The sequence below is a fragment of the Cupressus sempervirens genome, chromosome 6, assembly GCF_028749045.1.
Source record: "Cupressus sempervirens isolate cs-2001-9-10 chromosome 6, ASM2874904v1, whole genome shotgun sequence".
Taxonomy (NCBI): domain Eukaryota; kingdom Viridiplantae; phylum Streptophyta; class Pinopsida; order Cupressales; family Cupressaceae; genus Cupressus; species Cupressus sempervirens.
The window spans coordinates 403,542,508-403,686,686 of record NC_143123.1 but is presented as its reverse complement, the minus strand read 5'-3'; the positions used below and the strand labels follow the sequence as shown (position 1 = coordinate 403,686,686).

At 34.9% G+C, this 144,179-nt stretch overlaps 2 protein-coding genes across 4 annotated transcripts; both read left to right on the top strand.

Annotated features, from left to right (window-relative positions):
* The first annotated feature begins 45,571 nt into the window (after positions 1 to 45,571).
* On the top strand, positions 45,572 to 108,476 carry LOC149552768 (uncharacterized). Of its 3 annotated transcripts, none has more exons than XM_089788313.1 (5): positions 45,572 to 45,937; positions 52,574 to 52,653; positions 99,454 to 99,582; positions 107,649 to 107,734; positions 107,824 to 108,476. In XM_089788313.1, the coding sequence occupies exons 3-5, from the start codon at positions 99,520 to 99,522 to the stop codon at positions 108,131 to 108,133; spliced, it is 459 nt and encodes a 152-aa protein (XP_089644439.1). In that variant the 5' UTR covers positions 45,572 to 45,937; positions 52,574 to 52,653; positions 99,454 to 99,519; the 3' UTR covers positions 108,134 to 108,476. The 3 variants fall into 3 exon arrangements, with proteins under 3 accessions (XP_089644439.1, XP_089644438.1, XP_089644440.1); XM_089788314.1 differs by lacking the exon at positions 45,572 to 45,937 and adding an exon at positions 52,298 to 52,376; XM_089788312.1 differs by lacking the exon at positions 52,574 to 52,653 and having other exon boundaries at positions 45,575 to 45,937.
* A 30,861-nt stretch (positions 108,477 to 139,337) lies between these two features.
* On the top strand, positions 139,338 to 143,005 carry LOC149552767 (Pentatricopeptide repeat (PPR) superfamily protein). The gene has a single exon (XM_089788311.1). The coding sequence runs from the start codon at positions 139,446 to 139,448 to the stop codon at positions 142,509 to 142,511; it is 3,066 nt and encodes a 1,021-aa protein (XP_089644437.1). The 5' UTR covers positions 139,338 to 139,445; the 3' UTR covers positions 142,512 to 143,005.
* The last annotated feature ends 1,174 nt before the right edge of the window (positions 143,006 to 144,179 follow it).

Here is a 144,179-nt window from a genome sequence, read left to right as displayed (position 1 = left end):
TATATATTCATGACTTTGACAAACATTTTCATAATCTATACACATAAGCTTCAGAGGTAAAGATTTCATTTTTACCCCATGAATAACTAATTTATATGTAGAATATACTTTATTTGACTCAAATACAATAATAAATACATAATTTGTAAAATAATTATTTTTTCGATGCTATTTTAGGTGTATCTATGATATTAGTGGGAGAATTTGGGTCAGCTACCTTCTATCAATGATAGAGAAGCATATGAAAATAATAGACGTGCAAAGTTGCTAAGGGAAGAATTCAAGACTATTGTCATGTTAGATAATATATTCAAACAAGATGGGAAAAATCTTGAGCAATAAATATTATGACAATTTGTGACAAATTTAAGAGATGCAAACACACTAATTGATGATTGAAGGTTTTTGATGTCAATGAAACCTATCAACATAGATGTTGCAACAAATTTTGAATTTGATAATGTTGTTCATTTATTCTCAACAAATAAAAAATGTCATTCTCATAATAAAAAAATGTTACATTCATTGAAACATCATGTTGCACATAGTGATGCATCAAAAGAAGGTAGCACCAATAGAGAAGAAGATTGTTCAAATGACAAGCCTGATCTAGAGTTGCTAATATGTAAGGATTCAAGGGTCATGCTAACTTCAAATCTATGAATATAGACAAATCTTGTAAATGGAGCTCTTGGATACATTCAAATGATTATCTACAAGCAAGGCAGTGCTCCACTTAAGCCTCCAACATATGTAGTTGTTGAGTTTGCTAATTATTGTAGACTACCATTTGAAGATCATTGTGCAAAAACATTTCCAATAACACCAATACAAAAAGGTAGAACATTTAGATTTCCATTGAGACTGACATGGGCATTGACTATTCACAAATCTTAGGGATTGAATCTTCCAAAAGCAACAATTGATATAGGATAAAGAGAAAGAACAAGATTGACATTTGTGGTAGTTTCACATGTAAAACCTCTCCAGTGTTTGAGAATAATGCCTCCTTTATACATATGATCATTATGAGAAAATGAAAAGGGGTAGACAAATTTCTAGGCATAAGGATAAAAAAAAATAGACTTAGGTGCCTTGAAGATAATTGATATAATATGTTATTTTAAAATTTTTTTGTCCACTTCTTTTACTAAAAGTATTTTTAGACACATTTTACAATATTCCATGCTTTAACAATGTCTATATTGGACAATGATAAGTGATTTAAAAAAAACTTGCATAGTTTTAATTTATTTTATTTTAAGAAACCCATTCTTGCTTTTTATGATATTTTATTTTTATATCTTCATGTCAAATATGATCTAAAAATAAATATTTGATATTATTGTTCAATCACTTCAACATTTATCAAATTTTGTGTCAAGATATCAAGTTAATAATATATAAATTATGTTTCTCTATTAACATGATTTTTTCTAATCGTTTTTATGCAGTATTTTAATTAGTTTCATAAATTTTATTTCTTAAACTATTTCATGATGAGCTAAAATCTTCTAACAAATTTTATGTAGCTTAGCAAGATGTCAGATAAATTACATTTAGTATGGGTTTCCAGTTGGTTGCATGATTTTAGCTCGCGTCTTCCATGCAATATCAAACTTCATATAAAGAAATTGAGTGTTTGTTATTCACTGAGATATAGGATGCTAAATTGAATTAAACATAATGAGTTTAGCAATAGTCAAATGATATTTTATAACTATGCTAAATATTTCAACTATCATTATGGAATGAGGGTTCAAATGAACCTACACGTGAAGCTTCACCACTTATAAATTGAGATTGTATATTTATGTGGATCGTCAAATAACTTGTACCACAAGATTTGTGATATTTATCTTGTAGGATGCATTTGGAAAATCACAATATAGCCAATGAAAAAAATCAATTGCCCACTCTCTCTAACAAACTTAGTCTAAAGTTTAATAAATTTCTCAAAGGACAATATTGAATTAGCTATCACAAGGGCCCACTTGAGGAATGTTTTCTTTCTACTCTTCTTAAGTTTCATTATACTGTCACATTCATAATCCACCAAGTCATTCCATCTTTCAAATTATTGCACGCATAGTATGGGGTACCTATATTATTCACCACGAAGTCTAATTTGTCAATTAGAGTTTAAAAAATTGATCTTGAAAATATAGAGTTATTACCAATATATCTATGGTTAAAAAATGAAAGTCTACTATACATTATTTGACAATATCTTTGCAATTTTTAAAGAATTGTATTTTTAACTATATTCAATTTTGGAATAACTTTTAAGTGATATATTGAGTATTACTTATTATGATGCATAATGTTTTTAATTAACTACAATGATGCATTAAGTAATAATTGTAGCAATTCATAGTAAGGAAGAAAAAATGGCAAACTTAAGCAGAAATGCAAAAAAAGCAGGCCAATTGTGTGGTAACAAAAAGTATTCAAAAAACCCTTACTCACAATTTTGGAAGATCAACAACCCCAAGTTGAATTCAAAGCCCCAGATCAGAACACAGTATCTCCCAAACCAAAAAGACATGGTGAGGACGGATTTTGTGATCAAAACTGCAAATAAATTATCTAGTCTAGAGAAATTGGAGGATAAGGAATTCCAAGGACAACATCATAGTGTTCACAAATCCATCATTTCGCAACAAGAGGATAGAGGAAGGCAGGTGGAAAACCATCTCAGTATAGCCATTCCAAGCCCAAATCTCCTTGCAATTCTTCAAGTTCACTAGGGTTACAAAGATCATAGCCAATTATTTTTTCTGTTGCTAGTCTAGACAAATAGATTAAGGTTTTTAATCTCACTAAGTATGCCCATTAAAACATCAATGAATCAATTCATAATCAAATAGGGTTTTATGTGAATGTGTTTGTAGATCAGCTCCATTTTCCTCTGAAATGTCCCAATAGGCTAGGGTTTCCTTATCCTCCTTCTTTAGGAGCCTCCCCTAGATCATATATTTTCCCACATCGAAGATCCACATATGCAAATTACATTGTTTCAATGAAGCCCAGTAGACCTTTTGTTATCTCAGATCCTCTTTTTCCTGAAGAAAATATCAATATCATCGACAACCAGGAAAGTGAAGAAAGATGGCATGAATGAAAAAAGGTCAGAGTATTTGCCTTTTGGAATGGTCCTAAGGGAGAATTGCTCAATCTCAGTAACTAGTTACAGGAAAATTATGAGGAACAGTTAAGTATTTCTCACTTTTCAGACAGAATATTGTATTTGCATTGTAAGGATGAAGATGTTAAAGAAGACTTTATTTTTGTTTTTGAATGTTTTTTCAAAGGATACACTATTAAATTTGTAGAATGGGTCATAAATTGTAGGGAAGAAATGTTAGATTTCATGTTACCAACATGGTTTATTATACAATCTCTACCCCCGGAGCTGCTTCAAATAGAGATACTTAGAAAATTAGGATCTTCTATGGGAGATCTAATAGGTATAGACTCCTCTGTTTAGTGTTCTAACAATGTGAAAATGCTCATCAAAAGGAAGATTAACCAATCAGTTTTTATGCAAAGGAAAGTAATTACAAATAGAGCAACATATAATCTAAATTTGCATTACTTTGACAGTAAAATATCAAAAATAATAAGATTACATGATGATAGGAAGATCTTATTCAAGACACTGCCATTTACTTCAGATTTCAATAGCAAATTTCAGATGTTGAGAATCAAGAAAAATAGAATTCGTCAAATGATCTTTGATAATAAGAAGCCTACAAATTCTTTTCAGAAGATGGAGATTCACTTAGATCCTACATGCACAGAAAGGGAAAATAATAAAAGGAAGATGGAATTGATCTTAGCAAAAAGATTGAATCTTAGCTCAGGTATAGAGGTTAATCATAAGAAAAATCCAGGGTCTAAAAAAGTAGACAAGTTAATAGGAAAGCAAAGGTCCTCTAGAAAGAAATAGAATGAATCAAATAATAGGGAATGATAGAGTAAGATTGTAGAAGAGGATAAGGACATGGAGATCAATGGGGGCACAAAACTACAACACTATGATGGTCACCTGAAATCCAAAGATATGGGAAAGGGAAAGTCTAGCATCATTAATTCACAGTACTAGGGATTAAATACAAACTATGGCAAAGACACTATGGCTAAAAATCTAAGCCTAACATGCGAAGAAGACAAAGATAAAGATATTTCAACAAGACAACAAATAGAGGCATTAATTAGTTTTGGAAAGGGCAGTTTAGAGAATGTGGATAACTCACTTTTATTTGAATTGAATATAGGAGGTGAAGGGGAACCAAAACCCTAGTTGAGGTTATTAAATCTGATCAACTTCACTCACATGCTATTAAGGATAGAACAGTAACACCCATCAAAGAGGACTCCAATAGGTTAGTCAAATTTTGGCAGAATCCATCAGCCTTAATCAGCTCTCCATTTACCCCAGTCAACAACCAAAAGGATAAGGATAATGAATTGAATAAAGCAGGAAAATCTCTTTCTAAAGAACTTCATGATTTCTTAAATAGGGATACTATATGTGAAAGTGAAATGGAGAACTTGAGTATATCAAAGATTCAAAAAGACAACCTTGATCTATTAATTGAAGAATTAATCCAAGTGTTTAGTTTCGAGAATATTGAAAAAGTACAAAAACTTAGAGAGATGATTTAATTCAGAAATTACTCAAATTAGGAGGAGACAATTATACATGTGAAGATTTGAAAAGAGATTTGATGAACATTGAGAATGAGGATAAAGATAAGAGTCAATCTCCGATAAGCAAAAATATAACACATATAGAGCAAAGGTTATGGGAAAGGACAACATAAAGTGTACAGATTCAAAAATGAATAATCAACCAAGCCTAATAAATCAAATTTTAAAAGGATTGGAATTTGAGAAGACAGAAGAAAAAGATAGCATCAAGTTGACTGCTGCTCAAAATGTGCAAAAGAATATGGATCAGCTTGGGATCCAGATGAATCAAGAAGGCTTAAGCTCACCCAAGTTTGGAAAATTGAAAAATAAAAGAGGAAGGAAATCTTTGAAAGAACTTAGGGAAGCAGATGGCTAGAATAGAGAACAACAAAAGATAGATCAGATATTTAACAATAGGAAGGGGAAGTGCCTTTTGAAGGATTCATGAAGATTACAACATGGAATGCTAGGGGTTTAAACACCCCTGGCAAGAAAAGAATTCAAAAAGAAAACCTAAAATTATTTTATTACAAAAAACAAAATTAAATAATCTAAAAGGAATTAAATTAGGCAATAAGTTAGGCATCTGGAGTATCACTCTCCAAGAACCTTTAGGTGCATCGGGGAATTTAGGATTCATTTGGAATCCTAGGAAAGTAACATTAGATATTTTAAACATAAATAATAAAAGGATTAGTGGTATAGTCCAGAGTCTGAAATCTAATCTCAAGTTTATTGTAGTTAATATCTATGGTCCAATAAGTAATTTAGAGAAAAAATTAGTTTGGGAAGAAATAAGTTTATTTATAAATGAATATAAGAATAGTCTAATCTTACTAGGTGGAGATTTTAATACTATCCTAAACTTAGATGAAAAAATAGGTGGTGTTCAACATATTACGCAATCATCTAAACAATTTAAAATATGGTGTGACTCTCACAACTTGATTGATATTCCACTCATTAATGGGAATTTTACATGGAATAACAGATGGAAGGCTTTTGCTTATATTGCTGAGAAATTAGATAGGTTCTTCATTAAAGGAGATTTGGATGTAAATAATTTGAACATCCAATCTTCCATTTTGTCAATTACTGGGTCAAACCATTTCCTAGTTAGAATTGAATTCTCCGAGCCACACAAACCTGCAAGGAACCTGTTTAAATGCAAAAAAATGTGGTTTTTAGATCCTAACTTTTTAGGAAATATTAAAGAATGGTGATCGCAAGGTAATTTTGAAGGATCTAAGGTGTTTATTTTTGTCTCCAAAATGAAGATGCTTACGAAGAATATTCTCAAATGGAATAAAGAACACTTTAATAGCATTTTTTAAGAAAGAATTGATATTGAAGAAAGATTAAAGGAATTAAATTCAGAAGTAATTAAGAATGGTATAAATAATGGTAGCTACTTATTGGAAAAAGAATTACTCACTAAATAAGAGGATATCTTATCCAAAGAAGAAATTTTCTAGAGACAAAAATTGCGGGAGAGATGGTTAGATGAGGGGGATCGAAACAATTTTTTGTTCCACAACTCTACCCTCTATAACAGAGCTAAGAGTAAAATATCTAGCATTAAAAACCATACGGGTATCTCAACTAAAGATCTAAACGAAATTGTGGAAACTTTTGTGGATCATTTCCATAAAACATTAAACAATTTTGAGGGGTCAAATAGAGAACCTCAATCTAATATGCTCAATGTTATCCCCAAAATTGTCACAGCTGAAGATAATAAAGTTTTAAATAAACCTATCACATTGGAAGAAGTTAGATTGGTGGTATTCCATATGAATTTGGAGAAATCTCCAGGTCTAGATGGTTTTCAGGCCTTCTTTTTCTAGAAATGTTGGGATATCATTGGTCTAGATCTCTGGAAAGCCATTGAAGCATCAAGGAATGGTGGATCTCTATTATCAGAAATCAACTATTCCTTTCTCACTCTGATCCCTAAAAAGGCGGAGCTTGAGAGTCCAGGAGATTTCAGACTGATCACGCTATGTAATACTATTCACAATTTTTTTTTCCAAGATATTAGCAAATAGATTAAGGAGTATCCTTCCAAAAATTATATATGACGAACAAACAAGCTTTGTTTTGGGTAGATCCATTCTTGATGGCATCCTCACCATCCAAGAAACTATTCATTCTACTTCCAAGAATAAAGAGGCATGCATGTTCATGAAACTTGACATTCAAAAAGCCTATGATAAGGTTGATCGGCTATTTCTTTGTAAGAACATAAAAGCTTTTGATTTTTTTAATCAATGGATCGACCTTATTTTTAAATGCATATCATCTACTAAAATTTCAGTGCTTATTAATGGGACACCTGAAGGTTTTTTGAAACTTCGAGAGGTATTAGACAAGGAGACCCTTTATCTCCTTCCCTCTATATAATTATGGTTGAATTTTTTGGGAGAGCACTCACCGAGGCTTACAATAATCAAAAGATTAGAGGCATTACTATCACTAGGAATATTCCTAATATTACTCATCAACAATATGTAGATGATATGATACTTACTGGCAATAGTTTAGTAAAAGAGGTTCTTGCATTAAAATCCATCATAGAGCTATACATGAAAGCTTCCAGATAGAAAGTTAATGAGTTGAAATCTGAGAAATATTTTTTGAATATGGATCCAAAGATAGAAAATCAGATTTTCCACATCATGGGATACAAAAAAGGTTTGTTCCCATGCAAGTACCTGGGCACTGAGTTAGAGAAAGGTGTGAAATCCAGTAAGGTATGGGATAGTACTTTGGAAAAATTGGATGTTAGGATTGGTAGTTGGAAAGACAAATGGCTCTCAAAAGCTGGTAAGAGCATTAAGATAAGCTTTGTTTTGTCAGCCATCTTGACTTACCCTATTTCATGTCTACCTTTATCCTCACATCTTCTTCATAAATTTGAGGCAAAACTCATAAATTTTGCTTTGGAATGATTGCAAGGAACACAAAAAAATGGCTCTTATAAAATGGGAAAATATATGCAAACCTAAGGATTTGGGAGGGTTAGGGATTAAGAATTTGCAATGGCAAAATGAAGCATTTGGGGCTAAATTAATTTGGCTCCTCTATGAGGAAAGAGAACGTAAGTGGGAAAAGATTATGTATAATAAGTATCTTAATGCAGATGATCCTTTATCAATTTTTAGAATAAAGACCCTTCCTAAGGGGTCAAAAAGTTGGAACTTTATAATTAAGTGTCATCATCTCATCAGAAAATATCCAACTTGGGATGTCGGTAAGAGCAATGATACCCTATTCTAGGAGGACTCTTGGGATGGGCATCCTTCGATAGACAAGAGTCTCATCCCCATAGATCTCAAAGAAAAATTAACCAATCTTTGTGGTAGTAAAGTCAGTAATTACAAGACTGAGATCACATTGGAAGGAACTTCTAGGTGGATATAGAAACCTCTAAAGGGCATAGAGTTGGACCCAACTATAGTAAAGACATACAAAGAAATAATGCAAGTTAGGAATGTTAAGCAGATTGAAAGAAATGACAAGCTCATTTGGGTGGCATCGAATGATGGCAAATATAGTGTGAAAAATGGATATAAAGCACTAATACACTCACAAAGATGGGATGAAGTGGAAATTCCACTTAATCTTTACTGGGACCTCACCTGTTTGTCAAAGGCAGGATTTTTCTTATGGCTGGCATTTCAAAATAGGATTGTATCTACAGATAGATTTTGTAAATTAGGCTTTGAAGGCCCTTAGAGGTGTATTTTATGTAAGCAAAGTAGCGAGGACTTTGACCATCTATTATATAGTTGTTCATATTCCCAAGCATGTTGGGAATGGCTTAGATATATGTTAGACTGGTCTTCTCCATTGCCTAAATCATTTAGTGATCTCCTCAAAGGTTGGCCCGTCAACTTGTGTAAAGGCATTTATAGTAAACTCTGGAACATTTGTCCTTCTATTATGGTGTGGGAAGTTTGGAAAGAAAGGAATAGAAGAATTTTTTGTGATTCAAAGTTAAAGCTAAAAGAATTAATATTAAAAATAGAAGCCAGTATAGTTGAAACAACTAACTCCCATCTCAGGAATTCTAGAAAAGAAGAGGGCTCCTTTTCTATCTGGGATGGTCATATGAAAGAGAAATGGCTAAATCTGATTAATCCTCCACTTGTCTATTTTAAGAAAAGTAAGGAGGCCAGGGAAATGTGTAAATGGTCTCCCCCTCCAAAGGGATGGGTAAAACTTAATTTTGATGGGGCAGCTAGAAGCAACCCAGGAACAATAGGTATTGGTTGTATCATTAATGATGATACAGGTAAATGGATTTCTAAAAAAACCATGTCTATTAATCCTACTTCCAACAACTTGGCAAAACTCGAAGCATTAGAAAAAGGGCTACAACTTTGTCAAAAGTTATGATAACAAATATCCTTATTGAAGGTGACTCACAAATTGTCTTAAATGTGATAAGGAAACAAGCAACCCCCAACTGAATTCTTAATTCTAAATTAGATGAAGTTCTTGGGCTCCTAGATCGGTTCGCAGAAATCTGAATATGTCACATATATAGAGAAGGTAATCAGAAGGTGGATTATCTTGCAAATGAGGAAGTTGATGGTGTTAACTCTTTGGTTATCAAAGATAGGTTATAAATTTTCAATTATAGTTTTTATTTTAATCTTATTCTTTTTATAAGGAGTGGTCCTTTTAAAATAATGAAGCTGTCATAAAGGATAGTAAGTGGTAAAGCCTCTATCCAAGAACAAATGTAGCGAGTAACATAGCATAATGAGTATATTAAGTCACCATCGATGGTAATTTATTAAGGCTAGTGGGTTTATCTTTTGGTTACTTGATCCTTGTTATTTCATTTTAACATATATTAAGGGATCTGTTAATCCGATCCTGACTTTGTAATGCATGTTTTGCTTTTTTCAGCCCGGTTAGTCATCATTAATAGTCTTAGTGTGGTCCCTTTAATCACTCTTGTTGCTATGGTTCCTTTTGAAGGGTGGTCTGTAGTATGATTATATTTAAGTGATGTCAAGCTACTAAGATATTGGAGGAAGAATTGAGGTGATTCTAGAGTCTTCGATGAGTTTTTTTTTTGTTCCTTTTGTTTAGGTCTTGCCAGGTTTTTGTCATTGTATGTAGTCTGTGTAAGATGGATACTTTATATGTATTTTCCATACCTCAGAGGTTTGCACCATGGCCTTCCAAGGAAATATTAAAACAGAACGATGGAATAGGGTACTAAGGCCGGTTGGCAGAATGACGCGTATTGCAGTTAGCAGGGCAATGGGAGAGGCTTTCTTCAAATATGACTTCACCTAGAGGATGAATAGCAACATTATAGGGACCTTCATTGGGTGTATGGAAAAAGCCAAGATAAGCAAATGGGACATAGTGAGACTGTGTTTGAATATCTTTGATCCCATTTTGTGTCATGGCTTGATAGAAGCGATTATGAGCTTGGATGAGATATTAAGAGTGCCCTTGCTCGAAATGTACATGAACCATCGACTAGGGAATTGTGTCATGACAAACATTTGGAGGCGGCCTACACTAGTAGTAAGGGATCTGGTAACCTTTAATGAGGTATGGCCAAAAATGGAATCTTGTTATCATTTCCTTCTTAGATGGAGAAAAATTAGGATGGATAATGGCATTGACTAGCTTAGCAATTACCTTGGTTTTTTTAATGCGTACATCCATCTGGGGGTCAAATTTGGTAACTGGGAGGCATTGGACTTTTGTATACCCAATATCGAGAAGTCTAGCAAGGAGAAGTTCACCTTTGAATTCCTCCTCATTTCAAGTTGAAAAAACCTAATCATATTGCAGAAGTCATTATGGTGTTTTGGAAGAAATGAGGAGCGCCTGGTTTCTAGTATGACAACTCTATTTTTGTTGGGTGCATTTGCCTGCTCCTTACTATTTTGCCTGTCAAATTTTGGTCTAACGATGTCTCTCTGACATGGAATTTTGATGTTATTTTGTTATAACCTTGGTCTTATAGCTTTTAGTATCAGAAGGTCTATAGCCTATAGTTTCTTTCAATTATCTTTCTGCCCTGTAGGGATTTTGTTTCAATAGTATGGCTCTATAGTACATTCTTCAATTGGTAAAAAGAGGAGGGGTGGAGTAGTGACCTTATGGTACATAGTAGGCTTTGAATATATGTACATAACTCTATTCATAATATATAAGTGGATATTATTAACGGATAAGGCACTCTCGAGTTAAATGGTTGGTAGCAGGTTTTCACAATTTTATAGCTAATTTAATTATTTTTATGTGGCTTGTTCCTTTATGAATATAGTAAGAGTAGATGCTTAGATTTGAATGATTGGATTGTAATGAATTTAAGAGTATCACTCGATATTATAGTAGAATAGTTAAATTAATTGATTCAAGTTTCTTATCAATCATGGTCGGTTTCAATAAAGAACTTAGTTTTCAAGTGGTCTGCCATGGGGTAGTCTTCGTTATGTTTTTGCAGTATGTTAGATCTCCATGAATATATATATTATCAAGTCTAATAATTCTTTGAGCTTGAGTGGGTAATTCTCTATCTATGCTTGTTTTTATAATTTCTCACAAATTATCTATTCAAGTTTTTCTTTGTTTTCTAGTTACTAATCTTGTTTTCAGCATGCTTTGTCTGGCCTTTAGGAATTCTTGTATGTTGTTTTTGTCTTTATCTATGAAAGATGTAATCAGCTTATGGGTTTCTCTAAGAGTACAACTGGGTGTTTAATTTTGTCTTTGAATGACAATAGAGCGTTATGTACTAAGAGGAAATGAGGATCATCTCAGTTTTTTATGGAAGGTTTTAGCTAGTTTTAATGTAATAATAGTTTAATGTACTGATTTAGTCATACAATGAATTTTTCTCATATTGATCAATATTGATTTATATTGACAATATGCTCTATTAAATTATTAAGTAGGATAAGGCAAAGCTTGTATCATTGAATGAGAAGGATGGTTTTGAGTATTTTTGGTTGGATAAAGTAGTTTTGATCTTTTCCCCCCAGGTTATCTGATTGTTTCTAATCAGGAAGCTAATGAATATATTACTACTAACCATTCTGATGATCATGTTAGTAAGATTTTAGTGTTTTCACTCCTAGCGATGGATGGAGCATTTAGTACCAGTTGGTATGGTCGGAGACTATAGGTTTTCATATGGTATAACAGACAATAGATCAAGTGATTTTATGGATTAAATCCATAATATTGTAACAATAATAGATGTGTAATGATTTTACTGGGGTATGCCCCTTTCATGATGTAATAATAAAGGACTACGGTCTGAGGCAAGACTGGAGGTTTTCTTCTTTGTTCTTTCTTACCAATGCCCGTTTGAACAAAGTTATTCTATTGTACGTTATGATCTTAATTAATATAATCAAGGCTTCAATTGTTTATTGATAAAATAATAATAATTGTAGAAATTCATTACATGTTAAATTATTAGATGATGTTTACAAACTATATTTACTTTTATTTCAGTGTGTACTAATTGTTTGACAATATTATGCAACAATATTTCTTTAATTACTATTAAATGAAATGATTCACTATATAATTTCAAATTTTTCTTTAATGAATATAATTTATTTATTCTAATTATCCGCCAATTTTAATTTGATTTTATTTCATAATTTTAAAAATGTTGAACTTAAATTTTGTTGACCTTATTACAATTAAAGTAATATAACATGATACAATTAAACAATATTTTAATTAAAAATAAAAAATTATTTCAATTGACTTTATTTGGCCTATATTTAAGTACTAAATTTATTTTTGTGTTGTATATATAAGTATATCCTATAGTTTATTTTTTATGTTTATATTGATGTTTATTTAAAAAATTGTAGCATACCATTTGAGCAATGAATTCCTCTGTTGTAGAGACAAATAACATTGTTACGAGTCCTGTTGCTTCAGTGACCTCAAATAATTTGTTTGAGACTGATTTAGATAAATGTGCATGAATAGTTTTAGAGTCATGCTCAAATATAACCAAATCTTCGGAGAACATAGCATTATCAATGATACTATCGATGAACTAGAAATAATGCAAATGACAGATGTTGCCAAAGTTGTGCCTAACACACCTGCAAAAGCAAATGCATTTATAAAAATGATGAAAGAAGTCTACCATGATCATTTCTAAAATAAAGGTTGCAAAACCATCTTGATCATTGAGGAATATGTGATGTACTTACACCATTATGGAGAATTGTTTTGTTCATAGTTTTTTTCTCATCTTTCCATTCACACTTATGACTTTATCAAAATACTTCTACTTGGACTTATATTTACTATTTCATCCATGTGAGTTTTATGAACAACAACATAAATAAGTTATTTTCACTATTCAAGTAATGAACTTATATTTTCTATTTCATCTATGTAAATTTTATGAACAACAAAATAAATAAATGAAATTTAACTCTTCAACTGATGTTTACAACTATACTTATGATGTTTTGCAAAATATTTTATCCAACTTTGTTTTTCTTATATTAATGACTTTCAAAATTGTGTGTCACAATTCCTATTTCATCTATGTAAGTTTTATGAATGAACAAGAAAATAATTCTCAAGATTTAGCTACAAAGGACATCTCATTGATATGTTAGATGCTACATTTTCTATAAAATTCATCTAACATTTGTACGTATAATCATCAAAACTAATACTAATAAGTATAAAATTGATGCTAACTCTAAAATGTTTTATAATTTCTATTAAGTCGTGCAAAATTGATTATTGTGATGCATCATGCCAAATTTTATTCCATTAATTATTAATTCTAACAATGAATTAAAATCAAAACCTAACCATAATCCTTATTCTAATTCCTAACTGCAAATATTGAACCCTAAAACTGATCTTAAATTATCAACCTAATTATAAACTTTAAACTTAATAACTCTAACCATAAAAAAAACATGCCCCTTATCATATCTATCCTAAACACTAGAGCACAATCCTAAATCAAATCCCAATCTTAATTAGAACCCCATCTCTAACCATGATCTAAAATCTAAGGTCCTAACCATAAAGCTAATAGTAACCCTAACCCTAATAGTAAGCCCCAACCCTAATCATAACTCTATCCATTACCCTTACCACTAATGTTAGTTATATATATCTTGTTTGAAACCCGATCCTAAGCATAACCATACCAAAGACTCCTAATCTTATACCCTAACCATAATCCCAACTTTAACCTGAATATGAACTCTAACCTTAAACCTTGACCCTAATAAAAATCCAAACCCTTCTATAATACTAATCATGGTTTAAACCCTAAAGCTAACCATCACATCAACCATAACTTAAACATTAAACTATAACAATAATCCTAGTAGAAAACCTTAAGTTCCAATCCTAAGCAAATTCATAACTATAATTGTTCTCCTAAATGTCAAACCCTCAATCATAATCTATATCCTAAATCCTTATCATAACATTAATCCTAATTATAATTGTAACCCTAATAAAAACCCTTATCATTACTCTAATACTAATTGTAAGTCTACTTCTTTGTCAAAACGCTAACACTTATCCTAATACTAACCATAATGTAAACCTTACCTCTAATCATAATTGTTACCCTAAACCATATGACACTAATTATAATATTTAACTTTAATCTTAAATAGTAACACAAACATTTAACCCTAATTCAAAACAAGACCATAACTCAAATCTAATCCTAACCATGATATAAACCTAAATCTTTATCCTAGCACTAGTGATAATTATAATCCTAACCATTATCATAATACTAAACCATAAACCCTCATTCTAAACCCACACCATAACTTTAATGATAATGCCTTTCTTCAATGAATATGATTTACTTAATGTAATTATCCCCCTATTTTAATTTGATTTTGTTTCAAATATTTAAAAATATGAAATATAATTCTTTCTTACCTTATTATCATTAAAATAATTTAATTAAACAATTACTTTATTAATTATGTGTGGCGAGTGCTACTAGCTTATGTCCTTTTTGAAATGCCAATTTTCATAATCTCACTTAGTGCAATAAGAATCTTAGAAATATATATATATATATATATATATATATATATATATATATATATACATATATAAACTAGTTATAAATTCCAACATAGAATAACTTTTCAAACAATTTTGATGCAAAATAGAGTGTAAACGCTCCAATATTTTTTTAACAAACTTTAAAATCTTAGCTAATATGAAAGCCTAACAACCTAAATAGAAACTGGAGGCATCCTAGGGAGGAATGTTTATTCTCCAATATAACGAAAGGATATTTATTGTAGTAGGGTTTACCAGTGGTCTCATGCTCGTGAAAACAAAATTCCTCGACTTGGAAATAAAATTTAATTTGCAACCAATATTTTTGTGAAGGTGCTACAAAATTCGGTCTCGAGCTAGCTTCAAAAACTCAACATTTTTAGTCGATAGGTTTTACTTGCGAGGTTTCTTGCATACGACTTGCTCAAATACATGTCTTACGCTAAAAATTGCCATTTCGATGGTTTTGGTTTTGTTTTAGTTGTTTTGGTTTTGAATTAACCATATCTGGTGTGACTCAATTGCCATCAACTCCATTTCTATTCTTGATGCAGGGAGCTCCCCTTAATACCATAAACTCATAATAGAAACATAGAAACAAAAGAAATTGCGAAAAATATGGACTTCTTATTTGCACCACAAATGTGGAATTACAAAATTCATAAGTACAATATGATAACCCACATGGGCAATGTTAGTACAATAATTTGCAAGACAAGCTGCTAACTATCACCCAAAGCTGTTTTAGACAATGTTCGAGCCCTTATTAAATAGGCATTTTTATGATGCTCAGGAAGGTTCTAGATGCTCAAACTTAATACCTAGGGCCGATAGACCCTAACAATACACATAGAGTCAGCCAAATAAATCTTTGTAAAATTATTTTAGAAATTTCGGTAGCCTGATTTCTGAAGGCCATAACTCACGGACCTTTTCTCCAATTGGCTATTATAACCACTTTTTGGAAATGCCAGCTCCTGATCTACAACCTCGTAATGATGCTAGCACCCTTCTATCAAGTTTTCAGACCTCATCTGAGCACTCTAATACCTCCAACGGTGAGCCTGAAGATTTTTCTACAAATTTTTCCACCAAAAATCCACAATAACTTCTCTGATACTAATGCTTGAGCAAGGATATTTTTATGGTAGGCTTACAACTCTAAAATGAACCTTCCTGTAGAAAATGGGAACATTCTAAGCTCGTATGACAAACTTAATAAAAATAGTAAGTTCCCATAAATAGTAACCGCCCTATCTACTAGTCCTTATTAAAATATAAAAGATTGGAAATAAAATATTTTTGGGTGATGCAAGATTGCCCTTGCACCCAAGATGCTCATGCATCAATTCTCTTAACGGTTCTGTAAACTGATAATCATAACAATCATCTCAACACACAGTTTCTTTGTCACTTTACTAAGTTTCTATTTTATGGTGCACACTAGAGTCTGGTTACTATCATTATTTGCTATTAAATTTTGCTCCATCTCTTCTGTCAATTCTATTGGGCATTATTCCTACTGAACCTATTGCTTGTTTCCCGTGCTGGCCGGTACTATGGACGCCCAAACTCCATCCACTCTTGTCACTTTTCAATGTCTGATTAATCGTATGGCCAAGTTTGAAATCGAGAATATGTGTCTTCATGAAACTATCCTCACTCTTTCTACAACACTAATTGATTTGAAACAACAACCATCAAATTGCATAAAAATGAGTTAATGGGTATCATTCCCCCGGAGTTTGGAAAACCTTCTAAATTGAAAGAGTTGTGTTTGTATCTAAAGAATTTGGCTAGAAACATTCCAAAAATTCTATCCCATTGTAAATCTTTGGTACCAAATGCAAATGCCACTGATTTTGTTTGACACCAAATTGATCCAGTTCAAATTTAACCTTCTTTTTCTTTTTTGTTATTTTTTTTAAAACTTTGTAGTGGATAGTATTATGGTAGATATCTTAATGGAATTACTATTTAGAATAATTGTTTACACTCACATCTTATTATGATTATCGTCTAATTTGCCCATGTACTTAAGCATATCTTTCATCATTTGTTTAGGAATATACATTTTTATAGTTGCATAATGTACTTCATTATTTTTATTACTATTGAAATTTTAAATGGTTCATTACATTTCATTTAGGAAATGTTAGCCCATATTTTTAATCTATACTTAAGGTTTAATATTTTTATAAAATTATTTGTTATATATTTTAAATTTGATTTATTAAATATTAAATATTTTTATATTATATTAAGTATGTGTGCTATTAGGAAAGAGCCTACAACACAACAATAAATTGGGAGCCTCATATTTGTGAGGTCTTGGGTTCTACCCTACTCGAGTTTAATAAATAATGATTAATCTTGACTTTGGCCTCTTACCAATAAAATTAAAGGTATGTGTATTGTTATTTTAATTTATACAAATATCATATTATATAAAAAAATAATATTAAAAAATATCTCAACAATTAGTTTTAACATTATTCATAAGAATGTATAAGTTTTATTAATGAAAATATCTCCTATTTATTAATTATTCTCAAAATCTATATTGTAACATAAAATATTTTGATTTACATATCTCATAATAAATAGAAAATTAAAGGTTTGAATATGTTTTTGATTAAGAAAAGCAGCAAGAAGGTGCTGGCCTATGGTACAAACAACTCACACTAGATATTGCTAAACAAAATTAGCAGCACCTAATGCCAAATCTAGGATCACCAAGGATCTACAATATAGACTTACCTCTATCAAAGTCAAAGGTCTAAGAATGAAACACCTTGGGACAAGCCCCCATACAAGCTATGAAACATAACAAAAAATAAGAACCAAGGACTTGGATGAGCCCTTTAAAACTTCCAGCCTACATCTAATCACAAGAAGACAAGAACGAGGAAGAATGAGATCCTTTCATCACCATAAAAATTGAACAACTAAACAAGGTAGCAACCTACCTATCCTTTCTTCTCTGTTAGAACCAGAGATCCATAACCATCTTGGCCCCATTCTCAGGCCAGCACTTTCAAAGATCTTCCACCACACAACAATCTCCTTTCCCACCTCAATAGTGAAAGGGTCCCCCGCAATAGAAACAGGGGGAGAGAAGATCAAAACATCGAGGTTAGGAAGGTGGAACCACCAACCCCCCAACCTATCACAAGAAACAGGCTTGAAAATGTCCCCCTCCATAGGAGTCTCCAACAACTCACACCATATCTCCACCTCAGTAGGAGATAGCTTCACCTCCATAGAAGCCAGGCAAGAAGGAGCGGCGACAAAAATCCAAGTCCACCACCTCTATAACAACATTTTACTCATAATGAGAGGACAAATGAGAGCCCTCCCAACAAGGAACCAAACATCAAGGTTAGAAAGATGGAATCACCAACCCCCCAACCTATCAAAAGCAACAGCCTTGAGAATGACCCTCTCAATAGGAGTCTCCTCCACAACTAGAAACTCACACCATATCTCCACCTCAATAGGAGATAGCTTCACCTCCATAGAAGCTATGCGAGAAGGAGTGGAGACAAACATCCAAGCCCACCAGCTCTATAACAACATTTTACTCATAATGAGAAGACAAAGAAGAGCCTTCCCAACAAAGAACCAACCACCCACTAGTGGGGGAACCCAAGCTTGATCAACCAGCAAAAGGCACAAGAACCTAATGCTTGAAACTAGTAGTGCCCAAGAGAGACAAGCCACATGACCCTTCACAACCCAAGATTGCCCCAAAGGTAGCAACCCATCATACCATCCAACATAAGGAGGGGGTGAGGAATCATCCCAACCCAATCTTTACCAGCATAAAAGCGAAGAGTACCATGCAGATAGCTAAACTCCCCATCAGAGCTTGGGAAGACATAGGATCCAAAAGACTTGATCCAAAAAATGTCATTCCAAGGTAAGATGAACTAGGGAGAATGAGAGCCTTGGACCAAGCTTTGAAATCCAATACCCTCACCCTTGTCCATGTTACCATCACAACCAACTACGAATTTGGGGGAAAACCTCTCTCCCCATAGCCGTAGAAGGGCAGAACCAACCTTCACAAAAATCAGACAACAACCCTCAAAAGAAAGCTGCCCCCAACCAAGAGCGACACCTTGGAGGAACCGTCAACACTGTCACCAGCAGGAATGGTACTAAAGACCAGACCCCATTCTTTGCACATCCTTCTCAAACAATGAAGGCCACAACCAACATGAGTTCCAATCCAATGGAAAAAACTCCCAGGTGAACTGCACCCCACAAGATCAAGAAGATGTGTCTAAAAAATCCTTGCCTTCAGACCAAAAAACAAAGAGCACTGGGACAACATGAAAGCCAGATCCAATAGGGAAAAGTCCACCCAAAGCTCGCAAAAAAAAACTCCCTCACCGCCAAGTGCATCATCATCCTCATTATCACTGTTATCTTCCCCCTCACCAAACTCAGACAACCCTGCAACACTCCCGCATCTACAGGAAACCCTCAGTTTGAAATCTCCAAACCTACTCCCTTTCTCGCTCATAATAAGACTAAGGTTTGAATATTTTAAATAGAATTACACTATAAATTTAGAAATAGATACTAAATCTTTGTGAAAGAGAATTTCTATTCTTTTTGTACTTTGTTAATCTATGTTATTTTCATAGTCTATTTGTGTTCTTTTGATTTAGTAGTTATTTATAATTTTCATCATTCTTTCTCCTTTTTACTAATTTTTTATTAAGATATGTCAATATTTCATCTTGTAGTTGTTTATATTATATCTCTTTTATTATTTATTTTCTCCCATTGTATCTTAATATCTATTTATATTCATAGATTGTCTAATGATATCTTAGTTGGATGGTTTTAATATCTTTTAAGTAGTGTTCTTATATTGTTCATAATTATTAAAAGAGCTACAAAGTAAAACATGTGATGACAACAAGCATAATGACAAGTGTACTATAAACGAAATAAAAATAATAATATGATGTAAAGTTAATAATTATAATATACCCTATAAAAAAAATTCTTACTTTATTTTTAAAAATATTTCTCCTTTACAAAATTGACTTTACCCTATATATGAGTCTCTTCTTTTTAGAAATAATATTAACTATATTAATCTTTTAACTTACTTTTCTACAACATTCTTAGATTTTCATCTCACCTTATACTTTGACGTAAAATATTTTACCAATCTATGTCTTTTTTTTTTAATGGAGGTCATCCACAAACAAGTTTTAGGTACCTGATATAGGCCCACGCGTGCCTGAAACCTCTTCAGCTAAGAGCCAAGGACTAAAGAGCAACCACGCTGCCAAATTTGCTTGGGACACAATCTCGACCTCATCCCTTATGATGTCTTTGGGCCTTGCAATCAGCAAGACTTGATCCGTGGTGGGCTCTTTGTGAGCCATTCAACTTCACCAATAGACCAAGGGCTCGTTGACCTTTTTCTTTTGGTTTGCACATTATTTTTAAAAAATAGTAAAACAATAAAAAAATGTCTTGTGCTATTATTTTGTTGTACATTTTATATTTAAATTTGAATTTATATAGAATAAATGATTTCAATCAATTAAATTTAGTCATTAAAATTTATAATGTTTTAAATATTTTCTTGTTGCTATATGACCAATTTGAAGCTCCATAATTTCAACACTAATTAAATGATTATGATATTAATATTCATTGTCAAATGATCCTCAATATTAACATACATTTTGTCATATGCTCTTTTTCAATGCAAATAATATTTAATATTTAACTATTTAGCCCATAGGCTATTTGTAGGAATTTTGTTCCTGGAAATTGAATTTTTGACAAAAAAGTTGTCGGTTTAGCCAAAAAATTGTAAATCCTTACCGTTAATTATTTACTAGGTAATCTCTCACTCCTCGTTAACTCTTGTTTTAATATTTATTAGTTGTTATCTTCACTTTTAACTATTGTTTTTCTTTTTCTATTTATTTAAAATAATAATAATTTGTGATCTCCACATTAGCTAATGTCGTGTTATCTATTTATTTAACTTTTGATTTTTAAAATTGATTTAGATTTTAGTTTTTAAATTAGTTTAGTTTTTTTTTAAATATTATCTTTTAGTTTCTATAATTTATTTAGTCAATAGAATATTTGTTAGAAACATCGTTATTTTTTCGTATTATTCTTTTGATTTCTCTTATTATTTTTCATAATAGATTTTTTGATGTGATTTTTTTAAAATATTTTTTTTTCATATTTGATAAATTGAATTTAAATAAATAATATTTATTAATCTATGTAAAAGATTTTAGTAAATATTATGTTATTTAAAATGAAAATTATTAATAATTTGATTTGTTCACATAAGATTATATTTTAAATCTCACTTTTAACTTTATTTATTTATTTATTGATCAATAAACAACCAAAGCCTTTGTACTATATTAGATACTTTAAAAAGAGTTTCAATGTTCTCCACTCAGGCATTGGCAGAAAAGAACGGAGTAAGAAAACCTCCAATCTTGCTTGGGACCAAGGTCCTATATTATGTCAATTTCAAATTGGTTTTAACAATTGAGTGTTAACAAACTTAAGAAACTTTCTAAGTTGATACCAAGTATAATATAGATGCTGAGTTACAATATGTGTCGAGCCAGAAATTCAATATGTGCTGAGTCATTCAGATGTCGGGTAGATAGGCAGTGTCGAGAAAGTTTAAACTACAAAGTGACTAATAGATGCCGAGCCAGTATATGTGCTGAGAAAACTATAGGTGTCGTGCAAGAAAAAATTTCTATATGTGTCGAGCATTAGTAATCAACAAGTGCCAAGTGACACAATATTGACATATGAGTTTGTGCCTTCACAAACTCAGATGCAAATCATGTTCCATGATAGCTAATATACAGATTTCAAATCTTAAAGATAAGATCGAATCTATTAGATTTCTTATGTACTTTGCATGAAACCAATCAAATAATTGTAATGCTAAAGAGGCAAAACAAATGAATCTCAGCTGTAGATTCATACCTAACCCTAAGTCATGAAAACCTTTTAAGAGGGACAAAGCTCCATAATTCAAGAATTGAGAAGGAGAGGAATGATAGTGTGAAAGAGAGCGAAGAATAGAAAGGTGAAGAGTACATTCAAGGTGACTTAGTAAGATAAGGGAATTGTCAAAACATTTAACAACATAACAAAGTATCAACACTTCATACATAATCATATCAGATCAAAGAGGATCAAATTAGAATGGACTAAAAATCGATTTGAAATTATCAATTGAAGATTGTAAGTTATTAGGTCAACACATTCTATTATACTTTCTAGCAATTGTATTAGGAGAATGAAAATCCTATGAAGATAGGTTGGTTTAACAACCATTTTGTAATTCCTTTAACAGGGTGACATTCCAAGTGAATGTTTTGTAAATTCTTTTGAAAGGTACACTTTTAACAAGGTGTTGGAGCCTTTAACAGGGCAGGCCTCTCACAGGGTAGACCATTACTGATGATCAAATTTTGTAACCTTGACAAGTTACATATTGCTGTAGTGATAAGTTGTGGGTGTCATCCCCACCCGGGTTTTACCTTCTCATTTTGGAGGGTTTTTGGGCGATCAAATATTGTGTTATCTATTTGCATGCATGCCTTTACTTTCATGTTAATTAGAAATGTTACATGCATGTAATGATTTCAATTAAAAGTTTTATAGTTTAAAGTTTAATACTTCTGATTCACCCCTCCCCCCTATCAAAAGTATTTTTCCCAATTGTAAATTCCAATAATTGGTATTAGAGCCAAGTTCTTACAAGGAAAAGCCTTACAACTTGAAGAAAAGATCTAGAAATGGAAGTCTACAAGCTTGGGAAGATTATAGAGAATCAAGAGATTGAAATACATCTTATTCTACATTCTTTGGAAGAAGCTAGGGAAGAATTGAGGAAATCCCTAAAGAGAAGAAAAGACATTGTCATGGTTGAGAATGATACATAGTACAAGGAGATTGATACCACTAAAGTGTTTGCCAATGGAGATTCTAAGGAGTATGATGCAAGAATTGCAGACCTAATGGAAAAGAACAGAGCTCAAGTAGAAGAGAATAGAACTCTCAAGATTGAACAAGAATCACAAGCCATGATGCTTTGTGAAGTAACTAAGCAGAAGAAGAGAGCCATTAAAGATAAAGCTATGGTAGAAGATGACAAGAGAAACCTTGCCAACATACTACAAGAAAAGTCAAGTGAGCTTGCAAGAGTTTCCAACATGTAGCTAGACACCCTAAGCCAAATGATGAATGCTCATCATGAGCTGAATATCAAAGACATTAAGATATCCACACTGAAGATGCAAAATTAACAACTGCAAAATGACTTGAGAAGAGAAAAAAAAATTGTAGAAAGCTTCAACAAATCAAATGAAGCCATCAAGTACTTTGAACAGCTACTAAAATCACCAAGATCTAGTAATGACACTTCAGGACTAAGATACACCAACATTGAAGAAGGAGATTCATCTAAGACTGTAGAAGAAAGAAGTGACAAAGGTAAGAACACAAAACCCACTTGTCATTTTGTGGTAAAAAGGGACATACCTCTAATGTGTGCAGGAGCAAGAATACCAATTGACATGACAAACCTAAAAACATGGGTCACTGTCACAAGTGCAACAAGCAAGGTCATCAGGGACATGACTATAGGACTAGAACCATAAAGACACCAAGATTTTAAGGTCATTACTACAATTGCAAGAAGTATGGACATAGAGCCTTTGAATGTAGATCCAAGTCTATGCGGACACCAAACCAACCAAAATAGACAAATAGTTATGGACATCACTATAATTGGGACTACAACACTAGGCATAGCTATCACTATTGTCAAGAATATGGACACATTCCTGAGAACTGCACAAGAATACACTTTAGTGGCAACTACACTAGGTGGTTGAGTCAAACCACTTGTTTCAGTTGCCTAAAGACAAGACACATCAGCAAGTATTGCCCAACTAGGTCAAAGGCACCCAACTTTGAGTTCAAGAAAGGAAAAGGAAAAGTTGATGTGAACACATCAGAGGAGAGATGAATGGGACATGGAAAAGAAGAGATGGAAGCAACACATCCAATGGAGGGATCACTTTACCTAAAAGGTTAAGTGGTCACACTTCATCCAACTAAGCAAAAGAAGGTATGTGGGACTGATATTTAAATGCTTTATCATACATCAGTTCCAAGATAAGTCAGTACTGCAAAGGATATGAATAGCATGAATAAAGATGCAAGTTTATCCTCAAAAGCTTTCATATTGTTGCCAAGTATGAAAAGTTACCTTCAGTTTCCAAGTGAAATCATAGTATGTGCTGAATTATTGGACAAAACTAGTGGAAGTTGAGTGATTAGTTACTGCCGAGTAAAACTGTGCTAGTTGATGTTGAGTAAGGGAAAATCCTTCAACTGTCGAGTAAAAGGAAAATTGCATTGATGCCAAGTAACACAAGAAAATGTGTACAAGCCAAGTTAACAGTTGTACGAGCACTAAGCATCTAATGCTAGGTATTAAAGGGTATTTGTTTGGATTTTTGTCATTCAAATGTAGAGCAAAGAATGAGCAGAGTGAAGAAGCGATTTCAAGTGAAGGCGAAACATTCAAGCAAATTTGAGTAGAGATTCAGAGCAATTTCATCGATCTAAAGGTATTTATTCAAGTGCTGAGCTACACAGTGTTTGAATTTGTTAAACCCTAGTTTGTGAAAATGGCATCTAGCTCTAGAAACCCCAAGGATAAGGAGTTGTTTGAAGTTCAACTACTTAGTAGGGAGGTAAAACAATCAGAATTCAAACCAATCCATGAGGTAGCCTATGAGAACGATCCAATCAGTGCCCTATCCATCATTCCCCCTAAAGTATTCAAGGTCATCAGACACATGACTATAGGACTAGAAACATCAGGACACCAAGATTTGAAGGTCACTGCTACAATTGCAAGAAGTATGGACATAGAGCCTTTGAATGCAAATCCAAGCCTATGTGGACACCAAACCAACTAGAATAAACAAATAGTCATGGACATCACTACAATTAGGACTACAACACTAGGCACAGCTGTCACTACTGTCAAGAATATGGACACATTCCTAAGAACTGCATAAGAACACACTTTAGTGGCAACTACAATAGGTGGTTGAGTCAAACCACTTGTTTCAACTGCCTAAAGATAGGACACATCAGGAAGTATTTCCCAACTAGGTCAAAGGCACCCAACTTTGAGTTCAACAAAGGAAAAGGAAAATTTGATGTTGAACACATCAGAGGAGAGATGAATAGGACATGGAAAAGAAGAGATGGAAGCAACACATCCAGTGGAGGGATCACTTCACCTAAAAGGTCAAGTGCTCACACTTCATCCAACTAAGAAAAAGAAGGTATTTGGGATTGATATTTAAATGCTTTATCATACATCAGTTCCAAGACAAGTCAGTACTGCAAAGGATATAAATAGCATGAATAAAGATGCAAGTTTATCCTCAAAAGCTTTCATATTGTTATTGAGTATGAAAAGTTACCTTCAGTTGCCAAGTGAAATCATAGTATGTGCCGAGTTATTGGACAAAACTAGTGGAAGCCAAGTGATTAGTTGTTGTCGAGTTAAACTATGCTAGTTGATGTCGAGTAAGGGTAAATCCTTTAGCTACCAAGTAAAAGGAAAATTGCATTGATGCCAAGTAATGCATATAAGCCAAGTTAATAGTTGTATGAGCACTAAGCATTTAATGCTAGGTATTGAAGGGTATTTGTTTGATTTTTTGACCATTTTCGTCATTCGAACGCAGAGAATAGAACGAGCAGAGCGAAGAAGTGATTTCAAGAAAAGGCAAAACATTCAAACAAATTTGAGCAGAGATTCATAGCAATTTCATTGACCTAAAGGTATTTATTTGCGTGTCGAGCTAGACAATGTTTGAATTCATTAAACCCTAGTTTGTGAAAATGGCATCTAGCTCTAGAAACCCCAAGGATAAGGAGTTGTTTGAAGTTCAACTGGTTAGTAGGGAGGTAAAACAACTAGAATTCAAACCAATCCTTGAGGTAGCCTACATAAACGATCTAGCCGATGCCCTATCCATCATTCCCCCTAAAGTAGTCATGGTTCAAGACATTCGAAAATACTATAATTGCAAAGTAGGTGGGATAGGAGACATGGAGATTAGGGAAACATATAATCAACTATGTGACAATAGAGTGTTGAAGAAAGAATACAACATAGTTGAGAAGAAGGGACTTACATATGCCCTAGACTTCCCTACAGTCTTTAAAATGGAATGGATCAGACTTGTTCTAAGTAGAGTTCATGAAGGTTGCTTATGGTTAGAAGGAGGACCAGTAAAGATAACCAAGAGAATCATTCACTAATTCATAGGGTATCCAACCCTAGATTTGCCTAAAACCTTAAGAAGTGACTCAAAGGAGGCCATTGGAAAGAACACTAGTGCTCAATGGAATAAGAGGGGTATGAAAATTGAAACAATTAAGGACCCTCTCATAGAATTTTTTGTTAGAGTTATCTCTCACAAATTCTATCAATCAAGTAGATTGAACAGTGTGCCCTGTATTGCAGTTGATGTAGGATATAAGATTGTGAAGAAGGATCATACATATGACCTAGCTGAGCTGCAACTGCAACAAATCATGGAGAACTTGGGAGCCATAAGAAGGTCCAAGAGTGCCCAATGAAAATTTGGATCAATTTTGATATGCATATTCTTTTATGTTCATAATGAATTTCCTTCCTTTGACAAGATAGGTTGGAAAATAAATAGATCAGTTGTTGTACAGATAAATGAATACATAGAGTAGATGGGAGCGAATTTTTAAACAATTTTGACAAGCTATTTTGAAGACTTTAAGAATTCTATGAAACAAAGGTTTAGGATACTTGTTTCTTTAGTTGAGCAACACATCAATGACATTTGTTTTCTAGTTGACATTGATTATACATATATTCAAGCTGCAGTGCTAAGAGTTAGATGGCTAAGGCCACTTGGCTATGAAATCAATATTGATGAAGCTTCAATGGTAATAATAGCTTTACTTGCAGAGGAAGTAGATAAAAGTGCTAAACCCTTTGGCACTTATGATGTTGTTAGATCCAAGGTGGAGATGGAACTGAAAACAACATCAGTTTTGAAAAAGAAAGACAGATTAGTGAAGAAGATAAAGGCCAAATTTGGTGAAGGAATAGCAGAAGGTGAAGAAGATGATGAAGAAGAAGATGAGGAAGAAGGAGAGTAGGATCAAGGGCCACTTGCCTTGAAGCAAGGCATGGGAGAAGACATAGAAGAAGGTTATGAGGAAGAGAAAGCCCAGGAAGCACCTACTAAACCTTAGCCAAAGAAAAGAAAAGCTACCACCAAACCAGCTGCAAAGCCCAAGAAAGTTGCCAAGCCAAGCCCTGCCAAGCCCACAACAAGAGCAAGCACTAGGGAAACCACTCAGCAAGTCAAAGAATAGGCCAAGGAGAAGAAGACGACAATAGAGCAACAAGGGCCAACAAAGAAAAAGTTGAGAAGAAAATATGTTGCTCAACCTGACTCTGATGAAGAGAAGACCGAGTCAGAGGACATAAGCCAATTTAGAGTGGTAAGTCATGCATCTAAATTTGATTAAGAGAAAATTTGTGATAATATTAAGGATAATGCTGACTTGATTGGCTTGGAAAGTGTTGATTTTGGTAAGCTGAGTAGAGAAGAGCAAAACACGATGGAAGAATTTGTCTAGACCATGATGTCCAAGTTCAAGACAACTCCACTTGAACTTGAAAAATCAATACCAAAAGATTTGTATTCAATTATTGAAAATAAATGGCATTATTGCCTGAACATGGAAAAGGAAATAAAAGAATCTACCTTAGCCAGGGTAATGCCTGAGCTAATGAAAGGTCAGATCACTAAAGCAAGCAAAAAGCATGGGAGAAAATTCTCTCCCAAGTATAGAGCCTTCAACATTCTTCAAAATAACATTGAAGATGTTGGAAATAAGTCAACAAAGATATGGAAGTTGATATATGGATTGACAATAGTGAAACTAGGAGAAGAGGATCCCCTTGAAGATAAAGACAATGAAGAGGAAGAAGAAGAGAATGACAAGGAGGAGGAAGCAGAGAAAGAGTCAAGGGAAAACACAGTGGAGGAGACACAACAAAGGATAGATAAAGTGCCAACTACTAAGGAGTAGCAACAAGAACAGAGTGTGCAAGACACACAACTACCACCCTTGAGCCCTCCACATGATACCACCACACTTGCAAATATAATAACTGTAAAGGATGTCCCTGACAACTCTGGTCAGAACATCAATCCATTGACTGCAAAGGATCTCAAAAAGATTCTTTACCAAACTATATTGCAAGCACAATTGTGTACAAATCCAGTTTTGGTCAGTGTGGAAGAATTGCAAAAGGCTGTAGCGAAAATAACAAGGGATAAGGTGAATCCACAAGAACCACCTTCTCACATCCCTATAGCCACAAGTGGACAACCAACAGTGCAAATAGCAGTAGACACATATGCATATGTTGACTCCATAGTTCAAGTCTTGATGATTGAACATAGGACATAGAGTACAGAGGAGAAAGAGCCTACAAGGAAGCAAACATGATAGATAGATTCATCTATCTCTACAACACAAGTACAAGGTGCAACCCCGCAGATCACAACAATTGATAAGGAAAGATCTGAAGAGGAGGGGAAAGTCCTAAGGAGAAGGAGCAAGAGGCAATACACACAATGGTAAATTTGCCTACAACATGGACTCCAACAATGCTTTAGAAGCCGAGCACTGATGCCATGCCACTGCAAATATCTGCACCAGGCTTGAGCTCAACAAGAGTAGCAAGGGTACTTCACTATAGAGACCTTGCATTAGATGAGGACATAGTCATACCCAAGTATGACTATGATAATATTACTCATAAGCAGATCAATCTAATGCAAGACGCATTAGAGAGAAAAAAAGAAGTGGGAAATACTCAAAAATGAGTACAAGCAAATGCAATCTTTACATGAAATCAAGGACATCTTTCTAGATGCCTTCAGCCTATAAACACCTGATGAAACAAGGAAAATTATGGAACAACTTTCAAATATAGTGGACCAAGTGCAAAATGAAGATCTTGATACAAATGCCAAACTACTAGAATGGTTAGAAAGGAAATTTCAAGTGAAGGTAAATGAGAAAATCTCTACTAAAATTGCACTTTCACAAGTTGAACTGGCTAAGAAAATTGAAAAAGTGAAGGAAGTACTTGAGAACATTTTCTCATTGTACACAAAGCTATGTGATCCTTCCATCTTCACATAGAAAACTAGCCAAAGGATTATGAGTTTGGAAAGAGACTTGAAGTTATTTGCTATGCAACTACCAAGAGATCCATCTCAGAGTGAAAAGCATTTTCACACTATGCTTCACACTCAGAAGGAACTAGCCATGTTAACAACAGATGAGGCAAATACAAAGGCCAAACTAATCCAGATACAATTTACCATAACCCCACACATGGAAATTTTGCAAAAAGAACTAGCCTATGCTAAAAATGTATTAAAGAAAGACCCCAATCTTTCTACATTAGAAGGCCTAGTTCACCTTGCAACAGAGTTAGCCATCCAGATAAAATCACTGGAAATTGCACTACAGAACTGGGATGTTGCTCTAAGGATAGTAATGGAGGTGAACAAATCCTTTTTGGAAAAATATTCAGTTAATATATAGACTCCTTTGACATAAGTGTCAAAAAGGGGGAGATAAATTTTAAAGGGGAGATATAGAAAAGGCAAAAAGAAATTATAACTGCAAGGGAAGATATGTGAAAGGGGGAGTTACAAATTTTGAAGAGTTAGAACATAGTAGATAGAGAAAGAATGATAAGGCAAGGCATAGATAAAGAGTATAAGAATCAACATGAGACAAATCTAGCATGAGAAGTTTTGCATACAGAAAAGGCACATCAACTCAGGGGGAGTTACAAATTTTGAGGTATAAAGTCTTTTACAAAATTTTGAACAATTTTGAAGTTTTGTATATATGCCGAACAAAATGTATATTATACTCGAAGAAATTAGATTCATCATGTATAGTTAAGTGTTTTTGACACTCATGTCAAAGGGGGATAGGTTTTGACAATTGAGTGTCAACACACTTGAGAAACTTTCTAAGTTGATGTCGAGTTACAATATGTGCCGAACCAAAAATTCAATATGTGCTGAGTCATTCAGATGTTGAGCAAATAGACAGTGCTGAGCAAGTTTCAACTTTCGAGTGACTAATATATGCCGAGCTAGTATATGTGCTGAGTAAACTATAGGTGTCGAGCAAGACATAATTTCTCTATGTGTCGAGCATCAATAATCAACAAGTGCCAAGTGACACAATATTGACATATGAGTTTGTGCCTTCACAAACTCAAATGCAAATCATGTTCCATGACAACTAATATACAGATTTCAAATCTTAAAGATAAGATCAAATCTATTAGATTTCCTATGTACTCTGCATGCAACCAATCAAATAATTGTAATGCTAAAGAGGCAAAATGGATGAATCTCAGCCGTAGATTCATACCTAACCCTAAGTCACGTAAACCTTTTAAGAGGGACAAAGCTCCATAATTTGAGAATTGAGAAGGAGAGGAATGATAGAGCAAAGAACAGAAGGGTGAAGAGTACATTCAAGGTGACTTAGTAAAATAGGGGAATTGTTAGATCAGTTAACAACAAAATAGAGTATCAACACTTCATACAAAATCATATCAGATCAGATTAGAATGGACTGAACATCAATCTAAAATCAACAATTGAAGATTGTAAGTGATCGGGTCAACACATTCTACTATACTTTCTAGTAATTGTATTAGGAGAATGAAAATCCTATGAAGATAGGTTGGTTTAATAGCCATTTTGTAAATCCTTTAACACGGTGACATTCCAAGTGAACGTTTTGTACATATTTTAGAAAGGTACACTTTTGACAAGGTGTTGGAGCCTTTAACAGGGCAAGCCTCTCACAGGGCAGACCATTACTGATGGTCAAACTTTGTAACCTTGACAAGTTACATATTGCTGCAGTGATAAGTTGTGGGTGTCATCCCCAACCTAGTTTTACCTTCTCATTTTGGAGGGTTTCTGGGTGATCAAATATTGTGTTATCTATTTTCATGCATGTCTTTACTTTCATGTTAATTAGAAATGTTACATGCATGTAATGATTTCAGTTAAGAGTTTTATAGTTTAAAGTTTAATACTTTTGATTCACCTGCCCACCCCCTCTCCCCTTCTCGAAAGTATTCTTCCCAATTGTAAATTCCAACATATTATACACTTTTAAAAGGTCCATTCCCCAATATTTTACTATATAATGATATCTTAGATTTTCCAATAATTACATCAAATATTACTAGAAATAATCTCCTTGCAAAATTTTGTTTGTCTTCTACACTTAGACTTAAGATGTTATTCGCAACTTCTTATACCTTTAGTTATTTTCCTTTTACTTGCCTGCAAATCAAAGAAACCTTTCTTTCCACAAATATTAGTAATATTAGACCAACCAAAGTATATGAAATAATTAACACAATTTGAAGTGACCATTTTTAAAACATATTTATCATTTCCCTTTCCTTATCTATGTGCATAAGGTTTTGATTTATCAATTCTTTAATACTCTAGTCCTTTACTCTTTATACATGCTTATGATATTCAAATTTGTAAGATATATTTATCTAGACATATAAACCTGTCCTTTATTGAGATGGATTAGAGGTGTTATACCTTAGCCTTAAATTTTTTTTGCCTTTTCCTTTGCTTACTATAATTGTTAGATTTGTTTCTGCCAAATTTTATGTTTTGAAAAGACCTTTTGACTTTATCTCCCACTTCACCTTTGGCTACTAAGAGGATTCAATGCTCTATTTATTCATGGTGGTATACATGAATATCTATATTTTAAGTATTTATATGCTCATATATGAATATATGCATCTATATTTACTAGTTACATTACTATATTATTTTATCTAATACGAATTATAGTTATATTATCCAGTTTTGTTTCAAACTACTAATTATTTCCAATTAGATTGCTTACAATTAAATATTAAAAAAATTTCCCCATCAGCTCCTTTATTTGCTAATTGATCTGCTTCGTTATTTTCTTCTTAGAAAATATGCATAATTTGAGTCTCTTCAAGATGGTCCAAGAGATTTAGCACTTCTTCCAATTTGGAATTTAGTACCCAATTAGGTGTCTCCCTTTTTCTGCTAGCATTTAGAACAATATGCAAATCTCCTTTGATAATAAGTTTTGATATACTTAGATCTAGGCAAATTTTGATACCTTCTTGAAGGGCTTCTAGTTCTGCAAGGTTGTTAGTGGTTGCTTCTATCGCTTTAGCCCTTTTAGCTATCCATGTGCCAGAGTCATTTTTAATGATGCATCCTATCCTGGCTATACCAGGATTGCCTCTCGATGCTCCATCAAAATTTAATTTGATCCATCATAACGGGGGTGGAATCCACCTACATTTTCTCCTTGCCTCTTTGTTTGTTTGATTATATATAAGTGGAGGATTAATTAGCTTTTTCCAACTTTTTTTCATAAGACCGTCCCATTCTAAAAATGCTCCTTCCTTTTTTTAAGATTTTTCTGAGGTGAGAGTTTAATGTTTTAGCTATACATGCTTCGATTTTGTTAGTAATCTCACCAGTCGTTACCTCTTGATCATGAAATATTCTTATATTTCTTTCTTTTCATACTTCCCAAACAAAGATAGATGGACAAATATTCCAAATATTACCATAGATACAACCTACTATTGGTGGGCCAACCCTTCAGTAGATTGGTCAGAGTTTCAAGCAATGGTGCAATCCAACCCAACATTTGTCGAAGCCATTCCCAACATTTTTGTGTATATGAACACTTATATAATAGATGATCAGTATCTTTATTGTCATTCTTACATAGCGCACATCTTGAAGGTCCCTCAATGCCTAATTTTCTTAGTCTGTCAGCAATTAGAATCCTGTCCTGAAAGGCGGTCCACAAAAAGAAACTTGCCTTTGATAGATAGGAAGAATTCCAACATAATTTAAGGGGAGTATACACTTCTTCCCATCTTTGAGACTGAATAATTGCTTTATATCTATTTTTCAAATTATACCTTCCATCTTTTGATGTTACCCATATGAGTTTATCATTCCTCCCTAATTGTTTTAATTTCCTCTGATTAATGATGTTTTCATAAACCTTTTTAACTATTGGTTCTAAGTCAATTTTATCTAAATTTTCCCATTCCCAACTTATACTTCCATTCATATCTTTTTTGATTTTACAATTTCTGATTTTACATCCCCATACTTTAACTAATTGTTCTTTAAGACTAGTTGGAATATTCATTTTGTCTATCGGGGGATGCCCATCCCAAGAGTCCTCCTAGAAGAAAGCTTCCTCCCCATTACATCCCATGTGAGATATTTACTAATCAGAGATCTAATTTTAACTATAAAATTTGAACTCTTGGATCCTTTAGGAAGCCTCCTCATTCTAAACAAGGAATAAGGATCAGCTGCATTTAGGTATTTATTATAGAATTTTTTTGCCCATTTTTGGTTTCTTTCTGTGAATAAGCTCCATGTCAATTTGGCCCGCAATGCTTCATTTTGCCAGCTTAAATTTTTGAGACCAATAACTCCTAGTTCCTTTGGTTTACATAATTTCTCCCATTTTATGAGCGTTAATTTTTTATGCTCTTCATTGTCATTCCAGAAGAAGTTTCTCAATTTTGCCTCAATCTTCTTATTCAGATTTTTAGACAAAGGTAAGCAAGAAAGAGGGTAGGTTGGAAGGGCTGCTAAAACTGCTTTGATCTTTATAATTTTACCCATTTTTGTGAGTCATTTAGCTTTCCACCCTCTTATCTTCTTATCCATTCTATCCAGTATATTGTACCATCCTTATTTGTTTTGTTACATTTTTCTAATTCTATTCCCAAGTATTTGCATGGGAAAGTTCCTTTTTTATACCCCAAAATATTACAAATCTGGGTTTCTCTTTCAGGATTAGTATTTATGAAATTTTTTTCTAATTTTTTTGTGTTCACTTTTTGCCTAGACACTTCCATATATTGTTGAATAATAAATTTGAAGTTTTTGGCCTCTTTTATTGTACTTTCTCTTGGTAGAATAGTATCATCTGCATATTGTTGATGGGTTATATTAGGTTTATTCTTAGTTACTAAAATACCACTAATTTTACCATCTGATTGGGCTTTGGTAATTGTTCTACCAAAAGTTTCCACCATAATGATGTAGAGGAATGGGGATAGAGGATCTCCTTGTCTAAGACCTCTAGAAGTATCAAAGAAGCCTTCAGGAGTTCCATCAATAAGCACTAAAATTTTACTTGTTGAAATGCATTGGTATATAAGATTAATCCACTAGTTGGAGAATCCAAAGGCTTCTAGTGTTTTGCATGGAAATCTCCAATCAACCATGTTGTATGCTTTCTAAATATCCAATTTCATGAACATGCTTTCCATTTTATTCTTATTGGCTTTGTGTAGTGTTTCTTGAATAATGAGTATCCCATCTAAAATTGATCCTCCTAGTACAAAACCTATTTGTTCTTCTAATATTATCTTATGTAGTATTGGTTTCATTCGATTGCTAGAATTTTGGATATGATTTTGTACGTGGTATTGCAAAGGGCTATAGGTTTGAAATCCCCTAGAGTTTTAGGGTAATCTTTTTTGAGTATTAAGGTGAGAAAGGTGTTATTAATTTCTAATAGTAACGAACCCTCATTTCTCGATGCTTCAATAGTTTTCCATAGATCAATACCAGTAATATCCCAACATTTTTGGTAGAAGAAAGCCTGAAATTTGCCTAGTCTTGGAGAACTGTCAAGATTCATATTGAACAACACAACTCTGACTTCTTCCAATGATATGGGTGCATTTAATGTTTTATTATCTTCTTGAGAGACCACTTTTGCTATGTTTTCAAGTATTTTTGTTCGAGCTAACCTGTTTGGACTATCAAAATTATTTAGTAGCTTATATAAATGTTCTACAAATGTCTTAGCTATATTTTTTGGATTTCCAATAATGGAGCTTGACTCTTCTTTAATTTTAATAATTTTGCTTTTAGCTCTGTTGTACAAAGTACTGTTAGGGAAATATTTAGTATTACAATCCCCTTCTTCTAGCTATCTTTCCCTAGATTTTTGCCTCCAGAATACTTCTTTCTTTTCAAGAATGTTTTCCTGCTTTGTTAGTAGTTCTTTTTCTAAGACAAATATCTCATTATTCATACCTTTTTTAATTACTTCTATGTTTAATTGTTTTATTCTTTCTTCTATGTCTGTTTTTTCTTTAAATATATTGTTAAATTGTTCTTTATTCCACTTACATATATTTTCTTTCATCATTTTCATTTTAGATACAAATTTATACATTTTGGAGCCTTTAAAATTGCCTTGATTCCACCATTTTCTTATGAGATCCGTAATTTTTTTAAATCTAGAAACCACATTTTTTCACATTTAAAAGGATTTTTGATAGGTTTAGTGGGTTCATTAAATTTGATTCTAACAGGAAAGCGGTCAGATCCTGCTATAGGAAGTATTGATGCTTGTAATTCTAAATCTAATTCACTTAATTCGCCTTTAAAAAATAATTATCCAATTTCTCAGCTATAAATGCAAAGTCTTTCCTTCTATTATTCCATATTAATTTATCATTGTTAATCGAAATATCAATAAGTTTATTACTATCTATCCATTTTTTAAATTCTAGTGATGCTTGAGAGCTATACTGAATGCCTCCAAATTTTTCATCTAGATTTATGATAGTATTAAAATCTCTTCCAATGAGAATACATTCATTACTATGGTTTTTTATAAATCCACTCATTTCTTCCCATAATAATTTTTTATCTATGTTTTGTATCAGACCATATATGTTTATTAATATTATTTGTAGGTTAGTCTTAATGCTTTTAATTCGGCTACTCATCTAAGAGTTATTAAATTGAATTAAATTTAGACTTACTTTCCTGGGGTTCCAAATCATTCCTAATCCCCCTGAAGCTCCTCTTGATTGGTGGAAGTCAATGTTCCAATTACCTAGTTTTTTTTCTAATTTAATTCCGTCTTCCTTTTTCAATTTTGTTTCTTATATCATTATAATTTCAGAATCAAATTGTTTTAAGTTATGTTTTAGTAATTGTTTCTTGCTAGGTGCATTTAAGCCCCCAACATTCTAGGTAGTGATCTTCATACTGCCTTGGGAAGGATCTTCCCCTTCCCTATGTTAAGTAACTATTTTAATTTTTTGCTATTCTTTTGCCTGCCCATCTGCTTCTCTGAGTTATTTAAGTGACTTCCTTCCTCTTTTTTCTTTAACTTTACCATAATTAGGGGAATTTATCCCTTCTTGATTCATCCAAATACCCAGTTGCTCTATATTCTATTCTGCATTTAAAGCACTTTCATATTGCTTGCTCTCTTTCTCACATTTTTCTTCATTTTCTGATTTTTTCATTATTAATTCTGCAAATTTTATTTGATTATATGTGTGTATATTATTTGCTATAGCTATATTGTCCCATGTACTATCTAATTCCATATCATCTCCTTGATCTATTATTGTTTCGATTTCAGTTTTTTGTGAATCTTTATGACTCTTATCTTCATCTTCAATGAGTAACATATCTCTTCTCAAATCTTCAAATGTGTAATTATCTCTGCTTATTTTTAATACTTGTTGTAATAAATCCTCTTTTTGTGATTCAAAATTGTTATCAATATTGTCAAAATTAAAAACTTGTATCAATTCATCAATTAATCGTTCCAACTTCTCTTTCTCCACCTCATCTAAAAATATCATTTCCATCTCTTCATTTTTGACCGCATCCTTATTCAGGAAGTCTTGTAAATCTTGTATTATAGTACCTTTTGTCTTACTTTCATCCTTTTCCTCTATATAGTGTTCACTCATCTTATAGGACAGTGATTTCTGAGTTGTGCTTAGTGTCTGCCAAAATTTGGTACATAGTTTTATTGTCTCTTTTTTATTGTTTGTGTTCTCTTTGACTTGCTTTACCCCTTTTTGCTGAGGAGTTTCCACTATTTCTTTTGGCCACTTTGCATTTTTTTCTTTTCTTTTTGGAAACTTTCCAGAGAAAAGAAGTTTGTTTTTTGTTTCTTCAAGAATCTTCTTATTATTTTCCATGCTCTTTTCTTCCTTGAACCTTGATTCCTTTCTGTGTATTTTCCTTTTCCAGCTTGTATGCCTAATTATCTTCATTTTTTGAGTTTTCCTCTTTTCCTTGCTTAATTTCTTACTACTGATGGTTGTCCTTATTTTTTTTTATTCTAGATATGTTATCTTTTGTTATTTCTACTTTATTTCTGTTTATTTCTTTATGATTTTGATCTTCATATAGAGTATCAACATTCATTTGCGGATTAGTACCTTTACACTCTTCCATGTCTATCAATTGAATGCTTTCTTTATTTTTTTCTAGAGTTACAACCTTTTCCTTTTCAAAGCTTTGAGCATCTTCTCCTTTTGTCTCTTGTGGTATTTCCAATTCTTTCTTCTAATCTTCCTTGTGACTTGGTATGCATCTATTTTCTTTCCCTGTCATTACAGATGTAGTTATTGTATTTTTCTGATCTGATTTCACCATCTTCTATTTTTGTATCTCCTTTCCTTGTTATAATCCTACTAGAATTCAAACATGAAACCTCATTTGTGATCTTTCCCCATTTTTCCTTTTTATTTCCAATGTTTATCATAGGGAAGATATATGTAAGATCCGACGTGGGCTATAAAGTTTTATATGAAATCTTTCTCTCATTATTTTTGATATTTTACCTTTAAATCTACAATATTTCAATTTATATATAGAGTTATTTGAGATTAACTTAATTGTATTGTGTTCCAGATTTTTATTCTTATCATTAACCAAAAATTTAACTGAATTACAATATTTGTAGGATGCTTCTATTTCTACCAAATTACCAATTGATTGTCCTATTTTCCTAAGAATCTCTAAATGCATTAGTTCAGGAGGTAGTGATTGAATGGACATTCAGGTTGGAATGGAGAAGTTTAACTAATCTTCCTTACAATCTGGCATCCATTCAATGAATTTAACACCATAACCTTTATAATAGTAATCAGAGACAAAGAGAAAATCTTTTTTCACATCTTCATTACTACAATGTGTATATATATATATATCAATCTATTTGAATGGTGAGAGATACTTACCTGATTTTTGCAAAATTCCTTTAACCAGCTAATGAGATTAGTTATTTCTTGTTTTGGCTCATTCCAGTACGCAAATACACCAACATTCTGACATTCCTGCCATCGTTCTTCGCTGACCTGATTGCTAATAATTAGGATCAGTTCTTCAAATTTAACATTATGTCTTTGCGAATTTGTGAGGGATTGACCGGGGTAATGACAAGGAGATTTGGGGGATCCATTCCTGCAATGTGGTGGGATATAAGTAAGATTGGGATATGGTTTGGGTTTAGAATGATCTATCTCTTGAAGATTGGCGCCATGGATCCTAACATTAGGTTCATAAAGAAATCCTTTCTGCTATGAATATAGAGACAAACTATTGTGTGCTGCATATTTGGTATGACTAGAAAAGAAAGTCTGTTTGTCTAAGCTAGTAGTGGAAAAATGACATTAGGGCACCAACTTTTCGAAGTCACTTCAACGCTTGATTTGGAGATATCTCCTATACTTGTTTGTGGGGGTGCCTATGTTTGATTTGCCTTATAATGCTCTAGTGATTGGGTTGTAAAGACCAGGTTCTTTTCCATTTTGGTACCATCTCTGTAGTTTTTGTTGACTTTCGCCACTGGTCAAAACCCTAATTTATCCAAAGATTTTACTATCAACTTTTGAGTGGACGCGTCTACATTTTGATTATTGATATGATGTTTGTGCTTTGCCTGATGTTTAGTATTCTTCTTGACAGCATCATACCCAACCTCAAACGAATTTGATGTTTTACTCGAAAACTGAATATTTACTAATGAAGAAGCACTGAAATGCAAAGGTTCAATGTTCTAGATCCCAATTTTTTCTACTTCTTTGCTAATTCTTTGTATTGATGTTCTTGGCTGCTACCCGGGTTGGTGGTTAACTGCCTGATGACTCTGTATAGGTCTAGACATCATCATCATTGATGGCTACAAGTTTTTGCTACTTTGATTATATTTATTCGCACATTTCACATATTTTGTTGATCTCTCCCTGTCTGTTAAAAGGCCAAAAGAATGCCGATTCAATGCGAGTTTAGTGAAAGAGTTACAACACTGGTGATGTGGAGGGCATGTTGAGATCCGACATCTCTGAATCACCATTTTTTCCTCTTCCAAACACACACTCTACCTTTTCAAGCCTCATTTTGAATTTAGATTCATCATTGACAGTGCCTTTGATGTAGTGCAGGGTTTGACATCCCGCCGCTGCAAAAATCTTCGATGAGCTTCAAGAAGGTTAATAAGATTCTGATTGGTAGGCTAGACACAAATTCCTGGAGGAGGGTCACTGTGGAGGAATTTAATTTCTCTTTTCATGCGAGTAGAGAGCCGATACGATCAAGTAGATTGTAACTGCGAACTGTCTTCCTTCATCTTCTCCTCTCTTCGTTTCACAACTAAATCCCACTTTTAACTATTATTTTTCTTTTCCTATTTATTTAAAAAAAAATACTTGTGATCTCCATGTATTTAACTTTTGATTTTTTTAAATTGATTTAGGTTTTAGTTTTATTTTTTCTAATTTTTTGAATTTTTTTCCTCTAAATATTATTTTTTAGTTTCTATAATTTATTTAGTCAATAGAATATTTGTTAGAATGTTAATTTTTTCATATTATTTTTTATATTTTTCTTATTAATTTTTTATAATAGTTTTTTTGATGAGAATTTTTTAAATGATTTTTTTTCATATTTGATAAAATGTAAAAAAAATTAATTAATTAATTTAAAATATTTTAGTAAATATTATGTTATTTAAATTTAAAAATTATTTATAATCTATTTTTTTTCCAATATTTTAAAAATTAATTTTATTATCGATAGCTTATCACAAAAGTGTGCAACTAGTAGTTTAAACTCTAATGTCAATTAAAAAATTATTTAGTAGATTACATGTCTAATTCTTGAAAACTCAATGTTAGATTATGTATATTTAAATAGGCAAATTGAAGATATCCTTTAGTTATAAAAAACAAACTTAAAAAATAATAGAAAAATAATTTAATATTTATTTTACTCAATTTTTAAATAAAACACATTTTATGAAATGAAAATAATAGAAAAATAATTTAATATTTATTTTACTTAATTTTTAAATAAAACACATTTTATGAAATGAAGGGAATTTGTTTTTATCTAGTATTTATTTAGTTGATAGACTATTTGTGGGAACTTTGTTCTCGAAAATTAAATTTTTGACGAAAAATTTGCAAGTTGCCTGGGAAAGTTGTCAGTTTGCCCGAAAAATTGAAAATACTTCCTGTTAATTATTTACCAGTAGTTTTTATCTCTCTCCACTTCTAACTCTTGTTTATATATTTATTACTTGTTATCTTCACTTTTAATTATTGTTTTTCTTTTTCTATTTATTAGTTGTGATCTCCATATTAGCTCATGTTGTGATCTATTCATTTAACTTTTGATTTTTTAAATTGATTTAGATTTTAGTTTTTAAATTATTATTATTATTATTTATATTAGTTTCTATAATTTATTTAGTCAATAGATTATTTGTTAGACATTTTTTTGTTTTGTTTTTCATAATAAATTTTTTGATAGATTTTTTTAAATGACTATTTGTTTCATATTTGATAAATGTAATTTAAATAAATAATATTTATTAATCTATTTAAAAGATTTTAGTAAATATTATGTTATTTAAATTAAAAATTATTAATAATCTAATTTGTTTACATAAGATTATATTTTAAATATCTACTTTTAACTATTTTTTTTCTTTTCTTATTTATTTAAAAACCAATTAGTTGTGATCTCCACATTAGATTATGTTGTGATCTCTATTCATTAAACTTTTGATTTTTTAAATTGATTTAGGTTTTAGTTTAAATTTTTTTTTTTATATTAGGTTGGTTTTTTCTTTAAATATTATTTTTTCAATTTTTATAATTTATTTAGTCAATAGAATATTTGTTAGAGATGTATTATTATTATTTTATTTTTTTGTATTTCTCTTATTAATTTTTAGTAATAAAATTTTTGATGGTTTTTTTTTAAATGATTTTTTTTTTTTTTTTTTCATATTTGATAAATTGAATTTAATTGTATAATCTTGAAATTATTGAACATGTTTCTTAAGCAATATTCAAATTTCTTAAATATTGTAAATTTTATATCGATGTTTTAATCTTCAACTTTCTTATTTTTGTATTTTTATTTAAAAAAAATAATATTTACATTATTTAATATTCATTCTACATTTTTCCTCTTAAATCTCATCTCCTATCGGCACATTCATTGCATGTACAAAAGCATGCGATTGTTAGTTTTACTAACTTTCACATAAAACACATTTTATGAAATGAAGGGAATTTGTTTTTATCTAATTACAAATAGTCATCAATATTTTTCCATGTACAAAATATAGAGTCAATCTTTAGATATTTCAAGAATTTAGTCATTTTATATAGACATATTGAAGTATAAAATTTAAAAAAAAAAAAAAAAATGTTTTTATTTATTATTGACTTAATTAAAATTACAATTCATAATTTGTGCCACTTATACTTTTAAGTTCTAATTAGAAAATTACTAAAGTTAAGTTTAATATTGAAAAAAATAAATTTTAACATAGTTTGATTAGTTTGAATCATAATTTCTAAATTTTTTCCTTTAAATAATGTCATTATATACACAATGGATTGAATAAATAATTTTTTTTATAACATATTTAATTAATAATTATCCACATTGCATTACAAACAAGAGCTCTTTGAGAGTGGAGTCCCTGCCTCTAGGGAAACAAATTGGACGTAATATTTAAAATTATGATTTTGAAAAGAGAAGTTATAAATTTTAGCAAATTTAATTTAGATTTTTAATTAATATTTTAAATTTTAGTTTTATAGAATAATGTGGCAACTAGCCATTGTCTAAAAATATACAACTTAATGTAATGCATTGTAAAATCACGAGATTTGAATTAACAAATATTTAAACAAGAAATTTTTTTATTTAGAATTTTATTACATAAGTTAAATTTAGAAATTAATTACTTTTAATTTTTTAAATTATTATATACTAAAGTCTATATATATAAAGCAATACAACTCTTAATAGCAATAATATATTTTAATAAAAAAATAAATTTAATAATTATTGATTTATATAAAACTAATTTTTAAAATAATTTAAAATATATTAACATTTTTAAAAACTATTTTGAAAAGTAAAAATTGTGATATTAATATTGATAAGACATTATTTTTGTTGTGGAAGATAAAAACATGATTTTAGAAATCTAATGAACTTGTGACAAATATGCAAAAGATAAAGTTGTAATTATTTTATAAATCTAATGAACTCGTGACCAATATGTAAAAGATAAAGTTGTAATTAATAATGAACTTGTCACAAATATGGAAAAGATAGAGTTGTAATTAATGAATTCATTAATGCATGATAGAAAATATTGTATTTTTTGAAGTGAGAAAATAAAATAAACCCCACAAAAAATGTAACGAACCAATTAGAAAAAGATAATAAATTAATATAAATTAATTTAAAAATATAAAGTTTGTTGAACTTTAGAATTTAGTAATTTTTTTTGGGTTGCGCAAATTAGCTGCGAGGGGAAACAAAAAAATTAGTACGCGGGACTAATAATTAAAATATTTCAAAATTGATAGTATATATATTATTAGTGTTATTCATTAATAAATAAATGATAGTAATAATTAATTTTAAAACTTGTATAATTAGCCGATAGGCTATTTACTACGAGATCCTTGATCGAGAAATGTTCCGTTCAAGTCGTTGAAAATATGTAGTGCCAGGAAATAATCAGAAAAGGATTTTGAAGTGTTTCCATGATGTCCACCCTGCCAACCCTAGGCACAGAGGATTGATATGATATGATATGATAGATTTTAATGACGTCCACGAGACTAAAGTAGTCTATGGGACCCATGCGATCACCGTCCCGAGTCAGGAGCGGAACTAGTCAGTTGTAAAGTTTTGGATAACTTGTCTCTCCTTCTCTGAAGTTTGGTAATCAAATCCACTGCTCTCTTCACTTGATCTTCCTCGAATAAATAGTTGAAGTCCTTGTTCTGCAATATTTTTGTATAACCAGATCTGATGTCATTGTAAGCCAGGCAATCCTTGACAAAGTGCTGCTCTGTCTCAACTATTCCCATATTACAAAATAAACATGTTCTGTCTGCCCACTCTTCCTTTGGAACTTGCCACCGACCAGTTTCACATCGCAGTTGATGTGAACTAGTTCTAAGTTGTGCCATCAACATTTTTGCTTTCTAGTTAATAGGTGCTCGTATATAGGCCTTTTCATCATGACTATAAGTGGTATTAAATTCTTTAATGTAATAGGATTTTTTCCGCCCTATGCGTCTTGTCCACAGAATATTGTGAAATTTTTCATTGACAAACTTTTTTATTTCTGTAATGTTATCCGGGCAAGTTTGGATTTTGATATCCCATTTTCGCATCCATTTGTCATTTTGCTTCATCCATGTGCTTTTCTGCCTCACAAGTTTTTCCTCTATGATCAACTTGGGCCAACAATGTGTTTCCAGACCTTGAGTTTTCTTTAAGTAGCTTATCATTTGGACCAAAGCAACGACTTCTAATGGATAGGAACTCACCTCCGCCAAAAGGATCTCATACGGAACTATGGTCTTGACTTTAAGATTGCATGTGATGAAGTGTTTTTGAATTCTTTCTACTTGCTGCCATTTCTGTTCGGATATACTACCTCCCCACATTTCACATCCGTATAAAATAACCAGAGTGACCAGCAAACCAAAAAGAGTTTTCATGGTCGTCCAATCCCATAATTCTACGTTCCTGCACTTGTTTTGTAAAGAGTATAACGCCTTCCAGCCCCCTTGGATCCTTTTTGATCTGCAAGTATCCCAGTTGAGTTTGTTATGAAAATCGATGCCCAAGTATTTGTACTCTTCCACAATCTCAAGTGGGCTATTTTCTAATAGAAACTCGTCTTGTATGCCCCTATTCTTCTTCATCGAGAAGATCATAATTTTGGTTTTACTAGTGTTAACTTGCATTCCTATTTCATGACAAAAATTTTATAGTGCTGTCAAGTGCTCTTTCAAACCTTTAGCTGTTTTAGCAAGAATTATGAGATCATCTGCATATAAGAGCAATCTTATCACAAAGTGGGCTAGCTGCACCCCCTCACCATTGGTCTTGTTTATCTACTCTTTTAACTTGTCAATATAGAGCCTGAATAATGTTGGAGATAGCGGACACCCTTGCTTAACCCCGATGTTGCTGTCAAAATTTTCTGATAGCCCTTCTGTCGTTCTGATTTTAGCTTTGACCCGCTCATATAATCTCTAAACTGTTGACCTAAGTTCTTTAGGAACTTCCAACTCTTTCATTCTATCCCATAATTTATTACGTGGCACTGTGTCGAATGCTTTTTTAAAGTCCACGAAACAACAAAAAGCCTCGTTCCCCGGAGTGTCCCAAACTTTCTCAATCAAGTATCTAAGAGTGATGCCATGATCTATAGTAGAGTGCTTCGATTTAAAGCTTGCTTGCCCTATTGCACGTTTGCCTTCTGTTTCAGCCCAGTTGCTGATTTTTTGTTCTACCGAGCTGCCAAATAACTTGCCAAAAAGTGGATTGATCATGATGGTTCGGTAATTAGAAAGATTATTTATATCTCCACTTTTGTGGAGTGGGATCACCACACTTGTTGTCCATTTTACAGAGAAACCTTCTCTATTGACACTGTTGAAAATTTTAGTGATGTGTGGTGTGAGGGTTTCAATACCCCATTTTAAGTATTCAGCTTGAAGCCCATCTATATCTTGCGCTTTACCGGCAGCTAACCTCCTTATGCCTTGGATAATATCTTTTTCGTTGAATAACTCCCCTGTAGTCTCTGTTTCCATGGTTCTACGATCTCCTAGATCACACCCGTAGAGAGTCTTGGCATATTCCAACCATTTGGTTCCTATTATGTTGTTCTCTATCTGAGTTTTTCTCCGCTGAAGTTCTTTCCAAAACTTTTTGGGGTTGTTTTTACCAAGATTAATCAACTCGATTCTTCTCTTATTTACATAATCTCCTTTCTTCTTTTTAATCAGCTGATCATACTCCTTTCTACTTTCTTTATTTATGTTCTTTTTCCAATTTCTTTTTGCTGTTTTGCATTCTTCATCAAACCACAGATTAGCCGGAAAAGTGTTCTTGGCTTCTCTTGTGGCCCTAGATCTTTTACACTCCTTCAGTGCTTTAATGATAGTAAGAACAAGATTATCCTTGTCCATGAAATGTTGTTTATCAGACTCAGGATGGTTTCTCGGAACTCTAGACAGCCGCAAAAGAGAGTTTTGGAAAGTAACATGATTTTCTTGTGTCATTAAAACTTTGCCGATCGGAATCCTCTTCCTCTTTTGTAAAAGTTTTGAAACAACATGTTGATCTTTAAAGTGAGTGGCCACCTTTATCAAAATGGAGTTATGATCAGATTTTAGCTCCATGGGGCAGTCCTCTATCTCAAAGTTACTTATCTTTGCGACATATTCTTGCGAGCATATTACATAGTCAACAACACTTTGTTCATTGTATCTTTTGAGGCAACAAAGCTGCTTGACAACACCTTACTATTTATGTGGTGTGTTGTCATCTCCTGCGAATGACAGCTGGACAAGGAGATAAACATTGGGGCCGCTTGAAGCTTTAGCATCACCAATAGTAATGGAAAAATTACTGTCAAGAGAAACTATATATATGGTATACGCAGCTTCAGCTGAGAATGCTGCAAGATTCAGCTGCCATCTTTCAGCTGTAAAAACGTGAGCACTCACTGTAGTTGATTTTGGGCGGTGGCTTCTTAACAGGTATGTACTGTACGCTAAGGGTTTATTCACACACATTTTATAATGTAATCATTGGTATTATAGAAATTCAATAGTCGATTTGGTGCTTTTAATTTTTAATGTTTAACTGAACTTCTCATCTGAAGCAACAAGAGTTTGGGGTTTAGTTGCTATGTGCTGCTTGTGTAGATTTAGTTCTAGCTAATTATGAGATTTTCCAGCAGAGTTGAGGATAGGTACTCAATCTTAAAGTAAGAAGAAAATTCTGTGGGCTCCTCCTTTGCCTTAAGGAAATGGCCCATGCAAAGTCAGGCATGTGCATTTATGTAAACAGTGCTCTTTCGATCTCCATGAATATATCAAAAAAAGTAAAACCGGTATTTGAAGAGTAGAAAAGCTATAAAAGAGATATTGCAGCCCCTCTTGGTCCAACGCCAGAGTCTATATGGTATACTCCACTTCCATATCTTTTAGGAGGATTCAGATCCATGGCCATTTTTCTCACCATTGCCTTGATAATTTTAGCAAATTCCTTTTGGAAGAATCCAACTACTTCCCAAGACAAAGATTATAGAATAATTAATTGAAGACTGGATGAGAAGAATGAGACGATGATGAATGTTTTGTATTGTTCGAAGAGTGAAAATGGTAGAAAGTTATTGTGATCATGGCTGGTGAAGGTATTCCAACCTTCATTGCTAAGCCCGCATCCATACCAAAGTTGCTGCAATAAAAAAATGATGAGCAAAGTTAGAGAATTAATGCCGCAACTTCTCAGGATGTCTTTTTCTTGGGTAGGATTGCCTTGTAGTATTAAAACAAGTTTCTAAAATAATGTAACACAAATTTTGAGGATAGGAACTACCTATTAGATTAAATTCTCCAACTCTATCTTATCGGAATGAGTGATATGGATCACAAGTTGTGACCCTTGTACTGCTTATTTTTTCCAACCACCAGTTTTTTACAGTATATATATTTGTGTACTACCAACATTTTTATTGACCTAACCTTGGTTGCGGGGCAATTGGAAAATGTCCTTTTAAAGGATTATCTGTCTTTGAATAACTATCCCATCCGAGCATCCTAAAATAATAAGCATTTATGAATTCCATTCATACCAATATAGTGATCTATATGCGTACAATTAAGAAAATCAGATTGGATCACAAGACAATAACAAATCAGTACATACATACTTTATCTAAGAAAATTTTGACCAAGAAGCAAATACCACATAACATAGTCCTTAATGGAAAAACTTGTATGTGTACTGAGCTATAACAAGAATTTGGGCCTTTACAATGGTGTAAATTTCATTCCTACCCACACAATGAATGCCCTTGAATCATTTGATATGTCATTGAACAATGATTTCTTGTAACGTTCATTATATTCTGCTTTCAAGAGTACTATTAAATTCTTCTTTTCAATATCACATTAATTTATGTTGGACTGGGCACAAAGGCTACAAATAGCTTTGGGTTCTGCCAGTGGGTTGAACTATCTGCACGAACTTGCTAATCCACTCACTATCCACATAAATGTAAAGTCCACTAACATATTGCTGGATGAGAATTTGAATGCCAAAGTTGCAGATTTTAGGCTTTCCCTATACTCTCTTATGAGGAATGTCATTCAGATACGTTCAAATACAATATTTCTTCTATTATATTCAAATACTTTTGTAAACATTCACAAATGACCAAAAGGATTATTCAGCCATTGATGTATTGTGAATTCTGATGACTGGATGATACACTGACGTTTTGACATCTCACCATAGTTACACCACCCTGGGGGACGGGGGGACGGCGAACCGGGGGGACAAGTTTCCGGGACGAGGGGACAGAGGGGCCTTAATTTGGGGACGGCGGGGGGACGGTGGGGGGACGGCGGCAGGGGACAAGAGGGGTGTATATATCTATGCATATGGTATTTAAAAATGTTAGTTATGAAAATATGTATTGCAATATAGGATGTAAAGATGTAAAAGAGTGAATACTTGAAACATTGCATTGAATTGGAACATCGAACATTAAACATAAATAGTTGAATTTGCAAATAGTGAATAGTAGGATGTCCCCCATCCTCGGTGGAGGTGGTGGAATCTAGTGGCACAGCTGGGGACGGGGAGACGGAGTCCCCAAGTCTCCGGTGCGTTGAAGTCTCCGAGACGTTGGGCAAAAAGGGGGGGGACGCGTCCCCGTGTTACTATGCATCTCACCAATGAAGACCATTTATAGTCTAGTCATGATATCACCACTTTAAATAAATTTAACAATAGTCCTCATGGATGAGTACTCAAAATTTATGTTTAATGTAGTACCCAAACATTGATTTCATGGTGCATAATGATTGGGGCATCATGATTGATAGATAGCCTCAATTGGTGAGGAAATAACTATTCTTGATAAGAAGTCAAAACTTCAATTATGTAGCATCCAACAATCGAAGTGACGATGCATCCTAATGGAAAGACTGCTAAATTTGGTGAATGGAACTATACAAGTATTAATTTATAATTTTATAACTCTATATTAAATAGGACAGGGTCTCAACTTTGTCTCCTAGCGGCTATAGAATGAGAAAGGAACAAATCTACCCAGTACAACTCACAGTTGAATCTTGTTCAGCCTTGAGTAGCATCAGAAGCATTGGTCACACTACCAATTTGAAGACTACCACTAACATATGGAGTTAAATCTCGTGCGGGGTTACTTGGATCTAGAGTAGCATGACCCAAAAACTCAGTGAGAAAAGAGATGTGTACCATTTTGATATTGTTTTGTTGGAGTTGATAATGACACATCTCTCTATAGGAGGACAGAAATACATAGTTAGACTGGTGAGCAATGCCTTGGAAACTAAGGGTGTAGAATACTTACAAGAGGATTTAATCGATCCTGTGTTAAGACTAGACAATCTGAAAGTATTTGACGAGTTCTTAATTTTGGCCTTGAGATGTGCTGAGGAATTGACAGCTAAAAGACCCACCATCAGAGAAGTGTTGAAGGAATCCGAATCCATTTTAGATGTGGAAGGCTCTTTTCAATCCACTAAAATCTGTCCACAAATTGGTAATTATTTTGATTCCAAAGGAATTGTCAAGATTTACAGTGAAGAAGAAGGTATCAATTCGAGTGTTCTTCTTGGCCAAGTAGATGTGGTTCATAAATATACGTTTGACTATAGCAGGGCTTATCTGGTGATCAGTACTGTAGATCCCAACTAGCTTGTAGTTGTGAGAGCCTATGTTACCAAAAATGAAAAATGAGAAATCAGACAGCAAGGCCACTTGACGAGAAACCTAATGCACAGGCTTTTTAAAAAATAGAGTGGATGCCGCTGAGACTTTTTAGGAATATTTAAAAAGGAAAGTGGTCCTATGAATATGAATCGTCTTTAAAAAAATAATCTGAGGAAGCTGGTTGTCTCATGAATTTTAAAAATAAAAAATATATTTTTTCATAAATTTGTTTGGTAAGATTATTCAATTTTGTTGGGAAAATGAAGTGTAGGTAGTTGAGAAATGGCAAAATTTTTACCTAGGTGGTACTAAATCCAGCCCCACCCAATTTTCACCCACTCAAATTGAGGGGGCTTACAATTTGGGGCTCCTATTTTGTAGGAAAAGATTCCAATTAAGCCTTTAGCCTGCCCCGCCTACCCCTTCCCCCTAAAAAATTATCATGGAGCCACCTGCTCCACAAAAATAGAGCCCAAGCCCCTCCAATGAGACGCCTAACTATATTTAGTTTTAAATATGAAATACAAAATTAAATATTTTTTCATCTTCCAAATAGATTATATTCAAATTACATTGCAGTGGTAAAATTAAATGAATTCCTCCATAAAACAATTTTTTTCTTTAATTACTACAATTGGGAGTTCGCCATAAAACAAAAAGTTCCGTTAATTAAGAGAATTTCTAAACTTTAGTGGAACAGTTTAGAATTCATAATGAAACAAAGTGTTTTATTAATTAATAAAATCCCTAAAAGTTAGATATTAGCCAAAGAAAAAAGAATAAGTTTAAAATATAATTTAATTTTTGAACTTTAATTTTTGGCATTCAAAAATGCGTGTTTCTTGCATTGAAATATGTTGCTGTCGTCAAAATGTGAAACAACAACAAATGTCACGTTTTTGGCAACTATGGTCAGAGCTATTATAGAGTATGATTTATTTTATTATAGATGGTTGAAAGTTTGTATTGTTTTCTCATCCTCTAAAGCCGCAGAATTCTTAGAGGGATGTTGAAGTTTTAAATCAAGAATGCACTTTGTGATCTTTCCTCGGGATGTTGAAGACCTTTTGTGAATACTTAGAAATTTGTGAGCTTAGGGAATGGGTGGGAGTATTTAGTTCATCTTCAATTGGAATTTATTTTTCAGGTTTTGGGATATTTTACTTTCAATAAAGTCTTCACTTAAATCAATTCCTCACTTAAATAAAATGTTTACTTACTAATGTGTAAAGTATAAAATAATGAGCTAATTGGAAATGTGATTCAAGTGGCTCATAAAGATGAACCCATTGTCATTGATAGTCATCCGCTCTCCACTTACTATTATGTAAAGTATAAAACAATGAGCTAATTGGAAATTTGGGTCAAGAAGCTCATAAAGATGAATCCATTGTCACTGATAGTCAGCCGCTCCATCCTTGACTTCAAATAGACTGAGAATCTTTGCAAGAAATCTTTTAATATACATAGAAATATGAATAGATATATCTTATTTGAAATATTTATTTTTTATACTGCAAGAACGTTTATGCAGTCCATTTGGTTTCATTGTACTCATGATTTATAAGATTATACAGTATTGGGTAGATAATAGAGTATTGAGTTGCTTAGTGAAGATGGAGGCACATACATCTGAGTCATAGAATCCTATGTTAAACTTAACAACTTGAGGCTAAAAACTATTTTTCAAGGAACCATTTTTTTTTCAATCCCTCATAGGCACTCACAAAAATTGGGACCTTAACATGCATTTCTAGAAATTGTCACCCAACATCTAGCATTGTGTAGAGGTTTTATTTTTGTGGCATAATCTTTGTGTATTGTCATATTCCTTAGGCCTTCCATTCTTTCTACTGTCATTGTATCATGCACTAAAGTAAATGTGTCTGCGCAACTTTTATATTACAGTTCTGAAAAACTCCTATATCTTTAAGTTGCAAATGCACTCAAAGGTATTAAGAATCTTGGTTTCAGCTCAATCGAGCTTAACTTCCTTCATCAACTCTATGAATAATAACACTCTATTTCAATTCAACCAAGCTTAACTTCCATCAATAAATTGAAAGGCCAAATTAGTTGCAATGACAATTGGATAAGGAAAATTCAAACCTTCATCTGTCCTCTAACTAAGTTATTTACTAAACACATCTCACAAGGTACAGACTCCTCCAATAACAGCCTAGGTCTAGACTCCTCCAATAACAATTTGGTTGAAGGACTGACACAAAGGATGAAAAGTTTAATCGGGTTTTACAAAGTTGTATATTAAAAATAAATAAAAAATGATTTTCAAAATCAAGATTGCAATATTAGACATCGGCGTGACTCTTGAACCTTTGGGGTACAAGTGCTAGTTTATTTATATTGCATATACAACATTTCCTATAATTTAAATTTTAAAATTTTACACATGCTACCTGTATCAGTGTACAACTGCTAGTTATATCTCTTTTTCCCAATTACGCCGACTCTTTCTCAACAAATTTTCCCATTGACGGCTGTGGATCCGTCCATTCCCTCCTAGCTCCTTGCCTTCCTGCTGTGTTGCAAAAGAGCTCTGTGGCAGGCTTTCTGAGTAATTTCCCCGCCACTGAGTTGCTCGCTGGCAACAAAGGAGTTTATGAGATTGGGATGAGAAGAAGGTTTTACGGTGTTCATGCCACATAAGCAGCTGCTTGCTGGGCCACTGAGGTTTTTATCCCTGGACCATTTTCACATATTTATTTAGGGCCTTCTTTTTTATTTGGAATGTGCTCCCTTTTCCAGCCGCATATAAGGCTTTGAATTTGAAGTTTGCTTGATTTCCATGTGTTTTGCCTTGCTCTCTCCAGCCTAGATGAATCGGTGTGGAGGAATTTTGAATTGCTTTGACCAGAATGTCCAAATTTCCCAGCCGTTGACGGAAAACTGGTGTGTTCTGTTGCTGATTTTTAATTTTAGTTGTTATTTAGGTGCATGGCTGTAGAAATATGGTTTGGGTCATAATCAGAGTCGTGTTCGCTTTATAGTTGCATCTCAGTCAATTTTTTTAAGAGGGAATGGAAACTAGAATATGTTTTTTACGAAACTATTCTCCCAGACTTCTGAGAACCTCAAATCCCAAACTGCAGGTTGTAGCACATACCTCATCTTGAGCAGCTCTCAATCTCAAGATCTAAAACATGTATGAAATTGGTTCTAGAAGTATTGGTTTATACGTGTATCACGCAGGTGATTTCATTGAGTAGCAGATTTCCTCATAGGTTGATTATTTTTTTTATGGATTCGAAATCTATTTTGTTCTTCATATTGTGTTGGTCAGTCTGGTGCTTTGAATAATTTTCTTTTTTCCTTTTTTCCATGTCTAAAATTCAATTTTGAGTGGTTGTTCATTACTTCTCAGTCTAATGTTGTAGATACCATCACAGGTTTCCTTAAATGCTCTCAAGCTTGGAAAGATTTGAAAAACTTGTGTAGACAATGTAGGCTTCAATTCCTTTTAATTAAGGTATGAGCCTCTATTTATTAAGAACTTCTCTGTTTAAAAATGTCATCATTCTTGCACTTACACTTTGTAGACATCATGCTCTACCTTATTGAAGTCAGCTCTGTGATTTTATATGTCGTGAACTTTTACCTCTTGTTGGGCGCAATTCATTCCAGACAACTGCTGTCATTTCTCTCATATTATGAATGTATTCTTCGTTTAATGAATATCTTCGGTTCTATATCTGAGTTTCTACGAAGGCTTCCATTTGTTGCTTAGGTAAGAGTAAACAGATTCAGCCATTTTTGAGTTTAGAGTCTTCAAATTTATTCATCCTTTAGGAATGTTCACTGCGATTCCACAAGACATGGCTCTCTTTATATGCTGGTCTTGTTTTGAACTTGTTATTTCTCATTATCTACAAACTTGATGCCTTCAGAGTTTTGTTTAGTTAGATATGAGGTCTGTGCTATTTAAATGAATCAAGGGCATTCCTTTCTTTGCCAAGTGTTAATAATGATACATCCTTTGTTTATTTAAAAAATGTTGACTTGCTCTTATATTTAAAAGTAAAACAGTCCGCAGTAGTCTGCTAAAATCTTCTTGACCTTTTGTTTCATTCTAAAAAAAACATGTCTACACTTGTTATCTCAATTGCACTGGACTTTATGTCTTGTAGCTTCTGTTTTTTTGTTTGTTAAAATTACACAACTCCATTGTAATTGCTTTGGTTCCATGCTCTGCTCAGCATAGATTCACCTCTTTAATTATTGTGGGCTTTCTATGACTTCTGTTCATTGCAAATGTTGCTTCTATATTATGAAGATCTTCCTAGAAAATGATAATCTTTGCTCTATTTCATTTGATGGCTGTAATGTTTTGCACATGATTGTAGGTTTGTTTTTTTGCCGTGTTATTTGTTGTTGAATGCTTACATACCTGTATTGTTATCATGCAATCACTCCTTAATCAGTAGAAACCATCACCTTTGCTTTTCTTACTTGATAGTAACCCCTTAAAATCCTTTTCTTTTACTCCTCTAAGAGATCTCTATTTTCTGTTCATAAGACTGATATGACCATTCACTCTGAAAAAGTGCTTTTTGCACATATCAATAATAGTCCCCCTTTTATTGCGCATCCAAACTTTGTTAGATAAAACATGAAACTCTGCTGCTTTTATCAGTCTCCTGATGATTCTGTGTGTGATAATGTAATGATCATTAGTATAGAAAAGCAGAAAATGTATCATGGTTGCTTGGTGGCATACATGTCACTTGTATCTACTTCCATTTGCTTAAGGTGGTGCAATGTCCTGTAATTGTATGTGTTTTGGCAGTTCCAATTTACAGTATTTCAGTCACATCATGTATGAATACATTAATATATTCTATCTACTTGAACAAGGCCTCTGAATTGGCTTCAATTCAATCTTGTCATGTTTCACCTTCTACGCCTCAAAATTGTCTTTGAAGCTTGTGCTGGATATGCCGGTCACTTTCAATGGGATAATATATAAGTTGCTGCATAGAACTACATGTGTAGTAAGTACATAAAGACTCCATAGTCAAGAAATGAAAAAGAAACTCTACCTTCATTTCGAATCCCCATTCTATGAATTTTTGTATTGAACATAACTGGGCTAGCCTTCAGAACTACGTGTATAGAACATAAATACACCATGCTTCAAGAAATGAGGAAGAAACTCTACTTTCATTTCAAAGCCTTGTTTTGAAAACTGTTGTATTGTATGTAATAGAGAAAAAGAAAGCATCAAAGTTCAGACCTTTATATCATCAACTGGCTGCACTTCCTTAGACATAGAATATGGATGAATCAAGGTCTGCAAATACCTGTAAACTATCATTCCCTTACATTGAATTAGTTGACAGTAAATTCAACTAATGTATCACAAGATGATCAATTGTAATTTTGATAGAACTCAAATAAAACCAATGCCCTTTTGGCGAAGGGTATCAAACACAATTCTTTTTGGATTATAGAGCAATCCTTCTTATGAACAACTGCTTAAGTTTTTGGTAATGTACTACAATTATGTTCCTATTTGAGACTCTTCGGCATACCCCATTGCACCCTAAAGTGCGATTGCTAGTTATAGAAAAGATTGAAGCAGTGGCTTTAGGGAGAATGGTTTCGGTTCATTTCCTTTCGAAAATGTTCTGCTAAAATATAGTTTCCTGATATTTTCCCTGTGCACACTGCCCATTATTTCTCATCGGCATCGTTGATAGCACATCACAATGTGTGCAGAATCTTGAGGTACCTCACTTGCCATGGTTTTGCTAAGTTTTTCTTTTTAGAGGAATCTGCACACATCTAGATCAGTTTCTTGTGTTTTAACAAATTCTAGGATATTTATGTTATTATTTGTTAAGATATTGGTTGTATGGTGATATCTATGGTTGTTTTCATATGTGATAATGTTGTAATATTTAGTATTAGATTCCTTTTTTGAATTTTTTAAATGACTTTCTTCTTTTCTCGGTAATGAGATTGTTTTATTTGAAGTGAGAAAAAAATTATATTGCAGAAGATAAACCCTAGGTCCCTAAGTAATCATAGTTCAGGCTAGTGGCCATCTACCATTATGGCAAACCAAAAACCACCATTTGGGGACCATTAACGTCAAGTATAACAGTTATAGCAATGGTGTAATTACAAAACTCTTAACACAAGAAATTTAATGTTCTCCATGCCATCCCAGTAGCTCAAAACAGACATTCCCAGCCCAGCTACAGAAAAACCAAAACTTAAACATGGATAAAGAAGCGCCTAGCGAACATTCAAAAACCCTCAGACCAGTGGAAGATAAACAAAAAGATACAGGGTACTGTTGAAGAGTGTCCACCATCTCTTGGTGTCTACCCTGTGGCACAGCACCTTCAGTTTGCTCATGCCGCCAAGCATTCATTTTTGCTACTGAGAAATCCTCACCACCATCACCCGCCTCCTTCCTTTGCTGGAACTTCTCTTGGAGTTTGCCGTCACCCACTCCAGTCCACCTAGAGTCGCATTTCATTCTTTAAATGTCTTTATCAAGAAACTGGATTACGATCTCCATCTTCACTGCCAGCCAGCCTTTCCTGGCTTTTCTAAACCTTTTGTTCCAAAATCTTCATCAAAACACAATACAGATGGTGAGTACTTCGTGGCCTCAACTTCTCAAGGTTGCTCTGCTTGTTCCCCAAATTTATTCCTAATCTTGGGATGTATTTCGCTAAGATTTCATCAAATCCTCCCAGTGCCTCCCTAGGAACAATTGTTTCCATAATTAGCCTTATGATGGCTTTATCTTCACCCAACTGCAATGCCCAAGCCATAATAATGGGGCAAACATCTGTGTTGGTTCTGTGTCTATTCTCATCTTGGTGGAACATTTCCCCCTGCAGGAACTAGATGCTGTCCATGAGTTTGTTATTTACAAAATTGAACATGATTATCAAGTCTTAACCTTTTGCTCTGCCCATGGAACGGGTTTTTCTGCTTAATGCAAGTGAGATTAAAGGAAGTTTCCATCTCTTCAAGTTGCAGAACACTTCACAATTGGGATTGAAAGAACCAAAAAAACTTTCACAAAGTTTTTTCTTGAGACACTCAAAACAATCATTCCCCATCATAATTAATCTGCTTGCCAGTGATTACTTGTCATCGCAGCATAGATCACAATGAACTTACATCACATCTCTGGTGTCACCAGCATGCTGCATTAAATGGCTGTAGTTATTTGTGGCCAAAAGAGGGGTGGAATTATCACTTAGGATTTCCCACATCCATGCTTAAGCTTGGAAATCTTCCAGAATGATTTCATGTACATTGAGAGTTAAGGCCCAATTTGACAGTTTACCAGCTTTCTTATTGCCTTGCCTTCTTATTTATGTAGAGCATCTACACACACACCAAACTACCAATCAGGGGTATCGATTCAACTTGTTTGGAAAGTTTTCTCCTTCTCCTAATTCATCAACACCTTTCCTTTCAAGGCTTTGCAAGAATCTATCCTATTCTCCAATCCCCTCAATACATGCCCACTGACCCATTAAATATATCCGATATACTCTAACTCATGGCAACTTCTGATCCATCTATTCCTTCAAACTGAACACACATGTTCCCTCATGAAAATAATGCCTCCCTTGACTTCTTACAGCACTAACTTGACTTCTGATTAGACTCATAATTTCATGGGCACTTTCCATTCCTTCACAAGACCTTACAACATCTATAACTCTTCCAATACTTTGAACCGTTGGATTGACTGTGACTGCCCCGTGATACACTTTTGAAATTGACACCTTATTTGGTCTATCCTTGCAACTTGGATTCTCAACTTCTCACCCACACAAAGGACATTCCTATCACACTTGATTCATTAGCTTTCATAACCTTCAACAAACCAGTCAATCCAATCCTTTGGTCCCACTCGAAACAAGTAACATCAATTCACTGTCAAACTGTGATAGGCATGCATTATTCCTTTGAGACAGTCACAAAGTGGTTCAGAAGTGTACCCTCTGATTCCCAGCCATTAGGACACAATTAGGATTGATCCTTGCATGCCCTTATAGCCATTATACCTTCAATAAATTCCCTATGTGAGCAGAATCATGACTGATTTATCATATCTCTGTTTTATGCAATCTGAAACAACTATTCATGGTTTTGTTTAATCAGATACACATGGATTCTTGTGCATGGGTTCCTGCAAAGAAGAGGGAATATAATACACATTTTCCCCCACAATCTATTTGAATTTGGGGTCTTGGTCCACATTTTGTATTACATATTTATTTTTACAAAGTTACAGGTTACCCTAGAAGGGTTACACAAAAAGTTGAATATCTTTTCACCCACTTAATGAAATTGAGTGCTTCACAAACCAAAATAAAGTAGATTTGACCCTCTACAACAAATGGATCATCAGGTGGGTACCAATATTGCCAGAAAAGGACACAGAAATCAGACTCTTTTTTTTAACTGATCAAAGTAAGGATTATGCAGGAAAACTTGTTTGCATTGATTGCCAAACTTCATGTATCGATTTGGGTCCCTTTGTTTGCTCATTACAATATTATTTAAACTTAATTACACCTGTTCCAACTGACAGGAACCCTTTTAACTACCCATGTAACCAACATTGGTTGGTCTCTTAAAAATGTTATTAAACTTTGACAATTTTTGAAGATTTTGATTCTTCCTTGGTACCAAGGACCTATCCACCAACTTTATTACATGGACATGGTCTGATAAGACCTCATGGAAGACAAAATATTTATTCTAACCCCAAACTTACCTATTGAGGCCATGCATTCCCTTTTAAACCTATTTTGTCCATATGGCATCATTTTGACATCTTGTTCACAAATTATTTGATATGGATCAATATGGCTTTGATAGTCTCTGTTACGTCATAAAATGGTCATGTAGACTTTATTGTGTTCAATTCCCTTCATGGATCCTTTCTTAGGGCCTTAGAGTGACCCTTGTGTCTAAGGTACCCTTCCACCCCTGGAAAAGAACTCATGCCCCATGAGTAACCTGCTTTATATGGACTAGGAATAACTTGGATACCTGCAGCAAAAGGATAAACACCTGCCATTCATAAAATATGGGCCAGGAGGAAAGGACGTTCCCACTTGTAACTTCTATAATTAACCTTGGATACATGAATTGATTGCCTTGTGGTGTTATGCTCCTCTGTATCTTGTTTTGGATCAGCATTTGAAGTTTTTGTACTGATTGATTGCTTCAATAGGACACATGATTGATCCAATCACTACCCCTATACTCAAGTTACCTGTTTGCAATGTAATGTCTCCATCTTTTTAGCAACTTAGTAGAGTTCTTAACCTTTACATTCTCCGAAGGCTAAGTGAAGAAATAAGGAGAAATTGATTAAAATTGATTTCTTATAAAGTCATTAAAAAAAATAATTTAAAATTAAAGGGTGACTTTATATTTAATTAATTTAATTTTCTAGAAGCACAATTAATTATTTTATTGCAAGGGAGAAGCTTCTAGAGAGTGCATTTTCTAGAAATACAATTAATTATTGAATTGGAAAGGGGAAGCTTCTAGAGAATGCAATTAAATAATATTTTATTTCCTTCTAGAAGGGGGAAGGAAAAGAATAAATAGAGGTGAGAGTTTCATTGTTAATCATCTGATTATTGTGAATTGCATTTGATAAGAACTTGGGAGAAGAAACTAAGGTTTCTAATTTCAGTCAACCATTGGAGAACGTCAACTCTTCAGTGTTTCAACCATTTGAGGTGGTGAAATATCCATTGAATTTGGTATTTAGGAGAGCTTCAATTCAGGAGTTCTATTTGTGCTTAAATTGGAGAATACATTTTTTGTTGGTTGCTACAGTACGCAAGAACGATGCCGCGCTACAGTACTTATGCTTGATTCATCTCTATCTTTGGGCATCACTATTATCAAGTTCCTCTTGTAGCTATTAGTAGTTAGCATTGTAATTTTTTTGGGCATATGATTTTGCTGTGATAATTCAGAATTAGATTTTGACATTACTGTAGTCATTATTGTAAGCCCATTTGTCTTGGCAAACTCATAGCAACATTTTACATAGAATGAATTCAATAAAGGAGATACATGTTGCATTTGTTTGACGAAATGTCCATCTAATAGTATATATGATCAGCATAATAGTTGTATGTCAATTGTTTGTCAAAATGTCGGTTGGTTGTAGGTATGCATTCCATATCTAGTTTCCATGTATATGCATTGAAAATATCAAAACAACTGCACTTGCATATTAGTTCATTGTAAGAGGCATTGTAATATCATTTGTGAACATTCTAAATTTCTTAGCATTGAAAGGCAACATACAAGTGTTTCACAATATTCCTTGAGCCAAAATCAGTTTGTTTGGGCAAGGGATATTACATTGGTATCAGATCTAAATCCTGCCACCCTGAGGGTTTAGCAATTACAAGCCACCTAGGGTTGGCTCTTACAGATTTTTCACTATCAGGCGAGCTTTGTTTGATAGGGAACAAGATTTTGGCAAGCAGCTAGACACCATGAGTGATAAGCAAGAGCGTAGCCCATCAAGAGACAATTGGAATGAGGATTAGGAAACAAGGGAATTTTACAAAGCAATGGTTATAGGACAAGAGTGGATGGCTTAGGCTTTGTAGACACTCACCACCATGGTTGAGCGCATGAACCCATAGGATAGACAGAATTAGGAACAAGGGGATAACAGGAGTGTAGTGGATCACCTAGAGCTCATAGAACTTTTTCCAAAATAACAGACAAACCCACACGTCCTACTTTTGTTAGAGAGGAACCAATACAGGAACCAACAGAGGAAGTTGAGGATGAGACATTTGCAGGTATCCTTATGGCTGCAAATGATGAATGCGAATTATTGGCACTGCAGGTTCGGGAGAGGATGACCTTTGAATGCTTTGTAAATCAAAGGAGAGAACATTATAGGTCACTCAAACAGGATAGGAGGCCTAGGGGTCAAAATAGTGAGCTGAAGAGGGCTACATGCAAACTTACTATGCCTACATTTGATGGGAGTGGTAAGATGACAGCTCAAGCTTGGATTCATAAGCTTGAAACATTCTTGACACTGAGGCCAATGACAGAGATTGAAGCTATCAAATACACCACTTTGCATTTGGAGGGAGTAGGACATGATTGGTGGTACCATGGTATAGTAACACTTCAGCATAATCAGGTGACAGAGTACCAGGACTTCGTGGATAGGTTGGTTGAAAGATTTGATAAGAAAGATCTAGAGGTTTACTTTTGGGAATTAGCACAATTGAAACAAACAGGCAACTTGGAGTAAAAAAGGCAAGAAGTATGGAATATGCAGTCCTAACAAACAAATTTCAGTCCAAAGGAGCATCTTCTAGTAAGGATAACAAACCATTTTATAAAAAATCAGAGAGGACTGATTTTAAAATGATTCTAAAGATAAAACTCCAGTACCTTTTGACAAGGAAACATTAAATGATTTGAGGAAGAAAAGATTATGTTTCTACTGTAAGGGACCCTATGATGCAAACCATGACTATCCTCTTAGATCAAAGGGCAAAGCTAACAGAATTATGTGGGCATACTATGAGGAATCAGAATTAGATAATTCAGACCAGCAGTCTGATATAGAAGAAATAGATGGTGAAAAAAAGGAAGACAAGGTTGAAAACTTGTCTAAAATGGAGTCTACGGATGGGGAAGGAGATGAGCAACTTAGGGAAGCTCGTCTCACTAGTATTAAGCAGGAAGGATCATTTTGAATGAGAGGAGTACTTGCTGGACAACAAGTTATAACTTTGGTTGATACCGGTGCCACTCATAATTTCATTGGTGCTAGGTTGGTGGAGAAGCGTGGCATACAAATAGAGGAGTTTGGGGGAATTAGAGTGAGGGTAGCTGATGGCTATGTCCTTAGTTGTGATCGTAAGATCACTTGACTCCCTTTGAAAGTTAATAATTATGCCTTTAAGGCAGATTTCTATGTTGTGCCTATGGGAGATACAAATATAGTCCTTGGGATGAGTTGGTTGCATGATATTGGTGAGTTCACTCTTAATCTCAAGGAGATGGAGATGAGGTTTAAAGTGAATGGGAAGACACAGATTCTTAAGGCAATCAGTGAGAGTGATTTTAGAATGGTGTCTTTCCGGAGGATGGCTAGATTGAGTCGACATGATTAGGTAGAGTGGGCAGCAAAGTGCATGTTAATGCCATCACAGGAGGGACAATAGAAGACTGAATATCCTCCTGATATTGAAGAGCTTAGAGTTAAACACTCTAAGGTGTTCAGTGAGATTCCACCAGGTAGACCACCAAACAGCGTATTGAGCACATCACTAAGTTAGAGGAGGGCGCTAAGCCCATCATGATTACACCCTATAGGCATCCAAAGAGGTTGAAGGATGAATTTGAAAAAACCATAACGGAGTTACTTGCTATGGGCCACATTAGACCAAGTAAGTTTCCTTTCGCTTCTTCAACGGTGTTTGTGAAGAAGGATGGGACATTGAGGATGTGCATTGATTACAGGGTGCTTAATAGAAAGACAATTAAAAACAGGTACCCCATTCCTAGGATTGATGAGTTGATAGATGAGCTTCATGGAGCTTTCTTCTTCTCAAAAATAGATTTGAGATCAGGTAATCACCATATTAGAGTTAGAGAGCAGGACATCGAGAAGACAGCCCTTAGATGTTATTGCGGCCATTTTGAGTTTGTAGTTATTCCATTTGAGCTAACTAACGCCCTTGCTACTTTTCAGGCAACAATGAATAGGGTTTTTCATCCTCAGTTGAGGAAATTTGTACTTGTCTTCTTCAATGATATCTTATTGTACAGTAGATCTTGGGAGGAGCACTTGGTTCACCTTGACACGGTATTCGATATATAGGGCTGAGAGTCCTTGTATGCAAAGGAGTCGAAATGTGATTTGGGCATACAGAGTTGTTGTATTTGGGTCACATCATTAGTGCTAAAGGTGTACACCTGGATCCTGAAAAGATTTGTGCCATTGTGGAATGGCCTTCACTGGTGAACCTTATACAGTTAAGGGGCTTTTTGGGATTATGTGGTTTCTACAGGAGGTTTGTGGATGGATATTCCAGGCATGCAACACCCTTGACAGATTTGATGAGAAAGGGAGCTTTCTTGTGGACTCCTGAGGCACAGGAGTGTTTTGAGAAATTTAAGGAGTTGATGACTTCTTGTCTCGTGTTAGCCTTACTAGATTTTAGCAAACCTTTTGAGCTACATTGTGATGCTTTCAGAGAGGGCATTGGAGCGGTGCTTATGCAGGAGAAACCCCCTATTGCTTATGAGAGCAGGAAATTAAAAGGGCCAAAGCGGAGCTTCAACATATATGATAAGGAGATGTTAGCCATTATGCATGTTTTGGCTAAATTTAGGCAATATTTGATAGGTAGCAAATTTTGTCTCAAAACCGATCATAATAACCTAAAACACTTTTTGGGGCAGCGAGATCTCAATGATAGGCAATAGAAGTGGGTGAGCAAGTTACAGTCCTATGACTTTGATATTACATATTTTAAGGCAACACAGAATGTAGTTGCTGATGCTTTATCGCGTAGGCCCCATTTGAGCTTATTGAGAGATATATCGCAGGATTGGAGACACTTGATCCTTGCAGAGTATGCAAAGGATGTGTGGACAGCCGGATTCGTAGATGGAACTATTCAAGACAGCAGATACACCCTTGTGAATGAGCTCATCATTTACAAAAGGCAAATATTTTTGGTTCCAAGCTCAACAGTGAGGAGGATGGTTCTGAAATCTTTTCATGATTCACCTATGGTAGGACATCCTGGTTTCTACAAGACATACGGGCAGATTAGAGAGCGCTTCACATGGAAAGGGCTCAAAGCATAAGTACTTTAGTATGTTGGGGAGTGTCCCACTTGCTAGCAAAATAAGTAGGAACACTCTTATCCAGCCGGTTTACTTCAGCCACTTCCAATTCTTGATAGGAAGTGGGAGTGCTTATCTATGGACTTCATCACAAGATTGCCTAGAGCCCAAGGCAGGGACTGTATATATGTGGTTGTGGATTGCCTTACGAAGTTTGCACACTTCTTTTTGATCCATGCTACATACACTGCTACACAGGTGGCAGAGTTGTTCTTCAAGGAGATATTTAGATTACATGGCTTACCTCAGAGCATTGTGAGTGATAGAGACAACAGGTTTATGAGTCATGTTTGGCAGGAGCTATTCAATTTGTGTGCGACAGAGCTCACTTCGAGTACTAGTTACCACCCTCAGACAGATGGTCAGATAGGGATAGTGAATAAATGGGTGGAGGGATATCTCAGAAATTATATAGCAGGGCAACATAAGGCATGGGTAAAGTGGCATTATCTCTATGAGTATTGCTACAGTACTACTCATCACATGTCTATTCAGATGTCACCCTTTATGGCCCTACATGGATATGAGGCACCCCATTTTATGGATCTACTTTTGAGTGATAGTAGAGTGCTCAATGCAGGTGATTTGTTAGAGGAGAGTCAAGACATTGTTAAGACTCTCAAGGATAATATAACCAAGGCACAAAATCAACAGAAGTAGTATACAAACCAGAAGAGGACTGAGTGGACTTTTGAGATTGGAGATATGGTGTATCTTATGTTGCAGCCTTACTGTCAATCCACTCTCAAGAAGAGTGGTGCCGAGAAACTTAAGCCATGATACTATGGTCCATTCATGATTATCAGGAAAGTGGGAGAGGTGGCTTATGAGTTAGATTTGCCAGCGGAGAGCAAGGTGCACAACGTTTTTCATGTGTCACGCCTCAAGAAGGCGCTAGGACATCATATTGTTCCTTCTACAGTGCTTCCACCCTTGGATGATGAGGGAAAATTGGTATTGGTGCCAGAGGCTATCATTGATTTCAGGGAAAGAAACTTGAGGCAGTGTACTATAAGGGAGTATTTGGTAAAATGGAAGGACTTGCCAGTAGAGGATGCGACATGGGAGAATGAGGAGATTTTGGAGCATCCGGACTTGAAGTTACTTGAGGACAAGCAATTTCAGGGAGAGCAGACTGTAATGTCCCCATCTTTTTAGCAACTCAGTGTAGTTCTTAGCCTTTACATTCTCCAAAGGCTAAGTGAAAAAATAAGGAGAAATTGATTAAATTAATTTCTTATAAAGTCATTAAAAATTAAAATTAAAATTAAAATTAAAAGGTTACTTTATATTTAGTTAATTTAATTTTCTAGAAGCACAATGATTTATTGTATTGCAAGGGAGAAGCTTCTAGAGAGTGCATTTTCTAAAAATACAATTAATTATTGTATTGGAAAGGGGGAAGCTTCTAGAGAATGCAATTAAATAATATTTTATTTCCTTCTAGAAGGGTGAAGGAAAAGAATAAATAGAGGTGAAAGCTTCATTTTTAATCATCTGATTATTGTGAATTGCATTTGATAAGAGCTTGGGAGAAGAAACTAAGGTTTCTAATTTCAGTCAACCATTGGAGAACGTCAACTCTTCAATGTTGCAACCATTTGAGGTGGTGAAATGTCCATTGAATTTGGTATTCAGGATACCTTCAATTCAAGAGTTCTATTTGTGCTTAAATTGGAGCATGCATTTATTGTTGGCCGCTACAGTACGCAAGAACGATGCCGCACTACAGTACTTATGCTTGATTCATCTCTATCCTTGGGCATCACTATTATCAGGTTCCTCTTGCAGCTATTATTAGTTAGCATTGTAATTTTTTTGGGCATATGATTTTGCTGTGATAATTCAGAATCAGATTTTGACATTACTGTAGTCATTATTGTAAGCCCATTTGTCTTGGCAAACTCATAGCAACATTGTACATGAGAATGAATTCAATAAAGGAGATACATATTGCATACTATTTGTTTGACGAAATGTACATCTAATAGCATATATGATCAGCATAATAGTTATAGTTGTATGTCAATTGTTTGTCAAAATGTCAGTTGGCTGTAGGTATGCATTCCATATCTAGTTTCCATGTATATGCATTGAAAATATCAAAACAACTGCACTTGCATATTAGTTCATTGCAAGAGGCATTGTAATATCATTTGCGAACATTCTAAATTTCTTAGGATTGAAAGGCAGCATACAAGTGTTTGACAATATTCCTTGAGCTAAAATCAGTCTGTTTGGGCAAGGGATATTACATACAACCTTCATTTTCCTTGGTTTGGCTTCAACCTTCCCCTTCTTGAGTGGCTTCTTCTTCCCAAACATGGCAATCCTTGCTCCATTCTTCTCATAATCACTGCCCTTCAAACAAGTCAATCTGAAATTCTTTCTCTTCTTGTGGACAATGTATGTCTTCCTCTTACCATTGTATAGGATCTCCCTATCAAATTGCCACGGTCTTTCCAAGAGCAAATGGAAACATTCCATAGGAATCACAGGACACAAAACTCTGTCCAAATATTGCCCAATTAGTGATCAATTATGAGTGACCCAACATACCCTATAAGGTTTGGGATGAGGTATCTTAACCAAATTCAACTTGTCTACCATTTCATAGGATACCAAGTTGTCTTCAGACCCTGTATTGATGACAACCTTGCAGATCTTACCTTTGCACTTACACAAGGTCTTGGATATGTTCTTTCTCTGACTCATGTCTTCCTTAGGTGGCTGCAAAACGTATCTCCTTGTCATCAACATTTCTCCATCCACTGATGGCCTTGGTGGTCTGATTGCTTCATCACCTTCATCCTCTTGAACCAGTTGAACTCTCTTCTCATTCTTTTTCACAAAATTAGGACATTTGAAAGATGAATGCCGCACTTCATTACAAGTGTAACACCTACCTGTAAACCCACCTCAACCTCTACATCCATCAAATCTACCTCTTTATCCTCTACCTCTGAAATCAGAGCTTTTCCCTTGTTCTCTTGTCTTTCATTAGTTTGTCTTGGAGGGATGGATTCTTTCCCCTTAGAACTAGTACCCCTGCTCCTTATAGACTTGTATTGTCTTCTTTTTATCTTCTCCTCTATCCTGATAGCATTGGTAACACTCCCTCACAGTCCTTGGGTTAGCAACAATGAGTTCGTCTTGGATATTAAGCCTTAAGCCACCTAGATATCTAGCAACCTTAGCAACATCATCTTTCTCCTTACCTGATCGTATACTTAACTTACAGAACTCATCGGTGTATGTCTTAACATCTAGATCCTTTTGTTTTAACCCCTGCAATGTTTATACATCTGAACTTCATAATACCTATCAATTCGGCCACCGTCTGGTCCCAAGAAGTGATCTTGGTCTTCCCTCTCTTCCTTCTATCAGTCTCTTCATGGTCCCACCATAGTACATGTCCCTTGAGTTTTATTTTTGCCAATCTGGCTTTCTGATCGTCAAGTACCTCTTCTCCTTGAAATTATGCATCCATTGCTGGTACCCAATACAATAACTTGTCCTCCTTGAAGCTACCATCATACATACGTATGTCTCCCCTTACTTATTCTGATCATTCCTCACTACCTTTAGAAGACTTATGGTTCTCTGTTCCTTAGGATCTACTGGTAATGCCTCTTCTGCCTCTTGGAACTCTTCTACCTCCTCGTCTTGTTCCTCACTACTTACATTGCCCACTTCTGCATCCCTTCTCTGGTTACACTTCAAGGCTTCAAGCCTTGCCAATAGGGTATTGTAGGCTTCTTGTAGCCTAGCATTCTTCTCCTTCAATTCTTGCATCTCCCTAGCAATACCTGCACCTTTAGGAGGCATCTTTAATCACCCCGACTTTAACCTTCAACTTCTGCACTCATAAAGACCTTTTCTCTGATACCAATATGATGCAGAGCATCTACACATACACCAAACTACCAATCAGGGGTATCAACTTAACCTGTTTGCAAAGTTTTCTCTTTCTCCTAATTTTTGAACATCTTTCCTGTCAAAGGACTTCCAAGAATCTATACTATTCCCCAGTCCCCTCAATACATGCTTTCTGACCCTTCAAATGTCTCTGATCTACTCCAACTCTCATGGCAACTTCTGATCCATCTATTCTTTCAAATTGAACACACATGTTCCCTCATGAACATAATGCCTTTCTTGACTTCTTACAACATTAACTTGAATTCTGATCAGACTCATAACTTCATGGGCATTTTCCCTACCCTCACAAGACTTTACAACATCTGTAACTCTTCCAATACTGTGAACCATTGGATTGACTGTGACCGTCCCATTATACACTCTTCAAACTGACACCTTACTTGGTCTACCCTTACAACTTGGATTCTCAACTTCTCAGCCACACGAAGGACACTCCTATCACACTTAATTCATTACCTTTCATAACCCTCAGCATACCAGCCAATCCAGCCCTTTGATCCTACTCTAATCACATAATATCAATTCACTGTCAAACTGTGACAGTCATGCATTTATCCAGTGAGACAGTTGCGAAGTGGTTCAGAAGTGTACCGTCTGACTTCCAACCATTAGGACACAATTAGGACTCATTCTTGCATGCCCTTATAGCCATTATACATTCTATAAATTGCCTATGTGAACAAAATCATGACTGAGTATCATATCTCTGTTTTATCACTCAGCAAGGTTGCATGAGGACGGGGGTACTTGGGTTAGGGTACTGGTAGGGGTATGGGTACAACTATTTTTCAAAATCAGGGATGGGGGCATGTGGGTACGCCAATTTTGTTTTAATAGAATATAACATTTATAGGAAATCTGAAAATTATGAGTCATGAAAATGATTTTTCAAAACAAGAACAGTGTTAAAGTTTGCAAATGTAATGTGTTGTTTTCTGTTTCAGATTTGCAATATGTTTGTAATAATAACATGATAAATGTTTAGATGCAGAACAGAGAAGGCAGACTTTAAACATGAGCAAGGGATCATAAATAGTATTACAATGATGTATTGCAAATGATGAACTTCTTGAGTTCTGACTGGAACAGTGATAAGGTTTACTGTTAATCAGTATTGTATCAAAGTTTCAAACTGATTACGTATTGAAATGAGCTTGATAAACGACAAGCTGATACACAAATAAAAAATTGAAAAAAATTCATAAATCTTAATCAAGGTCATTAGCTATGATGCTCTCCACTGAGTACCTGGTATTTGGGGTACATGTACCCGGTTCTTGGGTACCTGGATATGTGTACCAGGGGTGTGGGTATGTGTACCCATGCAACCCTAGGTTTTATGCAATCTGAAGCAACTTTTCAATGTTTCTCTTGATCAAATACGCATGGATTCTTGTGCATGGGTTCCTGCAAAGAAGAGGGAATATAATACGCGTTTCCTCCCACCATCCCTTCAAATTTGAGGTCTTGGTCCATGTGTTATATTGCAGATTTACATTTTACAAAGTTGCAGATTACCCTAGTAAGGGTTTGGACAGCTTGCACAAAAAGTTGAATACCTTTTCACTCACTCAATGAAATCAAGTGTTTTAAAAACCAAAATAAAGTAGATTTGGCCCTCTCATCTACAACAAAAGGATCATCAGATGGGTACTAATATTGCCATAAAAGGACACAAAATCACTCCCTTTTTACTGATCAGAATAAGCGTTATGCAGAAAAACTTTTTTGTATTGATTGCCAAACTTAATGTATCGAATTGGATCCTGTTGTTTGCACATTACAATCCTATTTAAACTTAGTTACACCTGTTCCAACCAACAGGAACCCTTCTAACTACCCATGCAACCAACATTGGTCTGTTGGTCTCTTAAACATGTTTTTAAACTTTGACAATTTTTGAAGATTTTGATTCTTCCTTGGTACTAAGGACCTATCCACCGACTTTATTACATGGACATGGTCTCATAAGACCCTATGGAACATAAAATAATACTTCAAACCTCAAACTTACATATTGAGCCCACGGATTCCCTATTAGACCAATTTTGCCCCTATGGTGTCTTTGTGACAACTTATTTACAAATGACTTGATCTGGACAAATATGGCCTTGATATGGTCATGTAGACCTTATTGTGTTCATTGCCTTCATGGATCCTTTATTAGGGCCTTAGAGTGACCCTTGTGTCTTAGGTGCTCCTGAACCACTTACATGTGTTAATTTGAAATCTTCCAAAGAAGCTAATTTTGCAATAATTTGATTGATGTAATTTTGCAGGTTTCGTGCATCCACATGTAGTTTCCTTACATCTAACTTGTTGGCTGCTTGTACTGCCAGTAGAGCCACTTCTACTTCAGCAACATTGTTAGTTCCATCCAATAAACATTCGTGTCCACATGTAGCAAGGTTGTCATTCGAATCTTGAATAATAAATCTTGCACCTGAAGGTCCAGAATTACCCTTCAAAGCACTGCCAAAATTACACTTCAACCACCCTTCAATAGGTTTATCCTTAAGCAATATTAGCAAGCACACCAACAGATGGATTAATCCAACCTAACCCATTTATGGGCAAAAAGGTTTGAGGTAATCTAGGCGAGTCTTGATCCAAAGGTGATTCACAGCAGTGAGATCATTAGCCTAACACTACACCTCATTACTCACCTTCACACCAACTCGGCTACACACGCAACTACACATGCGCCCTTAAAAGGGTTTATGGTAATCCAGGTGAGACTTGAAATGGAGTTGATATATAGCACCGAGATCATTAACCTAACAATATGCCTCACAAATCACCTTCACACCAAGTCGGTTGCGCACACACTTAAATTTGAAATGAGGTTTATGTTTATTTGGTTTTCATTATTTATTTAGTTTTCTTTGTTCTTTAGCTTATTTTTATTAATTTTTTTTTACACTCGTTTGATTTAGTGGTTTTGGGTTATTGGTTTGATTTTTTACAATAGGAGCCCTAAAAGATTGTTACAGCGGCATGCCATTTTTCTCTTTAAGCTCTCATGCTATTGATTTTTTTATTTGGACAAAAATATTAGGTTTTCTTATTGATTTAATTTTTTTTGCTTTGGATAAATTGTATCTGATATTTTCCACAAATGGGATAAGCAATCCATATTTAAAGTGGTTAAAATTTGGATTTTTTGTTTGGTATACGTGTTGCAGGTACAAGTTTCTTTGATTTTATTTGGTTTAGAAAGGGGAATCAAGTTGAGACTTTTTAATTGATCTTTATTTTTCTTCAATGAGGGATTGATGCATGCTAGTTTGTTGTTTTCCTTTTTAATGTTCGTATGGACTCCAGAGGAACCTGTTTCTTAATTGGCTGGTTTGTTGTTTAACACATCTTTGTTTGATCAGCTTATTCATTTTAAGCTACAAAGGTCAGCTTTTGTTTTAGGTTCATAAATTTGAAATCTCCCTTGTATGGGTTATGCTGGACTAGTATTTTGACCAAATTTTGATCCTTACTAGTGTTGCACATTATCTTATGCAACTGATTACATTTCAAAACTGCAACTAGTAGAATTTAATTTTTTTTAGGGTAGTGATTGTTGACTTATTTAAGCTTTTGGATTTAAATAGACTCGTAAGGGTGTGTAAAGGGTTTGATATTTTATGGCATACTTTTAAGTTCTAAACCATAAAAAATATCCTTTTTCCTCAAGCTCATTTACACCTTTTGGAGGGAGTTTCATTTTGAGGAGTTTAAGTTTGTTGAAGTTTCACGTAGGTTATTTTTGCTTGAATTAAAGCAAATTAGCCCCAGCTCATGAAGGAATCATACTTGGTGTATGTACCTCTAGAAGCCATGAGAATGGAATAGAAACCATTAAGGATCAAAGAGCTCCTGTTTGCTGGCCCATCACTTGAATAATATACAATATTTTACACATTTAAGAGTTTGTGTTGTCCAAGATGTTGTAATCCTGGATTCAAGGCTGGTAGGTGAGAAGATCTATTAAAAAGGGATTGATAAGGAGGTAAGATAACAACTATAACCCCTTTATATCAGTATATTTCTTCATGTAATTTCATGCATGTGAGATAATGCTTCAAAATTAGGAGATCTCAGTGGTTTGTTTCAGTTGGTTTTTCCATGAGAATAGTCAAGTTTTGAATACATTACATTGTGTAGTTTGAAGTTTAAGGTTAAGGAATACATTCATTGTGTCCTACATGACCCTCTACATGTCAGTATCGTCATTTCAGATCTATGGATTCTTCAATACCGCTCCTAATACAAAAGAATGATATGTCATAGGGTTTGAATCTGCACAATAGTTTCCTTAAGAGTGAGATCAAATAGAAAGGACAAACATAACCATAATTCACTGTCAACCAGTCGCAGGACCACTCAGAATCAGATGGATACGTAAAGGGTCTACTAGAACTTCAAACTATACACAAGAGTGTAGAGACACTCAAAGAGTTTACATGCAGTAAACAAGTTTGTAGGACATTGTTGGCGCTGTTTAGGTATTCCAGGGACCTGTACGATCATAGAAGTCCAATAATAGTTTTGTTGAAAACATGTAAAGGACAATCAAGGGTCATTGATGTTGTCAAATTCCTTTGAAGCCATTTAAGAGGTTGACCAATGCGATCAAATAGAGGACAGGATGGTTACACCACCAATGCGATTAAAAGGTCTATCTAACTCTAAAGCACCATGAAGTCATTGAGAGTTTCTATTCTATCTCTATGGTTTTGTTAATATGTGAGAATCTCTGTCTTTGAATTCGAGGCCTATGAGAACTTTGAAGAGTCCCATGCATGGATTAATACAAGGACAATAACAATGTTTTAGTGATAAACTCAATGCAAGCAAATAAGAGAGTTAAAATAGTAAGAATTGAAAGTCTAACATGTCTGTCAAAGAGTATGCACATGAGGTGAAACATATGTACTCAGATTTAATAGATGAAGTAATGATATTAAATCTCAAGAGCTGATGCTTTGAGAAGGTTAGTAGGGTACAATGATCAAGGTTCCACGAATCAGAGTGAAAAGATCATGTTGAAGCTTAATAAAGGACTATCGAATAACCAAGGGCATTGTTGCCCCTCTGGGAATACTGTCATATCTATCTAAGTTCCTTTTAGCTTGGTTAAACATTGCTCGTATTGTCATGACATGGGGTGTATGCTAGTTTTAGAGCCCTCAACAATATACTGATTTTAAATAGGAACATGCAGAGAAGTCTAAGATTGGGATCTATCTACATGCTCATAAATAGTGCATTCATAAAACAAGCAATGGATGGAGTGCTCAACATGGGTAAAACATGATCATATTGAATTAAGGGTGTTTGAGGCCATAAGTAGTGTTGATGTGAGTTTTATGCCACTTTAACATGAAGAATGAATACTGAGTATCCCAAAATGAAATACCAAATCTCCAATTCTTTCTTGAATAAGGATGCTCATATGATAACAAATGTATATGGATTGTGTGATCAGATGAGACAACCTCAAGACTCCTTATTGGGGACTTTCACTCAATTATAATGATGTGATATGCTAGTTATAACAAAGGGACATAAACTATTTATTCAAAAAACTATTTATTCAATGGATATCAACTTAACTTTTATCACTTCCAACCAATGAACCACAAAGGATAAGGGTTTAGAGAATCTAATCTAACTCTTAGAATGTAAGAAATTGTGGATATCTTTGTGACTCTACTAGACTTAGTTTAGCTATCGACATCAACCAAGCTAGTACAATCTCCTAAGGTAGATCTAAGATGTTCAAACTATTACCATTCCATTAACACCATTCATCGATGTATATCAATGTGTAAGCACCGATCAAAGTGAAGTTCATAAATATGTTATTCGACTACACAAGACAAACTTACAATCAACAATCGACAAGCATCTAATGGTTTGGTCTAAGCAAGTTCATCAATAATGCATCCAAAATATCTTCCAGCCAGCTAACACTAATTGTAATAAACATGGAATATAATCTTCTGTAAGTGAGGAAATGTAGAAACCATACAGTACTTTAAAGCAACACAAGTAATGTTAGCCCCAATTGATAATGTTGTTACTATATATTAAAGTATCATATCAATTGTTATGTTGTCATTGATGTAAAGCCTTATTTGGTTAGACATTATGCTAATTTAGTAGAGTGCCATATCATTTGATTGATGAAGAGGATTTGAAGAAAGTATGATGAGTTGAATGTTGATAATTGCACAAGCACTTGAATAAGTTAGACTCTAATAGTATAATGTTGGTTTGATTGTTTTACAATCATGTAGTGTTTGTGAGTAAGTATTGAAGATCATGCATGTTCAAGTTACACCAATTGATCTACATGGTGGATAAAGAAATATAGTATTAACTGATCAATGTGTAAGCACCGATCAAAGTGAAGTTCATAAATATGTTATTCGACTGCACAAGGCAAACTTACAATCAACAATCAACAAGCATCTAATGGTTTGGTCTAAGCAAGTTCATCAATGACACATCCAAAATATCGTCCAGCGAGCAAACACTAATTGTAATAAACATGGAGTATAATCTTCTGTAAGTGAGGAAATGTAGAAACCATGCAATATTTTAAAGCAACACAAATAATGTTAGCCCCAATTGATAATGATGTTATTGTATGTTAAAGAGTCATATCAGTTGTTATGTTGTCATTGATGTAAAGCCTTATTTGGTTAGACATTATGTTAATTTAGTAGAGTGCCATATCATTTGATTGATGCAGAGGATTTGAAGAAAGTATGATGAGTTAGAATGTTGATAACTGTATGGTATTCAACTAGCACTTGAATGAGTTAGACTCTAATAGTATAATGTTGGTTTGATTGTTTTACAATCATGTAGTGTTCATGACTAAGTATTGAAGATCATTTATGTTCAAGTTACACGGACTGATCTGCATGGTGGATAAAGAAATATAGTATTAATTGAGCTACTACAATTGTCACCAAGCACTTGATAAAGAAGTGAAGAAGTTTAGTGTTATAGAGTAATTCTAGTGTTAATTGAGTGATGTATTGCTCGACTAAAGTTATAGTGTTCACCGAGCATGAACAAGAAGAACAAGTTAAGAAAAGATTTAATTAGAGACCGACATTTGATGAAAATTAAAAATGTTTGAGAAGTTTCAAGGATAAGGACAAGTTAGTTATGAGATCTGTTGGTGCACAAAATTATTGGTTGAAAACTTACATGCCTTGCCTGCTTGATGCTGGGAAGTCAGCACAATTTTGATCAACGAAGAAGGTTGAAATGCAATTACTCAACCTCTAGACTTCAGGCTCTGCCAGACCTAGGTGGTTGTACCTTCTATCTCTACTCTTATAGAGGAGAAAATAGCCAATGCGGACTTGAATTGATACTCTTAAGTGGGCAAGCACTTTCTCAAGAAAAAATCAAATGTAAAACTGAATGCTTTGAATGTTTTGGGAATTCTTTTGAAATGATTGGAGATAAGAATGAAAATGGATGAGTAATATGCAGATGATTAAGGTAAAGAACCACACTAGCATGCAACTGCGAATTTAAATGAATCAATGAAGACTAGTCCCTAGGTCCAATTGGGCAAATGGAGTTAATATTGGAAGAACTTATCATGAAACTCTTATGGAGATGGCTGGCCAAACGATCAAGTATTGGACAAAGAACTTAGAACACGAAACCATAGTCTAGATGAATTTAACCCCAACTAAAGGAGGCCGATTAGACAGATACTATAACGTACTATGAAAATATCTGATAATCAAGAGTATTCATGGAGTTCAATCTATCAAACAATAGTTTTGTATCCAAGAGGACAATATAGCATGCAAGTTTCAATAAAACCAATATCCAATATTAGACAGGAAACTGCACCATTTTATTGATTAAAAAAAGAATTACAATTGAGTTGTGTTCAAATTGCATTACCTAATCATATTGTTATAAACATCCATCCAATATCTGTAATTTTACATGTTTTTCACTATGGAGCTCTCTATCTAATACAAATGATCTTGGTATCCTTTATAGAAATTCAAAGGATGCATACAAGCTTTGGATCATTGTGATGCTTCCTAACTAAAGCTTAAAATGAAATTGAACACTAATAATTACAATGCAAAGCTTAGCACTAAGAATTAATCCATAAGTTCGGCATTGTCTTCCAACTTCATGAAAGGGCACATCCTTTGGATTGAAAATTATTTGATCTTTGATAACCCAACTATGTTCCTCATTGCATCTTTAATCTCCCAAGTACTTCCATGCTCTTGACGAATCCTTTGTATTTGTGCTTGTCTACGTTAATATTATATCCTACACATTAAGTATTATAATTAGATATCATTTTAATAAAAAGAAAATATAATCTTGGAGAATGTTTAGGGCTTTGTGAAAATGTATCGATATCCCTGCACAACTCAAAAATTACACATTAGGGTTTGTTGTAGAAGAATATGTAAAAAGGAAAACATTAATAAGAGAAATTATTTTATTTTTCCCTCATTTTGAATTTTGATCATATTTTGGTATATAATAATAATGCTATTCTCACAAAATGTTATCATTTGTGAAAAAATATTTAATTACAAAGCCCTTTTATAATGTAAAGATTTGTATCTCTCATTGGAAATGTAAATATATTGCAAATATGAAATAAATGTAATTGCAAGGGCAAAATAAGTATTTTAAGGAAATACATAAATGATTAGAACTTTTAATTCAATTATTTCTCTTAAATAAATAAAGATAAAACAAAATTACATCCCTCATATTAATACTTACCTTTACTTACCTTATCACCACTTCGGAAAAGCAAAGAAGCTTACTTTGTGAAATTGAGATATTTCTCCATTTCTTTATTTCTCTATTTCTCCACCCAGCCCAAGTTGACCATGAGAAATAGAGATTTTCCAATTTTGCGATTTCTCTATTTCTCCATTTCTCAACCCACCCCAAGGTGATCGTAAGAAATGGAGATTTTCCAATTTCACGATTTCCCTACCCAGTCCAAAGTGACTATGAGAAATGGAGATTTTCCGATTTTGCAATTTCTCTAATTTCGCAATTTCAGAAACCCCCTTTTAATTATGCTCTCTGATTTCACAATTTTGGAAATCTCTTTTTGTATGCTCTCCGATTTTGCGAATTTGGAAATCTCTTTTTGTATGCTCTCCGATCTCACGATTTTGGAAATCTCTTTTTGTATGTTCTCCGATTTCGTGATTTCTCAAACCCTCTTTGGACCGGTTCAGAGAAATAGAGATACTTCTCCACTATGATTTTGTGCGCAAATGAGATATATTTCTGCCACTGTGAAAATGCTGCACTCTATTTCACCATACAGTAACCTTTGGCTCTTGCAAAGCCATTTTTAAATTACAAAAAATTGCTAGGCCATTTTTAGAGTTTTCTGAGCATTTTTGAGGCTACAGGCATCTTAAAACCATAAGAAATTGCAAGAAAATCATATTCCATGAATGGGAAAATGTTTGGAGGTCATTTGAGAAGTAAGAACAATCATTTACAGCCAAAAAATGACTTCAAAATTATGTCTGAAAACCAAAAACGTGAATCAGATTTCCAACAGCAATTTACGCTTCTGCTTCTTAAGTCATTTAAATAAAAATATTATTGGGGAGAATATGACAAATTCAACTTCTTTTAAACTTTTTTAACTACACCATTTATGCATTTATTAGAAAGAAAACACAATGCATTTATTCAGATGAAAATATTACATTCAAATACACAAATACATGTGGAAATAAAATATCCCTTTTCTCAATATCAAAGTAGGATGATTTTAATAAGGGGAATCTTTTAACATAATCTTGAATTAAGAAAATTAAGATCACCAATTGTTTGCTCTTATAAAAAAATTATGTGCCTTCATTATAAAATAGAAATAGGTAGCAATATCATCTTTCAAACATAAATACATGATTAACGAATATATTTCAACATGTATGAGAAATACTGAAATAAAATTTAGATCAAAAGAGTGTACCTGGGGCAAGTTTGAAAAATTGAAAATGTATACATACCTGGAGATAGGCTATCTTTGCACACATCTAATTTGACATCTTAGAGAGGAATATGCTGAATCATAAAAAAAATACTTCCATAGTATTGGTTTGGACCTTTAAATTTGTAAAAAATTAGAGTTCCATCAAGATCAACGGTTGGAGAAATTCAAAATATTTGATGAAGGAGAATTAACAATTTGAAATGGAGCACAAAGTTCAAGGTGGAGTTATATTTTCTGAGCTTCTAAATTCTTTGAATTTGAGATCTACAATCATGGTTAAGGGGCAAAACTTGGAGGATTCTGGAATGGCAAAGTTTTCTATTTAAGTGGATGAACAACAGCCCTATTGGGCCAACTCCATATGGATTTCAAAAATAGACATGATTGGGCAAACTCCATATGGATTTTGAAAATTCCCTCCCCATTGGGCAGGTGAGATTATGTTTGCTGGAAATGACAAGCTTATTGGGCGAGATTTTATCAAGTCCATTTTGGGATTAAAGTTGTCATTGGGAAAAATCTTCATGATAGTCATGGAGATCTACAATCTATTGCTGGTTGTGACAACTCACATGCTTTTAACACAAAACATGCCTAAAGAGCGTTTAATGGAATATTATTGTACTGTACAAAATCGCACAAAACATTTCATGTGAAGTTTTTGCAGGTACAAATTGCAGGGTTTGTATGCAAAATCATGTATTCTTTACTAGTAAGAATCATGGATTTTTCTGTTGAACATTACATGCAGTTCGAAGTCAAAACTGTGTATTGCTTTAGTTAAAATTTGATATTTTATAAGAAATTATTGAGTTCGCAGCCCTAAAAAACACAAAATGACAAGTAGGGCCTTCTTCCTAAAAAAATATGCTTTTGTCAATCATGATGGATGAAAATATGTCTTTATAGGAGCATTTGATGATGATAAAAATATTTGTGATCAATTGTTAGCCAAAGGGTGGAAGATGGAAAAAGAAGACATGGTGGTCATTACATTGAAAGGCTTATTATGGGCCTGTGAATGTTCTGCTGAGATACTCTTAACATTACATCTACCATTGCTGACCTGAAGTTTGAAGAGGTGTGCAATAAGCTCTTGCAACAGGATAGATGGAAGAACCAATTTGGCCACGGTAGTGATACACAATGTAGAACAAACATAAATGACCTCAGAAGAAAGTACAAGGGAATAATGAAGAGACTTTGAAGGATCTGAAAAATATTGTATGTTATTATTGTGGTAAAAGGGTTGCGTGAAGAAGCCATGCAAAGAGTTTGGCTAAAAAGAAATCCAACCTAGGAGGACCTCCATCAAAGGCTCATGTTATAGAGCATTTGGACGAGAAGAAATCAGCCTTTTATGCTTTCATTGCCAAACAACCAGTAGATCAATCAAAGTTGTCTGCATGGTACATTAGTTCTAGAGCATCTTGACCTTTCACCTATATAAAAGATTAGTTCAAGGAATACATGATTTGCTCAAATTTACTATTTAGCGATCTTCAATGGTGGTGATGAGTACATAATTTTGGCAGATGAAATGTGCAAATATATTTTGGAGAGAATTTTTCAATGTGTACTATGTTGCTGGAATGGAGCTCAATTTGCTCTTTCTGATGTCCCTATTTGGATGTCATATTTAGCAAACACAGATGTTATATAATTGACAAGTAATCCAAAAAGACCATTGTTGATGGTATTGAAGATCATAGTTTGTACCAGCTTGTTTATATGGGACAGGTTCATAAGTATGTATTAACAACCAAGTGTGCATCTGATGTTCATACACTATGGCATTAGTGGCATGGGCAACTCAATTTATCCCACTTCTCTCAGTTAGCACTGCATGATGTGATACAAGGGTTACTCATATGAATCGGATATCTCTCTGTGTACTGTTTATGGAGCCAATTTAATTGAATTTTCTAAAGAAGAGTTTGATGTGATCCGATATTATAGTTATAGTAGATGTAGAGCATTATACAATGTCAACATTTGTGTCCCTCACAGTCCTTCAAGGCATCTGTATTTGCCAAACATGAATTAACTCTCTACAGCTTTTTATGAAGGCTAACCATGGAGTTGTTCCCAATCCTTAAGACAAGCAACTAAAGGCATTGATGTTTTCACAATTTTGTATTCCTTTTTAGATATTTTCATTTGGTTTGCAGTTGGATATCTTACACATCTATTATTCTGGTCTTCCAAAATGTTTTTGATTAGACTTGGAAGGATTACATTGCAACAAATTACATGCTATTTTAAAAATGGCAGTAAATGCTGACCTGGAAATCTTAGAGCATATTGATAAGATCCTCAATAATTGGCCTCACAAACACATTCCACCATATAGCTAAGAACCTACCTAGGTTTGTAACTAATTCATATCTGTCCATAGGAGGCATCTGCAAGGAGCATATCTTCGACATGAATAACCAGAAATTCCAAAACCATCATTTCCTTAATTGTACGATCTGAATGCAAAATGCTGTTAATCCAACCAACCAGGTGACCATAAACCATGATAACCATCCAAAACTAGAAACTACCCATAATAGTTAAGGATGTATGAAGCATTCCCTCAAAGCGATCACACCATCATGAGATAATGGCTTTAGCTGCTGCTAGTTCTTGACATTACATTGTTTGTACAAGAGAATAGACAAGTCAATAGAGCGGCCAAAATTCCTCAAGGATACTTGAAAAAATCATATTTCACAACTGAGACAAAATTCTCTTGGGAGTAAACTACTTCATTTTGATCAATTCCGATTTGGCTTTCTTATAACTATGTTTTGTCTTTTGATGGCCAAACTCCTTTTAGAGAATGTGTAACTCATTTAGAAGAACTGGGTGCAAGCATAGATCTCATTGTTGATGTGACTCTTATGATCTTCTTTGGGCCATTTTCCTCTTTGCCCATACGTAACACCCTAATAAACTCTGCATTTGAATCTAACCATTTGTTCAAGCTCATGAAATTTAATCTCATTGGAAGATGTTTATCTAAGCAACTTTCAGCATAGTTTTATTTATCATCCCTACTCAAATATATGCACAAACCACAAGATTTTTCTCACTTGGGTATCTTAAATGTCATATAAATCCTTTGAGATGAGTGTAACTTTGTTTGTGCAGACTAAATGATGATGCAACAAATTCTTCAAAAATCCCTCATCGATATCCAGTAGAACCTTGAAGGATACAAGTTTCATAATACCTATCAGGCTCATTAGTATTCCAATTATATAATCTGGAAAAAAATGTGAAAGACAATTGCACCGGTTTACTTTGGGGAAAACTCTTGGAACTAAAAACTAAAAAGTAATGTAATATTCATAGTAATAGGGGAAAAGAAGACCATAGATGTAGTTAACAATCTAGTTTCACCATAATGAAATGCCTGCAATGCATTTCACAACAAATATTTTCTTCTCTACCCCACTCAAATCCATTCAACTTGCCCTCCCCCACACATATTGCTCCTGTCATACCTTCATGGAGCATTGTATGTATATTTCCTTTTTTTTGTTTGAACGTCCAATGCATAAGTTTGTGGTCTTTGAGTCTTTTCCTGCTAGGGCCATCTTATATTTTAATGTCATGTATTGAAATTAGTGGAAGATTGAAGACTTTTCCCATAATGAATTTAATGTCTGAAATTCTGAATGAATATCTTAGGAGAACCAAGCAAAGTCTATTTTAAACATAAGAAGATATTAAGTTACTAGATACAAGTTCAGCTACAGCAATTTTTTGGCCCTTGGTCATGGGTAGGGCTATGGCTATATACAAATAGTCTCTAGACTTTAATTCTACAGGATAATAATAATAATAATTATTACTATTATTATCATTTTTGCTTTGTAAGTTGTTGGAGGTCACAATGGGAATCTCGTCCTCGTTCAACATATTCAACTTAGAAGTCATGTAAGCCACTTAACCAACTCAAGTCAACACATAAGCTACATGGATGCCACTTTGTGGGTTTCAAACATGGATCTCCAACTGAGAACCTTATGGCCTCACCATTTGAGCACGACCCCATTGACAAATAATTTTATTATTATATATTAATTATGTAAGAATATTATATATATTATTTATATAATGTATAAATAAATATTTATATTTTATATCTAATTATTCTTTATAAAAAATAATATTGAACAGGAAATTAAAATATATTTAGAAAACTATATAGAATATAGAATAAAAATAAAATCTGATTCAAAGATAGGTAATAAAAAATGTATTAAAAAACATAGGAATAGAAAATATAATAATTTATTTAATGTTAAATAAAATATTTATGAACTACTCTATCATTTCATATTTTTCTTCTGTTTAGATGTTCCCGTGATTTGGTGAATGGAGAGTACTGTTCTCGTGAATATTCAGCAGTGATTTGACTTGGACCCTTTTCGAACCTAGATAGGTACGTGGTGTGTTCTTGCCAAACCTTGTATCATAGAGAAAAGATTAAATAAATTATTAAAGAACTACTCTCATTTAATATTTTGCTTCTTTGGATGTTCCGGTGATTTGGTGAATGGAGAGTACTGTTCTCGTGAGTATTCAGCAGTGATTTGACTTGGACCCTTTTCGAACCTGGATAGGTATTTGGGGTGTTCTTGCCGAACCTTGTGTCACAGAGAAAGGATAAATATAAGGATAATATTTAGTGTTTAATTAGTTTAGTATTAATATAACGGTAGCTGGTGTGGCTGCTTTGAAAACTTCTTATATGTAGTGTCCGTTTCCACAATGATGAAGTCTTTCATGATTGTCTTATTGGGTGGGTAGAACAAGTAGAGAGGTACCAACTGCAGTACAAGCACAAAGGAATCCATGGAAATAATGTCATAGTAGTAGAGAAAATTTTGAATTTGATTGAACATGTATGCCTCCACCTCATCATTCTCAAGTGCCTCCTTCTGCTGGACCTGCTAGCCTGTTAGTGACTTTGTTTACACCTTTACCTTGAGCCCTACATTGCACATGGTCTAACACAACACCAATATCCTCTCCTTGATCTCTAGCAACACATTCAATGTGGTGATTCTCGAAATGTCAAGGCCATGCTTTATGCCCTTTTAATTTTCTTCATCCCATTGGACAATAATTTTGAAAAGGCGAATGGTGAATGTGATTTTTATTCTACATTAAACATATTTTAATTTGTTTTCATTCACATAGTTTCTGGGACATATAATTACATCAAGTGTTCTCCATGAGCATATGTTTAATCGATCTGATTTTTCAGCTGATCATAATTTCTTTTTCAGGTCATGGTGATCACTTAGTATACCCTTGCTTGCCTAGTCCAGTTTTCCCTTGACCAAGGTGGTTTATGACCCATACCTGTTAGCTCAAAGATAGGTGGTGCCCTCATGCCCTTTCTTGCTTTCCCCCTTCCTCACGTTCTTGCAAAAAGAAATTAACTACTGTAATAATATATCTTCAAATCAATTTTAATTCAAAATTAAATAGTCTTTTTGCTAAACCATTTCCTTCTATATAACATCATATTGAAAACCAATATTCTTAGTTATCATGAATCATAACGATTAACCACCACTTTATTTTCACATGAAACCATAACGAACAACTAACACTTCATTTTCATATGAAACCAATATGAATAACAAATTTAACTGACCAACTCAACTTTGCATGAAGTCTCAGTGGCTATAAAGAATATTTTATAATTAAGCAAAAATAGGGATGGAACACTTGGAAACACTATTCATTAATCATTGCTGCTCTTTAAACTATAATCACTGCTCCTCAAATTATATTTTCTGCTCAATGTTATAATCATGTCCACTGCTTTATATAAATTGCTTATAATTTCTTGATTACTGCTCTTTTAACAAACATATCCTTCACACTTCACTTCTCTGGGTGATTATCTTATCAAATTTTTATGAGTTTCATTGTCATATTCAAATGGGGTTAGCCTCCTTAATAATAATCTTATGTCCAGAGAGTTTCTTGTATATGAGGGAGGATGGCCTCGTAAGTATGCAACTTTAAGTTTTATTTACTTATTCATACATGGGGACATGGCTAGGAGGGGTGTTCATTTAGAGAAGTAGCCTAGCTCATATTATTTTAATTTCTCCTATTAGAAATAAAGATTCTGCTGCAATATCTTCTAGTTGGCCAGCATGTGCACAGGGAGAATGCGATCTCATGGGTTGGCCCAATAATTATCTTAATGATTACCTTGAATTGCTAGTGGCCTTTGGTCATTGGGAACTTTCCTCTTTTATGACAGTTCTCTCCTTCGACATCAATGTCAACAATACAAGATTCCTTCTTGACATCAATGACAACACCATGACCACAATATTCCTAACAGAAATTTCTAATAGCCATTTAGTTTTAGTAGCCCCCATGATAAAATATCACATTCTTCTTTAGACATTTTATAGGGGCGTTAAAAAATAAAATCAAAAAGTCGGAGATGGTATTTAATTACATGTGATTAAGAGTTGGGTCTATAATGGTTTATTGTGAATGTGTAGTTGACAGCAAGTTATCATGTTGAATTAATCTTCTCTATCTTCTCATAGCCAACTTCAATCAATTGGATGTTTTGTAAGTCAGACAATGGCACTCAAAGGGTGTTTTGTTACAAGTGAGCAACATGCTCCCTACCACAAAAATTTAGTAGGTGCACTTGTAGAACACAGAAGTACTACTAATAGAGGGGGAGGTGGGGGATGAATCAGCAGTACAAACAAAACTCTAATCCTTTTTGACATTTTAAAGTTTCTGCCAAGCTTTTATCTGAAAAATGAAAGATCTGAAAAGTGCAACAACAGAAACCAAAACGATACAGCTGCAGGAGTGCAGCACACAAGTTTGCATGTGGAAATCCAATGTGGGAAAACCACGGTGAGAAATGGCACCAGGATCTACTATCCTAATCTGGCCTTACAATTTAAATGCATTACAACCTTATAGGTTACCAATCCAAGGAATCTTCCAATCCCCTCTGAGAGCACCAACAATCAACGCAATACAACTTTGTCAAACTGAACACAGATTCAGTATTCAGAAGATACAAGTTACAATTTTGTCAAACTGAACACCAATTTGGTATTCTGAAAAAAATCAGCTTTGAAATTCAACAAAGTATCACATTTTCTGATCTGATTCTTTACATCCACAATATATATCATTTAAGAACCCTTTGACTATTAAAAACCCTGTGATGATCAGTTTTGACAGTTGAAACTTTTGAATACTACAGTTATAAGCATTCAATAATTTGCATTTGCAACCAAGAACAGTTTAGAAATAGAAAATCTTCCATAAAATTGTCTCTTAATCTTTATATTAATTATCTTGAAAGTATAGCAATTATTACCCCTTATGCTGAGATTAGATGGACCTTCGATCACTGCCAATTGAGATCACGTCACACTCCTGTTTGTTGGTATTCTTTCAATCAAATGTCTGTACTATCAGCACTGCGATAAAGAAGGAGAAACTTTATTGAAGACTCAAAAAGATTTCTTGAAAGAAACATAACTCTTCCTTTATGTGAAATGTATCAACTTCTTCAGTGCCTTACGAAGGATGTCTTCTTCTCTTATACTCACCAAAGACACAAAAAGTCCAGTAATCAATGTATATAGAGAATACACAAGTCTACTCTGATAATCAGTTTGTCATAATTCAAAGGTTACATATGTCACAGGACCTGCAAATCCTTAAAATTTGAAGTTCAAAGTTTCAAGGTCAAAAAAATTTCACGTACTATAAAGTTGTAAATAATAACTGTTTAATTGTTGACATCTTCAGCTTCTCTCCCCAGATATGGGTCTCAATGGATTAGGATCAATGTGAGTAATTACTAATAACCCAAGCATGCCTTTGTCTTCCTCTAGCTTCTCTGTCTTTGTTACTACTCTCTTTAGTTTAGCAATGTTTATTTTTTCAACATTCCGATGAACAGATAGATTGCATTACTCCATGTTGATAGCATCATGAGAAGGACCATTCACTTGTTTGATTAAAAGGAAGTCTGCAGCAAATGGAGACGAGATCATTGAGGGTGGTGCTCCTATATCAATTTGTTGCTCTTCTTGGTGTGAATGTTCTCAAATAGCCTTTACTTGCATAAACATCTGAAAGTACTGTAAGGTTGGGATAATCTAGAGGTTATAAAAATGTTGGTTTAATATAATGATAAAGCATTGTGTACACTTGTAAGTTATATTTGTTGATTGTAACTTTTGTTTGTATGCTGTTATTCGCTATTTTTAGCATATGATCATGCTCTTATCCTAAGAAAATCCATTATACTCCTTCAAATTCATTCTTTGATTTTTCACAACGTTGATATTAATTAGAGAAGGATCGAGTCAACTATTTGAAATTTAAGGTTGAGTAGAAGGGCAGAAGACTTGAGTCTAGTTATGGGTTTTGATTATGGATTTTACCTTGAGTTGCCAACATTCAGTAGTCACAAAAGCAAAATTGTGTTTCTGCATTATGAGGGCGTTACATAAAATTGAGCTTTTTTTAAGAAACCGTGGGTCCTATTTTAGTGCAAATCTTTCAGCCAAAATCACAGCTGGGGTAGCATGAAATTCGTTACTTTTTCTGCTGGGAATCCATCAAAATCATTCAGCCAAAATCACAGCTGGGGTAGCATGAAATTCGTTACTTTTTCTGCTGGAATCCTTCAAAATCATGTGTTTTGGACCACTGCTGACATTAATCACCAATTTTTTTGCTGAAAATAAAATAAAAATTTGACCAAATGCAGCTGAATTTTGTGCAAAGAGGCATGTGAGCACCATTTCTCAAAGTTCACGACGAAAAAGTCTTGTGTCTAAGGCACAAATTATTCTAGGTAAGAGGAATTTTGAAGTGTGCCTTTTAAGCATTGCAACAGGTTTAGGGCATGTGGTTGAGATTCAAATTTTATTCTAGGTATTGTTTTGCAAATTTTCTTTTGTAGTTCTCCATTATCATTTTTCAACTCTCTCCTATATTTAGTTTTTGACGATTACAATATTTTGAATTTTGAAATTTTTTTTTTCCTTATTTGAATCAAAACGAAGTTTTTCAAATAATTTTTGAAAGTTCGGTATTTTTATTTTGAGAATTTTGTTTAGCTAAGTAATATGTCTGGTATTGAGAATCTATTTTGTTCTAGTCATGGATTCACAAGATACTAGCTACTGCTAATTATTTGGAATGCGACATAATCTGGTAGGCATAGAAAGTAGGCTCATTAATAACCCAAGTGGCTATGTCAAGCATCATAGGGAAACCATATTAATTCTCAAATTGTAAATGTCTGATGATTTAATTGTTGAAGTTTGAGGTGTTACATCTGCACATACCTTGTGGGATAGTTTGCAACATAGAAGTCAAGTCTTTAAAAAAACAGTCCTATGCTTTTTAATAATTGTTGTTTAAAATGAAATTGCAAGAGGGTGTATGTAATAAACTGTGCAAATTCCTACAGCAGTTTTGTGACCACTGTATTAATTTGTGCTCAGAACTTTGACAAGGTTTGCAAATGCTGTTATATTTGTAAGTAATAAATTTGTCAAGCTATTCACCAACTTCACTCAAGTCTGTAAGAAATTTAATAATAAAACCAAACCAATGGACATCCCAGTTCAACTAACTTCATTGCAACCTGAGTCTGACGGGTTCTCCAGTTTGAAAATAGTGTTTAACCATGAAACATCTTCCAGAACAAATAAGCTGAACCACTGAGATAAACTGAAAGTGAAATCAGACACAAAACTGTTACCAAATGTATCTTACTGCAGTGGGTATTTCGTCAAACAAGTGACTGTTAATCCATTTCAGGAGCTGTGTTCACTGTACTGTTAAACTGAATATCATTGGAAAATTTACATGGGACATTTCTACAAACAGTTGTCAAATGCTCGTACTAATTATGAACCATATGAAGTTGCAATACTGAAACGTTTAGGCACTATAAATTTGAGCCTGAAATATGCGCTTAATCTGTAACACCAGTGTGAAAGCCAACCAAAGATTTCATGGAGCTCTCAACATAATTCCAGAATCAGAAATTACAATATCCATTACGCTGATTGATATGCCAGTAATAACAGTATTTTCAGAACACATTAATCGACCCAAGAAAAAGACTTAAGAAGGCGTTGATGTACAGACCCGTTATTCTGAAAGAGTCCTTTTTGGCATTGGCTGCGGTCAAATTGAGCTGTGATGCCTTCACCGAGTTTTGTTCAAATCTTAGCCGACTCTCCCAGGTTAAGCGGTAGCTTCTCAAAGAGCACACTCCGTTTCAGATTTTCCCTTGATTGTTAAGCGGAAGTTCCTTTCCCGAGCTGTTAATGAGGATGAGTGATTTCATTGCCGTCTTCTACCAACAATGTGAACCTGCAGTCACCTTCTTCACGGCTTAAACTGACCTGACCCATCAAGAAATTTATACAATGTATTCTGGTGTGAATGTATATAGTCCACCCATGTCCTCAAATTGAGCACCACGACACCCGTTACTAGCCGTATCAAGGGCACTCGAAAGCTCAAAGCTTTCACTCGGCTGTGTTCTGTCCCGAGGGAAAATCCCCCTTCTTTAATAACGTCTGGTAGTTGGTCAAACCTGAATGTCTTCTCAGCTTGGAAACAACTGCAATGTCACTTCAAATGGCATCAATATAGACCAACGTAACTACCAGAATACCTGCACTCTCATTATCTCGACTTGCTGAGCATTCTCCATACACCGGGGGAATTACACATAGGCTCAGACTGTATTTTCCAGTCTCTTAAATTACCGCCTTACCACGTTAAAGCTTCCTGTACATTAATTGTTCTAGATAGGCTTCTCTTTATTTCTCTGTAATATCCAACTTTACACTCCTTCAATAACCCGATAAGGGACCATAGCAAAAGATATTTAACAACATTAACTGATAAATCGAAGGCCTATGATAATACTTTGCACTTACTTCATGATTAAGCTGCAACTTACTGAACTTGCCGACTTTTGCACAGTTCCATGTAAACACTGAAGAAAGGAGATTGGGGTATCGTCCAATTCCTTAGTAGATTTCCAGACTTAGAGGGTTTTCGTCCTCCCAGTCCAAACCCAGGCACATTAAAGCAACCAGAACTCAGAATAATTTAATTCATAAATTCTCTTCTTGTCTGTTAATCCCAATGCAAACACGTGCATATATAGCCTTGGAATGAGGGAAAGTACAAAGTATAAGGAATGTGGGATTAAATGACATTTTTGTCCTGTAGTCACTTAAAGCTATTATAAAGTAAATAAACTTTAAAAAACATTAAAGTGACTTAGCTTTGCTTCATTTAATAAAGTTCTGGAATAAATTAAATTAAATTCCTCATTGTGATTGGAGAGCATCTTGCACCAAATTGATATTAATCTATCCGGATGTGGAGATAGATTAATTCTGTCGCCTGGAACTAAAATCGAGAAGGGGACATGACAGTCCTCCCTTTCCAGTATTGCTTGCCCTTAAGCAATCTCAACGTTGGGTTTTGCAATATGAACTCACCTTCCCAAGTGGCATCCTCATAAGGCAAGTCTTTCCACCTGATCAGATATTCCCTGACAGTCCTGTTGCGTAGCTTCCTCTCCCTGTTCTCAATCACCTCCTCTGGTACCAACACAAGTTTACCCACTTCATCAAGTGGAGGTAAACTCTCTAAAGGCACAATCTGCTGGCCCACTGCCTTCTTGAGCTATGAGACATGAAAGACGTTGTGGATCCGACTGTCACTAGGTAACTCCAGCTCATATGCGACCTCCCCTATCCTCCTGGTGATACAATAAAGTCCATAAAACCTAAGCTTAAGTTTCTTGGCCTCGCTTTTCTTCAATGAGCTCTGTCTGTAAGGTTGTAGCTGTAGAAAAACTCTATCTCGAACCTCAAAACTCCGCTCTGTGCGATGTTGGTCAGCATACAACTTCTGTTGATTCTGCGCCTGTTGAATATTATCCTTGAGAGCTCGGAGGATGTCTTGCTGCTCCTCAATCCAATCTCTGGCTAATAGTGCCCTGCTGACTGATAAAGTCAAATCAATAAAAGAGAGATGCTCATAGTCGTAGAGAGCACGGAAAGGAGTCATCCGAATAGACATATGATAGGTGGAGTTATAACAGTACCCCCCCAAATACAGCCACTTGACCCACGCTCTCTGTTGTCCTGCAATTTAGTTCCTCAAGTAACCTTCCACCCACTTGTTCACTATCTCGGTCTGGCCATCAGTTTGTGGATGATAACTTGTGCTAGGAGTCAATTCTGTACCAGTCAATCTGAAAATCTCTTGCCAAAAGGTACTGAGAAATGTACTGTCTCTGTCACAATGGTTTTAGGTAATCCATGGAGTCTGAAAATCTCTCGGAAAAACAATTCAGCTACCTGGGAAGCTGACCAATTTGTAGATATCACGAAGAAATGCGTGTACTTGGTCAACCTATCCACCACTACAAAGATGCAATCCCTGCCTTGGACCATCGGCAACCCGGTGATGAAATCCGTAGAAATGCTCTCCTATCTCTGAGCTGGAATGGGGAGGGGCTGAAGTAATCTTGCAGGAAAACCCTGCTCAGACTTGTTTTGCTGACAACTTTGGCACTCCCTAACATGTTGTAGAACATCATCCTTAAGCCCCTTCCAGGAGAATCTCTCTCTGATCTGCCTGTAGGTTTTGAAAAAACCAGGGTGCCCTGCTGTCGGTGCATCATGTATGGTGCGCATAATGTCCTTTAGTTTAGAATTGGGTACTAGGTAAATTCTGTCCTTATAATATATAATATCATTTAGTACCTTGTATCGCTCATCCTAAAGTATGCCATCCAAAATCTGACGTGTGTGCATTTTTGGAATACTCCACTAGTAGCCGTGATCTCCAATCCGTTGAAATTTCAGAAGTGACGTAACAATCCAGCACTGGGGGTCCACGAGAAAGAGCATCAGCAACAATATTATTTTTCCCCTTGACATATTCAATGTCAAAATCATATGCTTGTATCTTGCTGACCCATTTCTGCTGCCTTTCATTCAATTCCCTTTGTTCTAGGAAGTAACGTAAACTATTATGATCGGTTTTAACTGTAAATTTACTTCCTACCAAATACTCTCTAAATTTTGCTAAGGCATACATTATGGCCAGCATCTCCTTATCATATGTGGAATACAATACCTCGCTGCCCCGAAGTTTCTTGCTCTCAAAAACAATGGGGTGACAGTCCTGCATCAAAACAACCCCTATTCCACTTCTCGATGCATCACACTCTAAAACAAAGGGCTTAGAGAAATCAAGAAGCGCTAGCACTGGGCATGAACTCATCACTTGTTTCAGCTTATCAAATGCTATCATGGCGTCCTCTGTCCAAGAAAAAGCCCCTTTCCGTGTCGAATCGGTGAGGGGTGCAGCTACCTGTGAAAAACCCTTGGCAGACCGCTGATAATAGGAACATAGACCAAGGAAACCCCGTAACTCTGATACATCCTTCGACAGTGGCCAATCCAAAATTGCCTGGATCTTCTCTTGGTGCACCTTAACTCCCTCAACTCCAATCACATGACCCAAGTAAAGTATCTCGGTCAACCCAAATTCGCACTTGGATTCCTTTGCGAATAGAAAATTTTCCTCTAAGAGACCAAGAACCTCATCCAGATGCTGTAAATGTTCCTCCCAAGTGTTGCTGTAAATTAATATGTCATCAAAGAATACCAAAACACACTTCCTTAGCTGTTTTTTTAAAATATGGTTCATACAAGACTGGAAGGTGGCTGGTGCATTAGTGAGCCCAAATGGCATCACCAAAAATTCGTAATGTCCGTAATGGCATCGAAAGGCTGTCTTATGCACATCTTTTTTCTGGACCCGTATCTGATGGTACCCTGAGCGAAGATCTATCTTGGAGAAGTAAACTGCCCCATGAGGCTCATCCAACAACTCATCAATACGAGGAATCGGGTACCTATTCTTGATAGTCCTCTTATTCAGTGCGCGGTAGTCTATGCACATCCGAAGGGTGCCATCCTTCTTCTTAACCAGCACTACTGAAGATGCAAAGGGACTAGAGCTGGGTCTGATATGCTCCATGTCCAAAAGCTCCTTTATCGTCTTCTCTATTTCCTCCTTGTAATGCCTAGGATGATGATAAGGCGTAGTAATAATAGGTTTGGCTCCCTCTTCAAGCTCAATAATATGCTCAAATACTCTATCTGGAGGAATCCCAGGAGGAATATCCTCGAACACTCACCTATGCTAATCTATAATTATTTGTATGTCACAGTGATAACGCTGTCCTGTACCCTATGTCTCCTTGGACAAGATGAAGCACTGAGTAGCCCACTCTATATCATCGTGTCTCAAATGAGCCTCCATCCTATGAGCTGAAATCACCCTGGGACTACTATCAGATATAGCTCTGAGGATCACCAATCTATCATTCTGTAAGAACTCCAGCTGCATAGTCTCATGATCAAATGTATACCTACGGAGAGTACTCAACCATTGTCTTCCCAAAATAGCATCCAGTTGATGCAGGAGCATCTTGCAACAGAAAATTTATTTAAAAAAAAAAAAAAAAAAAAAAAAAAAAAAAAATTGTGGAGGAGAGAGAAAGTGACGAAAGAGGAGAAATAATAAAAAATAAAAAAGGGGAAAAAGGAGAAAAGAAAGGAAAAGGGGATTTCTATTTTCGAGGTGCATAGGTGGTATAATAGAAAAAGTAAAAAAAATAAAAAATGGTTGTCATTCCATTTATTGAGGTGTGTGGAAAGAATTCTAGAAAGTTATGAATATTGTAGAAAGTTGTTGATATTGTAGAAGGTTATGGAAGTTGTAGAAGGTTGTGGATATTGTGTAGGAGGAATTCTAGAAGGTTGTGGATAAGTCATGCATTGGGTGGTAAGTGCCTATTTAAGCAAGGCATATGAGCATTTCTAATCAAGCTTGAGAAGGAGAAGCTCGAGAAGGAGAAACTTGAGAAGTGGAAGCTCGGAAAGCTTGGAAAGTTTCAAGGTGTGAAAGAGGAGGAAGTGAAGAGTGAGTTTTCCTAAGTCTGTGGACAGAGCGCCGAATGTGAGGCAGTTTACAGCAGGATTGTGATGGACTTGTGAGTGTGTAGACAGAGTGCCGAATGTGAGGCAGTTTATAGCAGGATTGTGATGGACTTGTGAGTGTGTAGACAGAGTGCCGAATGTGAGGCAGTTTACACTTGGATCTTGGATAAAGTTGGAGAAGAGCTAGTGGCTGCAGTTTAGAAACAAGGAGGTTACTTGGTGGCTTGCGAGCACAAGTTGAGATCTTGGAGGTTTCTACTAGAGTGTGGATCTGGACTAGCTTGGGTTTGGATTGGATCTTGAGAGATCTTGTAGAAATGTTATTGTAATTGCTATTGGATTTTCAAGTATAATCAAATTGCATGGGAAGCATTTTGTCTCTCTTTGTCTCATATTGTTGCATTCTTGGTTGTGAGTTGGTAAGGGAGGTGTGGCCCTTCATCAAGTGGTATCAGAGTGTACCTTCGTCACCAATCCATTTAGATCAACCACGTAAAAATCAGACTCTAGAAGATAACCATCAAATTGAATCTGAAGGCTAGCTACCATCTCTGTGCACCTCAAAACTTCTCCACCAGCTACCTTAACATCAAACTCGGGTATGGCCACTGTCTGTAAATCCCTCCTAGATACCATCTGTGTATTGATAAAATTATGCGAGGCTCCTGTATCCAAAAGGAAAATAATACGCTGGCCTCTAACAACCCCTTTCACCCTGAAAGGATGACATGTTGGATCACTCGAAAAGGTAGCTAAAATAGGAGGCTGCTCAGTAGGGGTTTGTTTCTTCTTATTTTTACCGGGCTGCCCCTCAACTTCCTCCTCCTCCTCGCTGTCCACACTGTTATCACCTTCCTGTGGCTCTTCTACCTCTTCTTCCTCCTCAGAATCGACCTCAACGTAGTGGATTTTGCCTTTACCTAAGCATCTGTGATCAAGAGTCCAAGGCTCCCTGCAAGTAAAACATAACTTCTTCCTCCTCAATTCATTGCGTGTCTCAAAATCCAATTTGGGAGTGTTTGTCTTTTGTTGTTTTTTATCTCCCTTAAAAGAAGTGGATCCTTTATAGGATTTCTTAGGAGGCTGTGACAATGAGGTAGGTGAATCCAAATCGTGACCAATCTTAATGGTGTCATCCAAGGTGTTTGGTTTTAGGACTTTGACCAAACCTCCAAATCTGTCTTGTAATCCTTCTGTGAATAACATCACCTTGCGTTGCTCGGACATATCTGGTACTATCATTGATATCCGCTGAAACTCATCTATATAGTGATCCAAAGTCCCGATCTGCTACAACTGGGCCAAATCCCAGTAGTAAACCTCGATATCTTTCCTGTCAAAACGAGTAATCAGCTTTGAGCTAAAAACCTCTTATGAAGTGATGAGTTCGTGATCCTGGGTAACTAGTCCATGGTGCCACCAATCATAGGCTGCTCCCTCAAGATGCATCGTGGCAAATCTAATAGCTTCTGTTTCTGTCATGGGCTTGAGTGTTAGGTAGGTATCCAATTAATGAATCCATGCCCTGGCTGTAGTTTTATTGCTACCATCAAAAGTGGGAAGTGTTAATTTGTTCATAGCATGTTTAAGATCCTTGTTTTGCATCTTGGGCCTCATATCATGTTGGGGTCTCTCAGCTTCCCTCTTTTGGTTCATATATTGATTAAAAGTCAAATTTTGTTTGATTGGATCCGGAAGTAAATCCCACTCATCATATATTGCTATAACATTATCAAGTAACAAAGCTGGAGTTGCGGGTTGAGCCACTTCTTCAGCGTTATTTCCCACAAAGATGGGCATCAAGGGTCTATCTGTATTCCCAGTAAGAGTTCTTGTTGTACGGGGTGATCCTGCTATGCTACCACCCCCACTGTGATGGCTGGGTACTCCCCTATTTACAGGAGCTAACTGCTGCATGGCACCTGTGAGCTGCTGTAATACTGTAGCAAGGTTATTTTGCCCTTCTCTAATGGTCCGCAAGGTTTCCATTACTTCCCTATCTACTGCTTCGTCATTTCGTGCCATTGGAGAAACTAGTGCTTGTTCCTGAACCTCTTCAAATCTAGTAGTTTGTTCAATCTGTAATTTTGGCCCAAAGCTTATATCCTCATCTACTGAATAACTATCTTCCACTACAAGATGTTCTGAAGATTCTGTCTTTTCCAGCTGAAGATGACGGAATGTATACTGCCTTTTACTCATTCATGAACCTGCAAAAATAGTTTTCCCCACAAGCTGGCAGGGTCTGTGGCTCTGATACCACTGTAATAAACTGTGCAAATTCCTACAGCAGTTTTGTGACCACTGTATTAATTTGTGTTCAGAATTTTGACAAGGTTTGCAAATGCTGTTATATTTGTAAGTTGTTCTCCATTTGCATATCAATGACACAGAATTTTATGCTTCAACATTTTGTCAAGATGCAATCAAAAGCTAGAGTTTGTCTTCACAACATTTGCCTATTATGCCTCAAGTCAACAATTGTATTTCAAAGGTAAGCTTGATTGTGATTTCACTAAATTAGTTGTCACGTCAGAATATGAGAAGATTACATTCAGTAATTCCACAAAGGGCATGTTCATTTTCCTCTTTGCAAGGGTTTGTCTAGTGTCTTATATAATGAAGGTTGCTCTTTGTTTCTATGCATCTTAGAATTCATTTGGTAACTATTGGCTAAACCTCTAGATCTTCCAAGTTTTGTCAAAGATGGGATTATTAGAACATTAGTTTAATATTATAGTAAAGTGTTTATGTACACTTGTTAGTTGATAAGTTAGTTTGTTGTATCTATGTTTATTATTGGATTATAACCACTTCCTATTTTCAGTATATGATCTATAATATAATGCTATGGTCTCCACTTTAGATAATCATGCCGATGTCTTTCATCTCATGCATTGATTTTTACCAAATAGACAATCATGCCAATGTCTTTCATCTCATGCATTGATTTTGACCAAAAGTAGTTATCGTCTGATGAAGTATGGTAAAGTCAAGATTAGCTTTGACATATTGCAAAACTCACTTTGCACCTATAAGCAATGAGAATGCTTTAATTTTGACAAAAATCAAGACAAAGAGCTAACTTCAAAACAAAGGCCTAGTTGAGTGGATGTAAGAATCTAAGATGTATCGAACTGCCCACCAAATATTTGTTGGGTGATTTATCAATTGTTGATGAATCATCAGATGATGACTACTTTATCTCCAGGTTTTGAAGATAAGTTATTATATATCATTCATTAAGGCTCCAAAAATCAAGAGCTAAGTTCGAGACAAAGAGAATGCTTTAATTTTGACAAAAATCAAGACAAAGAGAAGTTCAAAACAAAGGCCTAGTTGAGTGGATGTAAGAATCTAAGATGTATCGAGCTGCCTGCCAACTATTTGTTGGGTGATTTATCAATTGTTGATGAATCATCAGATGCTGACTACTTTATCTCCAGGTTTTGAAGATAAGTTATTATATATCATTCAAGAAGGCTCTAAAAGTTTTGTGGCATATTTGATTTGAACCATAAACATACCATGGTCAGACTGCTAAAATTAAACTCCTAGGTAACAACCTAAATCCAATGATTTGGATGATGTTTTTGGTAGAGGGACTCTTTTCAGGGAGGTAGTTCGAGGGGCATTTATTGAGGACGACAGGGGAACAATTATATATTTATATAACACTTGTTAAAAGGATGTTCAATGATGTTTGCAAAACCCTGCCTGCCAACCACATTTCAAAAAGAAATTGTTTGTTTGTACTATTAACACAGTACGACATTATACCAGACCATGGCAAATGCACTTTAAATCTCTTTTGCGATTGACAATAATTGACTTAGATACTATATCAAGAATTTGAAGTTCGCTACTTTTTTGAACAACAAAATCAGGAATCTAAATATTGCTTTGAGTGTTAGTTGTTGTATACTTATATCTGTTATACAGTCTAATGTCTCATAATATGGTTACAAAATAAATATGGCAAATGCCTTACTATATGAGTATTTCAAAATTTTCTGTATTTTAAAAAATTGCTATCCTTGAAAAAGGGTCTTCTGTCCTAGCTGTCCTAAAACACATTTTGTATCCCTTGGCATAATTTGCTCAGACATTTACATAGATTAAAATTGAATGTTGCTCATTATTAATGACCAAATGTCATAGAATGTGAAGGTGATGCTTTCATGTTGTCGTCATTAATGCCGATATCCTTGGCATATTAGTAGAGGTGTTCATTGAAGGATGTACCTAAAATATTTGTCCTTAACCGTTTCAGTGCTGTTTCAATTTAACATGCAACATATGATGGATCGATTGTTTGGGTTTGGTCCTATTTGGAGCTTGGTCATTTTTTTGGGTCTAAGAAGCTACCGCATAGCGTGTAATGTGCTGAATTTTTCCATTGATACTGAATGCTTTGGAGATGGTGTTGCATGTTGGCATGTAAGATCTGTTATATTGATTGAGTTGGTTCATGTTTCATTCCTTACCACCGCGAGAATGTTTTACGTGTGACCTATTTTAAATTGGTTTTGGCTGACAGGGATGATGACATCAAGCAGTATAAGAAGAGCGAGGATGTTAGTTTTTTGGGTGGCTTTTGTGACGCTTGTATGTGGAGTGATTGCGAATCCGTTTATAGTGGATCTGTGTTCTGATGATCATGTGTATGGATGCAATTGGTACCAGACTGATATCTCATTTCTGTATTGCGGAGTATTGGTGACAATGATCTCAGAGGCAGATTTAATCTCATTTCATATATTCTGGTAGTGAGCCTAATTATACTGGCAGCGAGTCTATTTGTATTGCCAATTAGTTACGTATAGAATCTGGCAGCCCCCTACTTTGCCATAGAACCGTCGGGCCCGCCCCTGTTCCATATAAGGGCTACAGGCATTAGCCACCAGATTCTATATGCAGTGAGTCTATTTGTATTGCCAATTAGTTACGTATAGGAATCTGGCAGCCCCCTCTTTGCTATAGAACTGTAGGGCCCGCCCCTGTTCCATATAAGGGCTATGGTTATTAGCCGCCAGATTCTATACGTAACATTCAGAATCTGCAACTTATCATAGAGGGGGCCTATAGCCTATTAAAATAATGGGCTGGGCCCCCCTTCAGATTATTGTAGGGGCCACTATAGAATAATAGGGCGTGTGTCATGAAGCCACAATAATAACTTTGGTGGTTTTGATTTCATCATTGGACTTGTTGGGTCTGGTGGAGCAGGGGTAGGAGGGTACTAATAATTTTGAGCATATTGGCCATTTGATATAGCAAATGAATTTTAGCCATTACTAACTTGAGGATGAGATTGAAATTGATAGTATGAGGACTGAGGAATAGCATTTTCATGAAATGAGGGGAAATAGTAGTCATTTCTATGGAATGGTCTCAAGCTAAAATCACCTTAACTAGTGTCACCTTAACTGGCATTCATTTCATGAGAATTAGCTTCCCTGTGGTTTTTTCTAGTTTGAGTTTCCATATAATTTATGGCGTTCTTTGTGTTGGTGTTTCTGTGATTTCATGTATACATCTACTTAGAATGTTTGATTGATTAACTGATAGATCAGAAGTTCATATTGCTATTGTTCATGAGTTTACCGACAAAGTAAAAGTTTCAGAAAGTGTGTGGGAATAACTGATTCACCCCGTGTAAAGATTCAGAGCAAGCATTGATGTTGTGGTTAAGAGAAGTTCAAGCATGTGATCAGTCACAATCAGTCACACCGTTATAGACGGGAATTCTCAATGAGTTCTTAATTTTGCAAGCTCAATATCATCAGACTTGTTTATGATATTTGTCTTATTTTCAATAGCTAAAGGCCATGTTTCTAGGCTTGGGAAGTAATTCTCAAATTTTATTTTCTCCTCAGCTTGTGAACCATCAGAGAAATGTGTTCATTTGTCAGAAAGATGATAATTTTATTGCCCAGCCCTGGTGATATTTATAATTTACTAAAGAATTAACACGTAAAATAGTAAAAATTGATTTACCAGATTCTGTACATGGAATATCATTCTTATTTTCTGTCGTTGTTCATCATTAAATCACTTATTATATTTCAAGACATTAAGAAATATTGTTCAGATCTTTCAAGTTTCTTTTGATTGATGGAAGATTTGCTGGATTCTGTACATGGAATATCATTCTTATTTTCTGTCATTGTTCATCATTAAATCACTTATTATATATCAAGACATTACAAAATATTGTTCAGATCTTTCAAGTTTCTTTCTATTGATGGAATTATGTTTAGCAGCAAAGCCATAACATTTCTAAAAACTGAGTTGTGGGTGTTTGCATCTTGATTCATGTATCTCTGTTAGCTGACCTAGACGTTGTAAAATATCATGACAAACACTTACCGTAGGTTTTTTGCCAATGGGGTAGCAAGTTAAGTGGGCTTATCTTGGGGGGAACTCCATGGTCAAATGTACTTGAGTTAGAGGAGTACTGGAATTTATGGCCTCCTCGGAAGTCTTGATACTTCGCCTATGGGACAATTACATAGATGCAATGACTGCTAAGTGGACCATTCATTCTCATGAGGGATGAGTTTGTGTGAATCACTAGTAATGAAATATAGATCAACAAGTTTTCCGATTCACTCAAAAACCTTACAGTTGAAATGTGATATTAATCTCTTCAACTTATACAATTGATAATATAGTTAATATTCATTTGACAATGTGAAATGGTGCCCATTATCATCGGTTGTCAAAGATTGTCTCCTATGATAAGTGGCAGCTTCTTAGAAGGCAACATTAGCCGCCGTGCTTGCTGTGATATTGGCTGTTCATCTTACATGCTTAAAAAATGTTGATTGAAGGCATTAGACTAGACCGAGGATGCCATAGTGGTGCTTCAAATAGTGTAATTGTCCCTGCACCTCAGGTGTCTTAATTACGCACGTCTATCAAAAGTTAGTTGATTGCTGATCACAGTTAATCTTATATATCCAGTTGTAAGTGGTATATTCAGTACTCTACAAACTTTTCTTACCATGCTTAAATAAAGAACATTTTACAATTGACTAGCCTTCTTTTTAAAGTAGAGAGCTACTTATTGAATTTTCATTTGATCATACTGCAAGTTGAGTTTGTTTTGATCTGTCACATGCCATTTTATGTACATTTTGAACACAAGCTCATACACTAGTCACCTTATTTTTTTGAATAGGTTTTAACTTATTGTTAAAATTCTTATTTTTTGAAGCAAATGACATTTCCATTTTTATATAAACTCTCATTTTATTTTGTAACGTTCACATATTATGTCATAATTTTGCAGACAAGTTCACTTGAAGCTTGAATCCTGGTCTCTGTGGTAGAGCAAGTATTGTGTAATTTTGTACTCATGGAATCTTCAAAGAAAAGTGATTCTCAAAAAGTAGTCGTGTTGAACAAATCATTGAAATTGGTGAGCATTTTGTTTCTTTAGTGATTTCAATATGGTTGTGAGAAGATTTTTTGTTCTTGTACTTTGAATTTGTCTAATTTTAAACATGAATTATATATAATTCAAATAGGCCTAGTCAAACTCCATTGTTTATATCTTTTTGAATTCTGGAATGACATTCTTTAAACATAAGTTACTGGCTTGGGTATGGGTATGAAAATCTGGTAAATGGATATGCGGATTTCCTTTTTGGGGTTTGCATGTGTGCATATGTATATATAACTATATATACAAATAAATTAAAGAAATATACAGATTTGTAAAACTAAATCATTTTGCAGAATGATACTTCATTAGTGATCAATACCAAATGCCAGAGATAATACGGTATACTGATGTCAATTGATAGTCAAGAATTAAAAATGTTCAAGCAAGCGATATCATATATGTCTAGTTTCATGATTCAAATAGTGAAAAAATTACAGTTACAAAATTGACAATCATAATTGGTATTTGTCTCCTATCTTCATCGTTCAATTTAGTTCATCAGTCATCAAAAGTATTATCAAAAAAATCATCTATTGAATTTTCAGCTGCTGCGAGTTCATGATATTTTGAACGCAAAGAGCTTCTGCTTGCATTGGATGCACCATGTATAGGTATTTCGTCATCATTATCATCATCCATAATGACTCTTAACATGTTCCTCAATGGTTGCGTCCAAGTTGGTGCTACATCCCAAAGTTTTGCTGCCCCCTCCTTGTATTGGGAATCCTTACGTGATAGAAGATGTAAATTGGAAGAATATAAACCAAGTCATTAGCTCTTTTTGAAGATAACTGGTTATGCTTCATTGTGTGGATAAAGGAGTATCCCCTCTGATTCTGTTCAGCAGCACAAGAACTTCCAACCTATAGAGAAAACCAATAAAATAAAAAGTTAAAAATAAACTAAAGAACTTAAGTACTAAATTCAACAATACTAGTGGTAAAAAAATTATGAGAGGATCTTTATTGCTATATGTTGGAGGTACATTTAAGCTTGACCATGAAGGTACCATCATATACTAGAGTTCATTTTGAATTGGTCATTAACAACACAAGGAAAAAGATTTATTCCAGAGATAAACAAGCCAAATTCTCTCTTAACATTTTTCTTTCCACTTCTAGATGCTCGAAGAGCCTACTAAATGCTTTTATGTGCTCATTAGCAACTTTAGAATCTCTATATGGTTTTAATCTTCTTGATAAATGAAGTACAACATTGTTATAGCACCTTGAAGATGGGGCATATGCAAGGAGGTAATGACATGGTCATCGTGTATCAATGATGATAAATGATTCATTCCACCTTTTTGAAAAATGTTTCTTTAGTGTCATTCTCTTTTATTTATTTGCATTACCACTTTTATTTTCTCTATCATTTGCCCATGCCATTATAGACATCCCCCAAGCATGGTGCATCTATATCAACAAACCAAAGTATAATCATGACAGGGTTGGTGAAATCCAATGCATGTTCCTCAAGAGCCCACAAACTATCATCCAAGATCAATGACTTTATCTATAGGCCTATCTTTGTATTTGAACTTCCATAGACACTATTAGTTGCTAATAACTATTGCCCCAGTGCCTCTTGCACCTTCATAAGTTGTCTCATAACCATTATATGAGAATCAAATTAGGTCTCAACAATCCAAGATCATGTTAATATTAAGTTAATAATACATAAAGAATATGTGAATAACACATTTGAAAAATATTACAAATTTGATATACTTATTGATGTTCAACATGACAAATAAAAATGAATAAATAAATAAATTTTATATTTAACAATTCCAATTTTTAGAGAGCTCTAAAAATTGCTTGTGACATATGGTGGTTCGTCGCAAACATGTGAATCTCCTTGCCTTCTTGATATATTTCTTTGACTGACCATTTGGGTGCCAATTGCTTGCATCACCAAGTTGAGGGAGTGTATAGTGAACGGTGTCCAGAAAATGTGCTCATATCTTGCTTCAACCAATGCACTTGCAGCCCTACAATCTTTTTGCATTGTCCATAATTACTTGGATTGCATCTGCATGACCTACCATCTATATGGAGTCAAATGAGGATCCTTGAAATGAACTCCGCATCTTTGATTTCCCCTTCAAAATCAACCACCCTCAAATACATTGCCCCTTAAGGGAAAATTGCAATAACATTTATCATTGAGTAGTTTTTGCAAGCTTTCCATCCATCGAAGATCATAGAAACACTAGATTCAATCCAAGAATCTCTAATTGCTTTCAATTAGGCCTTTACATATTTATTCTTTCCTAACAATAGTGTGGTACACATTCATACGTACCACATGCAACCAAGAGGTGTCCTCTAGATTGTTGACACCATTCTCTATTGATATGGTGGTCTCACCAAGTTGAATGAAAGACCATTGGCATAGATGCAACATGCAATCTTTTGGTTAGCAATATCTTGTGTCCGTTTTAAATGCTTTGTCCAATGGACCTCTATTGAAGGTGGGAATTTTTATTCCATTTGTCTTTAGTAGAGGGTATAGGCAAGAAGGGATGTTTGGAGGCTGTTACTCTATCAATGGATACATCCATAGTTTTTTTCTTTCCAAAATTATATATTTTTTATACCTTTTTCCATAATTTTATTTTCATCTTCTTATTCTTTTATAAATGCCATTGTTTGTGTGGGGGGCATCCCTTTCTTATCTTAGTCCCCACACTTTGAAATCTCGTTAGCAATATGGCTTATAAAGTGAAGTTTCATTTGAGAATTTGAGATATCTTTTGTTAGTTATAGTAATTATAATTCCAAATTGTTGATGTGAGTTTTCTTCCACTACAACGTGCAAAATCAAATACTTAATGTTTCCAAGAGAAACACCAAACACTCATTCCTCTTGTGATATAAGGTCATCTCTCATGCTAAGCTTGCAAAGTAAGATCGTAAAATGATTTCAAGGCTCCTTAATTGTGGATAGTTGCTCAACGAAATGATGTGATATGTTGGTAAATACTTGGGACCTTACACTATTTCTCAAGAAATGATAATGCATTTCTAAAGATATGGCCTCACAATGTGCAGTGAAAATATTACTTTTTAATTTTCTATACTCACCTTCTTAACTTGCTCATACTTAATTACTACCACTATTCCTATGATCAAATGCAAGGACTTGTGAATGACTTGGACACTACTAGATGGAGCTTAATCAACTACTTGACTCACATAGTGCAAGCTTCTAAGATATACTCGAATAGTTTTCATATTGGCATCCCCTTTTCAATCCCATCAAAGGATTGCAAATCAAAGACTCAATACCAATTGAAGTTAAGTATTAATATTCATTGACTAACCATGCAAGGCAGTTTTACAATCCGTAAGAAGCTAGCAGCCTAGATTTGTTTAAGTTGTACAGGTAAACATCCACAACTACTTCCATTCATCGAAACTAATTCAACATGAAAATAAATCTACTCCAAGTGAAAGATTGAGGAAATCGTGCAACACTGCAATGCAATAACAAGTAATTCATCATGAAGAACCAATAATGAACTATCCATTACTTTGAAAGCATCATAGCAACAATTTGATCAAGTCTCTCCTTTAGCTATCCTACTCTACTCTAGCTCTCTAATCTCACCTCCTAAACTAAGCTAATCCCTAAGCTCATCCCTTACAAATGAGAAGGCTTTCACCTTTTATAGTAGTTCCATTACAACGAAGGGCAAAGATCAATTCAAGATCAAGGGTGGAGATTCCTTCCCACAAACCCTAATTAGGGTTGCCAAATTTACAACCAATAACATGAAGGCACCAATTCATGGGCCAATAAGAAATTTACAATGTTTTGCCCAACCAATAAGAAAACAAGACACTTTGCATGTTGTGACTAATTTCTTGAAATTGAAAATTTCTAATTGGAAGAGACAAACAATTGCCATATCGTCATGCTTATCTTGTGCTTGGAGTCTTGGCTTGTAGAAGGCGTTTGTTGAACCTGCAAATATTTCTTGTTTGATTGGTAGAAATTATCTCTCAACATTTGAAATATTCTCCATCCTTTGAAATTTCCTCATGGAATTGACTCGAATCACTTGCCTATTCGAGAACCCGTGAATTTGATCTTCCTTGAATATGTCCTAATGTAGATGGATCCTCTATGCTTTCTTGAATTTACTCTTGATTTTGATCAGAATCTACAGGTTGATAGCTTGAATATGAACCTTTCCTTCACACTTGATTCCTCGGGCTTGAGTTATCTTTGTGTAGTATCCATTTGAAGTTTTGATGCCTTGATCATCACTTTGCCCTCTAGCTTCTCTTTATAGTGTCAATTTCTTTTGACGTGATGATGGAGGGTATGTGCACCAACAACACTATGATTTTCTAATATTTTCCAAGAATGATTTTCAATTCAGCCCTCCTTTAATTCACCTTGCAAAACGAAAGAGAAAAGCATTAAGTTGGAGAAAGAAATCTGAAAATAAATTCACATTAATAATGAACAAAATTCATCCCACTTAGCATTAAAATTCATGTCTCACAATTCTCCAATCTGCTCATTTGGTTTGTCTTTCATTTCACAAGTTGAAAGTAAGTCTAAAGAAAGGGGAAATTCCAAGTTTGGAGGATTAATGTGGTGGAAATCCTTAGCACTGAGGATTTCCCTGGTGGAAATCCTAAACTTTAAGGATTTCCACCAAATTGACTTGGTGCTTCATTGCCTTTCATCCTTGGGCTGCGAAAATAATTACAGCAAGCATCTTTGGCAATTATGGAGGATAAGAGTTGGCTGGTGGAAATCCTTGGTGCTTAGGATTTCCACCAAATATGATGTAACCTTCCTTTGTATTAAAACCTTCCAAACTTCATCTTTGTTGCTCAAGTTCATCCTAACTCAACATCCTTTACCTCTAACATTTGCTTGAAATGCATTTTGGTGCAAAAATAGAGGGGGGAGATGTGGTGGGAATCCTTAACATTAAGGATTTTACACAAAGTATGATTTTCTCAAAATTTACTGCATTTCAACATTCCTTGGTGATGCCTTGTTCTATTTTTACTCATGATGTTGCCTTCATTCCATAAATTGGGAGCAGTAGTGTGGTGGAAATCCTTACCATTAAGGATTTCCACTAGTGGGAATCCTTAGCACTAAGGATTTCCCCCAAATTCCCTTTTGCCACTTAGACTCCCAAAATTTGCCTTTCTGCACCCTTATACCTCTTAGACCTCACAACACAAACACACCCCCAACTTCTTGGAATTTGTGAAATCCTAGTGGTATTCCTTCACATAGGAGATCCTTTACTAATATTGAATCTTTGGTTTCCTTCTCTAACCATTGAACTTTGACTATTGACTATTCTTTCAATCTGAATTTTCGCTATTGTAAGAAATTACATAACTTTAAACTAGAAAAGGTGCTAATAAATGCAAGCTTAAAGTGTAAAATAAAAATATAAAAACATAATAACAAATAGTTAAATTTGTTTTGTTTTACTAAAATAAAAAATTTAGAAAAAACTTGAAAATAAATATCAAAATCTTAAAAAATCTGTTTAAAAGACTAAATAATAAAATCAAATGCTTATCTTAGATGCTTAAATCTCCTTTCTGGAAGCTATCTAAGTTTTCCATAAAAATTCTCCTTAAAAAATACTTGTGTTCGGAATGCCAAAATGGAGATAAAATGAGAAGATAGCAAATGAGCAAACAAAATGATACACTCTTAAGGTTCAAAGGCCCCCTAAATAGTCATTTTAGGGTTTTAGCCCAAAGGAAAAATGAAAAAAACACCTTTTTGTTATGTTTTTGAAATGGCATATGCTTATTTGGTCGGATGCTCTTTGGATGCATGTAAGGCACTCATCTAGGTGCCTAGATGTGCTTGGTGCACATAGGGCTGCATGACCTGGTTTAGGGTTTTAGCCAAAAAGAAAAATGGAAAAAAACACCTTTTTGTTATGTTTTTAAAGTGGCATATGCATATTTGGCCGGATGCTTTTTGAATGCGTGTAGGGCACTCATCTAGGTGCCCAGATGTGCTTGGTGCACATCAAGGCGCGTCCACGAGCTTCGATGCGTATGCAGCTCAAATCCAAACCACATTTATAGTGTGAATCTTGACTAGAACACATCTAGACCCTATTCACAGTGTGCATTCAACTGATTCCATTGGTTTGTGTAATATCCCTTGACAATTCATACCTCAACTTGCTGATTTAAAGCCCAAGGAATATTGCCAAACACTTCCAACACAATATCTATTCTTGCTGTTTTTGTGTTTCAAACTGATTATGCTTGCTTGAAATGATATGAAAGGGAATCTAAAAGCCTATAATTGATTATTACTATATCTAAGCAAAGAACTAAATGCATATGCAATTCTCTTTTCGCTTTTCAAATGCATATATATGAATTCTAAATGAAAAATGTGTGCTTATATCCAATTTGTCTTTTGTCAAACACTTGGCAAGCATACTATTATGTCAATCATGAAAGATATAAATATGCACATTACATCAATTATATATGGACTTGCAACTTATCACTCCTTTAGTGAGATATTTTCTAATTCAATGCTTAACATAATATTCCAAGGCTTTTGGCTTTGCAACCCCAAAAATCTAAGTATAAATGACATTATAAATCTGATATAAAATGTGCATCTACAACTACTTATGACAGCCACCTTTACAATGCCAAATGATGAATTTAAATGATGCAAATTGAATGTAGAACCTGAATACAAATCACCCAATGAAGGAGATGAAATTGCAATCATAATCAAGCCAAGGACTGTAGCGTCAGTACTATTTAAGACAATGTTCACATCACTGTAGCAGCCAACAATAAATGTATTCTCCAATTTAAGCACAAATGAAAGGTTTGAAGTATCCCATCCAATTTGTAACCCTTCAGAGGATATTTCATCACCTCAGTTATGCTAATCTATGGGAGTTTTCATTCCCAAAGATCAAGTAGATAATATGCAGAAACCCTTGGCTCCACAAAACTCATCAAATGCAAGTGACAATAATACGAATATAAGAAAAGTACTTCTCATGCCCTTTATTCTTTCCTTGTGTGAGCTCACTTACTTTTCTCCCCAATGTGGGATAAAATATGTTCTTATATTTTGACTTTATTATAATATTATAATATGAAATTATGCCCTATCCTAGAGTGTCAATCCCCAATAAAACCCTCTAATCACAATATTAGCATACGAGGGTCACAATAATAAGGTAATCTCTAAAACTCTTGACGCTTCCAAAAAAATTAGAACATTACAATTTGAATGCGTATTGAGCTTGGACCTAGACCACATCCATTGTGTAAATTCGGACCATAACTCATCTTGACCTAGTTTACACCTTTAGGATGTGAATTTGATAACTGAACTTTAAACCGTACTAGCTTCTCCACTATATAATAAACAATTACTAGTACTTTTAATTGCATCTAGAATATTCAATTGGTAAAAGATAAATGAGACTAAAATCTATTGTTTATATTAAGATCGTTTACATATTGGGTGATCTTTAAGAGCAACAATTACAACTTATTCAAGCTCCTTACGAGCAATCACACTAGAAACAACAATTGGAAGACCAAGAGTTACAACTTAGAACCCACTTTTTACAATGAGACAAATATAACCAATAAAAGACCAAGAGTCACAACTTAGAATTCCACAAAGATGTCCCTCTTGGGATTTGAACCAGGGTGTTCACAATGAGAACTCATTGCTTCAACCAACTAAGCTAAACCCTTTGGACAAGACTCAATCTATTGTTGAAAATCAATCCTTCTTTTATATCAATTACGCTCTAGTGTTTAACATGGTTCTAGATGAATTGTGAAGTTTTCTGAGACTAATTCTTTTGGTAGGGTTTTTAGTTAAAACCCATGATTTGTCCATCCAATCTTTTTACTCTTAAGGTCAAAGGTCTTGATAGAACTTACATTTACATGATTATTAATAGATTGTAAGACATCGTTTAATAATTTCTTTTCTTTTAGGTGTTTTTATAACATTTAAGCCTCATTTTGTTGCAGGCAAAAGCATGGGTGGAGCAAATGAATGTAGGTGAAGACAATGCAAAAGATTTGGAGGAAGTCGAGATCCAGAGTAGGCCTCAAAAGTGACAAAGTGTGCCAATATGCTGTCTTAGTATATTCTTGTGTCCATGTTTTGAACAACCATTATATATTTATTGTCTCTTCTTTGTAGGTTGGGTTTAGGAGCAAAGTTTGTTCCCCACTCTAAGTTTGCAACCACCTTGAACCCTGTTGAGAAGAAGCTACGTGCAAAACTAAATGCTGCCAAACGACAATCTGCTTTAGGTATTGAAGAGTCATGCTTAGTTGACAAAGACAATAATTCACATGAGCAAAGGCATAGTAATGTAGATGATTATGATGACGATGATGGTGATTCAGAGAGCAGAACAAATACATTTAACAAGCGTTGTCAAAAATATTCAGCCAACTCACTGCAAAGTTCAGTGACATGTGGGAAGAAATCAAGAAGGCAAAAGTAATTCAAATAGTGGCGGTCTTCTTATCTTTTTGGCCCAAAACTGGGCATACATCCTATTGGACTAGTTTACCTTCAAAAGGATGTCACAATCAATAGTTAGTATATCCCTTCTTGTGACATGTTGACCTCAATTACCAGGAGACCTCAAGAACAAGTAATAGTAATTGTGGAGGATAAACAAATAAACATTTAATTTAGAGGGGTAGTTTCATCTTAGAGGGGCAATTTCATCAGATTCTGAATATCTAGGTTTGATTTAGTCTAGAGCAATTTTGGCATGCATGTGCATATGTTCATGTTGTAAATGGATCTTATAATATGGTAATCATGGGTGTGTTAAGTAATTGTGTTTTCATCTATCTTCAAAAGGTGAGAATTATTCTTTTTGGAGGGTTGGTAATTTAGTGTCGATTTGAATCAAATTATATAGGACTAATAGAATGGAATTAGGTATTTTGATTCAAAAGAATAAATGAAGCTTTACATGGCAAACACAAGAGTATATAAGTGTTTACCTAGACACATGTATCATTGTAGCTATCAATCTTGTAGATAGTAGCATGCATTTTGGACGATTTAAAGTCAAATACTATAGTACTATGGTAGTTGGTAACAAGAAACAAATATTCAATAGATAAAGACATACATATATGCTAAATATTTTTTATTTGGAGTACTTTTTAGGAATTATTTGGTTGAGACTAACATAAAAGTAAGTGAAAAATATAGTGACAAAAAGTATAGTGACAAGAATAAAATACTAAAACTTAAGGCTTTGTCAAACTTGGCTTTGATACTAAACTTGGTAATTCAAACATGTGTTATAAACAAAATTGATTTTTCAAAAAATAAACTGTAATTAAGTGATTTAAAAAGTGAGAATTAGAAAATAAAAATAGGTGAATTCATCAATTTTATTAAAAATAATTTAAGTGTTTAAGATGGCTTTGATACTAATCTAGGTAATTTAAACATTTGTAAATTTATCCATTTTATATAAATACTTTAAACATGTATTTTTACCACACTTCAAAGTAGGGTTAATGTGAACGGTTTTTGAATATAGTGTTAAACTTGTAAATAGTAGTTATTACAATTTATTTATTTTTGAATGAAATAATTGATTCTTGTACAATTTAAGCATTAAATGTCAATTTTAATTACATAAAAAATAGGGTTAAACCTATAAATAGAATGTTAAATACTCTAAAGTATGAACCATGAAAATTATATTATGCTTGATTTTTTTTATAATAATGTTACATATATAACTTTTTTAATAATGTGATTCTAGAATTAAACAAGCCACATTCTCTCTTAACATTTTTCTTTCCACTTTTGGATCCTCAAAGAGTCTACTAAATGCTTGAAAGTGCTCATTAGTAACATTAGAATCTCTATAAGAAATACAATCGGTCAAGATGCCTCTCGCGTCCGCGTCTGCGCCCTTGTCCATGACTGTGCCTGCTCATCATCTGCTTTTGCCTTTGCGACGACCTTCGCAGTGTAGGTGGGGGGCGGTGTTGTTGTTGGGTCCGGCTTGGTTTCTCCCTTAGGCACCCTAGTCTTCGACTTCCGTGGCTCTACCCTAGTTGGGGTTCATTTTGTCCTCCCTCACACGTCCAATGGGGTTGGTTTTCGGCCGGTTGGTGGCCTCTCTATGGTTGTTCCTACTAGAGTGGTTTCTCTGCCTTGTGGTGTTGCTGGTAGATTTGCAATCTCTTGCGCTAATGTTGCCACTTATGAGGCCGGCATTGGAGGTCAAACTGTGCATTCAGGGCTTCGAGATGCTGTGCCACTTGCTGTTAGTAACCCGATAATGATTGATTTAGAGCTCGATATTGTTGATGAGGTCTCCGCTTATGTGTATGATTTCTCCTCCACTGCTGCTATCTTTTGTTTTAAGGGTTTCTGGCCTTCTCTGTCGGAGCTGCATGTGTGGATCACCCGTGTTTGGGAGCCCTTCATTTTAGATACAACTCAAATATACCCTGTGGCAAGGGGTTTTTTCATTGTGAAATTTGAAACTATTGAAGATAGAAATGCCAGGTTTCTCATGGGGGAGAAGTTTCCCTTGATGGCTAAACCTTGGTATAAAGATTTTGACTCGTCGACATAATCTTTTAATAAGATTCCTCTATGGGTCTGGTTGCCAAATCTCCCCCTTCACCTTTGGGTGGATACTATCCTGGAGGCGGTGGGGGATGGCCTCGGGGACTTCTTGTTGGTTGATATTGCATCCTCCAATGTGTTTAGGATGACATATGCTCGCATCCTGGTTGAGATCGACATCTCCAATGGACTCCGTGAAATGATTAAGTTGAACTCTTCGCTTGGATCTTGGATCCAACTTCTTGATTATGAGGGCATCCCCTTCTAATGTAGGAAATGCCACAAGACCAACCAACTTGTCGCCTGCTACTCCTCTGAAAAATCTAGATTGAAGATGTCTCCTTCTTGGTGGAAGGGGGTTTCAGATGATCACTATACAGTTCAAAAAGCCCCCTTTGCTGGGAATGGTGACTCTTCTTAGTTGACTTTGGTGATGGACTCGACTGCTATTTTTGATGGTATGACTGTCCCTAAGGTGGTGACATCTTCTATTCACCCTCTTTTGGATTCTGTTTCTAGAGATTCGATTGCTGCCCCACTTGTGGCTCCGCCTCTGGATATTGCTGACCTGTCTTTGGATCTTGCTATCCCTTCTTTTGCTGCGGTCCATTCCCCGTTTGTGGGGGTTTTAGGCGCTGGTTGTGTTGTTGCTGACTTTGCATGGCAGAAGGTTGCTAGTATGGTGGAGGATGGATGGGCCATAGTAAAAGGTAAAAAGGTCAAGCCCTCCACTCCTTTTGATATGGCATTACCTTCTCAAAAGATGGGACCAAAAGGGAAAGCTTGAGTTGTGGCTATCTCTTTTTTGGTTCTCCTGACTCATTTGGCCTGTTGTTTTTTGTAGTTTGTCATGGTAAGGGACTTATTGTCTATTCCTCTTTTTACCATGGGGTTTCAGGTGCCCATTCAAAACTTGTTTGTGTGGCTGATGAGTACTGTGTTATGTGCGATGCCACCCTGATCACTTTGCCTTAGTTGGTGACTTGTTTCACCTTTGGGCTATTTTTTTGTTTGGTTTGGGCTTCATTGAAATTTTTATGATTTGTAAAGGGTTTCAGGCTCCCTTTAAAATCCATTTTCCTTAATAAAAAACATTAGAATCTCTATATGGCCTTTTATGTTGAGCACTTTCTTGATATCTAGGACGAGATCATCTTATGCCCCTAGTACCTCACTCGTCATTGGACTCACGCTCTTCACATCTCCTTGGGATCTTTTACGGTGGGTTCTCACTAGCTACATATCCAGACCGATCACCAGATTGGTAGGGAGGACATGATCTATCGACTTTGTCACCTTGGGGAGGTTGAGGCTGAGTCTCACTTTATTTTTCGTTGTCCCATTTACTATGAGATCTAAGGGAGATTCTACTGTTTGTTCAGAAAGTTTCGATCTCTTCCCTCATTCTTCAGATATATTGACCAGCACTGTCTTTCACTCTACCTTCAGGGGACCGCGTAGCTTCGCGAGCACACTATACAACTCTAGCTTTGCTTGACATTGACCTCTACGCAGCTCATCACTTATTTCTTCAGTCCTATAGTTCCTACAAAAGGATCGAAGCGGCCTCTCTGCACTATCTCGGTTCACACTAGATCTGTGAGACCTTGCAGAGATTACACTCGGCAATGTCCCTCTAGTAGACCTTAGAGGCGACCTTCCAGACTACCTAAGTGCCCTAATGTCCACCTTTCCATTGTGGACTACGTCTCGCCTGTGAGAAGTTCTTAGATGTTGTTATTCCCTTTTTCTTGGCTCTTTCGTCGTTTTGCTTTCATGTTCTTCCTATGGACGTCATTTGGTGCTCCCTTTGTTGGCGTTTTACCCTTTGTACTATTTCCAGTCCCTTAGATCCTCATTGGTCTCTTGTTGGACATTAATACATTTATCTTATCTTATCTTATGGTTGTAATCTCCCCAATAAAGAAAGTACAACATTGTTATAGCACCTTGAAAAAGAGGCATATGCAAGGAGGTAATGGCTTGGTCATCGTGTTCCAACGATGATGAATGATTCATTCTACCTTTTTGAAAAATGTTTCTTTAGTATCATTCTCTTTCTTTGCATTACCACTTATTTTCTCTATCATTTGCCCATGTCATCATAGACATCCCCCGAGCACGGTGCATCTATATCGACAAACCAACACATAATCATCATAGGGTTGGTGAGATCCAATGCATGTTCCTCAAGAGCCCACAAACTATCACCCAAGATCGATGACTTGATCTTTTGGCCTATCTTTGTATTTGGCAACTTCCATACACTATTAGTTGCTAATAACCATCGCATCAATGCTTCTTGCACCTTCATAAGTTGTCTCATAACCATTGTATGAGAAGCAAATCAGGAAAACGAATATGTTAATAACACATTAAACAATATTACAAATTTGATATACTTATTGATGTTCAACATGACATAAATAAAAATGAATAAATAAATAAAATTTATCTTCAACAATTCTAATCTTGAGAAAGCTCTGAAAATTTCTTGTGACATATGGTGGTTTGTCACAAACATGTGAATCTCCTTTCCCTCTCGATATATTTCTTTCACTGATTATTTGGGTGCCAATTGCTTGCATTGCCAAGTTGAGGGAGTGTATAGTGAGTGGTGTCTAAAGTATGTGCTCATAACTTGTTTGAACGAAAGCACTTGCAACCTTACAATTTCTTGCATTGTCCATAATTACTTTGACTGCATTTTCATAACCTACAATTTGTATAGAGTCAAATGAGGATCCTTGAAATGAACTTTGCATCTTTGACTTCCCCTTCAGAATTAACCACCCTAAAAAACATTGCCTGGTGTGAGTGTTTCAAGGGGTGCTTACACTACTCCTTAAGAGACCTAGCTTGTCTCTTCTAGGCACCCAATCCACCTAGGTCTTTGATTGGCTTAGGTGATTAACTAACACCAATCCAAACTCCTTGCCAAGAGTTTGATCCTTTATGCTTACCCTCAGAAGACTAACACTCTAGTTTAGTACTCTTCTCCACACACATTTAGAGAGCTCTAAGTGCAACTTGCTCACAAACTTCATCCTTCATTGTAGGGTCATCCATCAACATGAGGTCACTCCATTGGTTGCATTTGAGTCTATGTAGAAAGATCTTTAGACTTCTTATCGATTTCAAGGTTTTGTCTCTAGGATTCCAATTAGCCCTTAAAAATGACTAATTCCTCTTTCTTGCACAAACTCTCCAAACAAATGGCAAACAAATTCTAGTTCCGAGCACCCTTTTGGATTTCCTAAAGGATTTTGTATGTCTTTGATTCCTAGGTTGTCCGTGCAGGTGTTTCCTACAATCTAGGTCTAATAGGGCTAAAAGGCCTTTTTCTTAGGTCTAGACTATAAACTTGTTTGGAAACCCACTCAAAGGGATTGGTATGAGCTCAATGACTAGGAAATATCAAGATACAACTAACCCCTTCTTGGAATTGTACCTATTCGTACAACACTTCTATCACTTGCATTTAACCATTGGATTCAACATTGTCAAACCTCTAACTAGGCCTTCCTAGCTTGCCCAGGGCTTGAGTTTTAAAGTAGTAGCACGACTTCCTTGGACTCCTATCTTGCTATACAACATATACAATGACTCCACTCTAAGATTCATCCACATTTTCAAAGTTTCTAGGGTTGAATCTTAAGTGGGAGCCATGAAAGCAAAAACTATCTTCTAATAACCATCACACTGTCAAAACTAACCTAATTTTCTCCTAGCTTCAAAATTAACTCAAATCAACTTGCTTACTGAATGAAAATGTCTCTGCATTAACCTAGGAATACTATACAATCATCAGATCGATTCTTTCAATCCATATTACACCACAAGATAAAAATCCTCGGTGTGCACACAAATCACAGTCACAACCACTATCATATTCACAAAAACTTCTTACAATCCATTCTTCCAACTCGAGATTGAGCCTTCAATAAGTAGTAGATGCCTTTTCCTTATATTTTAGGCCATCTTAGTGGATTTGCCACTCCTCATACTTAGGGGATCCAAGGTAATCGAGTTGCATGCAATATTTGCAATAAATTGCAAATGTTGTCATGACAACTTTTTGACAACATTTGGTAAAGATTAGTATTTGTAGAAGTGCCATTGGCTTTTTGACATATAACACTACTTTCCACATACCTCCTAACATCAAGATTCGTTCTAGGCCAATAGTAAAACCTTGAAACAAGGTCTTGAGTCTTAGTGATCCCAAAATGACTACTCAAAGCTCCATTATGCTTTTCTTGTATCAAATTCTCTCTAATAGAGCCTCTAGGGACACACAACTGATTCCCTTTAAACAAAAGATCACTTTGCAAAGTATATTCAACATACCTACTAGGAAAATGATTCTTGTATTCAACACATACCTATATATGTTAGCAAAGTCCTCATCATCTGCATATAGGTCCTTGAAATGATCTATCCCCATACTCTTCGATTGAATTTCTTAGAGTGTGAGTGCCCTTCTAGACAATGCATCTGCCACCTTGTTTAGAACACCCTTCTTGTGCTTGATAGTGAAGGTATATGCTTGTAGGTATTCAACCCACTTCATGTGCTTGTGACTTAACTTTTCTTGTGAATTCAAGAAACTAAGTGCTTGGTTGTCTGAATACACAATGAATTCCTTGGGAAGGAAATAATGCCTCCACTTTCTTAGAGTTTGGACCAATGCATACAATTATAGGTCATAGGATGAGTATTTTCTCTTGGCTTCACTCAACTTTTCAGAATGAAAAGCTACTAGTTTTCCCTCTTGGCTTAGAACAACCCCAATTGCCACATTGCTAGCATCACAGTCAATAGTGAAAAGCTTTTCAAAGCTTGGCAACACTAAAACCGATTGAGTAGCTATCTTCTCGGAGTAGGAGATAATTTCCACGGCAAGTCAAATTGTGATATTGCTATCAGGATTTAACAGTGTGATTTTTGAGTCAAACTCATTGACCCATGTTTCATGAGTAGTGATTCAACATGAATCCATCTCTCATGAGAATAAATGGAACGGTTAGCACTCATTGGATCTAGGTGATGCTCATAGGGGTGAAGCACTGGGACTTCTCGAGAGACCACCCATCCCAGTACTACTCCAGTCTAAGCGTGCTTAACTACAGAGTTTCCTCCATGGTTAAACCCAAAGCTTGCAACCCCATTTACTAACTGTTCACCTAGATCCAATGAGTGCTAACTGTTCCATTTATTCTCATGAGAGATAGATTCATGTTGAATCACTACTCATGAAACATGGGTCAATGAGTTTGACTCAAAAATCACACAGTTAAATCCTGATAGCAATATCACAACTATCTTCTCCTTTAGTAACTCAAAGTTCTTGTTGGCATGCTCATTCCATACAAGCTAAATTTTCATTCCTCCCTTGATAGTATCCAACATAGGAGCACAAATTGCACTGAATTGTCTTATGAATTTCCTATAGTATTGTGCATGACCATGAAAACTTCTTACCTCTATTGCTGGCCTTAGAATAGGCTAATTCATCATAGCTTCCACTTTGCTTGTATCCATTCTTGATTGACCACGTGCTAGAACAAACCCAAGGTACACTAGCTCTGTTTTGATGAACTCACACTTTTCCAAGTTGATCATCAACTTCTCCTCATGTAGCTTCTTGAAAACAATGTCAAGTTGTTCTAGGTGCTCACTCCTTGTCTTGCAATAGATTAGTATATCATCTAGATATACAACTACAAAATTGCCTAAGTAGTCCTTGAGAACTTCATTCATGAGTCTCATGAATGTGGAGCCTATGTAGTCCTTGAGAACTTCATTCATGAGTATCATGAATGTGGAGGGGGCATTAGACAATCCAAATGGCATAACAGGCCATTCATACAACCCTTCATTGGTCTTGAGGGTTGTTTTCCACTCATCTCCTTCATGTATCCTTATTTGGTGATAACCACTCTTCAAGTCTATCTTGCTATAGTACTTGGCTTCACTTAGATAGTCCATTAGGTCTTCAATCCTAAGGATAGGGAACCTATACCTAATGGTTATCCTATTTATGGCTCTTGAATTCATACAAAGCCTCCAAGTTCCTCCTTTCTTTGGTTCAAGTATAGTAGATACAACACATGGACTGATGCTCTCCCTAATTAGGCCTTAGTTTAGGAGTTCTTGTATTTGTCTTGCTATTTCCTCATTTTGTTGAAGGGTCATCTTGTAGGCTAGTTTTTTAGGTAGGGGAGCTCCTAGAATAAGGTCTATCCTATGGTTTATGACTCTTTCAGGGGGTAAGGTTGATGGTTGTCCATCTATTACAATACCTTGGTAAGCTTGCAACATTCCTTGAATCTCCTTAGGTAACTCTACCCTCTTAATCTCCTTACCTTCATTTCCCTCCTTTGGTCTCAACACCAATGCAAAGCCTACACCTTCACTTTCTTCCATGGTTTGTAGGAACTCCTTTTTACTCACTATAAGTACATTTGGACTAGTTACCTTTGCTTTAGCCTCTTTCAACAATGGTTGTATCTTGAAAGTCACATTGGCCTTCTTAAAAGTATAGGAGCTCTTTCCTCCATCATGGATAGCTTGGTGATCAAATTGCCATGGTGTACCTAGGAGCAAATGACATGCATCCATAGGTAACACATCACATAAAACTTTATCCTTGTACCTTCGAATTGAGAACTCCACCCATGTTTGCTCATTTACTAACACATGTTGGCCTTTGTTTAGCCATGTAACCTTAAAAGGATTAGTGTGGGGTATCGTTGTCAGTTTTAGCTTTCTGACTGCTTCCTCTGACTCTATTTTGTCAGTAGACCCTGAGTCAATGATGACTATACACTTTACCCATCATTCTACACTTTATCCTAATAAAGATCTTCTTTGGCTTGGCTCCTCCTTCATTGCCTCTATGATCAAAGTTCTTCTCATCATAAGGTTCTCTTCTTCTTCTGAATTCAGTGGTACTTCAACATGCTTGTTTGTTGTATTGGACTCATCTTGAACTAAGTTTGTCCTCTTGTCACCTCTTGGTGATGACCCACTTTTCTCCGGACATCTATAAGCAGGGTGCCCCATTTGATTGCAATGGTAGCACTTCATATTGGGAAAGTAGTTGTCTGTTCCTCTTTGTCCACCACTCCTTCGTCTAGAGGTAGCGTTTCTTCCTCTACCGCCTCTACTTGAGCTTCCTTCTTGCTATTCACTGAATTTTACCTCATCTTGAGCCCTTGAATTTGAACTTTTTCACCATAGCCACCTTTTTGACCTCTATTATCCTTGCTCTTAGCTTTACCTTTAGAGATTTCTTGCTTCCTCTTCTTGAATAGATCGTTTGAGGCCATTCAAGTATCTTGCCATCTTGATGCTTTCATCTTCAACTACCTTGGACCTCAAACACAAATTTTGAAATTCCTCAGTATATGCTTGGACATTCAAATCTTTTTGTCTAAGATTTTGTCTCCTCCTATGAAGTTGAACTTCATAGTCATCAAGAAGATAGGTCTACTTCACTTTGTTTACCATACCCTTCCATGTAACTATAGGACCTTTTCTATCCTTTTCTGTCTCAGTGTGCACAAACTTCCACCAAGTAAGAGTTGAACCTCTTAATATAGACATGGCACCCATAACTCTTGTGCCTCAGAGATATCATCACATTCAAAATGGCTCTCAATGTTGTCAATCCAATCCACTAAATTTGGATCCATTTGTCCACTAAATGGTGGCACACCTTCTAAAGCTTTGCCACTCAATGCTTTTAATGCCTTCAAAAATGGCTCTTTAGGAAGAATAGGGTTAGGTGTTGGTTCTTCTTCTTCCAACTCTAGTTCCTTCTCCCTTGCTCTTTTTCTTCCTTTTGGTCAATTTTCTCTTCAACTCTATCAACTTTGTCTTGGACTTCACCCAAGAGTTGCTTCATTTGAGCTAGTCTTTCCCTTAATGACTCGTTGTCTTCTTCTTGTTCTTCAACCTTCCTGGCTAACTCAATGTTACTCACCATGGTGTTGTCTCCTATTTCTCCACTTGGTGTATTCTCTCCCATTGATTCAGTAGACTGCAACATCCACCACAATCTTGATCAAAACTCTTGCTCTAATACCAATATGGTGTGAGTGCTCCAAGGGGTGCTTGCATTGCTCCTCAAGAGACCTAGCCTATCTCTTCTAGGCACCCAATCCACCTAGGTCCTTGATTGGCTTAGGTGATTAACACACACCAATCCAAACTCCTCTCCAAGAGTTTGATCCTTTGTGCTTACCCTCAAAAGAATAACACTCTAGTTTAGTACTCTTCTCCACACACACTTAGAGAGCTCTAAGTGCAACTTGCTCACAAACTTCATCCTTCATTGCAGGGTCATCCATCAACATGAGGTCACTCCATTGGCTTGCATTTGATTCCATTTAGAAAGATCTTTAGACTTCTTCCTTATCGATTTCAAGGTTTTGTCTCTAGGAAGCGTAATTAGGCCTAGTTCCAATTAGCCCTTAAAAATGACTAATTCCTCTTTCTTGCACAAACTCTCCAAACAACATAGAAAAAAAATTCTAGTTCCGAGCACCCTTTTGGATTTCCTAAAGGATTTTGTAGGTCTTAGACTCCTAGGTTGTCCATACAGGTGTTTCCTATAATCTAGGTCTAATAGGGCTAAAAGGCCTATTTCTTAGGTCTAGATTATAAAGTTGTTTGGAAACCCACTCAAAGGGATTGGTATGACCTCACTGACTAGGAAATATCAAGATACAACTAACCCCTTCTTGGAACTGTACCTATCCCATACAACACTTCTATCCCCTGCACTTAACCATTGGATTCCATACTGTCAAACCTCTAATCGAGCCTTACTAGCTCGCCTAGGGCTTGAGTTTTTAAATAGTAGCACAACTTCCTTGGACTTCTACCTTGATACACAACATGTACATTGTCTCCACTCTAAGATTCATCCATATTTTGAAAGTTTCAAGGGTTGAATCTTAAGTGGGAGCCATGACAGCAACAACTGTCTTCTTATAACCAACACACTATCAAAACTAAACTAATTTTCTCCTAGCTACAAAATAACTCAAATCAACTTGCTTATTGAATGAAAAAGTCTCTACATTAACCTTGGAACACTATACAATCATCATATTGATTCTTTCAATCCATATTACACCACACAAGATAAAAATTCTCGCTCTGCACACTAATCATAGTCACAGTCACTATTGTATTCACAAAAACTTCTTACAATCGAACCTCCCAACTCGAGATTGAGCCTTCAATAAGTTCTAGATGGATTTTCCCTAGATTTTAGGCCATCTTTGTGGATTTGCCACTCCTCATACTTAGGGGATCTAAGGTAACCGAGTTGCATGCAACATTTGCAAATGTTGTCATGACAACTTTTTGACAACCTTTGGTATCTTTGCACCTATGCCATGATCCTTGTTTCTAGGACCTCTAACCCCTCTAGGTTGATGCATAAGCAACATAAATGACCTTAAAGCATATTTTCCACCTAATCTATGTGTTTAGGACACATTTACAACTCAAATCTCTTTTCCCTAACTAATAAGCCCAAACTTGCTAAAACAACTAACAATAGCTATTTGTGTGACCTTAGTCCTAATGACTAACTCACCTAGTCAACAATGCAAATGACCTTCTAAGGTCTCAATCAAACTTAACTATTCTCTTGACTTGGCTAGTGTCAAGTACAAGCCAAAAATCTTTCAAACAAATGGAGGTAGGCTCGATGTGCTCCTGCACCATTGCCCCTTCTGGGAAAATTGCAATAACATTTATCAGTGAGGAGTTTTTGCAATCTTTACATCCATCAAAAATTGTAGAAACACTAGATTCAATCGAAGAATATCTAATTTCTTTCAATCAGTTATTTACGTAATTATTCTCTCCTAGCAATAATGTGGTACACACTCGTTCATACCTACAACATGCAACCAAGAGGTGTCCTATAGATTGCTGACACCATTTTCTATTGATATGGTGATCTCACCAAGTTGAATGAAAGACTATTGGCATAGGAGCAACATGCAATCTTTTGGTTAGCAATATCTTGTGTTCATTTTAAATACTTTGTCCAATGGGCCTCTATTGTAGGTAGGAATTTTTATTTCATTTGTCTTTAGTAGATGGTATATGCAAGAAGGGATGTTTGGTGGCCGCTACTCTATCAATGGATACATCCATAGTTTTTTTCTTTCCAAAATTAGAAACATTTTTTATCCCTTTTGAATAATTTTATTATCTTCTTCTTGTTCTTTTATAAGTGCCATTGTTTGTGTGGGGAGCATCCCTTTCTTATCTGAGCCCTCACACTTTGAAATCTAGTTAGCAGTATGAACCATGAAGTGAAGTTTCATTTGAGAATTTGAGATATTTTTTTGTTAATTATAGTAATTATAATTCCAAATTGTTAATGTGAGTTTTGTTCCACAACAACATGCAAAATCAAATACTTAATGCTTCCAGGAGAAACACGAAACACTCATTCCTCTTGTGATATAAGGTCACCTCTCATGCTAACCTTACAAAGTAAGAATATAAAATGATTTCAATGTTCCTTTTTAATTGTGGATAGTTGCTCAACAAAATGATGTGATATGCTAGTAAGTACTCGGGCACTTACACTGTTTCTCAAGAAACAATAATGCACTTCTAAAGATATGGCCTCACAATGTGCAATGAAAATATTTCTTTTTAAATTTCAATACTCGCCTTCTTAACTTGCCCATGCTTAGTTACTACCAGTAGTACAACGATTTTGTGCCCTTATCTCTCTGCACTCTTTAATAGAGTGGTTTGTTTTCATTTTTCGGACTCTTGGTTGAGACACGTTTGCTAGCCTCTGATCCCGAAAACTATAGGATCATCATGATTGGGCATACATTTGCCAAACTTTATGCTACAACTTTGAATACTATTTTATCTAGTGAGCTTGACAAGAGGAATTGCAGGGCTAAGGGTCAAGAAGGATTGATGGTAGACTACCAAACCATGGATCATATCTTTACACTACGGGCTATTATCGAGGAGGCTTGACATCACTCGAAGAAAGTCTATTGTTGTTTTGTGGATTTTTGTAAGGCTTTTGATTCCATCCCCAGAGCAGCCCTTTTTCAAAGACTGAGAGATATTGGTATTTTTGAGATCTTATTGACCACTATCATGAGGATATATGAGAAAGTGATTGGTAGACTCAGGACTACAGAGGGCCTCTCTGATCCTATCCATAACACCATTGGGGTGAAGCAGCGCTGCCCTCTCTCGCCCACCTTGTTCGGGATCTACATTGATGAGCTCAAGGCTTTTCTGAGTGAGTCCTCGCTTCGAGGTGATGGTTTTCGTCTACAATAAGTATTGATCTCCATCCTTCTCTTTGCTGATGATGTGGTTCTTCTTGCTTCCTCTCCTGAGGGTCTTTAGAGGCTTTTGGATAGACTTGCATTTTTTTGTGACATGAGATAACTGGTCGTGAACCTTAAGAAGACTCGTGTTATGGTCTTCAATGGTCTGAAGACCTCACATCTCCTTTTTCACTTCCAAGGTCGGGAAGTTGAGATTACATCATCTTACACTTACCTTGGGGTTAAGTTTTTCGAATTTTGTTTCAGCTTGAGATCAACCATTCAGCCTCTAATCAATAAAGGGTTGGGTTCCCTTGCCATGCTCGAGAGACAATGTTTCAGACACCACTTTCAGGATGCATCGTTTAAGCTATCCCTCCTGGATTCCTTAGTAAGACCCACAGTGCTCTATGGTTGGTGGTTTGGGGTCCTTCCCTTTTAGAATTGGATTGGGCCATGATCGAGCATACCCAGACTATGCGCCTCCATCGGATTATTAGATGTCACAAATCTACCCCCCACAGTATTATTTTGGCTGAGTTCGGTACTCACCCATTCAGACTTGCAGCCATTTTTGACTTGATCTAGTTTCTCCATTGTCTTCATGGCATTGTTGACTTAGAGGAAGACCAATACAGATACCCTTACTTAGCCTACTGCTCCTCAGTTGTTATTGCAGACTCCGATCTTGGCATTAGAGCTTGCGGTTGGCATGCTTAGGCTACTATCCTGCTGAGTTCAGTTGGGATCAACATTGACTATCTTCCTTCCTACCAATTCTCATTGGATGCTCCTACTTGTCAACTCCCCTCTTGGTAGGAGTTGAATGGGCATGTCAAACTTGACATTTATAGGAAGTATATCACATGGACTTGAGTGGATCCTCTAAGGGGACTATGTTCGAGGATTACTTTCTACACCGAACACTTCTTAGATATTCGAGATGGGATTATTGTATGCCCTAAGTACTTACACATATACTAGACACATGCCCTGTGTATTTTCCTTGGCTCCTTTAGGGTGGGCTCGCAGAGACTCTAGATCCAGGTTGATCACCATATTGCTAGAGAGGATCGAGCTTGTACCTTAGCAGAGGCAAAATTTGAGATTCATTTTCTTTTCAGATGCCCCATATACTATGAGATTAGAGGGAGATTTTACTGTCTATTTAGAGATTGCCGATCCCTCTCGATTTTTTTCAGGTACATCAATCAATATGCATTGCACTCTATCTCCATGAATCCTTACAGCTTTGTGACCATACTTTATAGCTATCATTTCCTAGGAGTCAAACCCAGGCACAAGTTATTATGACCATCTTCTCGCCCTTAACTCTGGGTCAGGGTGTGAAGCGACCATACAGTTTCCCTAACACAGGCCATTCCAAATTTGTGAGACCTTGTAGGGGACCTTTTTGCCATCAACACTCCTCTCTGAGCACTCAACTTCATCACAGGGCCTCTGGTAGCCACATAGATCAGTTGTTGTTGGACTTTTTCCCTGTGAGGACAGATACCTAATCTTTTCCATGATGTCTCCTACTTTCTTCTTCTTTTGTTGTGCTTGTTCTTTTATGGACACCATTTGGTGCTCCATTTGTCTACTTTTTCTTGGTGTAAGCTTCTAGTCCCATAGACCCATGTTGTGGTCTTTTGTTGGACATTAATAAATTTATCTTATCTTATCTTATGATCAAATACAAGGACTTTTGAATGACTTGGATTCTACTAGATGGAGCTTAATCAATGACTCAACTCACCTAGTGCAAGCTTCTAAGATATAGTCAAATAGTTTTCATATTGACATCCCCTTTTCAATGCCATCAAATGGATGCAAATCAAAGACTCAATACCAATTAAACTTAAGTATTAATATTGATTGAATAACCATGCAAGGTAGTCTTACAATCCGTGAGAAGCTAGTGGCCCAGATTTGTTTAAGTGGTACAAGTATATATCCACAACTACTTCCATTTAGCTAAACTAATTCAACATGAAAATAAATCTACTCCAAGTGAAAGATTGATGAAACCATGCAACACTGCAAAACCAATAACAAGTAATTCATCATGAAGAACCAATGATGAACTATCCATTACTTTGAAAGCATCATAGCGACAATTTGATCAAATCTCTCCTTTAACTATCCTACTCTATTCTAGCTCTCTAATCTCACCTCCTAAACTAAGCTAATTCCTAAGCTCATCCTTTACAAATGAGTAGGCTTTGGCCTTTTATAGTAGTTCCATTACAATGAAGGGCGAAGATCAATTCAAGATCAAGAGTTGAGATTCCATCCCACAAGCCCTAATTAGGGTTGTCAAATTTACAACCAATTACATGAAGGCACCTATTCATGGGCCAATAAGAAAATTATTATGCTTTGTCCAACCAATGAGAAAATAAGACACTTGGCATGTTGTGATCAATTATTTTTGAAATTGAATTTTTCTAATTGGAAGAGACAAACAATTGCCATATCATCATGCTTATCCCATGCTTGATGTCTTTGCTTGTAGAGGACATTTGTTAAAACTGCAAATATTTCTTGCTTGATTGGTAGCAATTATCTCTCAACATTTGAAATATTCTCCATCCTTTGAAATTTCCTCATGGAATTGACTTGAATCACTTGACTTTTCGAGAACCCATGAATTTGATCTTCCTTGATTCTCCTTGAATATGTGCTCATGCAAATGGATTCTCTACGCTTTCTTGAATTTACTCTTGATTTCGATATGAATTTGTAGGTTGATAGCTTGAATATGAATCTTTCCTTTACAGTTGAGTCCTCTGGCTTGAGCCATATTCTTGTAATATCCACTTGAAGTTTTGATGCCTTTATCATCACTTTTCCCTCTAGCTTCTTCTTATAGCATCAATTTCAGTTGATGTGATGATGGAGGGTATGTGCACCAACAACACTATGATTTTCCAATATTTTTCAAGAATTAATTTCAATTTAGCCCTCCTTTAATTCACCTTGCAAAACAAAAGAGAAAAGCATCAAGTTTGCAAAATAAATCTGAAAATAAATTCACATTAATAATGAACAAAATTCATCCCACTTAGCATTAAAATTCATCTCTCACAACTCTCTAATTTGCCCATTTGGTTTGTCTTTCAATTCACATGTAGAAAATAAGGCTAAAGAAAGGGGGAAATTCTTAGTTGAGAGGGTTAATGTGGTGGAAATCCTTAGCACTAAGGATTTCCCAGAGTGGAAATCCTAAACTTTGAGGATTTCCACCAAATTGACTTGGTGCTTCATTGCCTTTCATCCTTGGGCTGCGAAAATAATTGACAATGAACATCTTTGGCAATTATAAAGGATAAGAGTTGGCTGGTGGAAATCCATAGTGCTTAGGATTTCCACAAAATACAATGTAGGCTTCCTTTGTCTTAAAACCTTCCAAGCTTCATAATTGTCGCTCAATTTCATCCCAACTCAACATCCTCTACCTCTAACATTGGCTTGAAATGTATTATGGTGCAAAAATAGAGGGGGGAAATGTAGTGGAAATCCTTAGCATTAAGGATTTTACACCAAGTATGATTTTCTCAAAATTTACTTCATTCCAACATTCCTTTGTGATTCCTTGTTCTATTTTTACTCATGATGTTGCCTTCTAATTGCATCTAGAACATTCAATTGGTAAAGATAAACGAGATTCAATCTATTGTTGAAATCAATCCTTCTTTTACATCAATTATGCTCTAGTGTGTGACATGGTTCTAGATAAGTTGTGAAGTTTTTAAAGACTAATTCTTTCAGAAGGGTTTTTAGTTAAAACCCATTTTTTGTCCATCCAACCTTTTTTCTCTTAAGATCAAGTCTTGATGGAACTTACATTTATAGGATTAATAGATTGTAAGACATCATTTAATAATTTCTTTTATTTTAGATGTTTTTATAGCATTAAAGCCTCATCTTGCTATAGGCAAAAGCGTGGGTGGAGCAAATGAATATAGGCGAAGACAGTGCAAAAGATTTAGAGGAAGTGGAGATCCAGATTAGGCCTTGAAGGTGACAAAGTGTGCCAATATGCCAAATCGGTATTTTCTTTTGTCGATGTTTTGAACAACAATTATATATTTATTGTCTCTGCTTTATAGGATGGGTTTAGGAGCAAAGTTTGTTCCCCATTCTAATTTTGCAACCACCTTGAACCCTATTGAGAAGAAGCTACATGCAAAACTAAATGCTCCCAAATGACAATTTGCTTTAGGTATTGACGAGTCATGCCCAGTTGACGAAGACAACAAACCACATGAGCAAAAGCATAACAATGTAGATAATTATGATGACGATGATAGTGATTCAGAGAGCAGAGAAAATACATTTAACAAATGTCATGGAAAATATTTAGCCAACTCATTGCAAAGTTCAGTGACATGGGAAGAAATTAAGAAGGCATAAAAGCAATTCAAATAGTGGTGGTCTTCTTATGGACATGTTTTTTGCCTAAATCTAGGAAGACATCCTATTGGACGAGTTTACCTTCAAAAAGTTGTCATGATCAACAGTCAGATATCCATGCTTGTGACATGTTGGCAATAGTTCATTAACATATGACCTCAAGAACAAGGAATAGTAATTGTGGAGGATAAACAAATCAACATTTAATTTATACATATAACTATATACTAGGGGCAATTTCAACATATTTTGAATATCTAGGTTTGATTCTAGTCTAGAGCAATTTTGGTGTGCGTGTGAATTTGTTTTGATTAAGTAAAAATAATTTTTGAAAGGACTCGAAACCTTGTACAAAGGGACAAGAAAGATATAACAGTGAGGATCTTAAAACAATTGTGGAAAACCACCCGACAAACTAGAGGGACACACCAAAGTTCCCAACAAGAGGGCAAACAACCCAATAGTCCACAAACCATTAAGATTTACATTTTGGTCTAGTCTGTTGAGAATGTAAAGACATATCAAATGAAGTTTTGGAGGATTTGCCTTTTTTTCCCTTAACTAAAGTCCAACCATCCCCCACCTTCCCAACAACTTTTTGTTGATTCCCACTAACCCCCAAAACCCTCGCAACAACATTGTTCTGAACAAAGTCAACAATGGAAAGGACGACAACAACATTTTGACCCAAAGCCGCCAAAGGGACAACAAACAAATCAACAGAGTCAGCAGTAGGAGACGGGTCAACATCAACATTTTGAATCAAAACCATCATAGGGACAACATGCGAATCATCAGAGACATCAATAGAATCCTCATCCAAAGTGAGATCAATATAAGGAGCTATCCAACCCATCCACATCCGAAGATACTTTCAGAATCGTATAGTGATCATCTGAAACCCCCAACCACCAAGAAGGTGATTTCTTCTATCTAACCTTGTCAGAGGAGCATTGCGCAGCAAGATGGCCGGTCTTATGAAATTTCCTACATCTGAAGGGAATACCCTCATAATCAAGAAGTTGAATCTAAGAAACACTTGGAGAAGCCAATTTCAACATTGCTAAGAGCCCCTTAGAGACATCCATCTCCACAAGTATGTGAGCATATGTTGTCCTATAGACATTGGAGGTGATTGAATCAACCAACAAGAAATCCCCAAGGGCTTCCCCTACAGCTTCCAAGAGTGAGTTCTATATGTGCATTTGTTCATGTTGTAAATGGATCTGATAATATGGTAAACATGAGTGTGTTAAGCAATTGTGTTTTCATCTATCTTCAAAAGGTGAGAGAATTATTCTTTTTGGGAAGGTTGGTAATTTAATGTCAATTTGAATTGAATTATATAGGACTAATACCACAAAATTTCTAAAAATTTCACTATTTAGTATTATCATATATGACATGGTTTCATACAAGGCGGGAAAAAATAATTTGAAGAATAAATTGGCGAATACAAAATTGAGCTCAAAAAAATTGGTAAATGGAAAGGTGAAATGTCTACTAATTTTTGAATTAAAAGCAATGTTGTTATTGCATATAAATAATGAGAAGAGAAATGAGAGTTTACACTAGCATTATTGAAGATATATATTTAGATTAATACTCTAATTGGTCATTGTGTCATACAATGCACAGTAACATTGTATAATATTTAATTTATACATAGAGTGAGCAAATGACTTGTCTTAATGTACACAAAGAAGAGAAATGAGAGTTTACGCGAGTGTTACAATAGAAGTAATCAATTTATAAATCGATGATTACATTACACAATGCATAGTAATATTATATGATATTTAATCCACATATAGAGTGAGCCAATGACTATTCTCAAAATACACTACATTAGAGCGGTGTAGGTGTCGACCATACATTTGTTTACTATACATCTATAGGTATTTGATTCAAAAGAATAAATGAAGCTTTACATAGAAAAAAGAGAGTAGAAAAGTGTTTACCTAGACACATGTATCATTATATATTGTAATCTTGTAGATAGTAGCATGCATTTTGGATGATTTAAAGTCAAATACTATAGTACGATGGTAGTTGGGAACAAGAAACAAATATGTCAATAGATAAAGACATACATATATATGCTCAAATTATTTCGGAGTACTTTTAACTAATTATTTGGTTAAGATAAACATAGTTCCATTCTCAAAGAAAGTGAAAAATATAGTGACAAGAATAAAATACTAAAACTTAAGGTTTTGTCAAATTTGACTTTGATACTAAGCTTGGTAATTTAAACTTGTGTTATAAACAAAGTTAATTTTTCAAAAAACAAACTGAAATTTAGTGATTTAAAAAGTGAGAATTAAAAAAAAATGGAAATACAGGTAAGTTCACCAATTCTATTAAAAATAATTTAAGTGTTTAAGATGGTTTTGATACTAATCTGGATAATTCAAACATATGTAATAATTAAAATCAACTATTCAAAAAACTAATAAAACATAGTTATATACACCACACTCCAAAGTGTGGTTTGTGAGTAGTTTTTTAATATATTGTTGAACTTGTAAATAGTAGTTATTACAATTTTTTTTTTGAATTAAATGGAATAAATGATGACTATAAATAGTTTAAGCATTAAATGTCAATTTTAATTACATAAAATATAGGATTAAACCTACAAATATAATGTTAAATACTCTAAAGTATGAATCATGAAAATTATATTATGCTTGAATTTTTTTTAATAATGTTACATATAACACTTTTCAATGAATCATATGAGAAAATAATAAAATATTTTGGTGTAGATAAGATAAAACAATTGCATCCAAGGGAGATGCAATAGTACCATCATAGATACTAATAATGTAATATAATTTTAAAATGTAAGAAAATAATTTGGGACAATACCTTCTTCAAAGTATGCATCACATTACCCCTCACAATACAAAATTTAGGTAATTTCACATATGTTGCATGGAAATCATTTACAATTTGTTCATATTGCATACATAACTTGAAAAGAGATGTTACAACAGTTTCATATTGCATTGCATGACTATATAGAAAATTATTAAAGATTGAACACTATTAAAAGTATAAAAAATAAAAGTAAACTATGCGATTTGTTTTAAAATTTAAAACTTAAAATTAAGTAAAACCAACTAAAAGATCAAATGAAATATATTGGAAAATAAAAAGGAAATTGAAATTTCTACCAAAATGTTTGATTTAAAAAGTTATTTGATTTAAATCCAATAGAATTCAAATCTTCCAAAATAACTATTATTGATGCCAATTTTTATTTAAGAAAATCTAAATATCAACCTAAATTATAATAAAATTACAAATTTTACAATTTTGAAAACAAACAAATAAAAGAGGTGGTAGTGAAAGTAAATGCAAAGTTTTACCGCCTAATTAAATGAATAAACAAATAAAATATCTTCAAATTCTAGATTTTAAATATAAGATGACTCTCACTCCAAACCCTTTGCTAAGAGAAAATAAACTCTCCAAGAGTTTCTACAAAGAATGAGAATACATAGGATTTTTTCCCTTTTATACAAGAAAATAATCATAATTGGTTTCTAAGCAAATAATCATTTTCCCATTTTAAAATAACAAAATAACCCCAAATTTCCCAATTTTATCACCATCCTTAAAAATAATGGCTCTTATAAATTTGAGCTCACATGAAAATATTCAAAATTAAATCCCATTCCAAATAATAGAACTTGTTTGTTTTAGTTCGTCTTGATAAGAGCAAAATAATTTTCCTCAAAATCCAATTCGTTTGGAGTTAAACCTCATGATCCTCTATTGAAGGATTCTTAAACGAAACTTTAAACCAAAAACACCGAACTATAGTGGTATTGAGTCAACGTAGGAAAGGGGTGGTTATGTTCAAATCCCATTGACATTAATTTTGACATTTTGTCCTTATGCACACTAGAAGAAAAACAACATCGCCACAAATAATCATGTCTATGTTTATGGTGTATTGATAAGGGGATAAGGTAGCATTTGGTTGGTTTGCGGTTTGAAACCCATAGTTACCTTTTTGCTAATTCATATTCCTCCAACCTTGTGCCACATGGGTGCTACGTTTCAGTCTACCATGTCACTAATTTAACCATGTTATGATGACATCATCTCTAGTTTACCTAGTCAACCTTTGATCATTGAACTTTGACTGCTCATATCTTTTGCATACAGACTCGGATTTTATCCTTCAAAATACGTCAGAAAGGTCTTGATGAGTGCTTTGATTGAGACGAAATCTTACCAATTTTGAGATGGCCAAATTTTCACCTTTTTGGGCAACCTTTGCAACACTTGTTTGACCAAACCTTTGATCAATCATATCTCGAGCAAACAGACTCCTTTTGACATGCTTCGAGTTGTGTCAAGAATGTTTTGCCATGCTCTTTATGTTAATGCTAATTTTGAGAGATTCTAAGTGGGCTAAATTAACGAGGTCTTCAAGATCCACCTAGATCAGACTATCACTTAAGGCCATAGTTTGGTTGACCACAATCTCGGACATACCCATTTGTGTGAACTATGTGCATCATGAGAAGAAGGGAGAAATGACGAGGATGAATCTTAATTGACGAATGAATGTATGTGCATCTCGCAGAAATCTAAAAATGCATCTCCTTTTTTGCATTTTACAAATTAGTATGATATTGAAGATCTTGAATGTGATTTATCCCCAAAGTATGAAAGTGAAATAATGCTTGATAATACATTATTTATGAAGAGGATTCACCTAGTATTGAAAATATTCAACATGAAGTTGTATGCAAAAATCAGAATGAGGAGTTGATGAGTGATTTTCAATCATGTGATAAAGTTTTAGATGAATGTGTTTCAAAACTTCCATTCCATGATGCATTTCTTGCAATAGATAATGCCCATTTTCAACGTTCATCTACTTCAAACTTTCATGCATCAACATGTAGTAGTGACTTTGAGAAAGATTGGTGGCCTTTTTCAATTTGTTGTTTGTATGTAAAGATGAGAATCAAATATTTGACAAAGAGAGAAATAAGAGGTTTGTGTTTGGTGGCTCAAGGCCACCAAACAAGGTATAGATTTGATTCTCTTTTGAAAGATGTGGTGAATAAAGTTTATTGGTGTGGTCTATACTACCAAGGGATGTTGGATTCTTGTCATTCCCGCAAGGGGCATGTGTCCCTAGACAGAGCCACTATTGGAACTCGAAAATGGGAAAGGATTTATAGAGTGCCTAGTTTCAAACTTTACAAAAGTACCCCCCATAAATGTTTTTTATGCCTATGCATCGGGTTGTCATTTTGAGGCCTATGATGTGTTTCAAGTGTTCCACACATTGCATTGAGTATATACATGCATCTTAGGTTTTTAGGTTGCGATTCTAAATAATTTGATGAGGTGTCATTTAGAGCATTGAGAAATTTGCATGTTTGTCTAAGTGTCAAACAATATTTGGAGGGCTAGTTTGTACTTGAATGTCTTGCACCCGATAAAGTGTTAGGACCTATCACTTTGGGAATGCATGATAGCATTATCCCACATTTTTTGTGGATGTGCTATTGACACTTCTTCAATGCATTAGCACACAATACAAACATGTCTAAAGCTAGACGCTTTTTGACATAAAGATTCCATGTGCATGTGGTGCCCAAGATCCAAGTTGGTGCTCAGTGCATGGTTTTGAACGACAAGGCGACTAGTTAGTGGATGATGTGAGTAGTGACATAGAACTGAGGAGCGAATGAAAGTTTTCCACATGGCACACAATGCAAAGTTATAAAATGATAGAGTGGACACACACCATCTTGTCACATTTTCAAGTGACCGAGCTAGAAGAACATGAAAATGTGATAACTTGCCACATGACATGTGAGATCAGGGTAGATGATGTCATCAAGAAACCAAGTGGATGAATGACATGGTTTCGTGAGATGTTGGTGTTAGAGCTTTTAAAACATGATTTGGCAATATGTGTCTCAGTCGATTCAATAAGTGCATAGATGAGATTGATGAGGTAGAGGCTAGGTATCTAAATGAGAACACTAGGAGTTGACATGTGGCAAATGCATCTTGTAGTTGTTGATGGAGTGAACATGACAAGGAGCCCAATTATGTATTCTTGGGAGACCAGTGTTGAAGAATACAAAAAATATGACAAGCCACCACTTGGCACAACATGCCTTGGGGTAGCTGAAGCAGACATGATGATGTCACAGTTGATGTGGCAAAGTCGGTGAATCATGTGCAAACACATGGCATGAATGATGATGCATGCAAGTGATGACATGGAGATGACTAGATTTGATGGGCCAATCACAAAACAACACGTAGTACTTATAGGTTGATCGAGGGTTTGACTAGGTGATAAATTTGGAGGGAAGATAAAGCTTGAATATTCAAATTAAATAATAAAAAATACTCTCTCATTGAGCACTCATTTTGAAGATAAAACGAATTTATTGAATATTATAAGGAGGAGACTTCAAAGGACTTGTGGGGTCCGCATGTTTGAAGACCAACCAATTAGAGGGTAAACCTACACATCGTTAAATTTTTAAAGGGACATATTTTTTTATATTTTGTATAGTTGAAACTATACAAATGATTAAATATTTCAAATGATGAAGGGAACCTACATTTTTTGGACTGTATGTCTTGCAAGAGGGCTTTTGGCTTCATATGTTGAGAAAACATATAAGTATTATATTCTGTTGGAAAGCTTGAGAGATGAACTATTCATTTTTGGAGTCAAAATGAGTGTAGGTCTGACTGGTAGAGAGATATTCTCAAGTTTGTTCAATTAGATATTTTTAAAGATGAATCTTCTTGGCCTTTTTGCGACTCATCAATGACAATTAAAGACATCTGTTTGCAAATCTGTTATTTGGGTATGGGCCAAACTTGGTGAAGATTATCCTAGAATTTTCATTTTTTTGATGGAGTCTTTTAGTAGAATTTTTGGCAACAAACTTAGATTTCTTCTGTAGAGGTTTTCTCATTATTTCAGAGATATTTACTCAAGTTGTTGCAACCAAATCATGAGATTTGATCTGGTTTTTAGTTGGGGAGAGAGGAGAGAGGCTTTGTTTCAATAGGTGGAAGAGATTCAAGTGAACAAATGGTACCTACAGATTAGATCCAAGATTCTTTTCTTCTCTACATATTCTTGTCTTCTTTCTTTATCTAGGGTTAGTTCCATCTTGTTGGGCAAGTTTCCACTACTATATTTCCACCACTTTCCAACATTTTCTTGTGTAAGAACAATAGATGTATATTTCCTTGAGCAAAATAATGAAGTGATAGTTACAGTCCTACTTTATTTTCTGTTGCTAGGAGTTGTGGCATGCTTCTTGATGTTTTTAGTTTCAAAGAAATGAATACATAGCACTATATTTCCATCTTGTTGGGCAAGTTTCCACTACTATATTTCCACCATTTTTCAGCATTTTCTTATGTAAGAACAACAAATGTATTTTTCCTTGAGCAAAATAATGAAGTGACAACTATAGTCCTACTTTATTTTGTGTTGCTAGGAATTTTAGCATGCATCTTAATGTATTTAGTTTCAAAGAAATGAATACATAGCAGTTGTTGGAGTATTTTCATTTTGAATATTGTCTCTTGTCTTTGAGTTGTGTGATTTTTTGTGCTATATGGACAAAGAGCACAAATCACACTTACAATTTGTTTTGAGTTTTGTGCCATAGTGTTTTTTTTTTTTTGGTTAATTCAAAGAGTTAAGTAAATGCTTAACGCACCTTGACAAAATTGTAGATGTCATGGAAGGATTGTTATGAGTAGAGGTTTAATAGTGAAAGTTGATGTCTCATTTACAAAATAAATGGATAGATCATAAGGATCATTATGTATGTTTTGGCTTAAGTAACACCCAATGAATAGGGCACTGATCTTAGCTACATGATCTATAATTTTCTTTTCGTTTGTTTCATGGTTCTTGTCGAAATCTTCAAATTATCAAAATGATATTTCCCTTTCTGTTTAGGAGCTAAAAAGAAGATCTCCACTCTACGTGTGGATCTTTAGGTTGTGTGGTTAGCTATTATATCCCTTTTGTTTCAGCACAAGTGCATTAGACTTAAGGTCATTATCTTCTTTGTTTGGGTTCTAGAATATGTTGTAGCACTGGTTATGTTTGTCTGAATCCAAGGTTTACCCACTTAGGTTTTGTAGATCCCGAAGAGTAGAAGGAATTGTTGTCGTATTAGTTGTTCCAAGTTCTATTCAAGGTGTATAGATCATGGGAGTTAGCTATCCCTAGATGCACTTTTTGTTAGCTTCTTGGTAGTTAAAATCCCATCAAATCAGGAGCCAACCATGGGGATATCACATCATGGTGAATTAAATTAGGGTGCAAATTTATGATATTTTAGCATGTTTACAAGATTTCATATTTTTTCCTTTTTTAAATTTTCCTCAATATAATTCTTATCTAACATCTTTCATTTATCAGGTAATCATTTTAGATAAGTTATTTTTCAAGTTCTCGGAGAAATGGATTTTTTTCTAAATTTAGAGGGACATGTTGTTTTGATGAATACTTTGAAGGATCAATATAAGCATCAACTCTTTTTTGGTGTGGATTTTTTTTTCTTCCAATGGTCTCACTATTTAAATACTTTGTCACTTGTGTTTTTTTTCTTCATAAAATCATTTTTAGTGCTTTAATTATATAAATCTATAAGTGCATAGTCTTGGAAATCTATTTTAAGATTTTCATTGCTTTGTTAAGTTAAATATTGCACTACTTTCACCTTGATTTATAACACATGTTATGCTAAACATATTTTCATTTGACTAATGAAGGAGGATGAAGGGGGCCAGTTGACCAATTATATCATATAATGGGATAAGTTTGGGACAATGTGCTCCCCCATAATCATAAACTAATCCTTGGTAAGCTAATGGTCAAACCTAAGTGAAAAAATATTGAATGAATGTAGGTAACTAGACATGTGTGATAAATGGGTGGATAAAATGAATGTATAAGATTGTATGAAAATAAGATCGGATATGACTAAGTGTATAGGGATAAGTGTTCACTAAAGTGACTCAAATATCTAAACATGAGGGTGCAACTTTGATTCAAGTTTATTTTAGAGATATTGGAGTGCATGTATATGTCTCACACAATATGCTTGAAATCAAATATGAGCTATTTAAATGCAATCACACACACAGAAAAAAAAACTTATTGTATAAATAATTGATGCAATGCAAGGTAGGAGAGTCCCCAAAGGAGATGTCCTAGCCGCCAACAAATAACTACACAACGGAAGATAAACAACAATACAAGATTTAAAGCCAAAGTCACAATAATTTATTCATGGATATAATTGATTACATGCAATGTGTCGGGCTGCCAAGCCTTCTCGGTTATGACCAAATACAAAGCAAGTAATAGCTCTACCAGATCCCTCAAGATCCCATTCAAACCCTAGCTATTCCAGATCCACACTCTAGTAGAAACCTCCAAGGAAGATCCAAATGGTACTTGCAATCCCACCAAGCAATCTCCTTATTTCCCAAGCCTCAGCTACTAGCCTTCTCAATATTGCACTCCTTTACCACCTCCTCTTCTCCAAGATGGATGAATAATGACTAAAAACTTCACCACAACCCCTTCTTATACCAATCTAAGCCACAAGTCAGCCCAGTAAACTACAAATTAAATATTCCTTACATTAACTACTTGAAGTGCCACAAGTCAGCCTTTAACAAAAATTAAATACCAAATGCCTTTAAAGGTTTACAATACTGATTAAATACATCAAAAAAAATTTATCAAGACCCAAATAGGTCCACTCAACTCCACTAAAATCTCGTAATCATGCAGGATAGCCAACTACCCCAGGATACTCCTACATCAATAATTGTATAGATACATTATATATGTGGATAAAAGGCTAGAAGAATGGGCCTAACTTTATACATGGTCATTCGATTATTACTATATACATATATAAATATATTGCCTCAAAATAAACACACCAAAGAGAAAACACAAAAAAATGAACACATTTTATCATTACATACATGAATGTTTGTAACTAAAAAACCATACTTAACAAAATATATTTAGTTAAATTTAATTGAAGATCATGCTTACTCCCACCACATTCAAAATATAAATCCATCTTTATTGTTGAATTAATATCAACCTTATAGATGAAAATACAATTTCAATAGTTTAATTTCATTAAAAAAATTGGATGATATTTACATATTGTGTAATTAATATTTACACTTGAGAGGAGATGATGCTAGGCCAAAAAGTTTTCCATTCATCTGGGCTAGGCCAAAACATTTTCCCTTCACCTTGAGAGGCTAGGCACCTATTGAGTTATATCTTTCATACCTTTAAAAAAGGACCTTATCAATTAGTAGGTAGGGATGGTAGGGAATCTATAGTTATGAAGTAGAAGGAAGACTTTCATAATAATTCAACTATGAGTTTGATATTCCAAATTAGTTTATTTATGCATTTTCCTGTATGAAAGGGTCAACTGTGGGTCGGTTAGGGTTTCTCATCTGACGTAATGCAAGGCCAAAAAATCCCCAACGGAGATGTCCTAGCCCCTCGCAACTAACCACACATCAGAAATACAACACAAGATACAAGATCTAATACCAAAAACATCTCTTTATTCACAAATCAACTGATTACATGCAATGTGCTGGGTTGTAAGGTCTTCCCAGTTACAACCAAATACAAAGCAATTACAATAACAATTTTGCAAGATCCAATCCAAACCATAGCTAGTCCAGATCCACACGCTGGTACAAACCTCCAAGGAAGATCTAAACTTGTGTTCGCAAGCCCACTAAGCAAATCTCCTTGTTTCCCAAGCCTCAACTACTAGCTCTTTTGAATATTTACCCAAAATCCAGGTGTAAACTACCTCACATTTGACACTTTGTTCACACACACAGGAAAAATTTGCTCACTCAGCTACTCCATCTTCTACATGTTGGATCCTACACTGAATAATGACTTAGTCCCTTGAATGAATGCCTGAAGGATCCACAAGACCCCCTTACTTATACTCAACTAAGCCACAAGTCGGCCTAGTATATTACAAATTAAATAAACCCTTGCACTAAATGCACATTTAAGCCACAAGTTGGCTTACAATAGAAATTAAACACAACCAAATTAAATGCCAAGGTTGGCTCACACTAGGAACCAAACACAGACAACTCGGGCAAAGCTAGAACTAGGACATGACCAAGCATCAAAAAACCACTTCCGAGTATCAACAACTCCACCAAGCATAACCGAGCCCCTTCATTGACCAAGTTGGTCGATCAACACAGAAACCAAATCATGCAGTATAAGCCAAGCTCCCTAGTGTATGCCGAGTTCTACTCCTTTGGTGACTGACTCCCTTCATTGACTGAGCTACTCGGTCAACACTGCCACCAAGCATCATCAAGCTCCCAATGCAACCAAGTGCCTTTGATGATCAAACACCTCCAAGATCATCGAGCACATCTTCATTGACCAAATAACACTTCAAGTACTCTTTAAAGCAACTACCGAGCATTACTCCAAGAACTCCAAAGTAGTCATTGAGCAAACCCATGATGCTCCTGCATCATCATCAATCCTCTAATTGTACTTTATTCAATACAAAAATAAATAAATAAAAATTATTCACAATTTAATCATTGCAAATGGATGTTCTATAAGTAAGAGATCTAGTAGTTGAGTTTCAAAATCCTACATGAGAATTTCAAATTACCTCAAATTTTTCATGATAATATAATTGCGATTCCATGAGAAAATCATCAAATATAATGCCATGTCATAATTTTGTTGAGGTTCCTAAAATCCATATCAAAAAGTTAGACCACTAGTTGTAATTCATGAATTATCAGTGGGATGATGGGGCATCACATAATTTGTTTCTTTTTAGAATTAAGGAATATATTTCATTTAATTATTAGTTCTTGTTGAACAACTAAAATACCAAGAGGGGGTGAATTAGTATTCTCTTAACTCTTTTAAAATAAATATACTTATTACTTTGTAGATTATTCTTAATTTACGCATACAACAAAAAGAAACATGCATTCAAATGAAAAAATAGAGGCATCACTTAAAGTAACACACAGAAGAGAAAATACAAATTTTATCATTGAAAATTCAAAATGGGGAAAAACCATGGGGAGGGTTAACCCTCAATATAGTCTAACAAGTTATAAAATATTGCAAGTGCTTATTATAAGCTTCATTGTGAAAGGCTCATTGCCTGATAGATGAAGCCTCACTACAAAAGAGCTCATCTACACCCAATAGAGAATTAGTAGAAAAAATGAACTATTACAGTTAAATCTAACATATGCATGAATGCAATTCCTTTAAGGATTAGAAAATAAATTTGTGTGCTTCATTAACTCTTCTATAATTCAAATTTAACTTAGTTACATATCACTGGACATCCCTTTGCTCTGTTAAAACCTTGACAAACTTACAATAAAAAAATAGTACACTACAATATATATTGATGAATCAACCTTCAAGTTGACCAAACATACTTTAGCTAGTAGTCAACTACAAAAGATCTTTACAAATTTCAACCATAAATACTCCATATGTTTTATTTTCATAAGTTGGTCAGAATATAACAAATATTAATACCTACTAGAATTAACATTTTACATTCAATGCTACTCTTATCCCAAAATTGTAGGACCAAAATAATCCAATTGATGAAATTTGGATATCCTAATAACCTTATGTTGTAAAGGAACAAAGTAATTGACAATTTAAATTTATGAACCATGCAACTCTTTGTCTAAAGATCTAAACCACAGTCTTGAATATATAGCCATTTGGTATGCCACGACAATAGTGTTTCAAATCACATACCCATATTGTATTCACAAAGCAACACACGCCAAAATGAGATAACTAGAATCATTAAGATTTTAGAGCAATAACAAGATAAGTCAATATATGTATGTTGACATGAATGATAATCAATATAGGATATATATAACATTCTCTTTCAACAAAATCATTGATGACAAGCTTCCTACCGTAATCAATACTAATTGTTGCACTAATAAAATTATTAAAATATTAAATATTAAGTGAACAAATACTATCACAAACATAAAACTTTCGACAAATTTTTTTTTTTTTTAAAATTATATATTCTTCTTTTAGATAAATTAAACAAATTTTCTACAATGTTTTAAATAATTGTTAAATTTTTTTAAAGATATGTTGGACAAAATTTCTACAAAGGATAAAAACTTTATAAAATATATATATATATATATATATATATATATTCTTTTAGATATATTAAACATTTTTTCTTTTCTCGTATTAGATTGTTTACGATTCATGCGCCATTGAAGGCCAATGGTAACAAAAGGATTTAGCCCGTGAGGAGGGACTTCACATCTCAGAGGAATTGTAGGCATATGAATTTTCCAAGGGGATTCTTGCTCAGGCGCTTCCTGGTTGCTGCAAGATTTTTTCATATTCCTCACCAAATTCCACTCCTGATCACAGGTAGCCATCGATGCCCAAATATAAGAGTTTTTGATATTGTTCGTTTCGATTACAGACAATGCTCTGGTTTTGGCTTTAGGGATCCTAAACAAGGCAATGCTTTATCAAAAACCCTAACAATCAGTGAGGGAACTAAAAAAAGTAGTACTGAAAGTGAAGATATCCATGTTGATAGGATTGTAAGTATCCTAAGAGATAATGAACCCACGCTCCCCCTTGAAGAGCTTTTGGCGAACTGCGGCATTCACTTTACCGCGGGGATTGTAGAAAATGTTTTGAAGAGGTGTTACAAAGTGAGACATTTGGGTTTTAGATTCTTCCACTGGGTCAAACTTCAACCTGGTTACAAACCCACTTCTGATGCATACAATATATTGATCTCCATGGCTGGTGAGGCCCGGGATTTTAGCTCTATGAAAGGTTTGATGGAAGAAATGGAAGGAGATTTATGCCCTAAAACAGTTAAAACTTGGACTATAGTGATATCCCAATATGGGAAGGCTAATTTGGCAGTAGAAGCCCTAGAGGCCTTTGAGGAGATGGAGAAGTTAGGTAACAGACTTGATAAAGCAGCATATGATGTGATTATCAGCGTTCTTTGCAAAGGGAAAAACTTTGGGCTTGCTTGTGGGCTTCACAAGAAAATGCTCTCTAATAGTTGGATCCCTGATTTATCAACATACAGGGTGCTTATGACATGTTTGTGCGAGCAAGGTTGTCTCCGAAGAGCACAAGCTCTGGCGGATGAAATGTGGACGATTGCTCATCTTCCTAGACATGAAGTTTATTCTTATCTTTTGGAGAGTTACTGTAAAGCCGATAGAATTGATCAAGCCCTTGCGATAATTGATGAGATTAAGCAGAGAAGGATTTTGTCGGAGCCTGAGATTTTCAGTCTGCTAGTTGAAGGTTCCTGCAGAATAGGGAAAATGCGTGATGCAGTCGGTTTAGTGAAGGCCATGAAGAAGCGGAATTGTATTGTTGATGAGAACATCTATGGCCTCCTTGTTGAGGGTTACTTGAAAGCAAGACGATTGGAGAAAGCATTTAGAGTGTTTAAGATCATCAAAAGAGAAGGTTTCATTCCAACAGCTTTTAACTATACCTCTTTGATTCGGTATCTTTTCAGTATGAATAAATCTGAGGAAGCCCTCAGGCTCTTTGAGGAAATGCAGAGTTGTGGTCACGGACCTGATCTCATGGCAAGCACTGAAATGATTGCTGGGGTATTAAGTCAAGGTCATATTTCTCAAGCATGGGAGCTTTTCATTACCATGAAAGAAAATGGCATTGAACCGGGCTGGAAAACCTATTCTATATTCATTAAAGGGCTTTGCAAAGCAGCAAGACCAGAGGACGCTTGCAAGCTTTTGGTTGAGATGAAGGAAAGAAGCATATATCCGGGTGAGAAGAGTTTTCAAAGAGTTGTTTCCTCTCTGGAAAACAAAGGGAAGCAAGACAGGGTTGTTGAAGTGATGAATTTGAAAAAGTCATTTGAGCTTGTATTCCAAAAAAAAGATGTTGAAACAAGAACTAATCAGATCGATTTCAAACATGTCCATCCTGTAAAGGTAGATGACGGGAGGCTCTATAGATCCATAGACAATGATAGGCTTCATACAGATAGTAATGCTTTGCCACTTGAAAGTGATACGGAACAAAGCCTGCCCAGTCAAGATTTTGAGGCAAGATGCCTGTTGGAAAGAGATTATGCCGAAGCTGATTTTCAGAAAATACTAAGAATTCTTAGTAAATGTAAGGAAAGATGCTCCATGGAAGAGGCATTACAAGAAAGCAAGGTGATCTTTACTCCGTCTCTTGTTGATGCTATTTTGGAAAGCTGTCAGAGACATGGAAATGTTGCTTTAAGGTTTTTCTCTTGGGTAGGGCAACAGTCTAGTTACAATCACACCACTGAAACATTCAATACAGCTATCAAAATTGCAGGCAGTGCAAAAGACTTCAAGTATATGAGAAGTCTTTTAGAAGCCATGAATAGAGAGAATTGTCCTGTTACAACCGATACATGGACTGTCATACTGATCCAGTATGGAAGAGCTGGCTTGACAAACCTTGCTTTAAAGAAATTTGAAGAGATGAAAGCTGAAAAATGCAAGCCCAATCTAAGTACATATAAACTTCTCATTACATTTCTTTGTGGAAAGAAAGGAAGAAATATACCGGAAGCAATCAAAAAATTTCAAGAGATGCTACGTGCAGGGTTTATGCCAGATAAGTCACTTTGTGGTCTATTTCTCACATGTTTGTGTGAGAACAGCCAATTAACAGAGGCTCGTAAGTATGTTAATGATATTCAGAGGAGGGGTTATTTCACAAGTCAGGTAATTTGTTCAATTCTTTTAAGTAGTTATTGCAAGGCAAGAAAAATCTCAGAGGCCTTAGAGCTGGTGGATGAAATGAAAAATAAAGGATGTATGATTGATGAATATGTGTATGGTAGCCTTATATCTGGTTTTTTGAGAGTAGGTCAATTGAATGAGGCATTAGAGATGTTGGAGAGCATGAAGCGTGCTGGTTATTCACCTACTGTTCATATATATACATCTCTGATTGTTTATTTCATCAGAGAGAGAAAATCAAAAGAGGGCTTTTCAATATATGAGAACATGAAAAAGGATGGCTGTGAGGCGACTGTTATTACATATTCAACACTGATCCGAGGGTATATGAATGAGGGCTTACAATCTAAGGCTTGGGGTATATTTAATTTAATGAAAGAGAAAGGACCTGCACCTGATTTTCAAACTTACACTATATTCATTAATTGCCTTTGTAGATCTGGTGAATCAAAAAAGGCCTTGAACCTTTTATATGAAATGATGAGAAATGGAATTTACCCCAGTGCCAGAAACTTCAAAACTGTATTTTTTGGTTTTAACAGAGAAGGAAAGGAACAGGAAGCTCATATTGTGCTTCAAGCTAAATGGGCCTTGTCGAGGAGAAGAAAAGCTTAGGGACACTTTAAAAATATGAATTATCCCAGATGCTCCTTGTCAATGAATGACACTTTGTTTCCATTGATATGAAATGTTTGTCGAACAAAAGTAAAGACAAATTGTGAATTGGCAATTATGTTTGTACACTTGGACTAATATTTGTGGAAGAATCCACTAGTCAGCTTGGTAAACCGTCTCACAAATCAGAATTTTTTGAGCTGTTAAGTTCACTTACTGCAAGAAGTTTAAGCAACTTTCTGGCAGGAAGATATCGCAGAAAATTTTCAAAATATTGCAGAAAAATTTGCAAAATATCAGCGATAACCCGATGTTTTATCGCGATAAGTCAGAAACTTGTCGCCTGCGGATGCATTTATACACACCGACAGCCCAAAAAATGGCAAAACATTAATTTTTTTATTGTAAAAGCAGATTTGGAGAGAAGGGAAAGGTAGGCTATTTTGATATTGTACTTGTATATTTCCTTATAGTTATACAAAGACAATTTGCTATTTTTAGTTTGCTTCAAAATTCAAATTATCTGACTATGGCTAACAGCCATCAATATTTCACATGAGGATGCAATTTTGTTCCCTATTTGCATTTATATATATCTAGATCAGCTTGTTTAGTTTGTTTACTCATTTTTTGACTCATTAGATGCATCTCCTTATTAAATTTTGCGAAAAGTACTTTTTAATTAAATTTAAACAACATTTTAGGTTTCTGAAAGTTTCCAACTTATCTCGGATATTTCCCAATATTTTTTGTGACCTCCAATAAAGTTTCAATAATGATATTTTGAACTACGGTTTAAATTATTAAATGCCCCTATGACAGTATATATAAATGCATCATGGTGTTTGTGTGATTGAACAATGAGGTTAAGGTACAGTCTATATTTGATACCTTTGTGTTCTTAGCAATTGTCGAGTACGTTGTGTGATTGAACAATGAGGTTAAGGCACAATCAATATTTGATACCATTGTGTTCTTAGCAATTGTCGAGTTCATTGTTTGCCTATGTAGTCACTCATGATTTGGTAGCTCCAAAATTCAGATAACAATCATAAAATCTGAAGTCCAGTCATTGAGGTATAAATCTGAAGGCTGAGACCACTATTCTGAAAACATGCTGACTTTAGAGTGTAACGAGATGATTGTCAGTCTGTTTCCCAAGGAATTTCAGTTGTGAATTATCTGGAAGCAGGCAACCGATGGTCGATGTATTATCTGTGACGTGGTCATATAATCAATATAGCCGATGGTGAATTGCTATTTGATTCTGCACTATAATAATCGTGCAAATTTGTTCTATTTCTATGTTGTCCTTGAGATTTGAACTGGTGTGTTTACCCGTGTATTTATACTTGATGCATAGCCATAGGTCAAAAGACTTGGACTCAACAAAATTCAGTAGCTCAAATATTGACTCATACACAGGATTTGACAATAAATCAATGAAAACTCATCATATTAAAAACTATTTAGATACATAAAATAAATTTTAATAATATACAAAATCTTCATTGGCTGCGTCTTATTAATTGTAGACCAAAAGAGGAGTACAAGGCGCATTTTATAATAGAATGACTGTTCATCAATTTGTAAAATTACAAATCCATATGATATTTTATACATTTCTCTCCAATTAAAGCTCCTTATTGGCTATGCCTTTGAATTAGA

Coding starts and splice junctions, on each gene's coding strand:
- LOC149552768 (XM_089788313.1), top strand. CDS start 99,520: ATGGAATCTTCAAAGAAAAGTGATTCTCAAAAAGTAGTCGTGTTGAAC. Junction 99,583..107,648: donor TGAACAAATCATTGAAATTG/GTGAGCATTTTG, acceptor ATTTTGTTGCAG/GCAAAAGCATGGGTGGAGCA. Junction 107,735..107,823: donor ATCCAGAGTAGGCCTCAAAA/GTGACAAAGTGT, acceptor TCTTCTTTGTAG/GTTGGGTTTAGGAGCAAAGT.
- LOC149552767 (XM_089788311.1), top strand. CDS start 139,446: ATGAATTTTCCAAGGGGATTCTTGCTCAGGCGCTTCCTGGTTGCTGCA.